Source organism: Epinephelus lanceolatus, chromosome 13 (assembly GCF_041903045.1).
Source record: "Epinephelus lanceolatus isolate andai-2023 chromosome 13, ASM4190304v1, whole genome shotgun sequence".
NCBI lineage: Eukaryota > Metazoa > Chordata > Actinopteri > Perciformes > Serranidae > Epinephelus > Epinephelus lanceolatus.
In genome coordinates, this window is record NC_135746.1 from 1,345,035 (window position 1) to 1,467,342 (window position 122,308).

General features: G+C 44.5%; 5 protein-coding genes across 12 annotated transcripts; 4 read left to right on the top strand and 1 right to left on the bottom strand.

The window, feature by feature from the left end:
• The first annotated feature begins 10,064 nt into the window (after positions 1-10,064).
• On the top strand, positions 10,065-21,268 carry LOC117270728 (uncharacterized). The gene is made up of 6 exons (XM_078173642.1): positions 10,065-10,150; positions 13,130-13,281; positions 13,913-14,041; positions 14,729-14,857; positions 18,480-18,718; positions 18,939-21,268. Exons 2-6 carry the CDS (start codon positions 13,154-13,156, stop codon positions 21,266-21,268), a joined length of 2,955 nt encoding a protein of 984 aa, XP_078029768.1. The 5' UTR covers positions 10,065-10,150; positions 13,130-13,153.
• Positions 21,269-21,906: 638 nt separating this feature from the next.
• Positions 21,907-26,860, top strand: LOC144466586 (ribonuclease inhibitor-like). Its single transcript, XM_078174130.1, is given in 7 exon segments — positions 21,907-21,920; positions 22,144-22,261; positions 22,539-22,610; positions 22,612-22,700; positions 23,722-23,895; positions 24,104-24,277; positions 25,569-26,860. Coding segments are annotated over 7 exon segments (651 nt in total). The 3' UTR covers positions 25,579-26,860.
• Positions 26,861-30,190: 3,330 nt separating this feature from the next.
• arid1b (AT-rich interactive domain 1B) lies at positions 30,191-76,768 on the top strand. 5 transcript variants are annotated; one of them, XM_033648383.2, is made up of 23 exons: positions 30,194-31,706; positions 44,217-44,408; positions 49,677-49,844; positions 50,452-50,565; positions 55,729-55,975; positions 56,136-56,210; positions 56,280-56,432; positions 56,520-56,886; positions 57,140-57,328; positions 59,772-59,926; positions 60,007-60,119; positions 62,835-62,957; positions 64,986-65,195; positions 65,312-65,531; positions 68,735-68,870; positions 70,085-70,263; positions 70,744-70,888; positions 71,402-71,518; positions 71,606-71,687; positions 71,860-72,601; positions 73,417-73,547; positions 73,896-74,550; positions 74,790-76,768. In XM_033648383.2, exons 1-23 carry the CDS (start codon positions 30,441-30,443, stop codon positions 75,833-75,835), a joined length of 6,825 nt encoding a protein of 2,274 aa, XP_033504274.2. In that variant the 5' UTR covers positions 30,194-30,440; the 3' UTR covers positions 75,836-76,768. The 5 variants fall into 5 exon arrangements, with proteins under 5 accessions (XP_033504277.2, XP_078029762.1, XP_033504275.2 ...); XM_033648386.2 differs by lacking the exon at positions 57,140-57,328 and having other exon boundaries at positions 30,191-31,706; XM_033648384.2 differs by lacking the exon at positions 56,136-56,210 and having other exon boundaries at positions 30,192-31,706.
• Positions 76,769-77,864: 1,096 nt separating this feature from the next.
• Positions 77,865-83,990, bottom strand: tmem242 (transmembrane protein 242). Of its 2 annotated transcripts, XM_078173648.1 has the most exons (5): positions 83,856-83,990; positions 81,681-81,781; positions 80,567-80,704; positions 79,326-79,451; positions 77,865-79,219 (listed from the first exon to the last, which is right to left on the bottom strand). In XM_078173648.1, the coding sequence occupies exons 1-4, from the start codon at positions 83,968-83,970 to the stop codon at positions 79,338-79,340; spliced, it is 468 nt and encodes a 155-aa protein (XP_078029774.1). In that variant the 5' UTR covers positions 83,971-83,990; the 3' UTR covers positions 77,865-79,219; positions 79,326-79,337. The 2 variants fall into 2 exon arrangements, with proteins under 2 accessions (XP_078029774.1, XP_078029773.1); XM_078173647.1 differs by having other exon boundaries at positions 77,865-79,451.
• Positions 83,991-89,118: 5,128 nt separating this feature from the next.
• On the top strand, positions 89,119-114,554 carry LOC117271111 (palmitoyltransferase ZDHHC14-like). Of its 3 annotated transcripts, none has more exons than XR_013493113.1 (10): positions 89,119-90,091; positions 95,756-95,916; positions 98,884-99,027; positions 99,557-99,694; positions 102,823-102,871; positions 104,388-104,490; positions 104,584-104,693; positions 108,560-108,668; positions 110,105-113,224; positions 113,313-114,554. XR_013493113.1 is itself a non-coding variant. In XM_078173632.1 (10 exons), the coding sequence occupies exons 1-9, from the start codon at positions 89,790-89,792 to the stop codon at positions 110,549-110,551; spliced, it is 1,563 nt and encodes a 520-aa protein (XP_078029758.1). In that variant the 5' UTR covers positions 89,119-89,789; the 3' UTR covers positions 110,552-110,573; positions 113,887-114,551. The 3 variants fall into 3 exon arrangements, 2 of the variants coding, with proteins under 2 accessions (XP_078029758.1, XP_078029757.1); XM_078173632.1 differs by having other exon boundaries at positions 110,105-110,573; positions 113,887-114,551; XM_078173631.1 differs by having other exon boundaries at positions 110,105-114,554.
• Positions 114,555-122,308: the final 7,754 nt, after the last annotated feature.

The window sequence follows — 122,308 nt, forward strand, 5'->3', positions numbered from 1 at the left end:
CACGCTGCCGGATAAGTAAAAATGAAAAAATAATAAGAATTTTTTTTTCTCCTGATGTATGAAATTGGGTTTTTTTTAACAATTTGAAAACACTTAGTGACTGATCAGGGTTCCACTAAGAGCCCTGCAGTTACTCACGTTAGCTAACTTACCGTTTTCTCACTAGCTGATGTTAGCGTAGCTAATGCTAGGCGCATTAGCTGTTAGCATTAGCTTTCCAGCTTGACAAGTTGGCAGTAAAGTTTGCTCGTATCTTCAGTTACATAAACACAGTAAACCTCTCACTGTTCAAGTGAAACTTAATGATTTAAATATGTTGGAAACCAGTACTTACATGTTGGTTTGATCCTCTCATTCCCTCTGAACCATGTATGAGGGTTTCCCTCAGCAGAAAAGTGGTGGTGTCAAGGTGCTGGGGGAAAAAAAAAAAAAAAAAGCAATACCAGCATTTTTTAAATGAATTCTACGTGTAGGTTTTGTTTCTATGCTGCAGCTAGGTAGCTAACATAAGGCTACATAACAAACGATTGAAAACAACAGTACATAAAAGCACAACACTCACCAGCAACATTCAGTAACAGCTAAAAAGAGACTGTATGACAATTTGCTAGCTTAGCTAACAGGCTGCTAACTAGCTAACAGGCTAATTCCTTTAATTCAGTTGCCTGTGTTGTCAAATGAGTTAGTTTGATTAAAAAGAACTTGTTTATCTAGTTTGAACACTTCGTGAATATGAGTAATGATATTCTGTTAAAATATGGTGACACATTATATATGGTCAGAATGTCATTATCAATATGATATGAAACAATCAGATTTATAATTTTAATGTGAAATAACCTCATCAGCCTGATATAAAATACAGTCATTATCTTTGATATGAAATGTGACTCGTTCAGAACATCTTTTTAATTAAAATATTTCACAAAACATGCTACGTACCTGACAGGCCATCATCTTCATTTATTTGTTGCCATGGCGATATTGGTCCTGTTTTTGTCCCCGCATTATTCCGAGTGCTTATTTCAAACTACAAGATGGTGAAAAACTGAAAAAATTAGCCCCTCCCCCGTGGCTACAGGAAGTTTCCGTCAGGTTTCTATCCATCTGTAAAGAAATGCACCTCCTTATGTGGACACTGGAGGCACCCTGTGAAAATTTTACGGGACAATTAAAGGAGCATTTTAGCTTTTAATCTTGTTGTAGGTTCTGCTTTATGTTCAGAGCATTCTCGGGACCCATCGGCTGTATTCGGCGTCTGACTTCCGGCAGATGGTGATACAGCCTCTGGGGGCTAGAACCCCAATCTTTTGCATTCCAGTTTGATTTGGGTGGAGGAGGCAAATTTCCGTTTTTGACTTCCGTTTATAAGTAAATATGCTGAACCACTGCGATGGATTCAGAGTTTGCAGTGACAGCAATTATGTTCCGCCTCGTTAGTTCACCGCACGAAGCGTTTAATCTGGCAACAACTGCAGCTGGCTCAAACGTGATTGGTTAATATCACGTGGACTACAAACAGCCTACAACCGGAAACCAGGGCTCTTCCGCTCTTCTTCCGGAGGCAAGATCTCCGGGGTTTGCCTACAGACTCTACATTCACTGAATGTAGAGTCTCTATATAGAGACTATGTTCAGACAAACTGAAGTGTGGGGAAAAGTAGCTATGAAACATCTTGTTGTTCACCTCTAACAATATGAAACCTCAGTGACTACAACTAACCACCATCAACAATTTGAAAACACTTAGTGACTGATCTGGCTTCCACTAAGAGCCCTGCAGTTACTCACGTTAGCTAAATTACCGTTTTATCACTAGCTAATGTTAGCTTAGCTAATGCTAAATGCATTAGCTAGTTAGCGTTAGCTTTCCAGCTTGACAAGTTGGCAGTAAAGTTTGCTCATATCTTCAGTTACATAAACACAGTAAACCTCTCACTGTTCAGGTGAAACTTAGGCCCCGTTCAGATGTAGCGTCTAAAAGCATGTGGAAAATGCCAGCTGTGCCATTTCCATCCTTTTATCCAAGGCGCTTCGGAGGTTGCGCTACTGTCGCGCCTGCCGTTACTAAGCAACCAAAACCGCCTGTCACTCACAGTGGGAGTAAAAAGTGACACAGAAATAGCGTATCATCATGCTCACCAGTTATCCCAGGCTCTGAGCTGATAATTCTCCAGGCATTGTTCCTTCTGTTGGCGTCAAAGTAGTACGACGAAGACAGGTCATATAACTCTGGGTATCCCTGGACAAGAATGATCAGTCACTCCTCCAGGGAAAGGAAGAAGCAGGTCCGTGGAGCTGATTGGTTAATTCTTATCACATGACATGCAGTGCCAGCGCTCGACAGTACTTCACTGGCATTTGCGACTAAAAATAGGTGTGTGCGAACTGTAAAAAATATTTAGGGGCACATGTGTGCATAAAAAAATCAGCCGAAGCAGCCTATATTTTTGTCAATAAATAAATATGATAATCTAACCGCAAATGTTGGAGGAACTCCAGCAGCCTTCCCTCTTCCCTCTTCCCCGTGTGACACATCATCAGCTGTAAAACCGCCTTGCGCTGGCTGTCCCATTGTTTGTCTATGTCTATGAAATTATTTGAACTTTGACCATGCCGCTGCGCCGTACCTGGTGGTGAGCGAAGCGCCTTGTTCTTATCATGTGAAGGCCGTTTTATGGGCGGTTTTCCAAGCCACTGTCAGCACAATGAATATCGTGCACCACGCCGAGGGTAGCGGTGCCGCAGCGTTGCTGCCCTCTCCATAGACAAACAATGGGACAGCCAGCGCAAAGCGGTTTTACAGCTGATCATGTGTAGAGGCCTTTAGGGACCGTTCGCCACAGTACCGCTGCTGGGCAGGGTGGAAATAAAGCCCTTTTCACACAGAACGCGCAAAGCGCAGACCTCCGCCAATGAACCCATTCATTGTGTATGTGCTACCGCGGCGCAAGAGTGCAACGCTCTGCCGCCGAGCTGAGCGGCGCGCGCGGCCAGCCTGCGCTTGAATTGAAATTTTTTTAATTTCACCGCAACGCGCTGTGACGACACCTCGGCGCAGCGCGTCCAATAGCAGAGAAGAGCCTGAAGTAGACCTGGAAGCGGTCACCATGGAGCTGTAGCTCCTGAACGAGCCTGTACTCCCCCAAATCCTGTCCTCTGCGCCCTACCCCGCGATGGGCGCCGCGAAAGCTCTGTGAAAGAGGCTTAAGTCCTGCAGAGTTTCAGAGGACCTGGAGAATGTTTTAGGATAGTAATAACATTATATAAGATAATCATATTGCAAAGATAATATATATATAAGATAATAACATTAAAGACAAAATTAAATTGCAATACTTTTTCAAAACTTGATGATTTTACCTTTCTGTACATTTTGTATACAAATTCATTAAATAATTTTGCTTGTAAATGTCTGTTTGCATCACGTTTATTACGGAAAACACATTATTTGATCAATTTGCATTGTGCCCCTAAAGTTCTTTGTTCGCTCCTTATTTTTTCAACTTAGGAGCACATGTGCTCCTTGGGAAAAAAGTTAGCGTCAAGCCCTGAGTGAGCTTTCTGCATTCGAAAAAGTTGAGATTTTTCCATCTCTGTGTGCCGCGGACGGGCATGAAAAAACAGGCGCGTCGCACCGAATGCGCGCCAATACGGCGTCGCTTTGGATTGTGAGCATGCTTGACGCTACATTGAAACTAATGGATTTGTGCGCGCAAAAGACGCTACATCTGAAAGGCCCCTTAATTATTTAAATATGTTGGAAACCAGTACTTACATGTTGGTTTGATCCTCTCAGTCGGACTGAACCATGTGTGAGGGTTTCATCGCAGAGCTTCATTAAACAGTTTTTTAAATGGCGTTCTCCATGTGGGTTTTGTTTCTGTGCTGCAGCTGGGTAGCTAACGTAACCAGTTAGTACTCTTGTGTTATGTAGATTAATGATGACCCTCTCTCAGTCACTGTTCGGCTCGGACCCACATTTATTTCGGCACTGCTGAATATAAAACAAGAGAATCAGCCTCCACAGCTCCCATTAACAACTCAACACAACATATGAGGCTCGCTGCAAATCAAACAGCCACTCCACGTGGATTAGCCGCAGCTAACGGCTAACAAGCTAATAAAGTTAGCTACACAGTAACCTGCACAGCTACTGGCTCCAAACACGTCTCCAACCACCCGACATCATCACACAAAATTAATTTGTGTTATCAGGAGCTTTTATCGAAAATAAAAGAAACTTTTAACCATAAAAAGTAAAATATTTTTGGCGTAACTCGGCTGAGGTCGACCTACCATGAGTCCAGGGACAGCAGACTGTAGAGCACGGGGGCGCCAGGTCAAGTCCGCAGGGGCTCGTCAGTGTGGCGTTCAAGTACACACACAAAATAAATCTCTGAGGTAATACATCACAACAAACAACAAAATGAGTCAGTAAATAAGATAATGATGACACAGGTTAACAATAAATGAAAATCAGTGCACCCTCCATGATGACACAACGACAGCTTGTAATAATGAGTGGGCTCTCTGACTTATTAACTCTGTTAAACTAACATGACGCTGCATTAGCAGAAGGTTGGAAACCATAGACATATATATAATCATAGATGACTCATTCCTGTGGCTACTGTGCGTCAGCGTCGCTGCCATCTTGGGGAGGTCACTGCTGGCTGGCTAGTACTGTTGTGTATGGAGATAAGTCTTCACCAAACTTGGCGTGCTCACTCAAATGTCTCAAAGTGTAATTGGGTCCAAAAATTTACAGCAAAGCAGAAAAACCCAACAGCACTCACTAATAAGTATAATACTGTTTAATATAGTGGATTGAACAGCAACAGTTTCAGCTCATAGTCGTCCTCAGCGTTAAATGGTTTGTGGGCGTGTGTCCCTTTGAACAGAAACCAGCTGGTTCAGATCAACATTAAAAACAATACAAATATGGATCATTCATAAATGAAACCTGAGTGAAACATCGTCTCTCTCTCTCTCTCTATTTATATATATATATATATATACATATATATATATATATAGTGTGTGTGTGTGTGTGTGTGTGTAGCTACAATATCAAGGTTAAAAATACATTTAAAATTCTCAGTCTGTGTCAGAATTTCACAAAGCACAGACTTGTTAAGGTTTTGTTCACTTACCTGTATCGTATTATTCAAGAATAAGACATTAGTAATATTTTAGATAACTTTAATCTCTGAAGCTCCAGCGACCTCCTCTTCTTTTTTTCTGCTCATCACATGGTCACAGTGCCTCCAACAGGCTGGAAGACATCATTACAGCTCAGGGACTCATTTTAAGTAACATGATAATAAATGACATTATTAACCATTATCAAGTTAATAATACCTTCTTTTTTTAAACTCATTTCCTAAACTCATGGTTAAATAGTTGACGGACAGTTTTCAGCCCTACATGTGCCTGCTGCAGTAAATAAACATGATCTTTTTATATATTTTTAAATTAATGTATTTGGACATTGTCAAAAGCTCGCTGTAAGGTTAATTTAGCAGCTGCACTGGAGCTTCAGATTGTTGTTGAGCACTTCAAGGACGTTGGATTGTGACACGGAGACGTCGATGATGATGAGAGGTGAAGTTTAGACTCTAGTATTTAAACATTAATTAAAAAGCACAGCAGGAAACATGAAGTGTGTCGTTTACAGAACAAATCATGGTTTAAAGAAGATCAGTTTTGTGTCTGCAAAAGTATATCAATAAATACTATTTGTTTAATTCTACTTTTGTTGTGTTGGATTTCCCACTACGTTGTTAAGTTATGTCACGTCCTGAATTAATTTTAGAAATAGGATTCAAGTCACTGAAGCTGCTGGGACACACACTGACTGTATTATTTTATTCATCTAATTATTATCTTTATTTAACCAGGAAGTCCCATTAAAATCTGTTTGACAAGAGAGACCTGTCGGAGGCAGCAGCCTGTTGGAGCCATAATGTAGTTTTGTTTATTTATTCTGTCCTTATCTAAACAAGGTAAATATAAATACACGCATGCAGTTCTGAAACTGAACACAGGGTGGAGCACTCGTGTGTGAGGTGCATGTCAGTGGCTCCAGGTGATTCAGGATCAGGTGTGTGGAACAGGAAGCAAACAGTTTGTGACCGTGTTATGGGAACATGTTGAACGCTTCAAGTACTGTGTGTTAAACTGAATATATTCTGAATGGAATAATTATTGAATACAGACAGTGCTGTCTTGCTTCTGTGTCATGGTGAGCGTGTGTACGTTGTATTGAGAATAAATGGATCCAAAAAGATAACACACACACTGGACATTGGTTTAGTCTTAGTCCAGAGCAGATGTCAGAAACAAGTTCACCTGTTCGGCCTCAGTGGCTGGTTTAGACACAGCCGATCAAAACACATTAAAATACAACATATAATACAAAAATCCAAATTATTCAGACACAGCGGCTTTGCAAGAAAAACAAGAACATGTCTCTGTCATCAGCGACCAAACATGGCCGACACATGTCAACAGATTAACAACAGCCACCTTCAGATTTTGGCTGCTGACTTTTGAGCAGCATGTTTGACAGTGCATTTCTTCACTGGATAAAAAAAAAAAGACCAAAACACTTCAGACTTGTGACATCCATCAGATCTGATATTATTTTCACTCATATAAACAGTGTGTATCAAAGTGGATACAATCTGTGCTGTAATTTGACTTTTGACACATTTATTTTCAAAGATGAGATTATTTGGACTTTTTAATCCTTCATGAATTCATTTTATTTTGTGCTATTGTAACTTTATTTGGTGCATGTTGACAGGTCGGCTCTGACTGTACCTGCTAAGTCTCAGAGGGCATCACACATCTCATTACTGACTGACTGAGAGATTTTCTCTGGATGAATTTGACATAATTTAGGATCATGAAATTAATGTCTGATACCTGGTTGTGACTGTGAGCAAATAATATGACCTCAAGCAGTTAAAGGTTTTATAACTGTCGATGAGCTCAGACTGTGACAGTGGATTTATTGTGACTGAAGCTGTGGTGTTTAATCACAGATCTCCAGCAGGGGGCAGCATGCTGTCACTTACTGTTGGTGATGTTGCTGCAGCTGTGAAGCGCTGTCAAACTAACATGTCACAGTGTGACCTCGACTGATCCCGACCTTTATAAGATCAATGGTGTTTTTGTTGTTATTGTTGTTGTTTATTCCTCCTTATGTCCCAGCGAAACAAAAAAACTTCCATATAAAAAAAGTACTGAACGGTTGTTAAGTATTTAATCCCTTCATTACATCTTCAATGAGCATAAATTCAATAATACAAACTTATGAAACAACCCAGGGTTCCTACAGTTTAAAAAAAAACACGTTGTTTTCAAGGGCCTGGAAATGATCTGGAATATAAAATGTACATTGTTTTGGCTGCTGTTTAAAATATGTTCATAAAAACACAAAAACTTGTCAAACATTACAAAACAACTTATCCTAAAGTGACACTTTGCAGAGTACGAATAAGTGCTCGTTATCGGTGGGAATGTCAAACTTGTGAGTAAAGATAGTGAGCGCATGCACTTTGATTTTCCAGAAATAAATATATGGACAAAATTCATCAGTGAAAATGTGTGGGAACCCTGACAACCTTTAATACAACCTGACAGATGAAAACATTTAAAAAATAATTGCTTTAAAAGTCTTTTTACTGCAAATAAATCATAATTCATTCTCTAACATCTATCTCATATTGTTCATAACAGATTTCTCCTTCAGACAGCTGAACTTAAAGGGGAACTAACGTTGTTTTCTGGGCCCTATTTTCCGATCTCCTTTTGTCTAAATGAGTGATAAGATGTTCAATATGTGACATGTCTCCAGTATGAAGCTAGGGCTGACCTGCCTGCAGCCCGTGAGCGCGCGCTATATTAAATAATAGGGCACTCAGACAGCGTCAAACAACGTCAAAATACATCCACTAAAAGTGCATTTTTTTCACACAGATAGGCTCGGATTGTTAGTATAATTATCTGACAACATAACGGAAAGGAGAAATGAACGTGTGTGTTTACCTTTAGCTGGATTCAGACATGTTCCTCTGCCTGTTGCTGCTCCCTCTCTCTCCTCGTCCGCTCTTCAGTTTCAATGAGCTCTGCGTCCGTGTACATACGTGTACTCCGTGTTCAAATAAATACGGGCGCTCATCAAATTCAAATGGCTCAGCAGTCGCGTTTGTAAGCTCGCTCCAGCGGTAACTTCCTGCAACAACTCAAGTCTCGCGAGACCAACTGCCGTAAAACACCATAGACTGTATAGTAAAACACCGAAGAAGAAGAAGAAGAATCTCGCGAGACGTGATATTTCAGAGCCAGACTTTCACTCTCTGAGTGAGTGTTTTGATTTGCAACAACAAACATGTCCGAATTTTTACCTGATTTTGACCAACTGGATCTGGATGAGCCATTTGAATTTGATAAGTGCCCTATTATTTAATATAGCGCGCGCTCACGGGCTGCAGGCAGGTCAGCCCTAGCTTCATACTGGAGAAATGTCACATATTGAACATCCTATCACTCATTTAGACAAAAGGAGATCAGAAAATAGGGCCCAGGTTGAAAACAACGTTAGTTCCCCTTTAATGAAGTTTCTCTCCAAAAACGTAATTTTACTGAATTGCAGTGAACACATCATGAGAATGTTAAAATTAACGTTCACCTAATACTCATTTTTTACCGAAAACAGCTTGATTGAGAAAAAGTTCATTGCAACCTCCATCAGCTGCTAGTTATGGTGACTGGCTAAATGCTAACTGCTAACAGCTAATTGCTAACAGCTGAGCGCTAACAGCTGAGTGCTGACAGCTAACGTTAACTAGCTCTCCTTCTGCTGATGTCAATGTGGATTTGTTGTCCACAACAGGAGCATCCGTCCTCTGATGCGTCGATGTTTATGTTTTATTTAAGAAGGGTCAGTTTCATTTACAGGGACACGAGTTAGCTAAAAGCTAATTTTCATCATCGGCCACTTTACATTTTGTTAACAGGCGTCCAAGAATACACAGCGCACAATAGTTAAAGACGATCAGTTAAACATGAACGAGTCCAGCATATAAAATACAGTTTGGCCCTGATCACACAGGAAGTGTTTCAGCAGCTGGAGGCTTTTTGTAATGAGAGTAGTTTTAATGAAAATGAATCACAGCTGTGAAGATTTACGCTCTGCAGCAGGAGTGTGTGTAGATTTTATTTTATCTCATGATGATATGGACAGGAAACATGTTTCAGCGTCTCAGAGAGGACGATTAGAGGAACTGTGTGAACACACTGGAGGCTCGAGGACCACAGGGTTGGACACGCTGTCTCTGACCCTCCTGAGGTCCAGTTTGGTCCCCGTATGTCAGTGCGACCCTGATTCTGAACATCATTCAGCGTGTGATATCACAGTTTCAGCAGCAGAGCAGATCAGTGTCTCTGCAGAGCTGCTGCTTCCTGACCCAGTTTGCCTGCTTGACTTGACTGGGTTGTTCCCAGTGCTGCTGTGGGACGTCCCTGCTGGGTCCTGAGTTTACGTGTTGTGTCTGATCTGTGACACCGTCTGTTCAATCGCAGCACAGACAAACAGCTAAAAACATGAACGTCTCATCGTGTGTTATACAGGACGGGCTGTTCAGTCAGCTGTTAGCTTCTTCTTCTGTTAGCTAACTACGGCCATGAACATTTTGATAGCAACGGTTGCCAAGCCCTGATTTAATCTTGAAAATTTCAGTATCTGAGTTCAGATAAGTTTCACTTTCTCTTTAGTTTTAAATGGTCATGTTTCAGTGAAGAGTCTCGTGTTTGTGAAGATAAGTTTGATGTAATAAATGAGCTCTGTGAGACTTTGTAAACAGATGTTTTGATGGAGTTGGACTGTTGTTAGAGTGTTCCCCAATCAATCAATAAATCAATGTATTTGTCATTTTCTACAGAGAAATAAAAAATGAGAGCTGACGCTGTGTGACTGACTCCTCCTCCTCCTCCTCCTCCTCCTCCTCCTCCCTCCTAATCTGTTTTCTAGTTTCATTTCCTCAAACACAGGAAACAGGGAAGGGCTCTGGTCGTAAAGGGTGATGTCAGTTTGTTCAGACTTCAGTTTGAGCTCCACACAGCAGGACGTCTGAGGCAGGTGAGTGTTACCTGATATCATTGCCTTTATTCTGCTGATCTGTGCTGAAGAATTGTTTCGATTATATTGTGAGAAAGGACACACCTGATTGATGTCACATCTGAGAGCACAAAGTGACGTCTGCAAATGTTTGTCTTTTGTCTTTTTCTGAGTTATCACAGTTACATAGTGAAAATAGAGGAACTGAACAGTGTCTGTCTGAAGTCAGATTATTTGTTGGATTTCAAACAGAGTCAGAGTTTATTGTTTAGTCCAGTCTGTGGTTTGACTCAGGGGGAAATTGTAATAGTAATAATTCAAGGTTTTATGTCATCATTAGAGACACTCAAATAATATTAAACATATACTGAAATATACTCAGTAGGTCAAAGTAAATTCAGGGGTCTTATCTCTGCTGCTGAATGTGATATTATCATATCATTTATGTCTAAACTTTGGTTTTGTATTATCACATTTTTCATATTGATTGATCTTGATATTTATCCTGATGATAAAATGATGATATTAAGAGAAAGGATGCTACAAAATCTGATATAATTTACATAAAATTATCTCAAGAGCTATTCCTAAACATGACACTAAAAGTCGTGCTTTGACTGAGCTAACAAACACTCTGTCGCCTGCTAGCTGAGCAACACTGCTAGCTTCTCTCAGGGACTTCAATTCAAACAGGTGCAAACACTGGTTGATGTTACTCTGGCTGGCTAGCAATGTTAGCTATCTGTTAGCTAGAGTGACCCACTGCCCCAAATACAGGTGTAAGACATTAAAACACTGTCTCAAAATGTGTTCTACTGGAAAGACAACATACTTCTGTTTTTTTGTGATCAATTTTTTATTGATGATTTATGATAGCAACATGATCACAGCACTGACACAGAGGGCATCGAGAATGGAAGCAGTGCAACAAGAGTTTCTTTACCCTTCCTGTCCTCTTATTTTCCTTCCCAGCAACCACTTCCCCCCTCTGACCACTGACATGGTGGATCAAAAATAAAGTGTGTATAAGTAAAAGGACAAAAAGAACAACGACAAAATAAATAGATGAATAAATACTAAAAAGAAAACCCACAAAAACAAAACAAAAAAAAGAGGATAAACATACCATAAGAACGTTACTAGTGTAACCTACCCTAACCCCTTCCCCTTGTTACCCAGGAATCCTGTTATCTTTATAAACCAACAACATTAAGACATTTGATGACACATAATAATGCTAATTTCCTCCATCATTCACAATGATATCCACAGAAATAGCAATTAGCATACATAGAAGTATATGTATATCTATAAAAAATGAATAAAGAATGTACATACAGTATGTAAAGTATTCTGGACATGCAAGCAAAATAGCAAACACATGGAATCATAGGTAAAAGACAGTTGACCAAAGGTTATAATAGTGCACTAATTTTCTCAAGTAAATTTATGTTTCGTGCTTTGGCATAATGTAAACGTGCTGTGAAAAGCTCCAAGTGTGCAATATCCTGGAATGAAGAGAGCCACTCCCTCACCGACAGTCTGTGTGGTGGTTTCCACCGGCAAGCGACCATCCTTTTGGCCGCTGTAAGACCAGCTAGCAGTAGGCGCCTTTCATTGGTGGTTAGCTCTAGGGAGGAAGTGTCTGAGTAACAGCAGACACTGTGAGTGAGGGATGGCTCGCTCCAAGATGTTAGACATAACATAACTTTTTTTTTTTTTTTTTTTTTTTTTTTTGTTACATTTTTTGGGGATATATTTTGGGACAGTGAGCCGAGATAATTTGAAGTGTACAAATTTACTATCAATCAATCAATCAATCAATCAATTTCAATCAATTTTATTTATAAAGCCCAATATCACAAATCACAATTTGCCTCACAGGGCTTTACAGCATACGACATCCCTCTGTCCTTATGACCCTCACAGCTGATCAGGAAAAACTCCCCAAAAAACCCTTTAACGGGGGAATTACCGCGGTCTTTATATTTATATTTAGCTGCGAGGAGCTCTGAACCATCCAGCGTTTAAAGTCGAGGATGCAGCTGTTGTTGATTTGATAAAAGTCATTGTGGTTAAAAGAAAGATACAACTGTGTGTCATCTGTGTACGAACTGAAACTTACATTACCCTCCTGAGACATCAGCTTGTGTTTGGTCTGCATTTCAAATAGGACCTGATAAGTATTAAAAAAACACTGTCTTTGAACAGGAAGTAGTTCTGGAGAAAAAAATTGATGCCCTCATGTGAGGATGTTTTTGTTCATTTGTTTGTTTTGTAAGTCTGGATGGATTTTCCTCGTTTCATATTCCGAGCAATGAATGTCCTTTTGTCTGTAGAGACAGTCTGTCACACCTGATTGGTCCCAACGTACTTAAACGAGACCATTATGAAAGCTTGTTGCTGTTGCTTAAATTGGTAAATTTGTTGCCATATCAAACTACAAACTTCATTAATCACAAATAAACAAGTTTCAACTATTAAATCTGATCAGGTTTTGGACCTTGTCCACTTATGTGTCAGGATCGGCTGCAGACTGACTTGGCAGAGATGGCTGCCATCTTGTTTTAACATGTACTAATGTATTGTCCTCTCACTACCACTAGATGGCACAAAAAGTGTCCATGATTGACAGGTCGTCACAACAGGTCTGAGTGAAGCAGAATGTAGTATGAGGTGCAGCAAACCCAGAATGTGATGTCCTCATATGATGAGTCAGGGTCTCAGGAGGTTATGTCTGCTGATGACACGCCACAGGGGTAATGCAGAGAGAAACAGTAGTGGTTCAAGGACAGAGCCCTGAGGTGCCCCACAGATCATCTTCACAATAGATAAGCAGGAGTTTCCAAAAGAGGTTGTTAAGTAGACGTCAGATGAGACACATATCAATAGCAGGTGTAAATATATAAAGGATAAATCATATTTAGATTAACGATGTATGTTTTTGATCAAACTAAAGTAAAAATAAATTTATAGTGTGTGTGTGTGTGTGTGTTTCAGGTGTTTTCCTCTCAGATTGAGAAGATGAGTGATTTAGGAGAAGCAGAGGACAGAGCAGTGTCTCCCGTCCCCAGCTGTCTGTCCATGCAGAGTGATCAGTCCAAAGGAAACCCTCTACACTTCAGTGATGAAGCTGAACCCTCAGACACACAGTAAGAAACTCTTCCTCCTGTAAAGTGAAGATTCAGTTATTTAATGTTATCTGATGTCCTACACCACAGCTGCGTTCTGTCATAATTACATAAAGGTTTTTTAATTGTATGCAGTCACAGTCTACAGGTATCCCTGTCAAATGTTTCTGGACCTGATCTGAGTCCTTTAAAAAGAGTTTCTGCTGATACAGAATCTGACTTGGTATTTTACCTATCTGTTGACTACAGAGGATCTGACACACTGAAACTACAGCTGTAGCCACTAAAACTGACACATCTTATTTTTACAAGCTACTTGAGCCATAAATTGGTTCAAGGTACAAAGTTCAGCCACTTTATTACAATTGTACACCACAATCTCACAATAAACTGCAGGTGAATCCCCTCCACACTGAACACACACACACTCCATGTATACACAGATATTTAAATAAAATAGAATAAAACATTAGAACAGAACAAAGTACATAAAAGTAGAACGAATGGAAGAAAGAAGAAAAACTGAATTATATTTACAGAGAAGATAAACAGTTATGGGAGAAATAAACAAAAGTATTTGTTGTTGTAAATCTTGATCATGCTAACGTTAGCTCTGCTCTTCTAATGATAAAAACATTTGTTGTTTCCACAGACAGAAAACAGAGTCTCCAGTATCCAGCTCTCTGTCCATGAAGAGTGACTTTTCCAAAGAGGAACCTCCATACTTCAGTAATGAACCTGGACCCTCAGACACAAAGCATCATGGGAGACGGTTTCTACTGTAAGCTGACCTGAAGATGACTCAGTGTTTAATGTTATCTGACGCTCTGCACCTCGACTCTGTTCTTATATTTTTACATGAGGTGTGTCTATTCAGGCCCTCAGGATAACCTGATCAAAAAAAATTTTGAGGCCCTGTCCGAGTCCAACCTGATACTTATATTAAGCTAAATGTTAATCTGTAGAAACAGTTATCTGTATATGAATGCAGAATCTGTTGTTAAGGGAACAGGAGTTTAGAATCAGAAGCGTTCTGGTTTCCATTTGTAGTGTTGACCAGTCATGTTTGAGCAGGGTTTGGTCACATGCAGGACAGGTAAACAGTCCATGTGGAGAGCCAAGGAGACGAATCACACTGGTCAAAATGCAGTCTCTTAACCGAATGGCTAATGTTTGACAAAGATTTATCTGTTTTTCTAATTCATCTGGATTCATATGCCACTGGATACTTGTGAAATATTTTGGTTGTAAATATTGTCTCTCAACTTCAACTCCATTTTCACGTCTCGAGTTGCTAATCAGATCTTGAACAATGACTAGCGCACAGGTGAGGAAGTCTCAGCTTGTATGATTGATTAAGATAAACAGTTATGGGAGAAATAAACAAAAGTATTTGTTGTTGTAAATCTTGATCATGCTAACGTTAGCTCTGCTCTTCTAATGATAAAAACATTTGTTGTTTCCACAGACAGAAAACAGAGTCTCCAGTATCCAGCTCTCTGTCCATGAAGAGTGACTTTTCCAAAGAGGAACCTCCATACTTCAGTAATGAACCTGGACCCTCAGACACAAAGCATCATGGGAGACGGTTTCTACTGTAAGCTGACCTGAAGACGATTTGGCATTTAGTGTTTTCAAACTTTTCTATAATTTTTCTGTTCACATTGTTACAATATGTGAAGCAGGAGCTGATATCTAAACAAACATGCTGATGATTTGTCTCTGACGCAAAGAAAACTGAGTCTGAAATTATAGAGAGAAGCTGCTGTAAAATCTGTGGCACAGTTTTATTGGACACACACAGTAGAGAGTGAAATAAACAGTGAGAGAAAAAGGGAAATGATCATAAAGAAAAACAGAAATTAAAAAATGGCTCAGCATCACAACACGATACAAAAACCTGGGACGTGATTGAAGCAGCAGTTAATACTTATTAAGTGTTACTACTTTATCCTGTTGCTGCACCAGCCTCCACCTTTCCTTACTGATAGCAGTGTCATATCAGGTTGATGTTGAGCCACCATGTCCAGCCCTGTCCTGCGCCACATTCCGAACAAAGACCTGGTGCTTCTATCAAGCTTCTTTCTACTTGACTACCCTCCACTTCCTTCATATTCTCATGGCATGAGGCCACCTTCAGGCTGTAGTTGAATACATTCCCAAGACTATTCACTGTTTTTCCATGACAGATGGGAACTGATCTTCTCTTACTCTGAATTAGTGACCCTTGGTCTCTTCAAAACTGAGGGACGGGACTTTGCAGGTTTTAAACTTTTGCATGCCGATGACATGAGCTTTCTAGACCTTGGAGGATCCACCTGGCTCCTGGCACTGCTGGTGTTGTTACCATCCATGAAGGCTCTGATTGGTGGTTGCCTTACTCTCGACTTCCTGAGGGGCCCTGGCACTCTATTTCTGCTGGCTTGAACAGCATGTTCTTTGCTAGTGCAAAGAGAGAGATGGTGTACCTGGTGATCACAACTTCCAGCTGGTTCCAGTCAGATGCTAGAGGCCAGAAAAGATCCTTGAGCTGAACTTGCTGTAAAAGTCCAGAATGGAGTCTTTCACCTTCTGGGATATGTGGCGTTTCTAAAGTGCAGCCTTGACCAGCTTGTGGGTTATTGAGCCATAGGCTTTGGTAAGATCTAGCCACAGTATAGCCAGGTCCCCTTTGCCCTCTCTTACCTCCCTGATAAGCTGGGTCACCACGCCTGTGTGTTCAAGATGCCTATTTAACCCCGGTATGCCTCCCTTTTGTACTGATGTGTCAATGTAGTTGTTACTCAGCAAAAAGGTAGAGAGTCTCTTGGCCACCAGCTGAAGAAGACCTTGCATGGAGATGATCAAAAATTCAGTAATCTCAAATCTCTTCTCATATGGTATATAAACCTCCTCTCAGCATATCTTAATGACTGGCCGACCTTCCGTCGCCTCTAGATCACCTTTGAGGCCCTCCAAAGCCAGTGGAGTAGCCTCAGGCAGCTCTTATAGACCTTTTAGGGCACTCCACTCAGGGTCCGGGAGGCGTACAGGTCCTTGAGGGAGAGCAGATTGCAGCCAATCACCTTCTTGGTGGAGCGAATGATACACTGCGGTCTGCTTTTGTCCTTGGCAGTGGCAGCAGCCTACCAGATGGTGATGGAGGAGGTGAGGATGGACTCAATGATGGCAGAGTAGAAGTGCACCATCACTGTCTTTGGCAGGTTGAACTTCTTTAGCTGCCACAGGAAGTACATCCTCTGATGTGCTTTCTTTGTAAGGGAGCTGACGTTCAGCTCCCACTTGAGGTCCTGGGGGTTTGGTGGTCCTCAGGAAGCGAAATGACTCGACAGTGTCGACTGGGGAATCATACAGGGTGATGTGGGTGGGCAGGGCTGGGTTCTTCCTGAAGTCTACAACCATCTCCACTATCTTAAGTGCGTTGAGCTCCAGGTTGTTCAGCCTGCACCAGGTCACCAGGTGGTCAATCTCCCACCTGTTGGTGGACTCATCCTCGTCAGAGATGAGTCCAATGAGGGTGGTGTCGTCCGCGAACTTCAAGAGCTTGACGGACTGATGACTGGAGGTGCAGCTGTTGGTGTACAGGAAGAAGAGCAGAGGAGAAAGAACACAGCCTTGGGGGGATCAAGTGTTGATAGTCCGGTGTCAGAAACATGTCTCCCCAACTTCATGTGCTGCCTCCTGTCAGACAGGAAGTCAGTAATCCACCTGCACGTGGAGTCAGGCACACTCAGCTGGGAGAGCTTGTCCTGTAGCAGAGATGGGATGATTGTATTGAAGGCAGAGCTGAAGTCCACAAACAGGATCCTGGCAAAGGTTCCTGGGGAGTCCAGACGCTGGAGGGTGAAGAGGGTGAAGAGCTGCTAGGTCAGTCTTCTCACCCTCTCCTGCCTTCTTGTACTGCATCTTGACCTCTTTGAGTTCTCCCCTGATCTGCTGGATTTCTCTGTAGTTTGTAGCATAGGCTGATGGTGTGAACCTGGCTGCCTCTGTAGCTCAGCTGTAGTGTTTACTATGATGGTGGCCATAGTTTTCATTTGGCGGTCGACTTCCCCTTTGGCAGTTTGTTTCAAGATGTGACTTAGGTCTTTGTCCAACTGGTGCCACTCAGCTTTCTTTGTGGGGACCATTGGAGCCATTTGATCCTTGTTTGGGCCAGTGGAGCACAGGCAGCTGATAAGGATGTCGCTTGGAGGCAGTGCTGCTGGATGGAGAAGCAGCCACTGGAATCTTGGGTATGGGAGGCTCTGGGCACTGTGGGTTTCCCCCTGAGCCTGCGTCCTCCTGCATCTCAGCAGAAGTTGCTTCTGTGCCCTGTGTTGTCACTTCCACTGTCAAGGCTCTAATCCAGGCCTGGCACATCTTTAATCCCCTCATGTTATTGCAGGTTTTGCCGAAGATGCACTGCATTCTTCATGTTGTTAATCCATTGTCCTGTGTCATTAACCTTGGGTCCATCTGGCAGACTGTTGTTATTGTTCTCTATTACACATTACATGATGGACCTATCCACTTGACCTACCTTACAGTATGGGTAATGTATTAAAAACTTTGGGACTGTGTAACCCATAATCAGATGGACTGTTTCAACATCAAGTGGGCCACAGCTGTCGAGTCTTTCTTTTTTTTAACTTACAATTTATTTTTTTTTCAACATTGCTAGTTGTGGCCTGGCATTTGCCAGAATTGCCTGATGACCAGTCCAAGCCTGCCATGAGATATTAGAACTGCAGTGATTGTGTGAATAAAATGCAGAAACATGGGTGTCAGGACCTGGTCTAAATCAAGCTCTTTGCACTCCCAGGTGCTCTTGTTGGATGGTGTTCATAACGCTGGAAAGTTTTTGTTAGATTTGCGACAGCCTGGAGAGACTGCTCACAGAACTGACTATAGACTGTGCTCTGTCTTTGCAGAGAGTTGTGAGCTTTGCAAACACCATGGTAGTACTTTAATATAGTTACAAGGTAGAGGTATGGGATTTGGCCTCTGAGGTGTGTGGTTTTGATCCATTAATTCAAGAGCTCCTCTCTCATATTTGAACAGTAATTTACATTTGTGTTGTTGACAAAAGTTGATTTGCTGCAGAACCACCACTGCTCCACTCAGCTTAGTTTTGGCAAGGTGCTGGAAACATCAAGAAGTGCAAACCAGTAGACAAGATATCTGCGCACCTACATGTATGCAGTGTTTCACTTGAAAGAATGTGTTCATCTCCACAGAGAGAAGAAGAAGAGGACTCATGCTTCTGTGGTGGAACAGTCGTCCTGCTGTGCTTTGTGTCAGGACGTCCTGAAGGATCCAGTCTCTACCAGCTGTGGACACTGGTTTTGCAGACAGTGCATCACCTCCTACTGGGACCAGTTGTCTTCATCAGGAGACTACTCCTGTCCCCAGTGTGGACAAAGATCCAGAACAAGAGCTGGATTGCAGACAGCCAGTCAGACCAGCACTGTACAAAGTAAGACTGTCCATCTGTCTGCTGATGTCTTCATGTCTGAAAACAAGATTCTTCTTGGTTTATTTGTGTGTTGTACAGCACAAACATTAAGATTTGTATAAAAATCATAAAATTTAAAACATTTTACTTTTTATGTCACTTCTTTTAGTGTTGGTCATGAAAAGAACTAAAGATTCTCTCAAATATTTTTGTTCAATCTCACATTGTTCCCCTCTTTCAGTGGACGTTAGTCTGCAGGAGGTTTTAGATGAACATAAGATCAGTCTGAAGAGGAGATGTGAACATGTGACTGAAGGAACTGATGAAACAGGAAGTGAAACCTGCCTCAACAGGATCTACACTGAGCTCTACATCACAGAGGGACAGAGTGAAGAGGTTAATACCCAACATGAGGTGAGGCAGCTTGAGACAACTTCCAAGATGAAGACCCTCCATGACACTCCAATCAAGTGTCATGACATCTTTAAAGCCTTACCTGGTCAACAGAAACACATCAGAGTCGTTCTGACCAACGGCGTCGCTGGCGTTGGAAAAACCTTCTCCGTACGGAAGTTTACTCTGGACTGGGCCGAGGGTTTGGAAAACCAAGATGTCAGTCTGGTGATTCCACTTTCATTCAGGGAATTAAACTTGATCAGAGATGAGAAGTACAGTCTTCTCAAGCTGCTCCGTGTTTTCCATCCAACATTACAGAAGGTCACAGCAGAGGAGCTCGCTGTCTGGAAAGTTCTGTTCATCTTTGACGGCCTGGATGAAAACAGACTGTCTCTGGATTTCAAGAACAAGAGGGTCGTGTCTGATGTCACACAGAAGTCATCAGTCAACATGCTGTTGACAAACCTCATCCAGGGGAATCTGCTTCCCTCGGCTCTGGTCTGGATAACTTCCCGACCTGCAGCAGCCAATCAGATCCCTCCTGCATGTGTTGACAGGGTAACAGAAGTACGAGGCTTCACTGACGCCCAGAAGGAAGAGTACTTCAGGAGGAGAGTCAGTGATGAAGAGCTGTCCAGCAAAACTATCTCCCATATCAAGACCTCCAGGAGCCTCCACATCATGTGTCTAATCCCAGTCTTCTGCTGGATCACTGCTACAGTTCTGGATCACATGTTGACTACAGAGCAGAGCGGAGAGCTGCCCAAGACCCTGACTGACATGTACTCACACTTCTTGCTGGTTCAGACAAAGAGAAAGAAGCAGAAGTATGATGAGGGACAAGAGACAAGTCCTCAGGAGCTGACGGAGGCTGACAAGGAAGTTCTTCTGAAGCTGGGGAGGCTGGCGTTCGAACAGCTGGAGAAAGGAAACATCATGTTCTACCAAGAAGACCTGGAGAAGTGTGGTCTGGATGTCACAGAGGCCTCTGTGTTCTCAGGAATTTGTACAGAGATCTTCAAAAAAGAAAGTGTGATCTTTGGTAAAACTGTCTACAGCTTTGTTCATCTGAGCGTTCAGGAGTTTCTAGCTGCAGTCTACCTGTTCCACTGTTACACAAACAAGAACACAGAGGTACTGAGGGCTTTTTTTGGGGAAAAGAAGAGCCACTCATCCCAGAAAAGGTCTGGTCATCAAACTGATGATGATTATTACGACCAAGACGATCTAGATGATTATTACGACCAAGATGATCTAGATGATTATTACGACCAAGACGATCGAGATGATTTTTACGACCAAGACGATCCAGATGACTACGACCAAGATGATCGAGATGATTTCTATGACCAAGATGATCGAGATGATTATTATGACCAAGACGATCGAGATGATTTCTATGACCAAGATGATCGAGATGATTATTACGACCAAGACAATCGAGATGACTACGACCGAGACGATCGAGATGATTTCTATGACCAAGATGATCGAGATGATTATTATGACCAAGACGATCGAGATGATTTCTATGACCAAGATGATCGAGATGATTATTACGACCAAGACGATCGAGATGACTACGACCGAGATGATCGAGATGATTTCTATGACCAAGATGACCGAGATGATTATTACGACCAAGACGATCGAGATGATTACGACCAAGATGATGGAGATGTTGATCATTACGTAGACACAGTCTCATCACTGGATGACTTCCTGAAGAGAGCCATGGAAAAATCCCTCAAAAGTAAAAATGGCCACCTGGACCTGTTTGTTCGCTTCCTTTATGGCCTTGCTCTAGAGTCCAACCAGAGGCTCTTAGGAGGCCTGCTGGGTCCGACAAACAACAGTCCACAAGTCATCCAGAGAGCCATGAACGACCTGAAGAAGATGAACCTGGACAAGATCTCTCCTGACAGAAGCATCAACATCTTCCACTGTCTGACGGAGATGAACGACCACTCAGTTCATCAGGAGATCCAAGAGTTCTTGAAGTCAGGGAGCAGATCGAAGAAGGAACTCTCTGTGATCCACTGCTCAGCTCTGGCCTACATGCTTCAGATGTCAGAGGAGGTTCTGGACGAGTTGGACCTGAAGAAATACAACACATCAGAGGACGGACGACTGAGACTGATTCCAGCTGTGAGGAACTGCAGAAAGGCTGTGTAAGTGCATGTGTGATTATTGACAAATGAAATCAATGAAGAGTTGAGTTCTCAAATGTCGACACGCTTGTGATGCACCTGTCAAAAATGTTTGGTTTTGTCATGAGTTGTTAAGAAGGTGTTGAATTTTTAGTTGATTAAGTCTGCCTTTATTTGTAATTATTCTTCAATTTCAGAGTTTATTTTCAATCTCTGAGATATCCTCCTTTGTATGATGATACCTTAATTAAAATCTGCCAAAGGAAGTTCAGTTATGAAATTGTGCTGCCTTTTATCCTAACAGACAGCCGTCAGTGGACACCAGCTGCAGTTCAGAGACTATTGTCAGATCTACAATCTTAAATAGTCTCAAGGGACACACGCTATAGTGTCGTGGAGGGTATAAGCAGGTATTCAGGATATACCCATCTCTCTTTCTGGCTGTTTACAGTGTCCCCACCTATCAGCCAAAAAGCCATTGGAATCTATACGAGAGTATACCCAGTTCCTCCTCTGTAACTTACCCATCTACCTAGTAATATACCATCCTCATTAACTATCACTACACCACTGAACAAACACACATCAGTAAATATTTTGCAGTTGTTAAAGACAGCAAGCGAAGACAGTATAACATTGCTCTGTATATTTTATTTTGAATCGATGACATACTTTCTGTAGAAAATCTTCTCATAAGATTTGTATATCTTTTTTTCCCATTGATTAATGAACAAACAAGCATTTATTATTTAGCAATAATAGATGCAATACAAAGCAAAGAAGCCTGCACTGATCTATAAATTGATAAGAGTGATTCTAAGAAAAGTTTCTCCTTTAGTTCATTGTTACAGTTATTAGACTGTGTACTTTCAAGTTAACAGATCTGAAATTTCTCTTCAGACTTCCGAACTGTGGACTTTCAGACACTCACTTTGAAGTTGTGGCCTCAGCTCTGAAGTTTGATCCCTCCCATCTAAAAGAACTGGACCTGAACAACAACAGTCTGCAGGATTCAGAAGTGAAGCTACTATCTGCTGGATTGGAGAGTCCAAACTGTAGACTGGAGACTCTGAGGTCAGTTCACTGTTCATCTGGTGCTGTTCTGTCAGGCCTATATGTGTTCATGTTTATAAATCTTTAACTGAAGTGTGACATGAGAGGAAGAGTGCTAACATACAGAGGAGGTTCAATGAGATTCTCACAAAGTAGTGCTATACTGTCAGATACAGTGGCAGATTTAATGAGGAAGAAAAAAACAAACCTTTGTGTTCTTTTTACAGATTGAGTGACTGCAGGTTGTCAGGAATCAGCTGTGTTTCTCTGGCCTCAGCTCTGAAGTCCAACCCCTCCAATTTGAAAGAGCTGCAGCTGAGCTACAATCACAACCTGCAGGACTCAGGAGTGAAGCTGCTGTGTGATTTTCTGGAGAGTTCAAACTGTAAACTGGAGACTCTGAGGTCAGTAGAGGGTTGGAGCATTTATACAAACTAAATGTGAACAACATCAAAAATACTGCACTCCGTAATTAAACCACAGAAGGGTGACATGTTGGGTTTAATATTGTTCATTAATTTCAGACTGAGAAAACCTGTGTCAGAGTTGTCAGTTTAATAAATCAGTAGACACCTGTTGACCAATCAGAATCAAGAACATCCCTGTGTTGTTCAGTTGGAGGGCAGGTGAGTGAAAGCAAAGACTACCAGCACTGAACAAATACCTCTGATTTGGACGGGTCACAAAAAAAATTGACTTTCGCCCGGGACTTTCCCCTGGGGTCACGTGTTCAGATCTGTGTGAACTTTGAGTCATTTTAAGGTACGCCTTCACCATGTTTCTTTTTCTAAAGCTAACCTCCAAGACTAAACATTTATTACGTAACTGTACGTTAAGGACGTAACATCATTCATGGGGCACAAATTTGTAGGATATCATACGAGCTGTTCTATGAGGATATGTTGAGTTCATCAACATTACCCAGTAACATTAGTCTGACAGCGGTGCATCCATGTACAGGGTTCAGATATTATAGAATGTTATAGTCAAGCACATTTACTCACCCCGCCAAAAATAGGATGGTCATTTCAGTCATCGACCCAACCACACACAAAATAGTTACAGTCCACTTGACTCTTGTACACTTTCATCAGCTCGCTGTGTAATGTTATTGATGTTAGGAGGTCTGGAGGATGAGGTCATTTGTAACGGCGACAGTGCATTATGATACTCACAGTATTGCAAACAGGCTATTTAACTGAGTACTGAACTTTTATAGCAACGTATTGTGCTCTAGGTTAACTTAAACATTTGCTGGGTGATTTAGAACATGTGTTGCTTTGCTCAGACATAAGATGTTTGGAAGTGAGGCGTCACATCTCCACTGCAGGAAACCCGTGTAAAGATGAGCTCACATTTAAAACCTGAACAAATATGATTTGATTACACATAAATTTTAATTTACATGTTTTATTCTTTTCTCAGGTTGAGTTGGTGCAGTTTGTCAGAGATCAGCTGTGTTTCTCTGGCATCAGCTCTGAAGTCCAACCCCTCCCATCTGAGAGAACTGGACCTGAGTGGAAACGACCTGCAGGATTCAGACGTGAAGCTGCTGTGTGATTTTCTGGAGAGTCCAAACTGCAGACTGGAGACTCTGAGGTCAGACATTATTTCTACTTCTGTGCTGAGATTAATGTGATGTGAAAGATGTGGTGACACTAAACTGGAGACATGAGGCTGATATTATACGATCCACACTGAGTAGCTTCACTGGCAGAGCAATAGCAGCACATTTCTCTGACTCTTTGGGGCGGTGAGTCTGTGTCCTGTAGTTCAGTAATCCATTCATGCTTTTATCTTCATGCAGACTGAGCGACTGCAGCCTGTCAGAGATCAGCTGTGTTTCCCTGGCCTCTGCTCTGACTGCTAACCCCTCCCATCTGACAGAGCTGGACCTGAGAGGAAACAAGCTGCAGGATTCAGACGTGAAGCTGCTGTGTGACCTGAAGAAGAGTCCACACTGCCAACTGGAGACTCTGAGGTCAGTAGAGGGTTGGAGTCAGTTCATGTTGGCTTCAGCAGTATTCAGCAGCATTTCCTGTAAACCTCTGACTTGTCAGTTAACCAGTGAGAGGCAGATGGTGGCAGAGAGAACCGTCAGCCAATCAGATCAGCCAGAAGCTTGTTGTGTTTGAGTTGATGTGAAGGCGACTGTTTGATTTACAGCTGACAACATCACAACATATACAGAGACAGTGGTCCTCATTCATCAAGTGTTGTTGTTGAGATGTTTTAATAAAGCTCATCATAGCCTCCAATGATTTGACTTTCAAATTCAAAGTGAAATCTGCACAGTTAACAAACTTGATGTCCAGAGTCTCTGCAGGTCTGGGAGCTTCCAGCTCAGCATGTTCACTTCAACATGTTGACATGAGAGCTGACAGGAAGCTGACTACGCTCCACAGCCACTCCACCTCTGCTCAGACAAACTGTCCTCCCTAAAAAACAACAGTTATATGTGTCGTCTGTGCAAGCAGCTCATTACGAGCCATATTTAGGTTTATAGTTAGGTGCTGACCTCTAGTGGCTGTAGTGATTATGACGGGAGCAAAGGAGGAAGTCAGGTGGTGTAGTATAACGAGCGACAAACGCAGACAGATGGGTCGAACAAACACAGGACTTAGACCCAGGTTGTTCATGTCCTACCTGAAACCAGAAGTCAGTACTGAAGTATTTTAACTGACACGATGTACTTAACTCGCATCACATTAGTTCACTTACGTTCGTCACTGAGGCTGTCCCACGTACATGACATCATTAAAGGAACAGTGTGTCAGGAGGATTTAGTGACGTCTATCAGTGAGGATTACAGATTACAGATTACAGCCAGCTGAAACGTCTCCTGGTTAGAATAGTGTTTTTCGAACACTCTCACCGCAGAGAGGCCGCTAACTACGGTTTCCAACATGAAAACGCTTTCCAGTGACTGGTTTGTCCATTTTGGGCCACTGTAGCAACCCGTTTGTAATATTATGTTCAATCACATAATTTCACTCTGACAATAATAACTTCTAATAACTCAATACGTTATTACGACCTCGTCCACCGTCACCTCGTTTGTTGTTGTGTGAAACGTTTGACTCCACCCTCTCGTACCATCTGTTGGCTGTATCTATGGCATCATAAAGGACACATGGAAGTATGAGGGCAGTGACATTTACAGTATTTGAAACGGACGTGTCTATTTTCGTACATAAAGAGAGAAATAATGAGCCGATGCAGGGCGTCTCTGTAAACACTGATTCATGTCGTCTGTCTTCTTCTCTCGTCAGGTGGAAGTGATGATCTCTGCGATCAGGACAATGGATGTGCTGCTCAGCTGTGTCTGATGATCCAGAGTATCTTCAGTTCAGATTCACCAGCGTAATGAAACGCAAATGTGTCATCATCAAATGGTTCATCCCGTCCACCTTATTCCTGACAGTGCTGCTGTGGAAATGAAAATGTACCGAACATCCAGTGAGACGACGACAGTAGCAGTTAGCTAACTCAGTGCATCCACAGTCTGTAGTTCATCCTAGTGGCTGATCTCATTTCTTTTTCAAAGAATTTCGCCTTCAGTTTAGCAAATAATATTTGTTTTTAAACCAATATTTAGCTAACATTAAATTTAGATTTTATAAAATGCCCCAACAATATCTGTAACCAAAGGTACGGTTCCTATTCCCTACAGAGACAAATACGTATCCAGCCGTCCTGAATAACACCGGATCATCTCGTATTGAAAAATATAATCTACTGTTCCTCACTGAATCAATACGAGATGTGATTTCCTGTATTTTCGTGCACACTTTACTCTTATGCATCCACCACCTTTTCAACTGTTTGAAATGACACAAGAAACAATAAAACCAGAAAAGTTTGGAGAGAGTAGAAATATTAAATCAGAGTTTGTAGAAGAGAACGACACAAACACTAACAGGTCTGACACTAAACATCAGGACATGATATCTGTCTTTAGAGCCCAGGCTCTGGCGTCTGGACAGTGACTGGCTGCGTCAGACACTGATGATATAAACTGTCCTTTAATGATGATGATACGCTGTTATAGTTTAATGGGTGGTATTCAAAAGTAATAATCCAGAGGGAAAATGAGGAGAGAAGGGACAAAAGGAAAGAAGGAGAGAAGAGAAGAAAGACGTGTATTCTACAACATCCCCCGAACCAAACCAGTTCTTTAAACCACCTCTTTACTTCTTATTGTGCTAATCATTTGTATGTATGTAGAATGTATGTGTCTATTATTATTAATATTGATGATGATGATGATGGTGGTGTCTTCTGAATCACACACAGACACACCCTGAACTTTGACCCTGTTGTTTATATATCTGTTACTGTGGTGATAACTCAAACGCCACTTGCAGAGCTCACCAGAGACGGAGGTCGACCTGCAGAGCTCCACTTTAGTTTATTTGCAGTGTGTGTAGTTTGACTTTAAAGTTCTGACTGTAGATTCAAACAGATTCATGAAGGTGAGATCACATCTGCAGTTCTGTTATCATTTTTTATATCTATGATTATTTTGTTGACCTAAACAATTAAAAGTCCTGTTATCACTGTTCGACTGGTCATTGGTTACTTTAATGTGCTGTCGTCCATCATTATGACTCCAGACAGATGTCAAACTGTCATCTGTTTGCAGCTCAGTCGATGTGATGTATCGTTCTCTGTGCAGAGGATCGTGGGTCAGAACAGACAGGAAATCATGCTGCGTTACAGACTGTAAAATACGACCTGATGTCGTAGAACATCCTGGTGTTTATGGCACACTGACTTTGACAGACTCTGTGTTGGGACACAGGAAATCTCTTCCTGGCGTACTGTATGGTGTGGGCACTAGAACACACAGAAAGTCTCTCTCATCCCTTATCTGGAGCTTTCTGTTGCAGCGCCACCCTGTGGGGTGATGGAGGATTGCAGTTGAAGTTGATTTTGCATGCATGAATTCACCTGTCTGAAGTTTGATGTTATTATCACCAGGGATATTTCTGACGACTAAACAAAACTTTTAATGAATACTAGTCAACTAGTCCATAAAATAAAACACGCTGACACAGTGAGAACATGTCAGAGCACCTGGAGGAAACCCACGCTGACACGGGGAGAACATGTCAGAGCACCTGGAGGAAACCCACGCTGACACAGGGAGAACATGTCAGAGCACCTGGAGGAAACCCACGCTGACACAGGGAGAACATGTCAGAGCACCTGGAGGAAACCCACACTGACACAGGGAGAACATGTCGGAGCACCTGGAGGAAACCCACGCTGACACAGGGAGAACATGTCAGAGCACCTGGAGGAAACCCACGCTGACACAGGGAGAACATGTCGGAGCACCTGGAGGAAACCCACGCTGACACGGGGAGAACATGTCAGAGCACCTGGAGGAAACCCACGCTGACACGGGGAGAACATGTCAGAGCACCTGGAGGAAACCCACGCTGACACAGGGAGAACATGTCAGAGCACCTGGAGGAAACCCACGCTGACACAGGGAGAACATGTCAGAGCACCTGGAGGAAACCCACACTGACACGGGGAGAACATGTCAGAGCACCTGGAGGAAACCCACGCCGACATAGGGAGAACATGTCAGAGCACCTGGAGGAAACCCACGCTGACACAGGGAGAACATGTCAGAGCACCTGGAGGAAACCCACGCTGACACAGGGAGAACATGTCAGAGCACCTGGAGGAAACCCACGTTGACATAGGGAGAACATGTCAGAGCACCTGGAGGAAACCCACGCTGACACGGGGAGAACATGTCAGAGCACCTGGAGGAAACCCACGCTGACATAGGGAGAACATGTCAGAGCACCTGGAGGAAACCCACGCTGACACAGGGAGAACATGTCAGAGCACCTGGAGGAAACCCACGCTGACACAGGGAGAACATGTCAGAGCACCTGGAGGAAACCCACGCTGACATAGGGAGAACATGTCAGAGCACCTGGAGGAAACCCACGCTGACACAGGGAGAACATGTCAGAGCACCTGGAGGAAACCCACGCTGACATAGGGAGAACATGTCAGAGCACCTGGAGGAAACCCACGCTGACACAGGGAGAACATGTCAGAGCACCTGGAGGAAACCCACGCTGACATAGGGAGAACATGTCAGAGCACCTGGAGGAAACCCACGCTGACACGGGGAGAACATGTCAGAGCACCTGGAGGAAACCCACGCTGACACGGGGAGAACATGTCAGAGCACCTGGAGGAAACCCACGTTGACACAGGGAGAACATGTCAGAGCACCTGGAGGAAACCCACACTGACACAGGGAGAACATGTCGGAGCACCTGGAGGAAACCCACACTGACACGGGGAGAACATGTCAGAGCACCTGGAGGAAACCCACGCTGACACGGGGAGAACATGTCAGAGCACCTGGAGGAAACCCACGTTGACACGGGGAGAACATGTCAGAGCACCTGGAGGAAACCCACGTTGACACAGGGAGAACATGTCAGAGCACCTGGAGGAAACCCACGCTGACACGGGGAGAACATGTCAGAGCACCTGGAGGAAACCCACGTTGACACGGGGAGAACATGTCAGAGCACCTGGAGGAAACCCACACTGACACAGGGAGAACATGTCAGAGCACCTGGAGGAAACCCACGCTGACACAGGGAGAACATGCAAACTCCACCCAGAATGGCCCCAGTCAGAACCCTCATGCTGTGAGGTGACATGTGAACCACTGCACCACCGTGCCCATCATGTAAACACACATGTAATAATGTGTTTGTGTCTAGGACAGGATGGTGTTAATGAACTGGTGCTGAAACCATGAGCTGAGTTTGAATCAATTAACCAGTGGCGTGAGGACGTTATGACGGGCCCAGTGCACGTTATCGTGCAGGTATTATCTTGACACAAATAGAGACTTGACTTTGGACAACATCAACACACATATTACCCAGAAATCATCACTGCATGTCTGACAAACATATCAAAGACAGTAAGAAAATGATCATTTCATTGAAAAGTTTTTCAGTAATCATAAGATGCAACAATAACCTGGTTGATGCTGCTGGACTCTCCCTGCTGACCCGCTCTGGAGTTTTCCAGTGATGCCCTGGTACTGCCTCACTGTTGGTGGACAGAGGACACGCCCCCTGACTTTATTATCTTTTACTATTATTAATTATTCTTTAATTATTGGTATCAGTGGTAACAGGATGAAAGTATGATTAGTTTTAATACACTTCCTTTCTCTTTATTGTTATTATCATTATTAATAATAATAATTGTATTTTTTTTTATTTCTTCTTCTTACTTTTTTCTCATCCTTTCACCTGTCAGACCTGTACAGACACACAGACACATCACAGCCAACACAACCTCGTCCTCTCATCCCGAGGCAACAATTAATTTACAGGCCGGTTTTCTTTTTTTTTTTTTTTAATTCAGCGTCTTATTTGTTTTGTTAGTGTTTTGTATTGTCTTGCAATCTAAAAAAAAAAGTAAATGTTTTCTTGTGACTATGACAGTAAAGTTAATTTGATGTCTTTGGGTCAAACAAAAAAACTAAACATTATTTGAATATTAAATATTATGAAAGGCTGTTTTTATAGTTTTCTTACATTCTGTAGAATAATAATCTTCAGTTGCAGCCCTGGTATGTTAGCGACTGTATTTGTGTATGGGTTAATATGGAGATATGTATTTACAGGCACCGCAGGTCCAGGGGCCCAAAGTGTCCTGCAAAATGTCACTCATGTTAACACGTAGTGACCAGAGAGACTCAGAATGACGACACATAAATTCAAAGGGGCTGAGACACAAAACCAGATAAGATGGAGGGGTGGTGGGGCCTTCTTCACATCTGTGCCCGGGGGCTCAGTGTCTCATGATCAGCCCATGGCAGGCACAATGTGAGGGACACGTGGGAGGACACCTGTTCTACCTGATGACTGAACCTTAAACTAAAGTAAATAACTCTGGAGCATTAACTGTGACTTTCTGTCCTCTGAGCTCCGGCTGCCTGCTCCCTGTCCACTGGGGTGACCGGGACCATCTGCCCGGGCCATGTGCACCTGACCACGGCTGCTGCAGAGGCATCAGACGGGAAGTCACCAACTTCAGACTGGGAGAACTGGCGGCTCTGCTAGAGCTGCACCATCAGCATGAATAATGTAGATGGGCATCCTGGAGCGGATCCCAGTCGGGCTCCGGGGAGCAGGAACACCAGCCCCGCTGCAGGAGGAGAAGCACGGACAGGACGCGGTGATCAAACCCCGGGGTCCGCGTCCACCGTGACCGACATGGAGACGGGGATGCTCGGCGGGCACACAGTGATCAGCAGCCGTGGCGGAGCCGCTGCTGGTGGTGTTGCACCTCCTCCTCCTCCTCCTCCTCCATCAACATCATCATCATCACCATCATCATCATCATCATCCCACCACACACCTCCGCCGTTCAGCCAGTTAATCCAGCAGCTGCACCACCACCACCAGCTCCACCAACAGCGACTGCGACCCATCAACATCCCAGACAGCAGCAGCATCCAGCGGGGCCAGAGGGGACAGAGCGGCGGGGAGCGACAGCATCATGGAGGGGAAGGAAACCTCCTCCTGGTGGGGAACAGCCGAGCAGAGGAGCGCCATCAGCAACACCAGCTGAACAGAAGCGAGGAGGAGGAGGAGGCGGAGGAAGAGGAGGAGGAGCGGATGGATGCCAGCCTCGGATCAGCCACCAACACCACCACCACCACCAACAACAACAACCCTCCTCCAAGAGGGACCAGCTCCGAGTTTAATCATTATTATGGGAATGGAAGAGGAGGGCCTTGCTTTGATCAACATGGCGGACAACAAAGCCCAGGGACTGGGGTAACAGCGGCGGCGCTCTCGGCACACAGCACCATGGACCAGGTTCACAACTCCCACGAAGGCTACAGCAACAACAGCCCGTATAACCACTACCCGAACTATCGGCCCGGCTATGGGACCAGTGGATACGGGGGCATGATGAGTCCCTCCCGCCAGGGGAATAACCTGATGGGCCCGGGCGGCGGCAGCTCGGCCAAAGCGGCTATGATCGCGACCAGCTCCCCGGCTGGAGGCGGCGGCAACAACGGAGGATTCCAGCGGTTCCCCGGACAGGGTCAGCAGCAGCAGCAGCAGCAGCAGCAGCACCCCTCCGGAGCTACACCGACTCTAAACCAGTTATTGACGTCTCCGAGCCCGATGATGAGAGGTTATGGAAGTGGATATCCTGATTATAATAATCCTTCCGCACAACAACAGCCGAGCATGGGGCCGGCTAAAGACATGGGCTCCCAGTACGGCGCGGCGGCGGCGGCGGCGGCGGCTCACGGCTGGGCAGGACAACAAAGAAGTCACCCGGCTATGAGCCCCGGGAGCAACGGGCAGGGCGGCGGCAGGTCTCAGGTGAATTTTATTCATTAAACTCCGGTTCTTTGTTGTTAGCTGCTGATGAACTCTGACTAATGACAGATAGTCATCACAGCTAACCTGCTAGCTGTTAGCCGCGGAGCTAATGTTGCTAGTGTTAGCTCAGCGGCTAACTGGGTGAGCTGTTTTTTTATTTCTACTGCAGATCATTTACACAGCTCGACACACACATTTGAGCATTTTGGGTTTTATATTAATAAATATTGACCCACAGTGAATTCGTTTCACACTCAGCTGTTAATAACGGCTTAATAAGCTAACAATAGTTCGTTAAAGTCAGTGTTTCGATTCCGTGTCCAAGGTGACTCCGTTTTTAGCATGCTAGCTTAGCTAAGCTAACATTTTTAGCAGCTGGTAACCGAGCCGAACAGGCCCGAAGAGGCTGTTTGTGTGTATAAAGGCAGCTCGTGTTCTGTAACCACCGTGATATATATTAATTATCAGTTTATATTTATAATTTATAGTTTGAGAGCAGAGGTCTGGCGGCAGGACATGTCAGTTAGCTGCGGCCGCCTGTTGTGTTTTTATTTGACAGCTCCATTCAGCTCTAACATGAATTAATGACTTCATTAATTATCTGTGAGGTGACTGGAGGTGTCCTGGAGGCTGAGCGGTTCCTTCGGCTGTGTTCATGTTCACAGAGCACCGTGTCATCCTGGTTTATCAGCGGTGTTTGAGCCGCTGTGTTCAGCCTGTGATCTGGACTCTACTCAGTTGGCAGGCAGCCCGTTATTATGGCCCCATCTCCACACAAGAGCCCTGACCTTCACACATGCAGATTAGCCATGTGCCCGTCACCACCGGCACAACACTGGAGCTACGTGTCGGCCACGCTCCTCCAACTGCCCCGGGGCCTGCTGGAGGCCTCAGCCCCCGGTGTGTCGCTCCTGTCACCAGTCAGTCCTGCTGCATGTCAGGGACAGTTTGTTCACTCAACACCAGCCGTCACAATAAGCTGCACCTCACCAATCATCATGCTTTACAATAATAACTGACAGAGACCAGTCTGTGTAATTTAACTTTCCTCTTAATATTTCCTCTTAAAGAGATTTAAACCACCATAATCAAAAGTTCCAGTATGATATCGGGCCTGAGGAAGTTCAGTCAGAATTTGTGAGCATGAACTGCTTTGTCAAAACTAGACCAGAGGAGGAAGTGTCAGACCTGTGGGTGTGAGGGAAAGCTCAATACAGCACAGTATCATGATATTTTTGTGTAATACAAGAGGAGGGTTTATGGCCCTAAATTAATGTTACAATATTTCAGGATATTTTTGCGATAACGAAAAATTTGTGACGATATGACAGATTAGTAAAACAATATTATTATTCATTTAAAGAGCAAAGAATTGCACCAAAATAAGTGATCTAGTTTCACAGTTGGCTTCAAATATTCAGTAAAACCTAAATAAATTGATCTAACTCAGACAGACAGCGTTACAGCACCCGACATACCGACAGAACACCACTTTATCCTGTTAAAACAATCCTCACAACTTGGATTCTTTTTTTTTTTTTTAAAAAGCCGTTTGACTCTTTTGATCCATGGACCCTGACAGACTGAAGGAAGATGAATAATTAACAGCGTAATCCAGGAACAGATACATAATCTGAGGCAGACAACAACCTGCTTTATACATCTAAAATTATAATAAAATAATGAGCTGTTTGGATCCAGACCAGGCCTCTAATAGAGACAGGCCTTTGTTTGTCATATGTGGAGCCACACCGGGCTGGTTAAAGGGGCCGGGTGTTTAATTGGGACGAGGCTTTTAATTGAAGTTTCACAGTGTATGTAGTTTGTTGTCGAGTGGCGAGCGTCATTTAGGTTTACATTACTGAAGGTTTATGACAGAATCACTTGACGACAGCGACACTGTCGAGGGAGAGACGCTGTGCTGCTGCCAGAGGAGCTGCTGAATGAGTTCCCTCTGAGCGGACGCCACAGTTTATTACACACTACTGAAGCTGCTCCTCTTTCTGGAACCACCAAGGAGTCCATCATCATTTCACTTTCAGACATGCTTGTTGTTGCCGTGGGTTACAGGGGGTTCCTACGCAAGTATGGAAAAGTATGGAAATAAATTTGATCAATTTCCAGGTATTAAAAAGTATGGAAAATGAAAAATAAAGTATGGAAAAATATTTATGTTTCCAGACTATTACCACTGTTCTAAAATACTGTTTTCTAAAATAGAAAATTAGGTATTTCCAAAAAAAAATTTAATGAATCCGGATCGTGTTTTATGCCGGGCCAAGCACAGTTTGTGTGAGAGCAAACGTCTCAGAAAACATACCGCCCCTTTTACCTGATTGACAAGTGGTATGTTAGCCTCGCGTCACCAGGCTCTTCAAGCGAAGAGCCTGGTGACTATTCACCCTGAATTTTGTCTGGATTCTGGTTCCGGTCTAGGGAGCGGATGCGGTATTCACAAAATTCACCAAACTAAAAGTGTTCACCATAGTAAAACTTTAAATTCTGGCGCACCATCGATTTGGGGTGATGAGGGGTGTAAGAAAATCGATTAACTTAATGGCTTGGGGCTTTTCTTGTAAATTATATTCTTTAAATTAAAAGTTTCACCGCATTTTTATTAGCTTGGTGCTTTTATTTTTACTGAAAGGCACATCCATCGAATTCCGGATTCTGTCTCACTCGCCCTGGTTCCGTTTCCTTACCAAAACGGCCACTAACGGCCCCAGACTAGTGGTATGTCCAGTCCGCTGCCCCATGACCCTCCACCAGCCCCCCAGGTATCAAGTTTCACTCCAACACTGCACCTTCGACAAGAAGATGAGTTTCACGTGGTTCACAATGGGTAGATGCAAGTTTTTGGATGGATGGTTTGACAATACCGTATATAAATAGTGGTTGGCCAAGGATTCCCAATTCACACACACAGCTAGATGCAAGCTTTGTGTGAAATCGTTTGGCATCGCCAACATGGGGGAGAAACGATTCTGAGCCACATGAAAGGAAAAACACTGACGTCTTGTTACTGCATCGCTTGCACCCAACCTTTTTGCCTCAGCCCAGACCAACGACTCCATTAAGTGAACGTGCCCACACTCCGAATGATGAACAGTGAGAACATTCAATTATATTATTAACCTCTTGGATCAAGACTGTCATGTAATGTCTTTTAGCGAGTCTGACGTGCGTCTACAACACAAACGTCAGACTCGCTTAAAGACATGATAGTCTTCATCCAGTGCTAGAGATTATATGTATATCCTTCAAATGACAAGCGAATGTACTATTAAGGTTATGTTAGCTGGAAATCTTGAAACACTGGAAGCGAGGCCACTGTATGCCGTTATGTAGCATGCCCGATGCATCTGCCCACCGGTATAACCTAGCTAAACGAGCTATTTGTGGCTGTAATTTCTGACTTTTTATTTGCATGCCATTATGGTACTTGGCTACAATCGCCTATTAAGAATAATTAAATATGATGTGAAATATGATACACTGATATATTTACTCAGATGTCGCATAAAAAAAAAACGCAGAGAAGTCTGGAAATTAGGGAATGGAAAAGTATGGAATTTTGAAATTCCAAATGTGTAGGAACCCTGGTTACAGTATGACATCATTATGTCAACAAGCCGAAATATTGCCAATATCATGATATAATCTTTTTTATATTGTGTTAAAAATTATACTGGTACGAGATGATATGGCACAGCCCTAATCGATCGGACTCCAAGGATTGATTTTTAATTGTATAATTTACAAATTAAACTGATGTCGGCCCACTAGAATAATAAACTCAGTAGCCTTGTCAGTCCACTAGAAACAATCTACAGTAATAAAAATGATTCAAGTGAACAGACTGAAAAGTTTGTCTTATTAAATAAAACAGATGTTGTCAAAGTTTTTCCTTCACTGCAGCCGAACAAAGGTAATAAATCACATTGTATGTTATCACAATACAAACAAAGCATGTTAAATCACAGTGATACTGTATCATGACTTAAACATGGTGATATCACCACATTTGGGGGCTTTAGTGAAACCCTCCCCTCCAGACGTCTGATGTCATCAAGTACAAAGTCTGGAGCTGCTCCATAGAAATGAGCGGGAGACTGATTTAGTTTGTTTCCTTTTTTTATACCTAAATGAATTTAAACTTAAATGATCTTTGTTCTGTCGCAGAGTTCTCAGCTCTGAAACAGAAAATGTTCCCATATACTCAAGCGTTCCCCGACTGCTTCATGTTTCCCAGCGAACGCTCCGCTCGTCTGCAAATCAGTTACAAATCAATGTTTTTGTGATGCTGCTCCTCGTGGAGGAGCTGCTGACTGTGGCTAAAACGCAGATATGAAAAACTGTCGATGTCTTTTTCTGGAGTCAGTGTTTGGTTTGTCCGTTCTGGGCTACTGTAGAAACATGGCGGTGCAACATTGTGATCTCTGTAGACGAGGACCTGCTCCCTGTAAACAGCTCACTCTGAGGGAACGGAAACATATATTCACTTTAAATCTGACACACTGGAGCTCTAAATACAAATTCTGAGGGACCGTTTTGTGCAACTTTATATTTGTGGTCCCCGACATCTCAGAGACAAATATCAGAGTTTGATTGTTGATTAATTGTCCACCTGTTGAATTAACTCCTGAAATACTGTGATATCACACTCAGGGAGTTTTGGAGTTACTTGACTTTAAAATGTAACTACTATTACATTTTTATTGGTGCCCTTTGTGTTCAGTTTGCACAATAAATCAATGTAGAATATAGGACTGCACCGGTGTGAATTTTCACGATATAACAGCTTCAGAAACATATCGCGGTTTCACTTGTTACAGAATTAATATTATCAGTCAGAATGAACCTTAAAGGAATGAAAGCAGAGGGTTATTGTTGGTTAAACACATTTTATCACTATAAATGAAACTTGTTTGTGTAAATAGTCCCCATTTTAAAAATAACTGAAACAAAGTTGAATCGTCCAGTTGAATCGTAGACAACAAATGTAACCGTCACTTCTAATATCATGTTGTAAGTTAACACAGTGGTTCACCGCTGCAACACTAGTTGGAAATAATATTCTTTATTTATTTGAATTCAACAAGCACTTTGTTGTGTTTCAGCAGAACACTGACAGCTGCTGAAAACTGAGTAAACTTTTATATATTTTTTTGTAACTTTGTCTTTATTGATTTCTTTTAGCAGTGCTCACAGAAAGCGGGCAGAAAATATACAAATAAAAAAATATGAAACAAAAAATACATGAAATGCAACAAAATGTATAACTGGCCTGTGGGGGGGGTAGAAGTTTACAATCCACTTGAGTCACATTTGTCCTTGTGTCTTGTTCGATCTATATGATAACCACTTTTCCCAGTCTTTCTTAAGCATTCCTCCTTCATTTTCAGCTTGTATGTGAGTTTCTCCATAACTAAGATATTGTCTATGATGTACAGCCATTGTTTGAGGTCTGGAGGTTTAGTCTTGAGCCAGTTCTTGGTGATCGCCTTTTTCCCCGCTGCAAGCAGGATCTTAACCAAGTATTGGTCTGCTATGTGTACAGTTCCTTCCATATGACCCAGATACAGAACAAGACATGATCGGGGCATTTCGTATCCCAGCACCTCACACAGAACTGAGCAAATACAATCCCAGAAAGGCTGTATTTTTTTGCAGCTCCAAAAAATGTGGGTATGGTCTGGATCCATATGATTACACAGTCTCCAGCATGGTTGTTGAATTTTGGGTTGTTTACTTTTAATTTTTGGTGTGATAAAGTATCGAATTTGGTTTTTCCAATTAAATTCTCGCCATATTTGCGATTGTGACGTTGATTGTTGTATTTTCCACGTCATCCCACATCCCCTCAGGAATTCCCTCGCCCAGCTCTTTTTCCCATTTAGCTTTAATATACAATGTTGAATCCTTCCCGGAATCCATTAGACAACGGTACAGATTTGACACGGCACTGGGAATAGTCATACAAAATGCTTTTACAAACAGATTTATGATAGGGTGTATTTTATCTTTAGTTCTTTTGATTTTTTTTATTAAAATAATCCCTCAATTGAAAATATCTGAACTGGTCCCGTTGTGTTAGGTCATGTCTAGTTTTTAAATCTTGAAAACTTCTTATCTCACCTTTTTGAATGACTGTGCATACGGCCGTTATACCACTTCCAACCCATTGTTTGAATCTGTGATCAGATTCTCCTCGTTCAAATTCAACAATAGGTGTTAACCATTTTAGCAGTTCCAGTTCCTTTCCTATGTTTAGTTGTTTAATAATGGAATGCCATATATCAAGAGTGGATATTGTTATTCAGATATTTCTATGTCTTTCCAACGAGCAACATAATCTGAGTTGCACCAGTCAATAACTGGGCGCAATTGTGCTGCGTGGAAGTATTCTTTTAGATTTGGAAGTGCCATGCCCCCTTTGTTTTTAGGTAATTGGAGAGTAGTGTAACGAATTCTGGGTCTTTTGCCTTCCCATATAAATCTTGAGAATAATTTATCCCATTTATGGAACTGGGCTTGTGGTATATTCACAGGTAGGGATTGAAATAGGTATAACAGGCGTGGTAAGATATTCATTTTCACCACATTTATCCTGTCATTTAATTCCACTGGGTAGGTTGACCACCTTTCAATATCCTTCCTTATATTGACATCAATAGGTTCATAGTTGTTGTGGTATAATTTGGATAGGTTTTTAGTTATGTTTATACCAAGGTATTTAAGTGATTTTGCTTCCCAATTTATTTTTAGTTCTTTAAGGTTTTGATTTGGTGAGCAATTAAACATGAGGATTTGAGTCTTAGGTATGTTTAATTTGAAACCAGAATACAAACCAAATTGTTCAAAAGTCTGCATAAGTTGTATAAATGAGTTCACTGGGTCGCTCAGGTAGATCATGACATCATCTGCGAAGAGACTTATTGTACAGTACAGGCCAAAAGTTTGGACACACCTTCTCATTCAATGCGTTTTCTTTATTTTCATGACTATTTACATTGTAGATTCTCACTGAAGGCATCAAAACTATGAATGAACACATGTGGAGTTATGTACTTAACAAAAAAAGGTGAAATAACTGAAAACATGTTTTATATTCTAGTTTCTTCAAAATAGCCACCCTTTGCTCTGATTACTGCTTTGCACACTCTTGGCATTCTCTCCATGAGCTTCAAGAGGTAGTCACCTGAGGTGTTTAGCACTTGTTGGCCCCTTTGCCTTCACTCTGCGGTCCAGCTCACCCCAAACCATCTTGATTGGGTTCAGGTCCAGTGACTGTGGAGGCCAGGTCATCTGCCGCAGCACTCCATCACTCTCCTTCTTGGTCAAATAGCCCTTACACAGCCTGGAGGTGTGTTTGGGGTCATTGTCCTGTTGAAAAATAAATGATGGTCCAACTAAACGCAAACCGGATGGGATGGCATGTCGCTGCAGGATGCTGTGGTAGCCATGCTGGTTCAGTGTGCCTTCAATTTTGAATAAATCCCCAACAGTGTCACCAGCAAAACACCCCCACACCATCACACCTCCTCCTCCATGCTTCACAGTGGGAACCAGGCATGTGGAATCCATCCGTTCACCTTTTCTGCGTCTCACAAAGACACGGCGGTTGGAACCAAAGATCTCAAATTTGGACTCATCAGACCAAAGCACAGATTTCCACTGGTCTAATGTCCATTCCTTGTGTTTCTTGGCCCAAACAAATCTCTTCTGCTTGTTGCCTCTCCTTAGCAGTGGTTTCCTAGCAGCTATTTGACCATGAAGGCCTGATTGGCGCAGTCTCCTCTTAACAGTTGTTCTAGAGATGGGTCTGCTGCTAGAACTCTGTGTGGCATTCATCTGGTCTCTGATCTGAGCTGCTGTTAACTTGCCATTTCTGAGGCTGGTGACTCGGATGAACTTATCCTCAGAAGCAGAGGTGACTCTTGGTCTTCCTTTCCTGGGTCGGTCCTCATGTGTGCCAGTTTCGTTGTAGCGCTTGATGGTTTTTGCAACTCCACTTGGGGACACATTTAAAGTTTTTGCAATTTTCCGGACTGACTGACCTTCATTTCTTAAAGTAATGATGGCCACTGGTTTTTCTTTAGTTAGCTGATTGGTTCTTGCCATAATATGAATTTTAACAGTTGTCCAATAGGGCTGTCGGCTGTGTATTAACCTGACTTCTACACAACACAACTGATGGTCCCAACCCCATTGATAAAGCAAGAAATTCCACTAATTAACCCTGATAAGGCACACCTGTGAAGTGGAAACCATTTCAGGTGACTACCTCTTGAAGCTCATGGAGAGAATGCCAAGAGTGTGCAAAGCAGTAATCAGAGCAAAGGGTGGCTATTTTGAAGAAACTAGAATATAAAACATGTTTTCAGTTATTTCACCTTTTTTTGTTAAGTACATAACTCCACATGTGTTCATTCATAGTTTTGATGCCTTCAGTGAGAATCTACAATGTAAATAGTCATGAAAATAAAGAAAACGCATTGAATGAGAAGGTGTGTCCAAACTTTTGGCCTGTACTGTCTGTTTTTGATTATCGACTTCTATTCCTGTTATATTAGTGTCTTGTCTGACCAGTTGGGCCAATGGTTCGATATATAGGGCGAATAAGGTGGGACTAAGACAGCAACCCTGTCTAGTTCCTCTCTCTAATATAAATCTTTCTGTAAGAGAGCCGTGAACTTTTACTCGAGCTGAGGGTTTGTTATAGATAGACTTGATACACTGAATTGATTTTTCGTTGAATCCAAATTTCTCTAATGTTAAATATAAATATTCCCAATTAACCCTATGGAACGCTTTTCCTGCATCTAAACTTATCAATGCTGCAGGTAGTTTATTTTTATGTTTTCTATGTATAATGTGTAACGTTCTTCTGATGTTGTCTTGTGTTCGTCTACCTGTAACAAAGCCAGTTTGGTCTTCATCTATTAAGTATAATACAAATGACTGAAGTCTGTTTGATATGATAGAGGTATAAAGTTTGTAGTCAACATTTAAAATTGAAATTGGTCTATAATTTTGGCAATATTGATTATCATTTAATGGTTTAGGGAGCATAGTAATTATCGCTTCATTCCACGAAGGAGGAATAACACCTGTAGTCAGGATCCAGTTAAATGTGATGTGTAATAAAGGGGATAATTGTTTTTCTAGTTTCTTATACCACTCGGACGGAAATCCGTCACTGCCAGGTGATTTATTTGTTTTTAGTTTTCCTATTGCTTTCTGGATTTCTTCTATAGTTATCGTTTTTGTTATGCATTCATTTTGTTTTATACCGATATATGGTAGATCCAAAGTGTCGAGAAATGCTTTTACATCATTTGGATTTGAGGAGGGCGGTTGAGTGTGAAGTTCTTTGTAGTAGTCTCTGAATATGTTTTCAATTTCTTGTGGTTCAGATATAATTTGATTAGTTTTGGGATCGTGTAATTTATGGACTGCTGTTTCTGTCTGTCGTTTCCGTAGTCTTCTCGCCAACAACTTAGTTGCTTTGGGGCCCAATTCATAGTAATTTTGTTTTAAATATCTTGCCTATATTTTATATATTATAATATCGTCATGGTGATATTTAACAGTTATCACATATTGTCCTCAAATCTCACAGCTCTGCTTTACAGCTTCTCAAATGCAAAATGCTTTCCTCTGTTTTATATCACAAACAGAAAATCTTTGTGTTTTTGGTGAATAAAAAAAGGTGTCTTGACTCATGAATCCAGATCATTTCTCATGGATGCAAAGATCATATAAAATCAGATATGTCCCTCAGCGGCCTCGGACGACCTCGACATCAACAACAAAGCAAAATCTCACGACTGATTTATATTGTCTCATGATTTATATCATCAAATCAACTATGATCCTATCTGTGGATGAGAGTTATACTTTCTTTAATTATTTAATGAAATCTGAAAAATGTTTCCTTTGAGTTTGGAAAATTCTCAGAATCTGGTTTGTTGCCAAGGAGGTTTTAAACATCAAGGAGTTTCCTTCTGACTGTTGTTGCATAACAGAAACACATTAAAGGTCCAGTGTGTCAGATTCAGTGGCGTCTATCAGTGAGGATTACAGATTACAGATTACAGATTACAACCATCTAAACTCCTGGTTAGAATTCCTTCAGTGTTGATTGTTGAGGAGTTGAATTATCCTCAGACCAGCTGATTAACACCAGGAAACACTCTGAAAATGTTTCACTTTAAAACATCTGTATTTTTCTGAAGCTCACATCAAACACATGAATGTCTCTGTTTAGAGCCAGTGTTTAGTTTGTCCGTTCTGGGCCACCGTCCTTCTTAAAAACATTTATGATATCTTATGACTCTCTAACACACGTCAACACATTCAGCAGCATAATTCAGTATTAAGTTTAGCTCCATGTAAAGTGAATAAAGGAGATGTTTCCCAGCTGATGCTGCGCTCGTCTGCCTAAACGACAGTTTATACATTTCTATAACTGCAGGTTTATTAAATCAGACTGAGTGAAACATGACGACGCATTTTAAATTTAAATCAGTTAATCTGATATTAGCGTTATAAAGTACAGGTGGCAACTTATTCCTCTGTCGGTCGGTGATGGAAACTGTACCGTTAGTTACAGGAATCTCTTTTTGTTCTGACTGTGTGTTGTTGGAGTCACAAATGTATCTCAGTGTGGTTGTTAATAACTTTACAGACATGGTCAGAACAACAGGTGCCAGAGCTCCACAGACATTTTGGAAAATACTAATTTAACGTTAGTTAAATATCTGTTAAAAAAACAAAATGGTATTTGTTAAATTAAGAAACACAGTAGGTGGTTAGCCACCAAGATGAGCCGCTGAGACTAACCATAGATGATCAGTGTGAACTAGCTTACTGCTACTAATCATTTTACACCCTCAGGAATAAGGTGGATACGCTAAAGAAAACATACTTATTATATTTCTGCCAATATATCCCCCTGAATCCTCCAGACTGGAGCTTCAAAATTTGGGTTAAATTACCTGAAACGATGGACTCTGTATAAAGCGAGGTATCTGTGTTTCTTTGGTTTTCAGTGAGTCTTTACTCAGAAGGGAAGAGTTGACATATTTTTTATATTATATTCCATTTCTGCCACAATATTTGCATGAATCCTCCAGACTGGAGCTTTATAAGAAAATGAAATAAAATCAAGTGTCAAAAAAATCCTGAGACGTAAATATGGAACAGAGGAAAGTGTTTAAAAAATATGTAGAAATATCTGAATAAAAACAAAAGCTGTGCAGGTTTTAGACATGAGAGTTATGTGCAGTCTACACTCACAGTGTGAAGTCTGAAGACTGTGTGCAGAGAATTCATTCATTCATTCACTGACTGTGATTTATCGATGCTAGGAGCTTTGTGAGAATCAGAGCATCAGATCAGCCGTCCGTCTGTTTACAGCTGGATCATTGATTATTGATCTGATCAGTGTCTGAGGCCGCAGCAGCTCCAGCTGTTGTTGTTTCCTCTCCTTCAGCCAACTGATGGAAACCCAGAGAACAGATCATTCATGTGGCTCAGGTTTCTGTTACTGTTTTTGTTGGTGTGTAAAATCCATAAACGGAGTCTATTTTTAGTGCCAGAGCAGCAGTGAAACATCTGCTCTCACTGAGTCACTCCTCACACCTGCTATTATGTCAGTGTGTCACATTCAGAGCGTGAATATTAAAGTGGCCTCGCAGGCTTCTGGGTTACTCACAGTCTGTGTGAGTGGATGTGCTCTGACTGACACTTCAGTCTCAGCTGTCACTCCTTCGGTACCCTGTGATGTGTTCACTGTCCTCCACCGGCTGGGAGAAACTGTTTTCAACCTGCTAAATAAAACTGCTGTTAACTGTCAGGTGTGACGACCATGAGTTACCAAAGCTGTGAGGACACGTGGACACGAGAATCATCGTCACCTTCTGACGGTGATTCGAGAAACCAGACGGATACACTTTGGATTTGACTCAAATCATTTTCCTCACAGCCGTTTTCTGTTTCCTGTATTTGGGGTCAAATTTACTCTGTAGTTTGTTCTGTCAGTGACTGTATTCCTCCTGAAGTTTAATGTGTTCATCCTCTGACCAGTCTGGTTTTCTTCTCTTCTCTTCTTCTGATGTTTTTCACTATCGAACTTTAAGACAACTCTGTGAGACGATAACAAGTGTCACAGTGAGTCCAAGCAAACAAACAGTCTCCATGGAAACTGTTACCGCTGTAAAATCCATTTCAACGCGGTAAATGAGTTTTCCCTTAACTAAGGAAACCTTTAAGGGACCCATGCAACTGTGTAAGGCCCTCAGCTGAGGAGAAATTAAGTGTCATAGTTAAGGAGAAGAATGTGGGAAGGTTAAATATGAACATCTGATACTGTAACATTTAACACATGACAGAAATAAGGAAAAGCAGAATCTGTCCTTTTAAGATCACAGTAAACCTGCAGTAACAGAGCTAATGCTAATGCTAATTCTAACGACTCATCAGCCAATCATGTCTCTCCTCCAGGTGCCGCCAATGGACCCGATGGCGATGAAGCGCTCGCAGCTCTACGGCATGAGCAACAACCCGTATTCCCAGCAGCAGGGGGCGCCATACTCCGGCCAGGCCTACAGCGCCCCCTCCCCCCACAGATACCCGATGGGGATGGCCAGCAGGGGGCAGATGGGGATGGGAGCGATGCAGTACCCGCAGCAGCAGGTAGGGGACGCTCCGTCCACCTCAGACCAGTACTCACTTCTCTGTCCTGACAGGTTGTAGTTCAGTCTGTGTCCCATGAGCCTCTCTGAGGCAGATTGTGTCACTTCCTGTCTCCTCTGCGATGATGTCAGCGCTGTTATGTTTACGGTTGTCCGTCTGTCCCATCTTTGTGAACGCCAAATCTCAAGAACGCCTCAAGGGAATGTCTTCTAACGTGACACAAACGTCCACTTGGACTGAAGAACAAAGTTTCACAGACATGGATGGAAACTGTAGAGAAACTGGACTGGTGGGCGGAGTCACACAACTGTGATGCAGTTTGTTGGTGTCTTTGTAGTAAAATGTGTCTGTGGAGTTGTTGTGCTGCAGTGTGTGTGTTACTGTGTGTGTGTGTACTGTGTGTACTTTGAGCCTCAGTGTTTCCTGTCGTCCTGCTGATTCATCTGCAGCATCACTACCTCGTCACTGTGGACGCTCAGAGGACAACAGATCTATTGATGCTGTGTGACCACATGGCTGCTGCCGCGCCAGCCGAGCCGTGCCGGGCCGGGTCAGGCTATTCCTGGTGCAGACTGGGCCCAGGCTATTTTTAGACTCCAGACTGCTGGTTTGGGTTTACTGGCGACTGATGCGTCATGAACAACAACATTAAGCAACACTGAGCTGGAGCTGAAATCAGACCACAGGAAACGTTGAATCTGAATACAGGAGTTTGATTTCAGTCTGTTAAAATAAATCCTGCAGATGTGAAGAAGAACTCAGAGCTGCAGCAGAGCCCACCTCTCTGCTGATCGTCTGTACCATCATTATGTTCCACACAATACGTCTGAACATCTGCAGTTAGAGCTGAACAGAAACAACATGACGGGAAACTTGAGTGGAAATAAAAAAACTTGAAATGTAAATGTAAAACAAAAAGAGAAACTCAGACGTACATCAGTGCTGATTATATTTGTGATGAGAAAATATCTGGTAACATCAAGTCGAGCAGCAACAACCAGTCGCTAAATTGATCAACAGGAAATTAATCTGCAACTATTTTGACAATCACTGAATTGTTTCTGAATTTCCAAAACAGGTTTGGAAAAAAGGTGGGTTTATTTTACGCCCTCGGCCTCGTCTTTTGCCCCACCGCCAACCAGGAAGTGACTTCAGGGAACTCACAGACAAACAGAAATTAATTCACATCTCAGAAAAGCAAATAACAAGACAGAACAGTGTAAATTAAATGTGTGTGATTGATCTAGAAAACAGTGTTTTATCAAAGTGCTAATAAATAAATTTAAAGTAAGCAAACTGGTGATTAATGGGAGCGTTCACAGCTGCATAGAAACAGGAATATTAGTTTGCACATACGTCATGTGATCAGCTCAGTGGGAAGGTTGTGTTTTTGGAACAAGGGTAAAAAACAGCTGGTCACACAACTAATAATGATTAATGACTCAGTGACATCACGTGACATCACCACGCGCTGAGTTTCAACCAGGTTTCTTTGGACTTTCTAGTAAAAGTCAAACACGTGTGAAATCTGGAGGGAAGTGTTGCGTGAAGGTTTCTGCTGCTGTGCAGGAAATTTCAGGTGGATTTCTCAGACGTGATCGTAGATTACTCAGATCACAGTCTTCCTCCTGTGAAGTCTCCTCGCTCCCTGAGGCCTCGCTCAGATTCCTCCACAGAGAGGTCGCCATCGCCGAGCGCCACACACCTTATTACATCATTACAGGTTGACAAGCGTGTTTCTTTGTTCAGCCTGAGGGAACTTGTGTCAGTGTTGTCATCTGTGCTCGCTGAGACTCAGAGAGGAAATGTAATGACTTTTATGTGAGCGAGGCCCCAGGTGGCCCCCGTGGCCCCGGGACTCGTCCTTTATTAACTCCCTGGTTCCAGATGAAATTGGATGTCGACCTGTCGGTTTCCTGCTCTGCGCTGCTGCGATTTATTCTGCTTTGACACGACTCTGTGACTGCACATGTTAAAGGAACAGTCTGAAATATCTTCCTCCATCTGGACCCTGTTAGTGGCCCTTCCATTTCTCAGTTGTGTCAGGCAGTTTGTGTTTTAATGATGAGCCTCTACATGTTCCCACAGATCCTTAAAAAGCCTTAAAAGGCCTTGAATAAGTTAATCTAAAAATAAGGCCTGTGTTATATCAAGACGTCTTAAATCAGTCTTGAAAATGCTCAGACATGGAACGATAAATTCTGTGTCTCAGGAGCACATTCGTCAGATGTGGCACGATCGTCCAGTCAGACTCAACGATGAACTGATTAGATGTCCGTGGTCATAGGGTAAAGGTCAAGGTCACTTTGACCTCATTTGTCTCATTGTTAACATGATATCTAGACAACAGCTTGTGGGAATTTCTTTATATGTGGCACAAACATCCACTGGGACTCAATGATTAGAATGGTTGTCGAAGGTCAAAGGACAAGGTCACTGTGACCCAGAGTCCCCACGGTCATGGAAACCTGGAAAAGTCATAGAATTAATAAAAATCATTAAACTTTATCATTTGACTTTTTGAATCTTGTTGATCTGTGTCAGTGTGTGACATCATTTTGTTTAGTATTACGTACGTTTCATCATCATCACGTTCTGTCTCTCTGGACGATGTGGTGCACAAAATACAAACTATGACATATTGCGGCCTCCAGATAAGTTCAACATCAGCAGCCCACAGACGTCATGACGGCAGATCTGATGATCCAGCTGCTTCGGTTGCTTTTAGAGTTAACTGGTTTGCAGGATGTTTGAGTCGCGTGATGACATCATGAGCCGATTGTTTCGACTGTCACGCTCAACAAAAAAAGAAAGCAAACAAAAATCCCCAAATAAACAAACAGGCTTTCTTTACATAAAGTTCAGAGCAGCGGGATATTACATGACTTCATCAGACAGTAAAAACTGAGATGAACCAAACACACGGTGGTTAAAGACTGTAACCCTGTGGTGTCGCTCCACGCTCACCTCAGCACACCTGCCTTTGATTAAAGGTCCCTCAGATGGCGGGTCAGGTGGTGCATCAAAGTGACTCCATGTTTCCATCTCATCACGAACATGTCAGAACATATTGATCTCTTTATAAATGACCTTAGGTGTTGATTTTATTTTTTTTTTTATTTAACCTTTATTTAGCCAGGTTAGTCCCGTTGAGATTAAGAATCTCTTTTTCAAGGGAGACCTGGCCAAGATGGTCAGCAGCAAAAACACAAAGTTGCAGACAGAGACATACAGGGAGAACAAGTACAATTCACAAGCACTAAAATTTGCATAAAGAAAAGATGGATGAGTTCAGTGTCGACAGTTGCAGCTCGAAGTTTCTCCTCCTTCACTGGTGTGACTGTGTGACTGCAGACATCATGGCTGACACCTGCTTACATCATTACACTGCTGTTACACCTCGGTTGCTGCTCTTGAGCAAGGCAGTTAATCCTGGGCCGCTCGGAGCGGCGCCTTTCACAGATTGCACTGACGTTGCATCGTATTGCGTTTTGCTGTTCCTGAGGAGAGGGTGTGCTCTCAGCTGGATAACGATCTGAGCAGGAACAACTGTGGAAGTGTTAAAGCACCTTTTTAAGGTGGTATGAATGTTAATGTGGAGCTTTAATTTGTTTCTGTGAAGATGAAAGGTCTGAGCTGGTTTACCTGCTGCAAACAAAGATACGTGCAACTTGTTTTTATGACTATGATTCTCCTGTCAGACAGAAATGTGTTGAACAGCGAGCAGACAAACCTGATTTTCTCTTCCCAACTGTTCACACACTGCAGCTTTAACCTTTGATGAACCAGGAAACACTGACTGAGCTGATTCTCCTCAGACTGAAGACAAAAAATAATTTCCCCTCATAATGCAAGAAAACCTACGGAGCCCCTTAAAGGTCAAGTCAGGAGATTTTTTTTTTTTGGACTGACTTTTTGCACCCCCCTCGCAATAAATTTTGCGTCCCCTTGCAGTACTTGCCTGTGGAATGAGTAACGTGACCACTAACTTGTCCCCAAACGAACGAAAGTTTCTGTTAGTCAACTCTAAAAGCAACCGAAGCAGCTGGATCATCAGATCTGCCGTCATGGCGTCTGTGGGCCACTGATGTTGAACTTATCTGGAGGCCACAATTTTGCGAGTGAACGCAAAAGTATTGTGAGGGAACACAAAATTTAGTGTGAGGAAACGCAAAATTTAGTGTGAGGGAACGCAAATTCGACTCTTCACAAGTTTGCAAGTTTGGAGACTGTTGATGAAGATGGACGACACAACAGCTCCCGAAACATCTGGATTGCCCCCTGGTGGTTGGCTGCAGGTCATAGGTCAATAACCCCGCCCCCTTCATGTCAGTGGATGGGACGTGAACCAAACTAAACTGAACCAAAGATGGTTCCTGTGTTTTCAGGTAGTTTTTATCACTCTGCTGTTTGTGTTTCTGATCAGTTTGGTTTTAATCAGTTATTTAATGTTATAAAACTAACACTTAACTGTAACTTGTCAGACGGGTGTCTGACAAGTTACAAGCAGTTTCCAGTTTGAGTTTCCAGTTTCCAGGCTTTCATCTCATTTTCCAGCTGCTGAGTGCAGCGACACTGCTCCTTAATCTGCCTCTCTGTGCGTTGGGCCTGGACCTTCATGTGTTCTGCTGTTTGATCAAACTTCACTTTAACTTGTTCACAAACCTTTAACTTCTCCTTTAAGAGCTCCAGTTTCCTCAAGTTCCTTCTTGTGTTGTCGTGCAGCTTCATCGATGGGTCTGAATCTGTGGTTGGTGTGTTTGTCTGAATCTCTGCAGACGAGACACACTGGCTGCTGATGGTCTCTGAAGCTCTCTGATCTCTCTCCTGTAAGAGACTCTCAAACAGGTTCTTCAGAGGTAGTATTTCCTTTGAGTGTCGTCTCTTACACTCTGGACACTCTCGTGCTGGTTTCTGTCTCCACCAGCTCTGCAGACAGAGGCTGTGGCTACATGACAGGATGACAGGATCGTTCTTGAATTGGACGTCTCTTTGACTGGATGGTGAAAACATTCAATCACCGCCAGGTTAGGAAACATTTTAGCATGCTCCTTCCACCACCATCAAACCTCCAAAGGATCCTCCTTGGCTGATCGGAGAGACGCTTAGAGTCAGGAGGTCAGAGGTCAGATGTCCCTGTACGTAAGAACTCACTCAGAACCTTCCCCTGAAAATCCAGCACCAACGTGTGCACCTCACACAGACTCAGGAGAAGTTTTCTGTGGTTATAACTGTCCTGATGTCCTGATGTCCTCTGTGTGTCCTCAGATGGGTTCTCAGTACAGTCAGCAGCAGCAGCAGCAGCAGCAGCAGCAGCAGCAGAGCGTGGGAGGTTACTGTCAGCCGGGTCAGCCGCCGTACTTCAGCCCTCCACAGCAGCAGCCCGCCGCCCCGAGCCAGCCGCCGTACATGCAGCCACGCCCACTGCCTCAACAGGTACGACCACAGATCGACGAAACCTGAACGCTGCATTTTATACCATTCAGAGTGGAGCTGTAGAGGACTGTGTGAGTTAAGAGGACGCTGCAGTGTTGAGGCGAGAAACTATTAAAGTCTGCACTATAAGTTTTTGACGATATGTTGGTTTGAGTTTTGTGATATTTGTTAACAGGAAAAAACACTGAATGAGTTTAGTAATTTGAGATTCAGAGTTCAAATGTTGGTCACACAGGAAAGAGTTGTAGAGACGGTCGTGATGTTACCAGCGAGCGGGGCCCATGTACTGACTGACCTCCTCAGTAGACCAGTCGGGGCCAATCACAGGGGCCTCAGCTCTGTCAGAATTATGATCAAGGAAATCTTTAGACTTCCAGTTTGTGACAGAAGCTCTGCAGTCATGAAGCTGGGAGGTGACTGATCAGGTTTAACTGAGAGGTGGAGCAGCGTGTGGTGATGAGGACCCTGTGAAACGGTAGAAAGCTCCAGAACACAGACTGAATAAACTCTGAGGCAGGTTTGATGAACGTCATCAGTTCCTCTGAGAGTAAAGAAAATGTTCCTCTGAGGGTTTCTGACGTTTGACCTCTGGTCTGTCTCGACGCAGGAGGTGCCTCAGGAGGCATACGGGGGCCGAGGCCAGTCTGCTGCTATGACTCCTGGGAAACCAAACCACGAGGAGATGAGTCTGAGCCAACAGGAGAGGCCGTCCAGCCTGCCGGTACGTCACTACCCTACATCACTTTACGTTCCACTAACACTGTGTTTAGATGCTCAGAGACTCAGTGATGATGTCACTGATGCCCTTATGAGTGACTGTCTCTCACATATCTGCTGTGTTCAAACAAGAACTCTCATTAAATTCAACAAGGTGCCATTTCTTATAAATGCTCCTTAAAAAGACAAACACATCTGTCATGTGCTTTTTTCTTTTCAAATAATCAGTAGTGTCTATAGATAAATTCTGTTTATTGTACATAAAGTTAAAGTTTATGTTCAATAAACAGAATTTTTTATAGATGCCGATCAAATTAGATTTAAGTGAATATTTTTTATTTTCTTTGATATGTTTTGTCAGATACAGATGCAGTGATGATTTCTGGGTAGTATGTATGTTGATATGTTGAGTCTCTGATTGATCATGTGACGAGATGATATGTGCACAGTAGCATGCACTACAGCCTGCTGTGATGACCTCACACCACTAGACACCAGTAAACTTATATGTGATTATTTTTGATTCATTTAAATTTTATTTTACTTATAAAGCTTAATATCACAGTGTTGGTGCAGTGTTCAGGTCAGCTCACACTTAAATCAGATTTTTTTCCAGTAAAAATACTGAAAAGTTTGAGTCTGTAAAAAACTGAACTGCATCATTTTCAGATAAGAAATAATAACAGAGGCCCGAGTACGGAGCTCTGGGGAACACCGGTGTTTTTCTCTGGAGGTTTTTTCTAATCACAGGACGTCTGTTTATGAGATAAAACGTCTCGGAGTGAGTCAGCGAACATGAGGAGAATATTTTCCAGTTAGTTTAACGTCTCCATCACATTCGACTGCGACATTTCACTCATAGAAAAAAAAACATTTGAAACCTGCTTCAACAAAATCACCTTCGTCACTGACTGCTCCTCTCTAACTGCTCCTCTCTTACTGCTCCTCTCTGACTGCTCCTAACTGCTCCTCTCTGACTGCTCCTCTCTAACTGCTCCTCTCTGACTGCTCCTCTCTGACTGCTCCTCTCTAACTGCTCCTCTCTGACTGCTCCTCTCTGACTGCTCCTCTCTGACTGCTCCGAACTGCTCCTCTCTGACTGCTCCTCTCTGACTGCTCCCCCTCTGACTGCTCCTCTCTGACTGCTCCTAACTGCTCCTCTCTAACTGCTCCTCTCTAACTGCTCCTCTCTGACTGCTCCTCTCTGACTGCTCCTAACTGCTCCTCTCTGACTGCTTCTCTCTGACTGCTCCTAACTGCTCCTCTCTAACTGCTCCTCCCTGACTGCTCCTCTCTAACTGCTCCTCTCTGACTGCTCCTCTCTAACTGCTCCTCTCTGACTGCTCCTCCCTGACTGCTCCTCTCTAACTGCTCCTCCCTGACTGCTCCTCTCTAACTGCTCCTCTCTAACTGCTCCTCCCTGACTGCTCCTCTCTAACTGCTCCTCTCTGACTGCTCCTCTCTGACTGCTCCTCTCTGACTGCTCCTCCCTGACTGCTCCTCTCTGACTGCTCCTCTCTGACTGCTCCTCTCTAACTGCTCCTCTCTGACTGCTCCTCTCTAACTGCTCCTCTCTGACTGCTTCTCCCTGACTGCTCCTCTCCGACTGCTCCTCTCCGACTGCTCCTCTCCGACTGCTCCTCTCTGACTGCTCCTCTCTAACTGCTCCTCTCTGACTGCTCCTCTCCAACTGCTCCTCTCCGGCTGCTCCTCTCTAACTGCTCCTCTCTAACTGCTCCTCTCTAACTGCTCCTCTCTAACTGCTCCTCCCTGACTGCTCCTCTCCGACTGCTCCTCTCTGACTGCTCCTCTCTAACCGCTCCTCCCTGACTGCTCCTCCCTGACTTCTCCTCTCTAACTGCTCCTCTCTAACTGCTCCTCTCTGACTGCTCCTCCCTGACTGCTCCTCTCTAACTGCTCCTCTCTGACTGCTCCTCCCTGACTGCTCCTCTCTGACTGCTTCTCCCTGACTGCTCCTCTCCGACTGCTCCTCTCCGACTGCTCCTCTCTGACTGCTCCTCTCTGACTGCTCCTCTCTAACTGCTCCTCTCTGACTGCTCCTCTCCAACTGCTCCTCTCCGGCTGCTCCTCTCTAACTGCTCCTCTCTAACTGCTCCTCTCTAACTGCTCCTCTCTAACTGCTCCTCCCTGACTGCTCCTCTCCGACTGCTCCTCTCTAACTGCTCCTCTCTGACTGCTCCTCTCTAACTGTTCCTCTCTAACTGCTCCTCTCTAACCGCTCCTCCCTGACTGCTCCTCCCTGACTTCTCCTCTCTAACTGCTCCTCTCTAACTGCTCCTCTCTGACTGCTCCTCCCTGACTGCTCCTCCCTGACTGCTCCTCTCTAACTGCTCCTCTCTGACTGCTCCTCCCTGACTGCTCCTCTCTGACTGCTCCTCTCTGACTGCTCCTCTCTAACTGCTCCTCTCTAACCGCTCCTCCCTGACTGCTCCTCTCTAACTGCTCCTCCCTGACTTCTCCTCTCTGACTGCTCCTCCCTGACTGCTCCTCTCTGACTGCTCCTCTCCGACTGCTCCTCTCTAACTGCTCCTCTCTGACTGCTCCTCTCTAACTGCTCCTCTCTAACTGCTCCTCTCTAACCGCTCCTCCCTGACTGCTCCTCCCTGACTTCTCCTCTCTAACTGCTCCTCTCTAACTGCTCCTCTCTGACTGCTCCTCCCTGACTGCTCCTCTCTAACTGCTCCTCTCTAACTGCTCCTCTCTGACTGCTCCTCTCTGACTGCTCCTCTCTAACTGCTCCTCTCTAACCGCTCCTCCCTGACTGCTCCTCTCTAACTGCTCCTCCCTGACTTCTCCTCTCTGACTGCTCCTCCCTGACTGCTCCTCCCTGACTGCTCCTCTCTAACTGCTCCTCTCTAACTGCTCCTCTCTGACTGCTCCTCTCTGACTGCTCCTCTCTAACTGCTCCTCTCTAACCGCTCCTCCCTGACTGCTCCTCTCTAACTGCTCCTCCCTGACTTCTCCTCTCTGACTGCTCCTCCCTGACTGCTCCTCCCTGACTGCTCCTCTCTAACTGCTCCTCTCTAACTGCTCCTCTCTGACTGCTCCTCTCTGACTGCTCCTCTCTAACTGCTCCTCTCTAACCGCTCCTCCCTGACTGCTCCTCTCTAACTGCTCCTCCCTGACTTCTCCTCTCTGACTGCTCCTCCCTGACTGCTCCTCTCCGACTGCTCCTCTCTAACTGTTCCTCTCCGACTGCTCCTCTCCGACTGCTCCTCTCTGACTGCTCCTCTCTCTACACTGTCTGCTGTTTCCTTCTCCTCCGTCATCATCCCTCTCCCTCCGTCTCTTTCTTTCCCTGCTCGGAGCCTCCTTTTGAAGTCAGTGGTGCTGATGCAGTTGCCATGGCGACGGGCGGTGAGGCCTCACAGATGATGCTCAGGTTTTATCCCTCCAGTTTAAACAGAGAAAATTAACTGTTTATTTATTTGACTGACTTTGAGCCTTGGTCAGGTTTGTGACTTCCTGTTTGGAAACACACGAGACAGAAACATATTTATTTACTTTCTAAATATTAAAATCTAAATTTAAACTTCACGTTGTTTCATCAAGACTTTTGAATCCAGTTCAAATTAAAATATATAAAACAAATCTTTACGTCTGAATGACCTGAAATAACCGACGACTGGAACCTCCTAACGACTCGCTTTAATCCTGGTTACACGGGTAAACTAAGAGGAGGTGAAGGCTGAGAGCTGAAGGAGGAGCACCAGAGTGAGGAGGAGAGGAGAGGAGAGGAGAGGAGGAGTGTGTTTTACTGTAAATGAAGAGTTTGTGTGAAACACATTGATTCATGATGTCATCAGGAGCTGCTGAGAGGAGTATGATTGAACTACTGACTGACAGAGAGGAGGAGGGGAGGTGACGAGGAGGAGAGGAGGAGGTGAAGCAGGAGGGGAGGAGGTAAAGCAGGAGGAGAGAAGGAGGGGAGGAGGTAAAGCAGGAGGAGAGGAGGTGAAAGTGGTAAATCAGGAGGAGAGAAAGTGAAGGAAGGGAGGAGGAGAGGAGGTGAAGCAGGAGGAGAGGTGGTGAAAGAGGTAAAGCAGGAGGAGAGGAGGTGAAAGTGGTAAATCAGGAGGAGAGAAGTAGGAGAGGAGGTGAAGGAGGAGGAGAGGAGGTGAAGCAGGAGGAGGTGAAAGAGGTAAATCAGGAGGAGAGAAGGTGAAGCAGGAGGAGAAGGAGGGGAGGAGGTGAAGCAATAGGAGAGGCAGGAGGAGGAGGAGGGGAGGTGAAAGAAGTAAATCAGGAGGAGAGAAGGAGGGGAGGAGAGATAGTGAAGGAAGGGAGGAGGAGAGGAGGTGAAGCAGGAGGAGGAGGTGAAGCAGTAGGAGAGGAGGAGAGGCAGGAGGAGGAGAGGAGGTGAAAGAAGTAAATCAGGAGGAGAGAAGGTGAAGCAGAAGGAGAAGGTCGATAGAGGCTGCAGACAAACACTCTCTGTGGCTCACTCTTTATAATTAGAACACACACCAGGAGTGTGTGTGTGTGTGTGTGTGTGTGTGTGTGTGTGTGAGTGTGTGCGAGACATGCAGTGCAGCAGCTGATTGGCCGGGCTGTTGGCAAGGGGCGGAGGGAGGGAGGGAGGATGGGCTGCTGCGCTGTGATTGGCTGGCTCCAGGCCCAGGGGCAGATGGGAGATTTCAGTGCAGTGCTCCTCTTCTTCTTCTCTTCGTTTGTCTCCACTGGTTTTTCCTCTCCTCTCTTCATCACCTGCTCCTCTTCCTCATGGACCCAGAGAACCTCCCCATGTTGTTCTGTTTCCTCCCTGAAGGAGGAGAAACACACACACACACACACACACTTTATAAAACACATCAGTCTTGTGTGTTTGAGCTGACTAATGCTACTGATGGCGTAACGAGTGGCGCCCCTACGTGAAGATGTTACACCTCTGTTCTAAAGGGCCACGACTCAGTGGGGGGCCTCCAGAACCAGGTGTAGGGCAAAGGGGGCTGGACTGGGACTGGGACTGGGACTGGGACCGGGACCGGGACTGGGCCTCAGTGACCAGTCAGAAAAATAAAACACTGAAGAATGAAAGTAAAATAATTTCAGTTTGTTTGAGTCTAAACAGTATTAATTACTGACTCAGTGAAATAAAGACATGAATAAATTAACAGCAGCGGCCGTGTCTTTGTCTGTGTTCCAGGATTTATCCGGCTCCATCGATGACTTGCCCACCGGCACCGAGGCGGCGGTGAGTTCAGGGGCGTCGGGCTCCAGCAGCGCTCAGGGCGATCAGGGGACTCCAGCACGTTCTCCTTTCTCCCCCCACGTCTCACCTCGACTCCCCCCGCCGGCTCGCACCGGGCCCTCGCCCTCCCCGTCGCCGTCCCCCGCTGGGTCCAGCAGCCAATCACGATCCGGTCCGATGTCCCCTGCCACCAGTGGACCAGGTAGGGTGATGATGTCACTTCCTGTCTCTCAGAGCTCATCAGTGTGTTTTCACGTGTCTTTGTTAAGTCAGTGTTGAGTCTGACATCATGCTGACTGGTTGTCATGGAGACCAGCACATACAGGAAGGTGTTAACACCGTGTCTCTGTGCGCCCCCTCAGGCCCTCAGTTGACCCCTCAGGTCTCTGGTCCTGGATCAGACGGCGGCCCTCAGTCGGCCCCGCCTCAGGACAGAGGTACGCCTCGCTTTTCATTCATCCTCCATCTTCTCTCTTCAAACATCTGACCGCCGTCTGTCTCCGCAGGTTTCCCTCCCTCCATGCAGCGTAGCACCCCGGGGCCTCAGTTTGGCCCTCAGCAGTCAGCACCGCCCATGTCCCCTCACCCAGCGCCGGGGGGCACCATGCACCACGGCTCCTACCAGCAGGGGGCGTCATACGGCCAGTACGGACCTCCAGGTAAAACACCGTGACCCAGGTGGAAGGAAACACCTTGATTCACAGTAATGACCTTTAACACAGACGTTTCCTCCTCGTCCTCTGCAGGTAACTTCCCCCGGCCCCCCCACTACGGCGGGGCCCCCAGTGCCAACTACAGCGGCCCTGGCCCGGGTCCTGGTTTAGCCAACAGTCTGGGGTTAAACGCCAGCAGTCCCATGCACGGTCAGGGCCCATCCACCCCGGCAGGTCGCGGCCCTGGGCCTGGCGCCGGGGGCCGGCCTTACCCCGCTGGAGGGAGTGCCATGGCTCCCACCTCCCCTGGCATGCCACAGCCCGCCGGGCAGGGCATGGGGCCCCCGGGGCCCAACACCAGCCGCAAACTGCCTGAGGTCGGCCCAAATTCTGGGCCGAGTGCCAACTCCTCGTCATCCTCGACCTCCGCCAGCGTCGCCGCTGCTGTCGCCCAGAGCAGGTGAGTCTGCACAGAGCCGGGGGGGGGGGGGGGGGGGGTTAAAGGTCAAGTCTGGAAGAATCTGTCAAACCAGAACAGTTATTATTTTATCAAAAGGCGTCGAGCTGTTTCAAGCAGAATGAACCAAATCTGCAGAGAGTCAACGGTTTTCACCAAATCTACATTTCTGTTGCTTCTCCTCCTCTTCCTCCTCCTTCCTCCTCCTCCCCCTCCCCCCCCCCCCCTCCTCCTCCTCCTCCTCCTCCTCCTCCAGGCCTCCCTTTGCTCGTTCCCCAGCCTACCACAACCAGTCCTGGCCCGGCGGTCGACCTGCCCTCTCTCCCACCCTTCATCCCTCTCATCCTCCTCACCCTCCTCACCCTCCTCACCCTCCTCACCACTCCCAGCAGGGGACCACTGCTCAGCCTCAGCCCTCCGTGCAGACCCCCCCTGAGCATTATGGGTAGGTTTAGTGCCGGAGCCTGACGGGCGCACAGACATGATGTTCTGACCTCTGCTGTGATGTCACAGTTTAACCACCTGTTGAAACACGTTTGTTGTATTCTCGTTATAAAAAGATGAGGGATGAGTTTCTGTCAGGCTCAGAGATATTATGGGATGTTTTACTAACCAGACCACTTCCTGTCCTCTGATGGGTTCTGCATGGCTTCAGACGGGCTGCTGCTGCTGACGATGATGATGATGATGATGATGATGTGGTGTCTTCATCAGGAACTAACTTTGTTTTTTTATCAACAATCCTTAAAGAGAACAGACACACAGACATACAGACAGACACACACACAGACACACACACAGACACACAGACACACACACACAGACAGACAGACAGACACACACACAGACACACAGACACACAGACAGACAGACACACACAGACACACAGACAGACACACACACAGACACACAGACACACACACAGACACACAGACACACACACACAGACAGACAGACAGACACACACACAGACACACAGACAGACAGACACACAGACACACAGACAGACAGACACACACAGACACACAGACAGACACACACACAGACACAGACAGACACACAGACACACAGACAGACAGACACACAGACAGACACACACACAGACACACATACAGACACACAGACAGACAGACACACAGACAGACACACAGACAGACACACACACAGACACACATACAGACACACAGACAGACAGACACACAGACAGACAGACACACAGACAGACACACACACAGACACACATACAGACACACAGACAGACAGACACACAGACAGACACACAGACAGACAGACACACAGACAGACACACAGACAGACACACAGACAGACACACACAGACAGACAGACACACAGACAGACACACACACAGACACACACACAGACACACAGACAGACAGACACACACACAGACAGACACACAGACAGACACACACACAGACACACACACAGACACACAGACAGACAGACACACACACAGACAGACACACAGACACACACACACACACACACACACACACAGACAGACACACACACAGACACACAGACAGACACACAGACAGACAGACACACACACAGACAGACACACAGACAGACACAGACACACAGACAGACAGACAGACACACAGACACACAGACAGACAGACACACAGACAGACACACACACAGACAGACACACACACAGACACACATACAGACACACAGACACACAGACAGACACACACACAGACACACATACAGACACACAGACAGACACACACACAGACAGACACACAGACAGACACACACACACAGACACACAGACACACAGACAGACACACACACAGACACACACACAGACACACAGACAGACAGACAGACACACAGACAGACACACACACAGACACACATACAGACACACAGACAGACAGACACACAGACAGACACACACAGACAGACAGACACACACACAGACAGACACACACACAGACAGACACACACACAGACAGACACACACACAGACACACACACAGACACACAGACAGACACACAGACAGACAGACACACAGACACACACACACACACACACACACAGACAGACACACACACAGACACACAGACAGACACACAGACAGACAGACACACACACAGACAGACACACAGACAGACACACAGACAGACACACACACACAGACACACAGACAGACACACAGACACACAGACAGACACACAGACACACAGACACACACACAGACACACAGACAGACACACAGACACACAGACAGACACACACACAGACAGACACACAGACACACAGACACACAGACAGACAGACACACAGACACACAGACACACAGACAGACAGACAGACAGACACACAGACAGACACACACACACACAGACACACAGACAGACACACACACAGACACACAGACAGACACACACACAGACAGACACACACACAGACACACAGACAGACAGACACACAGACAGACAGACACACAGACAGACACACAGACAGACACACAGACAGACAGACACACAGACAGAGAGACACACACACAGACAGACAGACAGACAGACACACAGACACACAGACAGACACACAGACACACAGACAGACACACAGACAGACACACAGACAGACAGACACACACACAGACACACACACACACACACAGACAGACACTTTATTAATCCTGAGGGATGTTAGAGGTCTAAACTGAGACAAAGAGATCGTCTTCACTTCTTTGTCACAAACTGCACGAGTCCTGGAGACACTGTGCTCCTCCTCCTCTTCCTCCTTACCCTCCTCTTCTTGTCACCTATTGCACGACAGCTCTGCTTCACCTCTTATATCACATCCCATAATGACAATAATCATTAAACCCTTCTTCTTCTGTGGTGTCCAGGCAGGGTAGCTACCTGGGCATGGCACCGATGGGAGGGATGGGCTCTGGAGGCCCTGGAGGCCCTGGAGGTCCTGGAGGTCCCTACAGCCAGCAGGCAGGCAGCAACTCTGGTAGGATGACGCCGCAGGGACCACCCTACAGCGCCCCGCCCTCAGGTACGACCACAGAGCCACAGAGCGCCGTCACAAATCAGTCTGACGGAGGTTTGTCAGTGACCTCATGCTTCGTCCCCCAGGGCCCATGATGATGCCAGCAGACGGGATGGGAGCTCATCCAGACGCCAAGCAGCGGCTAGAGCTCAGTAAAGAGGGCGTCTGTCCCGCCACCGCCGAACCCCCGAAACCCAAGGTACGTCGTGTGGACCAATCACAGCTCGTTCTGTCAGTCAGCTCTAACAGACGCATGTCATGCAGACTAACGTCACCGCTGAACAGAAGCTTCAGAGTTTGACATCACGTACAAAGATGGAGAACAGAGAGTTGAAACCCTCCGAGACATTTTAGGTCCTTAAAAATCTTCAGTTAAGGAGCGGCTGATTGATGAGGTGTGGGTGAGGAGTGATCTCCAGCACACCTCGCTCACCTTCAGGACATTAAACCTGAATAAGTTGGCAGCTGGCCAGAGGGAGATCGACAGAACGTTATCAGTCAGAGCTGCAACGATCGGACAAAGTTGCATGGTCGTGCAGCATTTCCAAGGATTGGTTAAATTCAGGATAAATGTTGCAACGTTGACATCGAGAGATCAAAATATCTCACAACTGTTGAAGCTGAGTGATCGTTGTTGTTGACGGCGGCTTGGAGCAGGTCGTGGGCGCTGTGTTTGCTTCGGTGTCACTCGTTTAGTTACTGGTGTTGTTCTGTTCAAACTACGAGCCTGTCGTCCTCTGTGTCTGCTCCTGCAACCTGATTGGCTGTTCATCCTCCTCTCCTGTTAAGAGGCAGGTGGTAACATGTGTTTAAGGTGCATCAGCGCCCCTCCCCCGCCACGTGTGGTTTAACATTTGTGGAACGTTTGTTTTATTCTATAGAGGAAAATGATATGAAGATTACTATGTTTAATCGCCCAGCGCTGCTCCTCCGACTGTTTCCTCCAGCAGACAGGAAGTCGTCTCAGACGTCAGGAAACAGCATCTGTCGCACTGTGAGGCAGAAACTGTAACTCTGATTGACGTCAGCCTTTCGGGTGCAGTGTGTTTGTTCCAGCCGGGAGGTGTTTGACAGTATTGATGAGTTAGTCTTCAGCAGCTCGCCGTCGTTATCTCGTCTGGCTGGTTTGGAAAGTGTTACAGAAAACCCCAAAATAACCCGCTCCTGCCAACAGAGCCTCTTTAGACTCCTCTTCTTCTCTTGCTTGTTTAATGTTGTTTTGTGTGAGTTCAACTCGGCAGCTGGAGAGGTTTGAACGCTCCGACTTCTCCTTCCTCACCGCTCCTCGTTATCGTATAGTGAGGAGTCGGCCTTGATCTGAGATCTGTGTCGGGGTTACTGGAGACGATTCGTCTTTGCCTTTGACTGGAGTTCTCTGGCTGCTTTGTGTCTGCAGTTTGTCGAGGAGTTTCTCCTCACTGCGTCGCTGCTAATTTTTCCTCCTCCGTGTTTTGTGCTGCAGCAGTTTGCTCTCAGTTTGACGCTCTGAAGCTTTGGTGTGTTTTTGTGTTATTTCATGTCAGCTGTCAGAGAGACATCGGAGCAGATGTGAGACAACAGCAAGGAAACTTTAAAGTCAGTTGGTTGTTAAAATTCTTCCAGATTACTGGATTGTTTTTGGAGAATAACTCAGAGGAACCTGGCAGGCAGAGAAATCTGACTTGTGTCCCTGATATTTGGTTGGATTTGGTTTTATTCAGGTTTCTCCTCTCCTCCCTGTCAGAGAGTTTCTCCTGATCAGAGTGGGAGCTCAGAGGACAGACCCAGTTGTACAGACTCCTGTGAGCTGTGACTCTGAGCTGATGGAGAACATGAGATTTGGTTTAAAGCAGCTTGACGTGAAATGATTTTGTCCCACATGCTGATCCTCTTGTTTCCTCGTTATAGAAAGACTTTAATGAGCTTTAAGGAGAATCTGCACCTGTTTTATTGGAGCATGAATCGTTCCTGGAAATCAAACTGTAACCTGTTAATAAATGTTCAGTCTGAAGATGTTATGAATCAGATATTTAGAACTGGACTTGAGCAGAAAAGACAGCTGATGACTTGTTATCGTTACAGAGGTGTCTGATCGCTGCTGGACAAAATAATAATCCAGAAACAATGGTGATAAACTGTATTATTTTCATTTTGAGACCATGTCACGTCACTAAAAAGCGTAATGATGTGAGTACACCCTTAAAGAGCGATGAACTATTAATTCATACGAAAATTCAGGCATTGAAATCTAAAAAAATCAAGATAATCTAAATGAATAACACATAAACAACCAAACTGTGTCTTAGTGTTGGTTTCTCTCTGTTGATGCAGCTCAGGCGCCTGAATCTGACAGTGTTCAGGAAAACGCTGCCGTTTGATCTGATGTCATGTTAGCTAAAATATTAGTGACATAAAGGCAATGGACAACAGAGAGCTGCAGGGATGATGTTAATTTGTAGTCTGACCCTGATGTTAGCGTCGCCCTGGTTCCCTCATCAAAAAGCCAGCGAAATTTTTGACGATTTAAGATGTTTAAAACTTGTTAAAAACACTTTGACTTTGAGACGAGGGAACATTAAGTGCTAACATGCTAACTGATTTACAGGTTTTAGGACTCATTCCTGGAGCGCTCCATATCGTACGACATATGGAAGTGACCTTGATAATATTTGCTGGCCTCATTAAGTCATGAATGTACTTATTATTATTAATGTAATTATTGTGACAGGTCCAGCTCGTGGTTACTTCCTGTCTGTATTAACCCGACTGTCCATCAGCTGCTAAATGCTAACGCTAACATCTGTGCATGAAAACAAAGCTTTAGAAGAAGAAAGATTTTTCTCTCTGTTATGTATTTATTTTAAAGAGTTGTGCTTCCTGACGTCCCCTCACCACATGGCTGTGTGTGTGTGTGTGTGTGTGTTTTGTGTCTCAGTGTGTGTCCCAGCCCCCCACCCCGTCCCCCATGTCCCCCAGCTCAGCTAGTCTGTCCTCCTGTCACGGGGAGGACAGTGATAGCATTAGCAGCCCCGCCTGGTCCAAGACATCAACCAGCCCCGTAAGTGTCGCAGACTTCTCTGTGTTTTTATTTCTGAGGGCTCTACGGCGAGAAACCGTCAAGTCATTTTGACTTCCTCCCCCGTAGAGCCCCACTTCCTGCTGCTGATGAACCTCGTATCTCCAGATTCTGTCACAGAATCGTTTTTTATTTTCGTCTCCTGAATCCACTGTTATAAATAAAACCAAGGAGTTAATGTTGAAATCAACACGTTAAAGTGTGACTTTTTGGAGATACGAGGTTTTCATTGGACAGAGCAGAGTTGTGTTTTCATCTGATGGTCAAAAGCTGCTTTTCTTATTGTGATTGTTTTTACATGGTGATGTGATTTTCTACATGTTTACTGAAACTTTCTCATTAAAAACACCAAAAACTCTTAAATTTAAAAACCTCTCAGATAAAAAGCGTCGCCAATGTTTAGATCAGAGTCATCAGCGTTGTGAAAGGTTATCAGAACTCTGTCATAAAAGACTTTAATATTCTGCTTTCAGTAACATCTTAAAGTGAAGTCTTCAGCAAATTTAACTTACTGTAATAACCAAATCCACAATCTGACACCGTCAGTGTGTCTCAGATCTCAGACTCCTGAACTTAACACTTCATATTCGGCATGCTCTAAGTGTGTTCACACTGCATAGTACGGGAAAACGCAGTGTACCACTGGTGCACTCAAAACAGTCCAAATGTTGAGTGTGGAATGACGGACACTTCTCGCCCTCAAGGGTCACCATCTTTGTCACATAGCTGAAACTACGTGACAAAATTCTCAATTTCTGACATGGCGGCTGGAGTCAACATAGTTCCACATGTTTCAGCATTAAGGGCCCGTCCCAATTACCCCCCTTAGCCCTACCCCTACATTTGCGCGTTCCCATGAAGGGTAGTGGTGTCCCAATTCCTTTTTGCATGTAGGGGTAGGGGGCATAACGAGGGGTAGTGGGTATGAAACTAGCCCTTCGGAGCGAGGGATTTCAGATGCTGACTTGCCAGCGAGGGGAAGACGTCGCCATGGCTACCACCGAGCAAGAGACGGGGAAAAAGTTCATACATAGCTAACGTTACCGTTGTCAGGTTGCTTGTTAGCTAGCTAGCTAGCTCGCACTATCTGGCATCTGTCATCTGTCCTGTTCTGCAAATTTCTCGGACTTTTCACATTATGATAACACGCCAGCTAGTATAACTATGCTGCCTCGTAATGTTAGCTGGTTAGCTAGCTAGCAGAAGTCCCCTGTCGTCTGTCGTTCATCAAACGAAGCATGATGAATGCAGCAAATGCGATCGGTAGGATGATTTGGTACCACCAACAGTAATATGAGTGCTAACATTAGCACTCACTAGTTAGCAAACTTGCTCCTAGATACGGTGGCACATTTTAATCAGCACTGACGTGGCATAAGTTTGGTTCATGTGTGGGCGGTCAAATGTTGGTGATAATGTTCCACCGTCTGTTGGCAATTTGCCGTTTGAAAAGACGAAAAGGAAGAGGCGGTTTTAAAAAAAAAAGCTGTCATCACGTCCAGTTACTGCAAAACGAGAGTGTGTGATTTGAGACACTGCCCTGTGGAAATGAGTGCACCACACAGGAAGTACGTAGTGAACTAACAGAAGGATGAGATTTGAGACTCATATCAGGTCTGATATCACGATGTCGATATGTGTTAACATGTTGCCCAGCCCTGGTGTTGGCCATGTGTCATGCTCTCTAGAGTCAAAGACAAAATGCATGGTCATGGGAACATCCAGGAAGACGCTGACAGCTGAAACAGCTGATCAGTTGGGAGTTAAATCTTTGCTACATCAGAACTTATAAGACAAAGGATGTTTCCACATCTCATTTATCGCATCTTTTTTATTAAACAAACTTATAACCTGAAAATAAAAACTTGAGTCACGGTTTAAATCAGATTCTGATGTGTATCTGCTGGTTTGGTCCGTGTTGGCTGATCCGTGGTCATATTGTGTGGTCTGTCTCTGCTCTGATCTGTAACCGGGGAGCTGACGATGGTCTCTGTGTCTCGGTCTCTGCAGAAGCCCAGCGTGGCCACCATGACCAACGAGAAGATCACCCGGCTGTACGAGATGGGCTCTGAGCCGGAGAGGAGGCTGTGGGTGGACCGCTACCTGACCTTCATGGACGAGAGGGGGACGCCCGTCCCAAACCTGCCCGCCGTCGGGAAGAAACCTCTGGACCTCTGCAGACTGTACATGGCGGTCAGAGAGATCGGAGGACTGGCCATGGTGAGACAACAACTCCTCTGGCTTTAACTCCTCACCTGCTCCAGTGTTTGTCTGAGAAACGCGTTTACTCTCCTCCTCCTCTTCCTCCGCCTCCTCCTCCTCCTCCTCCTCCACAGGTGAACAAGAACAAGAAGTGGAGGGAGTTGTCGTCCCTGTTGAACGTGGGGACGTCCAGCAGCTCGGCCAGCTCTCTGAAGAAGCAGTACATCCAGTACCTGTTTGCCTACGAGTGTAAGGTGGAGCGTGGGGAGGAGCCTCCACCTGAGGCCCTGGGCCCCACTGGAGACACCAAGAAACCTCTGTCCCTCCAGGCCAAGATCCAGCCCCCGTCCCCAGGTGAGCACTCACCTGTTCTCCTCCACACCTTCACCACCAGTGATGAACAACCCCGTCACCTGTGAGGTTTGAATCAGAGTTCTTCCTCGTGTGTACAGGTAGAAACATCAAGACAGGTGTCAGTGCTGTCCCCACAGGTACAGTGACAAGTGTCTGACAGTGCTGTCCCCATAGGTACAGTGACAAGTGTCTGACAGTGCTGTCCCTATAGGTACAGTGACAAGTGTCTGACAGTGCTGTCCCCATAGGTACAGTGACAAGTGTCTGACAGTGCTGTCCCCATAGGTACAGTGACAAGTGTCTGACAGTGCTGTCCCCATAGGTACAGTGACAGGTGTCTACAGTGCTGTCCCCATAGGTACAGTGACAGGTGTCTGACAGTGCTGTCCCCATAGGTACAGTGACAGGTGTCTGACAGTGCTGTCCCCATAGGTACAGTGACAGGTGTCTGACAGTGCTGTCCCCATAGGTACAGTGACAAGTGTCTGACAGTGCTGTCCCCATAGGTACAGTGACAGGTGTCTACAGTGCTGTCCCCATAGGTACAGTGACAGGTGTCTGACAGTGCTGTCCCCATAGGTACAGTGACAGGTGTCTACAGTGCTGTCCCCATAGGTACAGTGACAGGTGTCTACAGTGCTGTCCCCATAGGTACAGTGACAAGTGTCTGACAGTGCTGTCCCCATAGGTACAGTGACAGGTGTCTGACAGTGCTGTCCCCATAGGTACAGTGACAGGTGTCTACAGTGCTGTCCCCATAGGTACAGTGACAGGTGTCTGACAGTGCTGTCCCCATAGGTACAGTGACAGGTGTCTGACAGTGCTGTCCCCATAGGTACAGTGACAAGTGTCTGACAGTGCTGTCCCCACAGGTACAGTGACAGGTGTCTGACAGTGCTGTCCCCATAGGTACAGTGACAGGTGTCTGACAGTGCTGTCCCCATAGGTACAGTGACAGGTGTCTGACAGTGCTGTCCCCATAGGTACAGTGACAGGTGTCTGACAGTGCTGTCCCCATAGGTACAGTGACAAGTGTCTGACAGTGCTGTCCCCATAGGTACAGTGACAGGTGTCTACAGTGCTGTCCCCATAGGTACAGTGACAGGTGTCTGACAGTGCTGTCCCCATAGGTACAGTGACAGGTGTCTGACAGTGCTGTCCCCATAGGTACAGTGACAGGTGTCTACAGTGCTGTCCCCATAGGTACAGTGACAGGTGTCTACAGTGCTGTCCCCATAGGTACAGTGACAGGTGTCTGACAGTGCTGTCCCCATAGGTACAGTGACAAGTGTCTGACAGTGCTGTCCCCATAGGTACAGTGACAAGTGTCTGACAGTGCTGTCCCCATAGGTACAGTGACAGGTGTCTGACAGTGCTGTCCCCATAGGTACAGTGACAGGTGTCTGACAGTGCTGTCCCCATAGGTACAGTGACAGGTGTCTACAGTGCTGTCCCCATAGGTACAGTGACAAGTGTCTGACAGTGCTGTCCCCATAGGTACAGTGACAGGTGTCTACAGTGCTGTCCCCATAGGTACAGTGACAGGTGTCTGACAGTGCTGTCCCCATAGGTACAGTGACAAGTGTCTGACAGTGCTGTCCCCACAGGTACAGTGACAAGTGTCTGACAGTGCTGTCCCCATAGGTACAGTGACAGGTGTCTGACAGTGCTGTCCCCACAGGTACTAAAAACGAGAAGTGTGTAAAGATGGACCCATAACTACTAAAAATTGAAATGTGTGAGTGGGGACCCCAGAAGGGATTAAAACAATCATCTGGTGTCATTTTTTAAAAATAATTTAAGTTATTGATTTAAACTTTGTCGTAAATGCGTTTTGTTCCACCGAAGTGACTTTGTCTAAACGTTGGCTCTCACATGTCACCAGAACATAAGTGGTCCCCACAGGTGACGAGTGTGTCTGACTGAATGTGACTGAAGATTAACATGAACCTCGTTACACAGTTCTGGTAATTTAACGAGTCGTCTGAATGAACACTTGAGTCATGTGACTTGGGTAATTTACATAAAAGTCACAGCGGCAGTTTGAGCAGGTCGGACCTGGAGCGTCTCTGTAACATTACTGAGACGTCTTTGTAATGTTTCTGTAACATTATGGCGACTCGAGTCTGAACCGAGTGACTTCACATTAACATATGAACAAGTATTAACGAGGAGGAGAAGGACGGTCATTCGTCTTTAAGTCTGCAACTGAAATTAAGTTTTAAAATCCAGCAGTGATGCAGCCTGTGAGAAAACTCGGTATCATTACGCTCAAACTCCATGCTGTTTTCTGGCAGTGACATCACTTCCTGTGACAAACCTCGTTCAGTGTTGTGACTCTGTCACAACACTGAACAACGGAGCCACGAATGTTCCAGATTCACACACACACACACACACACACACACAGATTATGTAACAGAGGAGCAGAGTGAGTCGTCAGGCGGAGGAGGAGAGTGTGACTGTAAACACCAGTGACCTCAATCTGACCTAGTTTCCCACGATACCTCTGTTTCTCCTCAGAGCTGATTAAACCTGTGTGAAATAAGTTCATGAAATTTAACCCTGTAAAGTCACAGTGACGACGTATTTGGTCAAAACTGAGTTCAGAACAGAATTTTAATTTTGACACCTTCACGTATAAAAATAATTATACCATAGAAAAGATAAAATGAATGATCTGGAAAATTCAGTTGTTGCAGCACAAAGGCAGAAATAAAAACAGATGAACAGAGAGTTAAAGAAATAAGTCAGAGGTATCCACAGCTAAAAGACGAGTAGAATAAGGAACTGTAGCGGAGCATGTGGAGACTAAAGCTAATAATCTGATTTAAATCACATTTGTTAGGTATGCGTGTGATTCAACATTAATCAGTCGAAAAGAAGAAAGAAAAAAAGAAAAATGAAAAAGGAACATTTTTTGTGGATGCATAAAAAAAAAGATTAAGATTGTAAAACGTTCGTTTCAGTTTTGTTTTTTTTTCCTCAGCTTTCGTCTCTACTTTAATAACCCGACAGTCATGATCTCTGCGGGTCGCTAAGAAGCTGTTAGTCCCACAAAAATGGGCCCCACAAGTACTGACAAACACAGTCTGGTTTCTCCTGTTTGTTCAGGCCCGTCTGAATAACTGCACCGTGACGTCACATGATGACACGTAACCATCGATCTCAGCAGGTTTTCTGTTTGCTCTGTATCTCTGCAGCGAACTCGGGCTCCCTGCAGGGCCCCAACACCCCTCAGTCCAGCAGCAGCTCCCTGACCGAGGCCCCTGGAGACCTGAAGCCCCCGACCCCAGCCTCCACCCCGCACAGCCAGATGGGCCCCCACCCTGGAAACAGGTAGGGGCGGGGCTTAAAGCCTGAATTCAGTCAGGAGGTACTCACCAGCTCAGCAGCACAGATCACAAACTATTCAAATGTTCTATCAGCTTCTGTTGTCATTAAAATGCAGCTCAGAGTTTACCATTTGATGTTTGTTGGTTAAAACAGAATCTACAGGTTAATGTCAGATATGTCTTTTGTAAGAAAGTCACACGGACGCAGCCTTAATCTGGTGTGACAGAGAGCTGATGTCATCAACATAACATGTCACACTTGTGGGTAACTGCCGCTAACAGAGCAGGTATAGAGTCAACAGCAGAGGACCCATGATCGAACCCTGTGGTACACCTCACCTAAAAGTAATACATGAGACACAACACCTGCAGGGACAAAACAAGCATCATTTTTAAGGTAACAATATTTTGGACTAGAGATGTCCGTCAATATGTTGAGGGAATTTCTTATAATTTGTCAAGAACCCTCTTTCACATTGCCTCTTTATGGCGGGAATTTCATGCCGTCATGCCACCTTGACGTTTTTTATAAAAGGTTTGATCACAGATTGGGGGGACAAAGTTGTCTTGTGCTTAAGGCAACATCAGAGGAAGTAACAGCGCTGAAACGAGGGACAGCCAGCAGGATGAGACCATGGATGGGACAGGTGTGACATTTTCATGTATTATGTGTGCGACCCACCGTGGGAGATATTTTTTATATCTCCAGCTGTTAGCAGTTAGTGGCTAACTCAAAGAAGAAGAACAGCAGCTGTTAGCAGTTAGCAGCTAACTCAGACAGTGAGGTCCAGGAGCTTCTTACCCTCCAAGCAGAGGACGAGATCAGCCGCCATATAACAGGGACACTAAATGATTGCTATTGACATGTGATGTCATTGTTATTGTTTATAAAGAGCTGCTGACATTTATGTTATATGTCACACTAGAGGCCAACGCTGTTGCGTTACATGTCACGCCTCTTTTGATTCTGTGATGTCATCATGCTGTCTGACATCACACACTGGAGCCACATGATGATGCTGTTGTTTGGTTCTGTGTAAACATGTAAAGGAGGTGCAAAGACAGGACGTCGTGGTGGCTCTGCGGCGCCATCTGTGTGTAAAAAGCACAAGGTGTTAACTCATGTTTCTGTGATGTCAGTTTTAGTTTCAGACTCCAGAGAGAGAGAAACTTTTACTTAAAAAGGCCGTTAATATTCTGCTGTGGTTTCTGTCTCAGGAACATGGTCGGGGTGAGCGTCCAGGACCCGTTCTCTGAAGGCAGCGATCCAGCCTTCCACAGCAAGCGAGGCCCCGGCCCCGGCGGCGCCCCCTACCAGCAGGGCGTAGGTCCTACAGACCCCTCGATGAGGATGCAGTACGATGCCAAAAAAGACCCGTACGGAGGACCGAGGAAAGGTGAGGAGCAGAGAGACACTGTAGAGAACTGCAGAACGTGACATCTGTGAGTCAGTACAATTATCTTATAGAAAACAAACCTTAGATTAATTAAAACACATGAAGCGTTCCACAGTGTTCATGTTAGATAGTTATTATCATCAGGTGCTGCTGCAGCGTTCTGGTCCTGACCAGTTCAAAGTGTGTGTGCTGTATTCAGACGCAGTCACTGTGCTCTGCTGCCCCCTGCTGGACAAACCCTCAGCTGAGTCTTAACACGGGGCTGCTAATAGCTCATGTTGCACACACGTTACATCACCACTGAGCAGTTTATAAAACCTCACTCAGTTTTTACATTTTCCTCCTCACAGACCATCAAAATAATTTACTTAAATAACACAGTGATAAAATAAATAACAAAAATAAATATTTATTGATGATTCAGTTTCCTTTTTTATTTTTCCTAAATGACGTGATGTGTCTTCACCTGTTCCTCTGCAGGTCCGGGGCCCGGCGAGGCCTTTGGTCCCGGTCAGATGCCCAGCGGTGCCATGCAGGACATGTACCCCCGTGGGCCGCCCTCTGGGCCCCTGACAGGGATGGGCCCCAGGCCCCAGTACCCCTACGGCCCTGGCTACGAGCGGAGGTAAGATCCTGGTTAGAGTGTCCGAGGGCTTGCTGTGTTTGATCAGTTCTGTCGGTGTCTAAACATCATTCCTACGTCTGCGTGCTTCTGTAAATCATCGTAACATTTCTATTGATGTGTTCCTGGAACTCTGGTTCAGGTTTAGTTACTGAACAGAAACCGATGGAACATGCGATCCAGCTGTTTAAGGTGACGCGTACAGCACCATGTGTCTGCACAGTTCCTCCAGAATAGGTCCAGACGCCAACACACAGTTTAAACATGATATTTTATCAGTTGAGGGATTTTTGAGCTGCAATTGTGAAAAAAACAGAAAACTTTCAAATATTTTTTGTGCTAAAAATAAACATCTATAAAAAATGTAAAAAGTGTTTTCCTGTTCGTTGCCATAACGATCAATAATTCACGTTCATGCTGATGAATTGTAAAAACAGCTTCTTTGTGTCTGAATTGAAACAAATATTTGCAACTGATTCAAAGACTCAACTTCCTGTCGTCTCTTCTGTCTCGCAGGCCGGATCACGTGATGGGACCAGATGCAGCCATGGCGCCACCTGGAGGTCAGAACAGCATGGGTCCATCTGGAAACGAGTCGAGCATGTACCCCGCCAACAGATACCCCCACCAGAGGTGAGAGGACACCTCGTCTTTTATCAGAGTGTATTTTACGTTTTGTCTTGACGCTGTGTGTCAATGATTTGTCCTCGCTGACTTCAGACACGGACACGACGGTTACGGGCAGCAGTATCCTCACGGCATGGCCTACACTTCCCATCAGCCCCTGTACCCTCAGCAGCAGGTGAGCTCTCTGATACAGAATAAACTTCACAGGGTTTCTCACACATTCTTTTATTTGTGGCGCCCACCACGACAACAGCGTCCTCCGCTATTGTTGGAGCTGAGCAGTGACGTCATGAAGGAACCTGATGAACCTGTGTGAGCTCGTCTTTTCCCTCCGCTCTGTCTTGCAGGGTTACAAGCGTGCGATGGAGGGGATTTACCCCCCGGCGAAGCGTCATGAAGGCGAGGCGTTCACGGTGCAGCAGTTTGGCTCCCAGCAGCCCGACATGTTCGGCCCCTACAGTGGAGGAGGCGGTGGGAGCTACATGGGCGCCGAGCGGCGGCCAGTGCAGGGCCAGTACCCGTACCCGTACGCCCGGGACCGGCAGGGCCCCCCACAGCACGGCATGATGGGCTCAGGACCACCAGCGGTGTCCGGGGGCCCCGGGGAGGGGCCGCAGCCCAACATGTGGCACCCCAGGACAGACATGGGCTACACGTACAGCCGGCAGGGCCAGGGGCCCCCCTACCCCGGCATGGGCCGAGGAGACGACCAGGAGGGCCGGGCCCCCCAGGACAGCCAGTGGCCCCCCAGTCATCCAGGACAACGCCAGCCCCCATTCCCCCCACACTCCTCCTCCTCCCCCTCCATGCCCCCCCTGCCCTCCAGACAGCCCCCCTCTTCCTTCCAGGCCACGCCCACCGTCCCTAACCACGTGACCCGCTCTCACAGCCCCTCCTCCTTCCCCCGGCCCCTGGGGGGCTCCCTGTCCCCCAACAGCGCTCCCTACCTGCCCTCCATGAAGAAGCCGGGGCCCCCACCCACACAGGGCCTCCCCATCATCCACAGAGAGGTCAGCTTCCCCCCCAGCTCTGTGGAGGCCACACCCCCTAAACTGAAGCCACGACGCCGGCTCACCTCCAAGGACACAGGTGAGACAACACACACACACACACACACACACACACACACTGAGACTCCATCCACACACACAAGTGTCATCTCGTCCACACTTAAATGACTGAAAACACACATCACATGACCGTTCGCACTCGCAGGGCATCGCAGTAAACAGGAAGTAGATTGTTGACTCTACAGTTTGTTGTTCAGTCGCAGGAAACACTGAGAGAAGTCAGACCAGAGATTTCTCTGCTCGGACAGACGAGGAGGTGAAACTGTTCATGAAAGGAGGCACCAGTTCTTCCATTATCACCCAGAACTATCGCTCCACGTTGTGCTGATGGCGTCGCTCGACACAGAAGTAGTGCGTGTAGCATGGCGGCAGTAGAAACATTTTAAAATGCAGAATTTAACCACACAGCAGCTGCCAGGTCAGCATCGCCTGGAACTTGTCCTCCATGTTGAATTAACCGTCAGTCATCACAGCTGTTTGTTTCCTTCTGGGAAAGGGTCACATGATCGGGCCTGACCAATCAGGGAAGGACACATGTTGGTCGATGAGACCTCATCAGGAAGTGAACGTGCGTGCATCATCGTTTTCAAAGTCCGTTTCCTCCCGTTCAGACTAAAGAGCAGCCGTAACACAGGGTCAGCAGCGTTTAAAGGTCTCAGTGTCAGAGGTTCCAAAATGTTCGAGGGCGTGGACGTCAGGCGTGGATGATGCAGCCAAGACAAATTCCACACCTCTGACATCACACTGACATCAACACTTCCTGCGGTCACATAACAAACCAACATCACGTCTCTTTGTGACTCGGACATTTTCTGATCGATTTTGTCCAATCAGGAACCCCAGAGGCGTGGCGGGTGATGATGTCACTGAAGTCGGGCCTGTTGGCAGAGAGCACCTGGGCTCTGGACACCATCAATATCCTGCTGTATGACGACAGCACGGTGGGCTCCTTCAGCCTCACACAGGTCAGACACACACACACACACACACACACACACACGTTGATGTTTATTATTTATTTACGTGTAACATTTTAATAAAGTGTAGAAGAAGAATGATCACCTCACAGTTTAATGCAAATGTAAAGCTGCAGTTAATACATTATAATGACTCAGCTGTCCTCCTCCTGTCCTCCACCTGTCTCCTGTTCTCCTCCTCCTCTCCTCCTCCTCCTGTCCCTCTCCTGTCCTCCTGTCCTCCACCTGTCTCCTGTTCTCCTCCTCTCCTCCTCCCCCTCCTGTCCCCCTCCTGTCCTTCTGTCCTCCACCTGTCTCCTGTCCTCCTCCTCCTCTCTCTCTCCTGTCCTCCTGCAGCTGCCTGGTTTCCTGGAGCTCATCGTGGAGTTTTACCGCCGCTGCCTCATCCAGATCTTCGGGATCCTGGAGGAGTACGAGGTGGGAACTGAGGGCCAGAGGACCCTGCTGGGACCCCTGCCCGACACCCCTGAGGAGCAGCAGGAGGTGCTGAAGGAGCCAGCAGCTGACGGCCCGTCAGCCGAGGAGCCGAGGACACCGAGGAGGCTGATCGAGGAGATGGAGGAGAGGATGGAGGTGCTGCTCACAGCTGCTCCTGACACAGAGGAGGAGGTGAAAGACAGCGAACCTGTCGTCAAAGAGGAGGCGGAGGTGGTGAAGGAGGAGCACCAGGAGCAGGCAGAGCCCCGCCCCCTGCAGGCCAGCAAGTACGACAAGCTGCCAATCAAGGTGGAGGAGGAGGGCAAGGAGTGGGAGGAGGTGGAGGAGCGCTGGGCCGAGCTCCGCCGACCCAACGGCTTCATCAGCGGCCTTCTGCACTGGAAGGCCGGAGGAGGAGACTCCACCGCTCACATTCAGACAGGAGAGAGGGACGGGAGGAGGGGAGGAGACGAGGGGAGGAGACAGGAGACAGGGGGAGGAGGTGACAGGCAGGAGGAGGTGGAGGAGAGGAGCCCACCAGCCGGTGAGGAGACGCCACCTGAAAGCCAAGAAGGTAAAGACTTCGAGGAGGAGGAGGAGGAGGAGGAGAACTCTGTGACACATGATTTATTTTTATTGATTACTGATTTGATCAGCCTCCATTTTGTTTCTAATCATCTGCTGATCAGTAGAAACTGTGTTGTAGTTCAGGTGTTTGACCAGCAGGGGACTCTGTCTCTGCTCCACTCTTCATTTAAACTCACCTTCAGCTCTTCTTCTTCTGTCTGTGACGTCTCTGTGTCTCCTCTCCAGGCGTCCTGTCGGAGGTCAGAGGTCAGAGGTCGCCGGCGGCCCAGAGTCCCCTCAGTCAGCTGGAGGACGAGCCTCGCTGCTGGGACGAGGCTCCTCTGTCCACCGCCGAGTCGTGGCAGGACTCTTTGGCTAAACGCTGTGTCTGCATCTCCAACATCGTGCGCGGCCTCTCCTTCGTCCCCGGCAACGACGCCGGCATGTCGCGGCACCCGGGCCTGTTGCTGATCCTGGGCCGGCTGGTGCTGCTGCACCACCACCACCCTCGCAGGAAACGGACGCCGCCCAGCTACCAGCGGGAGGAGGAGCAAGGGCTGGCCTGCAGCCGGGACGAGTGGTGGTGGGACTGCCTGGCGGCACTCAGGGAGAACACGCTGGTGACGCTGGCCAACATGTCGGGCCAGCTGGACCTGTCGCAGTACCCCGAGAGCATCTGCCTGCCCATCCTGGATGGGCTGCTGCACTGGATGGTGTGCCCGTCCGCCGAGGCCCAGGACCCGTTCTCCGCAGCGGGCGGCGGCTCCTCGCTCACGCCTCAGAGACTGGTGCTGGAGTGTCTGTGCAAGCTGAGCATCCAGGACTGCAACGTGGACCTGCTGCTCGCCACGCCGCCCTTCAGCCGCCAGCAGAAGCTCTACGCCACGCTGATGCGCCTGGTGGGCGAGAGGAAGAGCCAGGTGTGTCGGGAGATGGCGGTGGCCGTGCTGTCCCACCTGGCGCAGGGCGACCCGACGGCGGCGCGCTCCATCGCCCTGCAGAAGGGCAGCGTGGGAACTCTTATCGGCTTCCTGGAGGACAGTGTGGCGGTGGCTCAGTACCAGCAGAGCTCGCACAGCATGCTGCACGCCGCCGCGCCGCCGGAGCCGCCCAGCGTCAATATGATGTGCCGTGCCGCCAAAGCACTGCTGGCCATGGCGAAGGTGGAGGAGAACCGGTCGGAGTTTGTTCTGTACGAGAGCCGGCTGCTGGACATCTCGCTGTCGGCCGCCCTCAACACCTCGGTGGCGGCCATCATGTGTGAAGTACTGTTTAAAATCGGCCGCTCGTGACACGAACACCGGCACGGAGCGCGCTCAGTGTGACGGACTGGCTCCTATTATATTTTTATTTAAAGAACAGAACAGAAATGTTTTTACATACAAATGAATATATATAGAATATTTACGGCTCCTCGCTCCATCTGCAAAATGTTTATTTGGGATTTTTAAGTAATTTTAATACAAAAATATTTAATACTTGTATTTTTAATTTTTTATTCTTTTGTCAGTTTGTTGTTTTGTTTTAACCAAAGTGTGGCGGCGGACAACGCTCGGGTTCTGTGGACGTTTGTTTCTGTTTCCTGGGGACGGGGCTAGTTAGATGTTTGGGGGCGGGGTCAGATTTATTTAAATAGTGACACATGTTGTAGATAAGCGTCTGTCGTCATGACGCAGGAAACAATGATGTTCAGTCGCGTCTTTGTTTTGGTGCAATAGGTTTGTTTTTGGGCGTTTCTTACTTTAATGTGAATTATTTGACCATCTGCAGTTCGACCATCAGTATTTTGCCGACAACAGTATCAAACGTCACTTTCTGTTTTATAAGAACTTTTAATGTCCTCCAACAAATCTCCCATCATCCCTCTGTAAATAGACGATGTACATTTGAGCTCCAGCAGGTGGCGCCATCATTTATAATCAGCTGAAGGTTCAGTTCGTCCCAGCAGGCCAAGACTTCTCTCAGTCCAGGACGTGTTTGGGGGGGGGGGGGGGTCTGATCTGGGAGGGTGTGTTTGATTTGAGAGACTGTATGTACAGGAGGTGGAGGGGCGGGCGGGACTGTACTCATCATGTTGCTAACTGACACAGAAACCGTTATAACAAATGTAAAGAGATAAAAAAAAAGAGAGCAGAGCGTCTCCTGTTTGACAGACGTTGTTTCTTCAGATCTTTATATGTTCCACAACCACAATAAACGTACATGAACTCTGGTTGAGCACTGAACGCAGCTCTGGGCTGGTTTTGTGAACAGGTCTGCCAACGTGCAGCCTGTGAGGCGTTCAGGGTCTCAATGTTTAATGTGTGTTTGTGTTCTGTCCCTCAGCTGCTGTTTGTCTCCACAGAGCTCACCTGTCTCACCTGTCTGTGATCGACAACACTCCTCCTGGTAAACTAACCTGCCTCCTCTGCTTTCATTTCCTACATTTCCCAGAATGCATTTTAACAACACAGCACAGAAAAACAGTTTTCTTTTCCAGCTGATTTTCAGTCTTTAAAATTTGAGACGTTCTTGAACGCATCACTCAGGACAGCGATAATGAACCAAATTTGGACGTTGAACAATAAAAACACGTTTATATTCAGAGGATGATTAAATATCAGAGTTAAAGTTCCTCCATGTAGCGTTCACTGACCCACCTGGACATCAGCCGAAACAGTGACGTGACGTGACACTAACCGTGTCTCACCGTCGTCATGTTGACAGAATGCTCGAACATAAATCACTGTCATATTTAGAACAACTTTAAGATCTGTAATGTTCTTAGACCCACGCGGAGGAGCTAAGTTACAGCTAGCTGGCTAACATTAGCTCAGGTGATAGTTAGCTTGTTAGCCACCGCTTCAGTGCTCGGCCAGTAGAAAGCACTTTGTTTCATTACATCATTTATTGTTTGTCATAGCACATGAATTAGTGTCAGGGATCACGTCAGCTGGTGAAGTAATTTGGGAGCCAACTGACGTGTCCACTCAGGTTGTATTTTGCTTGTGACAACATAAGCAAGCAAGCTAAGTTAGCTAAGCTAGCTGTAACTGAGCTAAGCTGCATTGATCTGGTGTTTGTTGCTTCATAATGTCAGCTGATAAAATAATTTGCAAACAGCTAATTTACAGATCAGCTCTGGAGTCTGGATGAATTAAATGATGTTAATTACTCAAAACAGTATTTAGCTACATTAGCTCTGACCACATTAAGATGCAAGTGAACGTTAGCTAACATTAGCCAACTGAAACAACATCACAACATATTTAACATGTCAGTGCTTCCTCCAACGGCAGGACTTTTTTCAGCAGCAGGAGGAACTGAAACGATGTGCAACACTGAATTTGACAGATTTATTGTTTCAGACCACAAATGAGACAAAAATGATCTCAGCTACGTGTTTAAATGTAACAGCAGCAACAGAAAGTCTGCTTTACATAGAAGGATCCACAGGCTGCACATCCTGTGGGGACACATTTTGTGCCCACAAGATTTTTAAAAAAAAAAACTTTGTGGGCTCCGTGCGGTCCTGACGAAGGCAAACTAACACTACTGTGCGACTTCCACTGTTTCTCAAATCACACTCTGAACTGCAAATGAACGGTGGAGTGTCATCGCTAACATTTGACTGCTGTCTCTGCACGCACATAAAACAAACTTACTCTACAACGTCAATGCTGACTGAAATGTTCTGCCATAGCTAGGAGAAAGTTAACAAGCTAGTAAATTCTAATTTTAGTTAGCAAGCTAACGGTAGTCTCCGCTACCTCACAAAGATGGCGACTATTGAGGATGAGACGTGTCCGTCATTCCACACTCAAATTTTGGATCGTTTTGAGTGCGTCAGTGATGCACTGCATTTCTCCGTAGTGTTCAGTGTGAACACACTCAAAATGTGTTTAGCTCAGAAGAACGAGACCTGAGACACTGTACGTCTCTGAAAACTAAACTTTGCTGAAAACCTTTAACTTTGTAAAAGTCAAAACTAAAATAAAATAAAAACTAACTGAACTTTTAAACTGTACTAACCTTAGTAACTGAGTACATGTGCTTTGTTTCTTTCTGCTACCGCACGTCTTACTGTGACACTGAGCACTTAGCAACAGTTAGCATGTTAGCTGTGACAGCACAGCTAACATGCTAACTGTTTTGTTAACATGTAAATTGTGAAGTATTTCAAGTCTTTCCAGCCGTGGCTGCTGAAACAAGAATCACTGCTGTAAAATATAAAAAAACTGAACCGCTGAGTTTTTACATTTTATTTTAACTCCACCGTCCAGGACGTCCTGCCGACAGAGTCAAGTGATGTGAAAACAGGAAGAGCTTCACGAATTCACCTTCAGTCGAACATCAACAGGCTGAAAAATCGTGACCTCTGACCTTTATGAAACTGGACCGATGTCTCGAATCCGATCAGACAGGATCAGACTTATTCTCAGTTCTGCTGCTCTTAAATTAATGTCTCATTTATTTTCTTCACACAAAGTTCATAAATAAAACAAACCAAGACACAAAATCAAACGCACGTCTTTACAAATATACACGACCATCTTCACCCAGGAGGGCTGCTGGGAACCAGACTGGGAACCAGACTGGGAACAAACTGGTCCGGAGGATTCTCCAGTCTCTGCTCAGTCTCTTTAGGAACATGTCAGCGATTGTTTCAGTCTCTGTGTCCTCTCGCTGATTCGTCCTCCAGCTGCAGGACTTTGACATGAAGACAGAGTCCCAGTCCAGAGGTTCAGGTCCAGCTGCAGGTCACTTTGACTTGAAGACCGAGTCCCAGTCCAGAGGTTCAGGTCCAGCTGCAGGTCACTTTGACTTGAAGACCGAGTCCCAGTCCAGAGGTTCAGGTCCAGCTGCAGCCTCGGGGGTCTTTGGGATGGATGGGAAGAAGGACTGCATCTTCTGTCTGAACTCTGACAACTGAAGGAAGACGAAGGTCAGAAACAGAAACCTGACGATGGTTCTCGTGAAACAGTGACAAACTGATCATAACAAATTATTTAATTCTTCTGTTTAAAATCTAAATGTATTGTTTTGTTCTTCATCCGTCAACACGGTGGACAAAAACACAATCTGTTGTTAACACTAAAATAATAACGTGATGTTTGACTTTTAATAACAAACAGTTTATTCAGTGTTTGATGATTCAAGAACAGACTTCAGGTTTTAGCTGCAAAACAATAACAATGAAAACATATAAATTATATTATCGTTTATATTTTTGTTGCTGAGCTGCGAGTGACGGGTTTTTGTGATTTGGGTGAACTAGTCCTTTAGAGCCTTTATGTCCATCTCAGGTCGTTTAGTGCGACACTGTCAGAGCTGTAGTTTTCTCTCCGAACATTTTAGGTTCAATAACAAAATCTGACGACTTGAAATATTTCAACTTTATGACTTTTTCCTGAAAATTATTTCAGTGAAGTTTCTCCTTGAAATTTTGACTTTTCTACTTTTTTTTTTCTTGAAACATTTCAATTATGTTTCAGCAAAGCCGCTAAATGTTCTGACGTTCACAGAATATTTAAAGCGTATTCTCAAAATGTACCTTTTTTTAAAAAAAAAAAATTGGTTTGGCCATTTTTCTGTCTACTAAGTACTTCAAATTTATTCGATAAGTATTTCATTTAAGCAACAAATTATTTTCTAATTTTTCTACCAATATTTTTGAAAATCTACATTTTTCTCAAAATACTACTTTATTCTCAATTTTACTTTTTTCCCCCCAAAACTTTAGTTTTTACAGTTGTTTTTTGCAAAGTGTCTGTTTCACTCTAGAATTTTTTTTATGTCATCTCCCAGTTATGTTTTCTTGAAACATTTCAACATTATTTAGATACTCACCCAATATTTCAAAATATTTTTGAAAATTTACATTTAAAAAAATATCACCTTCGTCTCAGAATTAAACCTTTTTTTTTTAATTATTAAATTATATTCCAGCAATTTAACAGCTGTAAAATGTGAATATATGGCGCCCGTTCACCTGTAGAGTAACGTGTGTTGTTTATATGTAACGTGTAGCTGCAGGTACGTACGCTGTGAACGCCGAGGACTTTCCACACCGTGAAACTGAGCAGGCCGACTCCACACCAGGCGTACAGAGAGCCCCACCCCAGAGCTCTGAGGGCCAGAGACGCTCCGCTCTCGGGGGCCGCCGCCGTCCCTGCAACTCCCTGAGGAGGAACCACAGCGTCAGACACCAGAGTCAGAAACATAGAAGATAGAAGTAAATACCTCACAAAACTTTATTGTCCAAACTGTGAACTGTTGACCTGAAACACCCGTCCCCGTCCCCGTCCCCATCCCCGTCCCCGTCCCCCGCCACGTCGCTCCGAGTTTGATCTGAGTCCACATTTTTTTAAACTGGTCTCGTCCTCTGAAGGACGCCAACAAAGACGAGTCTATGACAGAAATAGACTCCGGGAACAAGCGCTCGATTGTTTCTCCACGCTAACTTTATCTTTGTGCGTCATGTTTAATCGGATCCTGTGAGCGGCCAATCAGCACGCAGTTCCAGTTAACAGGACCAGTTTAAAGGCGGCGTTGTGACAGACTGAGATTACATGGAAAGTTTCAGGTCGACCTTTGGTGGAATGTGTGGAGACGCTGTCGTGACGTCTGAGGAGAGACACCAGACATCATGGTCTTAATTCTGCTCGTTTGTTTCCACCCTGATGACATCACCAGAAACGAATCAGATTTGAAACCAGATAAAAACAAGACAAACTGAATCACACGCCGTCCGCTGCGTCAACAATGGCGTCTCTGTCATGTGAACAAGCGGCTCCTTGTTTCGTGTTCACGTCACATAGAGCAGAAATATCTGGAACTTTTAGGTGTTTTCAGAGTCTGACCCGTCTGAGTCACGACTCTGAGGACGAGTGCGGTTTTTACCACAGGACCAACTTCCTGTTGCTTTTTACTGTTTTCTGACATTTTAGAGACAGGCGAGAAAATAACTGATGAGTTTATAATGAGCTCACTGTAGCCCAGAGTTCTTGAACTGTGTCCGTTGATGCCAAATATCTGACGCTGCAGACTTTGGGATCGAACACTGACCCAGCTCAGTCTGTGATTTGGTCGAGGACGCCAACGAGTCACGTCTCTGCACACAGTAACATTCCCGTCACACAGGTGGGCGGAGCTTACCTTACTGAACCAGCCTGGGCTTTTCTTCTTGGCCAGCGCCAACGTGGATCCAAATCCTGCGATCATCCCCACTGACGCCACCGTGGTCAGAAACGCTGCACCTGCACACAGGAAGTGACACTTCACTGCTACAGTCCTACACGGCAGAGGGAAACTGTTTAATGTCTCTAACAAAGACGACAAAATAAATTACGATTCAGGAGAACGAACTTAACGTCTTCATCATTTTCCAGCAGTTCCAAAGTTGTAAAATGTCACAACTCTTCTCAAAGTATTTTAACTGTATTCTTAAAATGTTACCGTTTATCAGCAGCTGCTTTTTAACTTTATTTTACAACATTTTCATTTAATTTCCCATTTTTGAATCATTTCAACTGCACAAATTTTCTGGGAATATTTTTTAAATTTTATGTTTTTCCACAAATGTTTATTTATTTGTCAAACATTTTCAATCTTGTTCTTTAAAATTCATGAATTTAAATATTTTTTCAACAACAAAACTAACTTTTGCAACTTGGCTTTTTTCCTCTAAATATTTCAACTTAATTCACAAACTTTTTCAAATTTCAGCAGCTGTATGAGTTTAAACTGAGGCTGCTTGTTGGACTATAAGAGGCTGAACTGAACACTAGAACTCTGTATTTAAGCAAAACCTCAAAATTAATATTTTTGGCTTATCCTCTAGTTTGGTGTCACGACTTCCTGCGTGTCTGAGCACAAGGAATAATCAAAGGGAACCAAAGCAGACCTCCTTCAGGAAGAAAGGAAGGAAGGAAGGAAGGAGAGGAACAACTGAAGGAGGAGAGATGGAGTTTGGAAAGTAGGAGAGAAGTGAAGGAAGGAAAACAGGATGAAGGTAAGGAAGGAAGAGAGACGTGTGTGAAGAAAGGAAAGGGGAAGGAAACTAAGGAAGAAAGATTACGGAGGAAGGTAGAGGTAATGATGAGAAAGGCAAGAAAAAGGAGAGAAAAAAGGGAGAGAAGAAGAGGAGGAAAACATGAAGAAAAACTGGATTGCAGATAGAGGGAAGGACAAAGGGATGCAGTAAGGAGACAAGGAGAGGAGTGAATGAAAAAGGAAGCACAAGAAAGGGAGTGGAGGAGGGAGGAGAGAAAGATGGAGAAGGGAAAGGACGATCAGAAAAATAGGAGAGGAAGGAAGGAAGGTCACAAAAAAGAAAGTTGAGCCACAAAGGAGGAAGCCTGGAGGAAAGGAAAGGAAAGGAAAGGAAAGGAAAGGGAGAAGTAGAAGAGAAAGAAGGAGGAGAAAAAACAGGAGAGAAGGAAGAAGGGATGGAAGGACAGAAAAAAGGGCATTGAGTAATGAAGGAGAAGAAGAAGGAGGCAAGACTGATAAAATGAACGAGAAGGAGGAGATAGAAGGAATCAAAGGAGGCCTGGAGATGGAGGGAAGGATGAAGGGATATGGTAAGGAGACAAGGAGAAGAGTGAATGAGAAGAAAATAAGCAAAAGAGAGTGAAGGAAGAAGGAGAGAAAGATTGAGGGAGCAGAGGTGGAATGAAAGGAAAAGGAGGAGGAGAAAACAGGTAGGGAAGATGGCAGAGGGAGGCCTGAGGAATTAAAAGAGGAGAGAAGGAAGGAAAGAAGGACAGAAACAAATGACACTAAAAGAGAAGAAGAAGGAGAGAAGGAGGCGAAACACAGCGAGATGTTCCATGTCAGAACTCCAAAGGCCAAACTCCATTGTAATATCTGACAGTTAATTACGCGTTGCAAAGACAGCTAGCTCACAAAATAGAAAACGTTTACATATAAACTGTGGTCACCAGTGCTGCTGATGGAGGATTACCTTCAGCCGAATTAAACAGAAGAACTCAAACGTTCAAGAACAATATTTAATTGTAGTTTATGTTTTACGCAGAATCCTAAATAACCTCAAGAACCTTTAACTGTGTAAAATTTGAATGAAGTTTGGCGTCACGGTCTTTTAGCATCAGTGGAAAAAGGACGGTAACTCTGCTGGAGTGAACAACAAATTCATCTTTGGTCACATTTCGTATTATCAGGATGTTCAGGTCACTGAGTGACTGAGGAAACCTAAAGTCGTCTGATTTTTCAGTGGAGTTTGGTTTGAGAGCGTCGACATTGCTGTGACCTCAGACAGAGAAACAACAAACTGGAGTTAACAAGCTAACATGCTAACAGCTGTCTGACCTTTTAGCACCTGTAGTTTGACCTCTTCGTCACTTTCTGCTCCTTTAGACACGCGCACACTCATGTTTTCATCTTCAGCCACATTCACACTCATGTTTTCACCCGCTGCTGTCATGTTGCTTCAGTCCGTCTGCGGAAAGTGACCGGGTAGAAACAAGCTAGCTCGGAACTCAGGAGCGCTGCTGCTGTTGTTTTAAAATCAAAAACTAATTTATATCAGAATAAAACTGTGATTTACAGATTGAGATTTAACTCGTGTTTGTTTTGTTTTGTAGAAGATCCTTCTTTACTCTCAGATTCAAGCATCAGTGTCAGTTTATTGTTCCGCTGACGGAGGGAAGGATCACAGAGACGGACCTCTCAATCAAAGATCTTCTATTACTGTAGAATTCAGGCTCTCTGAGGGAAACAATGAAGAGGTCTCACTCCGTGACTACAGAGAGACACAACATGACTACAGAGATACACAACATGACTACAGAGATACAACATGACTACAGAGATACAACATGACTACAGAGACACACAACATGACTACAGAGATACAACATGACAACAGAGACACAACATGACTACAGAGAGACACAACATGACTACAGAGATACACAACATGACTACAGAGATACAACATGACTACAGAGACACACAACATGACTACAGAGATACAACATGACTATAGAGACACACAACATGACTACAGAGATACAACATGACTACAGAGACACACAACATGACTACAGAGATACAACATGACTACAGAGATACAACATGACTACAGAGACACAACATGTCTACAGAGACACAACATGACTACAGAGACACACAACATGACTACAGAGAGACAACATGACTACAGAGAGACACAACATGACTACAGAGACACACAACATGACTACAGAGAGACAACATGACTACAGAGACACAACATGACTACAGAGACACACAACATGACTACAGAGAGACAACATGACTACAGAGAGACAACATGACTACAGAGACACAACATGACTACAGAGACACACAACATGACTACAGAGACACAACATGACTACAGAGAGACACAACATGACTACAGAGACACAACATGACTACAGAGAGACACAACATGACTACAGAGACACACAACATGACTACAGAGAGACAACATGACTACAGAGACACAACATGACTACAGAGACACACAACATGACTACAGAGAGACAACATGACTACAGAGACACAACATGACTACAGAGACACACAACATGACTACAGAGAGACAACATGACTACAGAGACACAACATGACTACAGAGACACACAACATGACTACAGAGAGACAACATGACTACAGAGAGACAACATGACTACAGAGACACACAACATGTCTACAGAGACACAACATGACTACAGAGACACAACATGACATGTCTACAGAGACACAACATGACTACAGAGACACAACATGACTACAGAGACACAACATGACTACAGAGACACACAATATGACTACAGAGACACAACATGACTACAGAGAGACACAACATGACTACAGAGACACAACATGACTACAGAGAGACACAACATGTCTACAGAGACACAACATGACTACAGACAGACACAACATGACTACAGAGACACAACATGACTACAGAGACACACAACATGACTACAGAGACACAACATGACTACAGAGAGACACAACATGACTACAGAGACACAACATGACTACAGAGAGACACAACATGACTACAGAGACACACAACATGACTACAGAGACACAACATGACTACAGAGAGACACAACATGACTACAGAGACACACAACATGACTACAGAGACACAACATGACTACAGAGAGACACAACATGACTACAGAGACACAACATGACTACAGAGAGACACAACATGTCTACAGAGACACAACATGACTACAGAGAGACACAACATGACTACAGAGACACAACATGACTACAGACAGACACAACATGACTACAGAGACACACAACATGACTACAGAGACACACAACATGACTACAGAGAGACACAACATGACTACAGAGACACAACATGACTACAGAGAGACACAACATGACTACAGAGAGACACAACATGACTACAGAGACACAACATGTCTACAGAGACACAACATGACTACAGAGAGACACAACATGACTACAGAGACACAACATGTCTACAGAGACACAACATGACTACAGAGACACAACATGTCTACAGAGACACAACATGACTACAGAGAGACACAACATGACTACAGAGACACAACATGACTACAGAGAGACAACATGACTACAGAGACACACAACATGACTACAGAGACACAACATGACTACAGAGACACACAACATGACTACAGACACACAACATGACTACAGAGACACACAACATGACTACAGAGACACAACATGACTACAGAGACACACAACATGACTACAGAGACACAACATGACTACAGAGACACACAACATGACTACAGAGACACAACATGACTACAGAGATACACAACATGACTACAGAGATACAACATGACTACAGAGACACACAACATGACTACAGAGATACAACATGACTATAGAGACACACAACATGACTACAGAGATACAACATGACTACAGAGACACACAACATGACTACAGAGATACAACATGACTACAGAGATACAACATGACTACAGAGACACAACATGTCTACAGAGACACAACATGACTACAGAGACACACAACATGACTACAGAGACACACAACATGACTACAGAGACACAACATGACTACAGAGACACACAACATGACTACAGAGAGACAACATGACTACAGAGACACAACATGACTACAGAGACACAACATGACTACAGAGATACACAACATGACTACAGAGAGACAACATGACTACAGAGACACAACATGACTACAGAGAGACAACATGACTACAGAGACACAACATGACTACAGAGACACACAACATGACTACAGAGAGACAACATGACTACAGAGACACAACATGACTACAGAGATACACAACATGACTACAGAGAGACAACATGACTACAGAGACACACAACATGTCTACAGAGACACAACATGACTACAGAGACACAACATGACATGTCTACAGAGACACAACATGACTACAGAGACACAACATGACTACAGAGACACAACATGACATGTCTACAGAGACACAACATGACTACAGAGACACAACATGACATGTCTACAGAGACACAACATGACTACAGAGACACAACATGACTACAGAGACACAACATGACATGTCTACAGAGACACAACATGACTACAGAGACACAACATGACTACAGAGACACACAACATGACTACAGAGAGACACAACATGACTACAGAGACACACAACATGACTACAGAGACACAACATGACTACAGAGAGACACAACATGACTACAGAGACACACAACATGACTACAGAGACACACAACATGACTACAGAGACACAACATGACTACAGAGACACACAACATGACTACAGAGAGACACAACATGACTACAGAGACACACAACATGACTACAGAGACACAACATGACTACAGAGAGACACAACATGACTACAGAGACACAACATGACTACAGAGACACAACATGACTACAGAGAGACACAACATGACTACAGAGACACAAAAATGACTACAGAGACACAACATGACAACAGAGACACAACATGACTACAGAGAGACACAACATGACTACAGAGACACAACATGACTACAGAGACACAACATGACTACAGAGAGACACAACATGACTACAGAGACACAACATGACAACAGAGACACAACATGACTACAGAGAGACACAACATGACTACAGAGACACAACATGACTACAGAGAGACACAACATGACTACAGAGACACAACATGACTACAGAGACACAACATGACTACAGAGAGACACAACATGACTACAGAGACACAACATGACTACAGACAGACACAACATGACTACAGAGACACAACATGACTACAGAGACACAACATGACTACAGAGACACAACATGACTACAGAGAGACACAACATGTCTACAGAGACACAACATGACTACAGAGAGACACAACATGACTACAGAGACACAACATGTCTACAGAGACACAACATGACTACAGAGACACAACATGACTACAGAGACACACAACATGACTACAGAGACACAACATGACTACAGAGATACACAACATGACTACAGAGATACAACATGACTACAGAGACACACAACATGACTACAGAGATACAACATGACTATAGAGACACACAACATGACTACAGAGATACAACATGACTACAGAGACACACAACATGACTACAGAGATACAACATGACTACAGAGATACAACATGACTACAGAGACACAACATGTCTACAGAGACACAACATGACTACAGAGACACACAACATGACTACAGAGACACACAACATGACTACAGAGAGACAACATGACTACAGAGACACACAACATGACTACAGAGAGACAACATGACTACAGAGACACAACATGACTACAGAGATACACAACATGACTACAGAGAGACAACATGACTACAGAGACACAACATGACTACAGAGAGACAACATGACTACAGAGACACAACATGACTACAGAGACACACAACATGACTACAGAGAGACAACATGACTACAGAGACACAACATGACTACAGAGATACACAACATGACTACAGAGAGACAACATGACTACAGAGACACACAACATGTCTACAGAGACACAACATGACTACAGAGACACAACATGACATGTCTACAGAGACACAACATGACTACAGAGACACAACATGACTACAGAGACACACAACATGACTACAGAGACACAACATGACTACAGAGACACAACATGACTACAGAGACACACAACATGACTACAGAGAGACACAACATGACTACAGAGACACAACATGACTACAGAGAGACACAACATGACTACAGAGACACAACATGACTACAGAGACACAACATGACTACAGAGACACAACATGACTACAGAGAGACACAACATGACTACAGAGACACAACATGACAACAGAGACACAACATGACTACAGAGACACAACATGACTACAGAGAGACACAACATGACTACAGAGACACAACATGACAACAGAGACACAACATGACTACAGAGAGACACAACATGACTACAGAGACACAACATGACTACAGAGACACAACATGACTACAGAGAGATGCGTTACAATAACAAAAAGCAGCAAAACCACCTCACACCAGTTAGCTACCTGATGATGATGATGATGATGATGATGACGACGATGATGATGATGCAGTCTGAGGTATTGGTTTCATTATCATGATGACGTCAGGTGAGTATCTTTGCAGCTCTGTCGCCTCACTCTGAGTCTGTGTTTGTTTTCTGTGCAGAGTGAGTCGCGTGTGCAGGAGAGGATCTGTGCAGGCTGGGACTCGGAGCTCCAGCAGGTCTGCGGAGGATCAGGATGCTCTTCACGTCCTGCTCCTCTTCCTCACCGTCACAGACCCTCTGAACCCGCAGAGCCGCCACCGCCGTCTCCCGCTCCGGACCCGCTCACAGCCGCTCCCGGTCTCCCGTCCAGAACCGGATCCGTTATCCCGGGATCCAAACGCTGCATAATGTGAGGGGGACGCTGGCTGGGCGCGAGGCGGGGGTGTTGTGGTGGGCTCGTGGATGTCGGACCCGCGCGCGTGCGTTTGTTTACGAAATATTCCAAAATAAAAGCGTCAGATTTTTGACAGGAAAATGTCGGAATTGCTTTTATTTTGTGTCCTGATGGTAAAACCGGACCGGAAGCTTCATCCGGGGGCTGAATGAACACCTGAACGCACCAGCAGCAGCAGCAGCACGCGCACACCTCTGACATAATTCTCATTGTTCACCTGTGTGTCTCACCTGTGAGGACACATGTCTCAGATCCACCATGCGGCTCTGGACCAGCAGCAGCAGCAGCAGCAGCAGCAGCAGTCCGCTCAGTACACACAGATCTGCACCCGCAGCAGCAGCGGCTCCTGCCCGGCCCCCGCCGAGGGACCCGAGCCCAGCTGCCCCGGACACAGGAGCCGGACCCCCCGCAGGAAGTGGCAGCTGTTCCCGGGGAGGAACCGGTTCTACTGCGACGGAAGAATCATGATGGCGAGACAGACCGGAGTGTTCTACCTGACCCTGGTCCTCATCATCCTCACCTGCGGCCTCTTCTTCACCTTCGAGTGAGTGTCCACACACACACACACACACACACACACACACACACACACACACAAAATGAAGGTGACCTTTGACCTCAGCTGAGTTTAAGTCAGACAATAAAACATGAGCATCTGAAGTCATTGATCAGAGACACTTTTTATTTCCGCTTCTTTTTACATTTATTGTTTCTATATTTTATAAAAAAAATTTGTTTTTATGTTTTAATTTTCTGTTTATTTTCTTTGACCTCTGACCTTAAAGCTGCTTCACACATTTAATTTATTTATATTCATTCCCAGAGTTAAAGAAGAACTCAGATTTCACTGAAGTAGAAAAAATTTCATTTCACAAAATAAAAAATACTACAACACAATAATCAATAATCGATCAGCTGGTGAAGGTGGAGCTGACTTTAATGACTTTATGTCCTGCTGGGTTGATTCATCTATAATAACACATCATCATTTAATATTGATTATATTCTGTATTAATACTCTGATTACTCTGTAAAGTAACTGAAGCGGTGGTCAGATAAATGTAGTGCAGTAAAGAGTTTAATATTTCCCTCTGAGATGTGGAGAGGAAGGTTAAAGGAACAGAAAATAGAAATATTCAAGCAAAGTACAAAAACCTGAAAATATCCAGTGAGAAATCCTGAAAAACAAATTTATACTGATGAAAGAATTATTTAAAAAAAAATGAACCCATTGATTTAAACCAGATGATTAAAGGGACACAAAATATACTCTTTATTCTATTTTAGTTTTCTCTGAAAAAAAATACTGTGTACTTTAATAATCCTTTAAATGAACAATCTGAGGAGAGAAATATATGTTAAAGAACACTGGTGTGATGTCAGTGATCCTGGTCGAGAATCATGATTCATTTTAGTTTTTAAAATAATTTACTGATGTTTTCTGAACTGCTCTTCAGTTTTCAGATTTATAATATTTATAAATATACAACAGTAAAATGTGTGTGTGTGTGTGTGTGTGTGTGTCCTTCAGCTCTGACAGGAATGTGACTGTAGTTTTCCTCCTCTGATCCTCGGGCTGTTTTCTGCTGATTTTTCCTCGCTGTGTTTCAGTTCTCTGATTCGTCTCGCCAGATTTAGTCACAACAAACACACTGACACAGGAAGCGTGTGTGTGTGTGTTTGTCATAATGAGAGCAGTCAGTGTGATCAGGTAAAGGTTGTCAGCTTCGTCTCTGCAGCCAAAAACAGAAACACAAACATCGTCAGAGCTAAATTTACCTCTCGATGTCACAACGCTGAGGCGCCTCAGATCGTCTACGGATAACAGAGACTGCTGTCATACACACTGTCTGCAGCACCGACCAGACCCAAACAGACTGGACCCAAACAGACTGGTCCCAAACAGACTGGACCCAAACAGACTGGTCCCAAACAGACTGGACCTGTACAGACAGGACCCAAACAGACAGGACCCAAACAGACTGGACCCAAACAGACTGGACCTGTACAGACAGGACCCAAACAGACAGGACCCAAACAGACTGGACCTGTACAGACAGGACCTGTACAGACAGGACCCAAACAGACTGGACCCAAACAGACTGGACCTGTACAGACAGGACCCAAACAGACAGGACCCAAACAGACAGGACCCAAACAGACTGGACCTGTACAGACAGGACCCGTACAGACAGGACCCAAACAGACAGGACCCAAACAGACTGGACCCAAACAGACTGGACCTGTACAGACAGGACCCAAACAGACTGGACCCAAACAGACAGGACCCAAACAGACTGGACCCAAACAGACTGGACCTGTACAGACAGGACCCAAACAGACAGGACCCAAACAGACTGGACCTGTACAGACAGGACCCAAACAGACAGGACCCAAACAGACAGGACCCAAACAGACTGGACCCAAACAGACTGGACCTGTACAGACAGGACCCGTACAGACAGGACCCAAACAGACAGGACCCAAACAGACTGGACCCAAACAGACTGGACCTGTACAGACAGGACCCAAACAGACTGGACCCAAACAGACAGGACCCAAACAGACTGGACCCAAACAGACTGGACCTGTACAGACAGGACCCAAACAGACAGGACCCAAACAGACTGGACCTGTACAGACAGGACCCAAACAGACAGGACCCAAACAGACAGGACCCAAACAGACTGGACCCAAACAGACTGGACCTGTACAGACAGGACCCAAACAGACAGGACCCAAACAGACTGGACCCAAACAGACAGGACCCAAACAGACTGGACCCAAACAGACTGGACCTGTACAGACTGGACCTGTACAGACAGGACCCAAACAGACTGGACCTGTACAGACAGGACCCAAACAGACAGGACCCAAACAGACTGGACCCAAACAGACAGGACCTAAACAGACTGGACCTAAACAGACTGGACCCAAACAGACTGGTCCCAAACAGACAGGACCTGTACAGACTGGACCTGTACAGACAGGACCCAAACAGACTGGACCTGTACAGACAGGACCCAAACAGACAGGACCCAAACAGACTGGACCCAAACAGACAGGACCCAAACAGACTGGACCTGTACAGACAGGACCCAAACAGACAGGACCCAAACAGACTGGACCCAAACAGACTGGTCCCAAACAGACAGGACCTGTACAGACTGGACCTGTACAGACAGGACCCAAACAGACTGGACCTGTACAGACAGGACCCAAACAGACAGGACCCAAACAGACTGGACCCAAACAGACAGGACCTAAACAGACTGGACCTAAACAGACTGGACCCAAACAGACTGGTCCCAAACAGACTGGACCCAAACAGACTGGACCCAAACAGACTGGTCCCAAACTGTGTTCTCCTGCTCGTCTGTAAGAAACAAGAAGAACATACATTCACTGTGGAAGATCAGAGATAGTAATGTTAAAACATTTTGTCAGTCACCAGAAAATGAATCAAAGGTTTGATCGTTAAACCGTATTTAATTGTTCAGAATCAAGTTCAGTGTCATGATATTTTCCACACATGAGGAATCCTCCTCAGTAAAAGATAAAAACAAGCCATACAAAACACAGAGAATTATAAATATGAAATATAAATATTTAAATCTTCTCCAGGTAATTTGTTCTGTTGTTTCATATCTCAGTAAACTAAAAACGTCGTCACTGAGCTTTTCATGGATGTTTTTTGTTTTGACATTTAATGAAGCAAATGGAAAATAAATGACATGTTATCATAAAATTATAGATAAAAAACAGTAAATCTGATATTTTAAACACGTAATTATTATTTACTTTACAGATGAATCAACTTATTGTGTTTTTTCTGTCCTTAAATGTCACAGTGAGGCTGAAAACACACTCTGACGTCTGAAGGGTTTCTTTTTATTTTTTCCTCCCACATTCCTCGCTGCAACTTCCAAAACACAGCAACCCGGTGTTTCCCGTTTCCACGGTAACCGTCTCCTGCAGCTCGTGTCACTAAGGTAACAGCAGGAGATTGAGAGCAGGGATGCAGAGGTGAACCCAGGACTCAGTTTACCACAGGAAGGCGTCGCTGTCGAGGGAAAAACCACGTGGTGATTTTAAGTTCTGTTTTATGGGTGAAAAATAAAAACAAATATTCAGAATCATAAAATCATTTCAAACCAACAGGAGCACTTAAAAACAAATGTAGATTAAAGAACATTTATTCACTTGACCACCAAATCTGATGTGAGGCTTATTCATACACTGCAGTGTAAGAAAAATTAGCTCTTATTTTAAAATTATAATTCAGCACAGATCAGCATTGCAATGAAAACCCAGTTTTAACTATTTGTCCACCAAGATAGCTTCAGAGTTAACTTAACAACACTAACACAACTTCTATTGGTGATCAGCCAAAGTAACTGTGATGCTAGAATTATGACCTTTAGGGACTAATTAAATTTAAACAGTAAAACACAACAGGCTCAGAGACGTAAAGTGTCTGAATGCAAGCTATAGAAAACAAAAGACGGGCTTTTCTACACACGAAAAACACAACACTACACTAATACACTTACAACAAAACAGTTAAGATGAATGTGAGCTGGAGTTAACAGCAAACACGTGCAACAGAAACCAAGGAACTAGTGACCTTCCCAGATAACAGCAGTTGTGGCGGGGAATTCAGGACCGAAGTTTGGTCTCGTTTTCTGACATTCACCCGATTTAGCAGAAAAGAAGTTATACCTGCAATTCCTGTGAGCTGCGGTTGCAGCTTTAGAGAGGCCTGAGTCCAAGTTGGAGCTGCAGAGATGAAGCTGTTGAGATTGGTCCAAGCTAGGAGAAAACAGAATGGGTTTCTTGTCCAAAAATTGACCAACTTCAGTGTCTCATGGGAGTTCATTTATAGGGAAAATGGGGGCCGGAGTTGCTCAGAGGCGCCTGGCGAATCAGGGGAGATGTCCAGTCCTTAGGGGCAGTGTCTTTGGGTGGTTCCCCCCGGTGAGCCTAGCTCCAGATGTGTAAATGTGTCTGAGTAGTTTTCTTAGCAGATTATGAAAGCACTCATAACATATTAAACTTTGATCTTTGATCTGCTGTGCTGGCTTCTGGTTCAGGAGTGAAGCATATTGCGTGATGGGGGTTTGTGTTCTGCTTAAGGTGAATCCTACAGCAGGGTTGTTTAATGTTATTACTAATTTATGGGTTAATTATATTTTGTATTAATAATCACATTCTGCAAAAAAACAACATTTACTTCTGCTACTTACAACAAATGGTATTTTTTTTAAATTTTACGAACTACATCATCCAACCAGCAGTCCAAACCTCATGGTTATTACTTCTTTTTTTCTTTTTTCTTTTTTTTAATAAATCTTTAATATAATTTTTAAAAGAAGCAGGTTTTCATTTGTTAAGCTTGATTTTATTAAATTTTATTTTATCTATTATTTATTTATTTATTTTTTGCAGACCCACAGAGATCGCTGAGATACTGAAACAGATAAGTAATTAAAAACTAATTTAACTGTTTTTAATTTAAAACAAAGACACACAATCTTGGAATCAGAGTTGAACATTGACAGTCAACATTTAAAAAAACTTTTACAGCGGCTGAGAGCTTCACACTCAAGATATGCTCTGTACAATGTGGTGTAATTAAACATGTTCATGTTGAATAAAAGAGAAGTTTGTCTCTGTCCTGGATAAGTTAGGAACAAATGCTTTAAATCTAACATCCATCTGAAGTTATCTTAATACATTATTTGGCAAAAATGCTCTGAAAGGACAAACATGATGTGTGGAGTGCCCCAAGGCTCAACCCTCGGGCCTCTTTTATTTAACATTTACATGTTTCTGTTGGCACAAAGTATACAGAACTATAAGAATCTACCTTCATAAATATGCAGATAAAAACCACATTTACGTCCCTGAAATACTGAAACAGCTGAAGCTAAAATAAACAATTAAAAAAACAAATTGTCTTTGGCCTGAAAAGAGTCAGATGTCCTGTTGTAGTGATGAACTCATTCAACAGAAAACGTTTTAAAAACAGAATAAAATTCAAGTTTAACTGTTTTAAACGAATCACTGATGGTTCCTTTGATCTTTGAAGAGTTATGAAGTGTTTGCAGGAACGTCCTCGGAGGTGAAACCCTGCGGTGTTTTGTGCGTCCTGAAAAGACCTCCTGTGATTGGCTGACAGCTTCACTTTGTTTTGACTTGTCCTCAGCTGTCCCTTCCTGGCGTCCAACCTGACCCCAGCCATCCCTGCGGTGGGCGGCATCCTCTTCATCTTCGTGATGGGGATGCTGTTCAGGGCAAGTTTCACCGACCCTGGCGTCCTGCCCCGAGCCACGCCGGATGAGGCTGCCGACCTGGAGAGGCAAATCGGTAACCATGGAAACACACACAAACATACACACAGATACGCCCTGGACCTTAAAACTTATGTGTTTTTGTTTTTTTTAACATTACAGTAAACATGTCAGTCGTCAAATCAACTTGATCTGACTTCACAGAGTTTTTAAAACAACAGAAACAGAGAAGAGTGAAAATACCTGAGACCTTTAATCACTGACTCCATGACAACTACTTTATCAGCATGACTTGGCGTCAAGTGTCTGTGTTTTCACTCTTTCACTCACTTTTTGACTCAGAGTAACGTCAGCTGCTCATAAAACCACAGGGTGGACTGGTGGGTGGAGTCATACAACCACAGGGTGGACTGGTGGGGGGAGTCATACAACCACAGGGTGGACTGGTGGGGGGAGTCATACAACCATGGGGTGGACTGGTGGGTGGAGTCATACAACCATGGGGTTGACTGGTGGGGGGAGTCATACAACCACAGGGTGGACTGGTGGGTGGAGTCATACAACCATGGGGTGGACTGGTGGGGGGAGTCATACAACCATGGGGTGGACTGGTAGGTGGAGTCATACAACCATGGGGTGGACTGGTGGGAGGAGTCATACAACCACAGGGTGGACTGGTGGGAGGAGTCATACAACCATGGGGTGGACTGGTGGGTGGAGTCATACAACCACAGGGTGGACTGGTGGGAGGAGTCATACAACCACAGGGTGGACTGGTGGGAGGAGTCATACAACCATGGGGTGGACTGGTGGGGGGAGTCATACAACCACGGGGTGGACTGGTGGGGGGAGTCATACAACCATGGGGTGGACTGGTGGGTGGAGTCATACAACCACAGGGTGGACTGGTGGGTGGAGTCATACAACCACGGGGTGGACTGGTGGGCGGAGTCATACAACCACAGGGTGGACTGGTGGGTGGAGTCATACAACCACAGGGTGGACTGGTGGGCGGAGTCATACAACCACAGGGTGGACTGGTGGGTGGAGTCATACAACCACAGGGTGGACTGGTGGGCGGAGTCATACAACCATAGGGTGGACTGGTGGGTGGAGTCATACAACCACAGGGTGGACTGGTGGGTGGAGTCATACAACCACAGGGTGGACTGGTGGGCGGAGTCATACAACCACAGGGTGGACTGGTGGGTGGAGTCATACAACCACAGGGTGGACTGGTGGGCGGAGTCATACAACCATGGTGTGGACTGGTGGGTGGAGTCATACAACCATGGTGTGGACTGGTGGGTGGAGTCATAGGGGTGGACTCCACCCACCAGTGACTCTAGTTTACTACATAAAGCAGTTTATGACTTTGCAGAGAAACAATGTGACGTCACTTTGTACTGACGCTCCATCTCCGTGTCCAAAGATGTTTTATTGGAGGAAGATGCTCCACTCTGTCATTCTGATGTTTCAAAGTAAAACTCATGAACTTCCTGTCGTTGTTAAAGGTTAGTTTTACTGCTGTTACCACAGTTTTCATCAGCTTCCGTGACGACTTCCTGTCGTTTATCATCCAAACACTCGATCAGTCAGATTCAACATCTGAAAATCAGCTGCAGAATAATCTGCTCTCTAATGATACTGAGTCATTACAGGAAGCTGTTAGCCACCTCCTCCCCTCACTCTGTGTGTGTGTGTGTGTGTGTGTCTGTCGTCAGACCTGCGCTCTGTCAGAAATGTGTCTTGAATCAGTCGTTTCCACAGAAACTGAACGTCACTGTCAGAAACCTCTTGTTATTATTTATTTATTTATTTATTTATTTATTTTGACGGTGGATCCAGGATCTGTGGAGCGACTGAGCTGTCAATCACAGCAGAGTGGGGCCTTTGGAGGACGACCAATAATGGAGAAGAAGAAGAGGAAGCTGGGCTCAGTGTGACAGGACAGAAATAGTTATTTGTTTTGTTTGGTCAGGAATTTATTCTGTGATGCACAGCCTGAAACAACATCCTCACTAAACTAAACTCAAGCAAGATGTCTGATGTGTGACATGAAGAACGTGTCACAGATCAGACGTTAAAGCTCCTCTGATCAATATTTATAGATCAATAACTGACTTATTGATGTTCAATTGTTTAGTTTCAGCAGCAGAAGCTGAAACGTCTTCTGGAGGTTTGATCACAGTTGTATGACTCCGCCCACCAGCCCACCCTTTTGACCTTTGACCACCAAATTACAACCAGTTTATTCTTCAGTCCAAGTGGACGTTTGTGCCAAATTTAAAGAAATTCTCTCGCAGCATTCTTCAGATATCCTGTTCATGAGAATGAGACGACGAGACGGACGGACCTCCTAGAAACGTTACGCCTCAGGTCACGGCTGTCGCCAGCGCGGAGGCATGAAACCTTGACAGTGAGATTCATGTCAGTGACATCACAGAGGAAATAATTCAACATGAATCTGTAGATTAATGTTGGTCACAAAATATTATTTTTTATTTTATTAAACTTGTTAAGTAAGTTATTTATTATATTTTTTATTTATTCTTTTATTTCTTAAATTAATTTTCACAGTTTCAATATAAAGATCAGACCTCATTAATAATGAACATATTTGGGGAGAAAATACATAAAACCTGAGCTGGATGAAGCTCATAGATACTGAAGGATATAGAAGTCTTTTATTTTGAAGGGGAGTCAGAGGAAATCATTAGTCGTTGTTCAGTGAGTCGACTCGTTTAATTAACGCGCAGCTGAACTAAATTCTGTATGTTTTTATTTCTGTCAGAAGGTTTTGGAGTTGTGTCTGTCTCTGTGTCACATGATGAATCAGCTGATCACATGACGCCAGTGTTTTCACAAATATTTGATTCAATTCAATTCAAATAATTCAGTTAAATAAAATCAAACTGTTTTGTTGGTGCTTTGAGGAAACAAACTGAAAACAGTTTTACTTCAGAGGAGCGTTGTGACCTCAGACAGGACCGATCCACTGGTGTTTGTTTGTTTACTTGTTGGTTTGTTTGTGTGTCCTCAGACTCAGCCGGCTGCTCCAGACCGCCTCCTCGCACCAGAGAGGTTCTGATCAACGGACAGACGGTCAAACTGAAATACTGCTTCACCTGTAAGATCTTCAGACCGCCGCGAGCGTCGCACTGCAGCCTGTGTGACAACTGTGTCGGTCAGTACCGCTACTCCAGTACATTTACTCCAGTACTCTAATACAAGTACATCTACTTGAGTATTCTGATTCAAGTACGTCTACTCAAGTACTTCTATATGAGTATTTCTACGCCAGTACTTCTACTTGAGTACTTCTACCCAAGTACATCTACTCGAGTACTCTGATTCAAGTACCTCTGCTCAAGGATTCTAACTCAAGTACATCTACTAAAGTACATTTACTCAAGTACTTGTACTCAAGTACTCTGATTCAACCTATCTATTCAACTTACTCATACTGTACTCTAGTATTACTGTACTCTAGTATTACTGTACTCTAGTATTACTGTACTCTCCATCTCAGGTAAATCGTTTCCTGCTGACAGTAGTTTTAACGTTTTGAATTCAGGACTTTAACTTGTAGTAGTTTAAGTATTTTCACAGTACTTTCACTGCAGTAAAGTATCTGAGTACTCACAGTACAACATGAACACCTGAGTTGTTACTCCGACAGTATTAATGTGTGTGTGTGTGTGTGTGTGTGTCAGAGCGTTTCGACCATCACTGTCCGTGGGTCGGGAACTGTGTCGGACGGAGGAACTATCGCTTCTTCTACCTGTTCATCCTCTCGCTGTCCTTCCTCACCATCTTCATCTTCGCCTTCGTCATCACACACGTCATCATCAGTGAGTAACACTGCTGCCTACACACACACACACACACACACACACACACACACAATGATTCATTTATTGATTGGTTTCTTTATAAACTCTGTCTCTGCTGGAGCAGCTCTCCTCCTCATGTTTTTTAAATGTCATTAAAACAGTTTATAAGAGTTCAGCTGAATCAATCAATCAATCAATCAATCAACTACAGTTTTTTGAAAACTTAGGTAACTTGATATTTTTCCTTTAAATAATTTTATGATTTAATTAAAAAATAATAATTTAAATTTTTTCATTTTCGTTTCATGTTTTGGACTGTCAGTTGTTTATAAAATATAAATAAATTAATAATAATAAAATGACAAAAGTCCAAATTATTAACTCAAGTAAATCCATTTTTCAGTCTTTCTTTGCCATAACATTAACTTTAAATAACAAACTTTATTTAACAGCTCTCTGATTTTCAACCAGCTCTGTATCAACACAGTGTCGGTAACGTCCCTCCATCAAACTGTAACGATGATGAAACAGCAGGCGGAGGAGGAAGGAGATCTCTGCTGGTCAACGCTTTCGTTGGCTCTCAGGTTGTTGCTCAGACTGCATGTTGGTGTTGTTCAGCACCGCAGACACGAAGAGTGGATCAAGAGACACTTCGGACCAAACTGAAGTCCTTTATAAACAGGAGTTGTGCAAATCTGCAGGAAAGCCCAATCAGTCTTTTTTCAGCATTGGCAGCATAAAAACAAAATCGGGGAGTGCAGCAAAATGCCGCCTACCTACTTTTGTTTATACAGAATGTGCCTTTTTCGGGGCAATGGGGGGCGTGAGCAAGTAACACAACGTGTAGCTCAGCGTGTGACGTAAACAGTGACGTGGGAGGGAAGCCGCGGCTGGTCAGTCCTTCGGCGATTCTCTCGTAAGTCGACCCGTTCTTCACCGTCCCCGTCATCTGACGGTTAATGGCCTCTTCGTTTGCGAGGACAAGGAGGGCGCACAATTCCTTGTCTCCCCAGTTGCTCATCTTTACAGTGTCTGTCAGGTTTGTGTTTCCCTCTTGCTACTAGCTGCTCGCTAATTCCTGCTATCAGCTGTTTCCTGTTTATCCACTGCCAGTGGCTCGCACGTGCGGCGTCATCAACAGCTCCTCCCACAAGTCATCAACAGCTCCTCCATTTGTGGAAGGCCGCCTCACTCTGTTATAACCAAAAGGGTTCCACCAATATGTCTACCCTACGAGGTGGAAAACTGGGCACCTCGGATCAACTCGCCAATCCGGCTCTGTGTGTCTAAACGCTCGCAGCTTGCCGGCAAAACGGCCCAACATTCGCCGAACATCTGGCAGTGTAAAAGGAGCTACTGATCAGACGGTCAAACTGAGCAGCTGCGATCAAATATGAACCAACACTGAGTCTCAGATGTTTTCAGAAACAGGTTTTAACTTCCTGTTTAACTGTGATATGACATCGTTTGTTACCAGCCGGCCACCGTCGTGTCAAACCGACGAGTTTGCATCACGTCAGCCACCAGGTGGAGTGTTTATCGGTCTGGTGTGGTGCAGTGCATTCTGGGAGTTGTAGGTTTTCTGCCTCTTGAGCAAAAACATGCCGTCATGTGGCAACAAGTTTTTCTGCTGCAGAGACTCAACAATTAGATTTTCAGATTCTCTCTGTTCAGCTTTGAAATGTTTCTGTAAGAGAAGTTAGTGAATCTGACGCGTCTGATTATTGATGAATAATTAATGAATCATCAGTGAACATCTCATCACAGAGCGTGTTCTCATGTTTCTGTCTGTCAGGACTCCTCTGGAGCTCCAGTACATAAACAAACAAACAAACAAAAGCACAGACAGGACGGCGAATGTATTTCTCATTACTCTGGTGAAAAGGAGCTCTGTGTGTGTGTGTGTGTGTGTGTGTGTGTGTGTTGTAGTCTGAGTTATTGATGAGTGATTGATCGTCCTCAGCCCCGCCCACCGCTCTGACTAACAGGCTGCGGTGTTTCCTGTCAGTGATCGATGGATTGGTTGATCAGTTCACTGATGATCACTGTGACGAGTCAAACACTCAGTTTGATCAATAATCTGATTATTGAATCCTGTCCAACACACATTCAGTTAAAGACACAGACTGATAATCTGTAATCTGACCTCGTCTATATTTAATGTTGGAGGACGATCATCTCTCTGCAGCTTCACCGCAGGAAGTTTACAGCTGATGAATGATTTTGTGTCTGAAGTCGGCCGTTTCTTCCCTCGTCATGCGTCATCAGTCTGATTCTGTGTGTCGAGGCTGCTGATGTTGTTTCACCGCCCTGCAGGTCCGAACACACAGGAAGCTCTGAGACGATGCTCCAAACGCCGCCACGCTGGTTTCCTGTTTGTAGCTGCTGAGATAAAAAAAGATCCTGCAGCGAGTCTTTGATCCAAGAAATCTAAAATGAGAGATCACTGACGACTGCTGCTCGTGTCAAAATAAAGAAATGCATAAATCTAAAAATGAATTAATATCAAACTACATTTTAAATAAATAAAATAATACATATAAAAATAAATAAATACATTTTCAGATTAACATAAATAAATAAATGAGAAAACTAAATAAATCAGGGAAAGAATACAAAGGTAAATAAATAAAGAAGCAAATTACAACAGAAATATCTGTTTATGTCAGATTTTATCAATTAATTAATACTTATATTTATTTTATTTTTTTTTAAGATTATTTTTTTGGGCTTTTGCCTTTAATGAACAGGACAGAGTGAAATGGGGTGAGAGAGAGAGCGGGGGGGGGGGGGGGGGGGGGGGGGTGACACGCAGCAAATGGTTGCAAACCGGAATCTGGAACATTAAAATAATAAAAATATAAAACTACAGTCAAGAAACAAATAGAATTGAAAAATTATAACAATAATAATAATAATAATAACTTTATTTATGAAGCAAAACAAAAGCAGAAATGTGATACTCAGATAAAGCAACAGAAATGCAGAGAGTCCAACCAAACAAGGCAAAACTAAGGTTAATGATGCAAATGTGAAAAAATATTATAAAAAATAAATATCTGTATTATATGCAAAATATTTTTAATGTTTTTTTTTTTTCTTTTTTAAACTGAGTAACATGAACCAACGTGTTGTCGTCTCTGCAGGATCGAACCGGACGGGTTTCCTGAGCGCGCTCAAAGACAGCCCGGCCAGATATCCTTTCACTGTTTAAAGGTTTCATTTAAATCCATAAACATGAATAATAACCCACTCACACACGTGTTCATATGAACTGTTTGTCTTAACATCACCACAGAGCTCCTGTTCAGAGGCACTAATCACCCCTCATACCTTCCTCTCCGTCTCAGCAGGTTCATGTGTTTGTGTGTTTCTGATCAATCAGTGACTCTGACGCAGACACCAGCCGCGGATCAATACGTCCCATCATGCATCGCCAAGGTCAAAGTCACTCTGTCACACACTGAGGACACATTAATATTCAGCTGCAGCAGCTTCTTCTGTTTTCTGTTTGTTTCTACTGTTGTCCTCTGTCTCTCGTCATCAGTGACGGCGCAGTATAACACGTTTGAATAAGTAAAAAGAGACAAAGGAAACAAAGCCTCAGCAGTTTCCTGTCAGCAGTTTTCTTCTCTGACAGGTTAGAAATTAACGACTTTGAGCATTATGGTGTTTGGTTTTAAGAACGTGACTCATAACTGAGGACAAAAACTCATCACATCAGGATGTCCCTTTTACAAAAATCTCCTTTTAAGAGTCTGAGGAAAGCCATGATTTAACTTTCGCTGCACGGCACCGTCAAGTCAACGCACAAATTTAAAATGTTTTTAACTGATGGTCAGAATTTTTAGATATAATGTTTACTACAGTGTCTTTTATGATCCAAACACAAGGACGCAGCAAAGTTGGAAATTTGGTGTTTTTTATGAAGATTTCATGGAGAAAAAAGATAATATTTCATGTGGACAAATTGTGCGTTCAGATGAGTAATTAATGCACCAAGAAAACTACTTGGTGCTCTTGATTTATTCATGTCTGATGTCTGATGTATTCATGTCTTAGTGGAACAGAACGTTAAGAGATATTTTACATTTTATATTTAAAGTTTTTCAAACAGAACACAACAGATAATAATTTAAAAAAATATGAAGAACATTTATGAATCATCCAAAATCAGAACAAAACATTTAAATTCTGATGATGAGTTTGTATAACTGGGCGTCATCCGCATAGCATAAATAACAAACTTTATGTTTGTGACCAAGAGAAGAAAAAATGAGTGGACCCAGAGCGGAGCCCTGTGGAACTCCACAGATAATGTTGTGTTATCTTTCACATCTGCGTTCAGTATTGTGCATCATCTGTAAAGTTGTGCACATTAATTATTTCGGGAGCAAAGTGACTAGTCTGCAGGAATTTAAGAAAACATTTATTAATTTGTGAACACTCATGTCTGTTTCCTCCGTGACTCCTGAACTCATTTAAGAACAACTGGAGATCAAAAATTCAGAAGCATGACGTTTCATGTTTCTCAGTTCAGAGAACAAATATATTTTATTTTCTCTGCACGACAAACTTTATCTTCATCTCTTTAATTCCATTCATAAAAATGTGGGATTACATTTTAAATGTCAGAAATATTGACTCTATAATCCGCAGTAATGATCAATGTTTCTAAAACCTGAGATTTGTCCTTGACCCTGTTCTGCACCGTCCTGGAGGTGGTGGTGTGTTTCTTCTCTGTCTGGTCGATCGTTGGTCTGTCGGGGTTCCACACGTATCTCATCAGCTCCAACCAGACCACCAACGAGGACGTGAGTACACAAAACTGTGGTCTGAGGACCACCGGGGTGACATTGTGTTCTGAGCTGGTCCTGATGTTTCTGGTCTCTCTGGTTCTGGTCCAGATTAAAGGGTCATGGTCCACCAAGCGAGGGAAAGATAACTACAACCCCTACAGCTACGGAAACATCCTGACCAACTGCTGTGCTGCTCTGTGTGGACCTCTGCCTCCCAGGTCAGCAACTCAACACTCCACTGGACCCAAGTATCACAATAGACTCAAAGAGCTGTGCAAATACTAATGGAAAAGAATCAATAAACTGGAGACAACAAAGCCCCCACACGTCATTTTAATTCCTGTGTGATAATTTGGCTTCATAAAATTAGTAATGAAGTACTCACACCACAGAAATACTCTGTTACATGTAAAAGTCCTGCGTTTAAAATGTTTACTTAAGTAAAAGTATAAAGTTAAGTTAAACGTCGATCAGCTGGTGAAGATGGGGCTCATTTTAATGACTTTATACACTGCTGGGTGACATCATGTGTACCCACACATCATCATCACTAATTATTGATTAGATTTTATATCAGTACTCTGAATCTGTAAAGTAACTGAAGCTGTCAGATAAATGTAGAGCAGTAAAAAGTATGATATCTGAGCTGTGGAGGAAGAGAAGGAGAATGGAAATATTCAGGGTGCCGAGTTTCTCACCTGGTAGAGCGGGTGCCCAGTGTACAAAGGCCACGAGTTCAATTCCACTGTCCTCTCAAATTAAGGTCCAAAAGTATTATTATTAAAAAACTCCAGTGCTTGAGTAAAAGTACTCTGTTACTGCTCTGTCCACCGCTGTACCTGCTTCATCTCCTCCTCCTCTTCCTCTCAACAGGCGCTGTGATTCTGTTTAATGAGGACAGTTTTCAGCTGAGACCTTCCTCGCAGTAATTAAACTTGTCTTCCTCCTCAGAGATCAGCTGACTCTTATGTTTCCATCCTTCATTATCAGAGAGAGGAAAAATCCATCTGTTCCATCTGTAGATGTTTGAAACACTCTGATTCAACAGGAGCAGAAACATTCAGCACTAATTAAATGACGTTTGATTCGGGGGAATATTTCCTCGTATGTTTAGTCATGATAGTAAATTTATTTGACAACATTTATCAGGAACCTGAAGTTACTTTGCAGATGAATATTTTAAAACCATATAAAACACATCAGGTTGTTGAATAGCTGATTAAATTAAAGCAGCGAACAATATTAAAAATAAATAAAAATCTAACCACGAGCGGTTCCAGGGTTCAAGGACCTTTAAAACCTGAGAGCTGAGTAGGATCAGGACCTTTGACAGTTTGTGACGCCTGCATTAACGATAAGTATGGTGAATGTGCTAGGAAAGGTAGTATCAGCACTGTCTCTACCTGGAGCTCGCATGTACGGAGCCTGGGTTTGTTGAAGGTGGCAGTGCTGTTTGGGCTGAGAAAGAATGTGTAAGTAAGGTAAAGGAAGTTATTGGGTTGGTGTGGGGAGCAGTGAGACCTGGCATTAGGGGAGTGTCTCTGGGACACCAGAGATCACTGTCTAGCCTCCTGGAGGTGTCGTGGGACCAACTAGACGACACACTGGTGAAAGGAGGTTCCCACCTGATGACCCCAAAGACATGCTAGTTATCACTGCTCACTGGTCTGTATAGTTAAGCCTTGCCATAATAGTTTATCATAGGGCTTAGGGTTTTCACTGAGTGCTGATCCTTTCTCTAGAGCACAAACTTCTTGTGTTTATTGAATTCAGATTTTATGATGATCAGACAGATGCTCATTCATTTACGTCCAATCTCTGCCAGGCCACGCCCCTCTTTAGAAACACTGTCACCTCCTATTGGTTGAGTGGATAGACATTTTTGGAATTGCTTTATGGCGGAGTTAAAAATATTCACTGAGTTTGGTGATGTTTGGACGAACTGTCACTGATTTATGTTTTGAGAAATGATTTGACACACATGTTCAACATTATTATTCCACACATCCTGTGAGTTTTGAGTTATAGTCTGGTTTGTGTTAAGCCACGCCCATTTCTGCTGTTTTGACACAGTTGTTGATTTGAATGAAACCTTCAGGATATGTTTAAGGTCCCTGTGTGGCCATTTCCTGCAAGTTTTGTGATGATTGGTTCAACCGTTATGGAGTAAGATCTGTTTATGTGCTAAGCCACGCCCCCTCTAAAGGTCATTGGTTAGTATATTCAAAATTTAGTGAGACATCAACAAGCTTTTCATACAGTTAAATAAATTGTGTCCAATAATGATCCACAGTTAATGTGGTACAAGTTCCACCCACGGTTTAGGAGGAGACGTCAAAAATTTGTTTGTCAAAAAATTCAAAATGGCTGAAAATCTCCTTGAGGATGTTTTGTAGAGCACATTGAGCTGAATCTGTGTGAGGGGCCTGGCCTTTCTGAAATTCAGTTTTTAGGCTGTAATGACAGCGCCCCCATCTGGTCAAATGGTGTCACATCTCTTGAGCAGCATTTACACACAACTTCCAAACAGTGGTAAAAAAAAATGATTTGTCTTCAATGAGTCATCTCACTGAAACAGCAGCTCTGTGGACCTGAACCTTTAAACTGACAGTATAACATGTAACAACGTAACAGCGAAGACACAGTACTTTATAGTTAAAGTACATTTACTGATGATATTTAGGACGTTTTTCTAAAGTAAGATTTTAAATGCAGAAGTTTTACTAATGAAGTCAGATTGTTGTTCAGCAGAGATGAAGGCGTTTGTTCCTCAGGACTGAGCATATGGACACTGCTTCATTACACAGTCTGCTTGTTAGACCATCTCCAGCTGGTGTGCGTGTGTGTGTGTGTGTGTGTGTGTGTGTGTTGGCTCCACCTGCTGACACCTCAGGTGACGACAGGTGGAGACTTCCATCTGCACATGAAAAGGTGTTTTCTAGGTCGCTTGGAGAAGGAGACGCGCTTGCTGTTTGAATGAAGCTCAGTCATGAATCTGATTGGTCGATCTCTCCATCAGTCAAACAGATCAGAAGATCTGGTTCTCATGAACAAAACCAACCAACACACGTGGTTGTGATCTCATGTTGTGTGTTGTTATGCCGTCACTTTGGGGTGTGTGGAGACGTCCAATCAGCCGTCAGCAGCTGTGATGTAGGTCAGAGCGCCGATCATGAAGCTTCAGTTCTTCATGATCGGCGCTCTGACCTACATCACAGCTGTCAGCAGCTATGACGTAGGTCAGAGCGCACTGACACAACCCCACTGTGAAATATCTGAATTAACCCCTTCAGTGACTCTGTGACGTAGGTCAGAGTGCCGATCATGAGTTAATTCAATTCAATTCAATTTCACAGTGGGGTTGTGTCAGTGTCATATTTTCACCTCGCTGTCAGGCAGCCCTTTCTGACAGGAAACTGAAGCCGTAATGTTGCTCTCTTCATCTAACAAAAACCTCCCAGGACACAAGGAGCCGCTGGTCGACCGCCGCCTACATCACCTCCTGTGTTTGTTATTGTGCGACTCTCTGAACTAACATGGCCTCTGCAGCAGTACGTTGATCAGCTTCAGTGCTGATGAGCGGGTCAGACAAATGTACACAGATAACACACACTCAAAGACGGTTTGACTCATGATGAGGCAGATTAGGAGGGCAAGGGCATTTATACATCGCAGCATCATCATCAACAAACAAAAAATCTTTGACAGATGATGTCAGCGTGATGTCACACCTGACCTGTTGTCAAAAAAAATGCTCATGTGAAAGCTGTCAATCAAACCCTGGTGTGGACCAAACAAATGAAGAGGCAGGTCTGGCTCCGCCTCCAAACAGACTCTGGTGTGGTTTATATGTGGTGTGACAGAAAATGAACCAATCATAGCTGAACCAAAAAATCCATCAGTGATTCTGATAAAGGTCATGTGTATCCCATAATGCATACATGTAACCATGGTAACACACATGCAGGTCAGTGAGGGTGTTTTCTCTGATTAAAAGCTGTTCAAACTGCCATCACTGTGTCGACCATGTGAGACTGTGATCACACGATGACAATAAAGTTTGAATTGAATCTCTGTGTCCCAGTTTGATTGACAGGAGAGGACTGATCCAGGCTGACACCCCACAGACCATCTCCCAGTCCTCCCAGTCCAACGGGACCAGCTACACCTCCACCCAGCTGCACAGTCACATGGTAGGTGAAGGATGACATCACTGCTGATCAATACTAACCCTTAACCTACACAGCCAAAAGTATGTAGACACTCTCCTGTCCGCTTTGATCTGTTTTAGGATGTTTCTGATGTTCCAGTGTCCACATACTTTTGGACTTATAGTGTTTCACAGTGAACGTACCACAGACACTCACCTCTGCTTTTGAACTATGACCTTTAACACCTTCCCTGCCAACGTTTTTTTTTTTAAGACCGACATCACGATGACGTCATGTTATCAGCCCCACAGGGCTGTAGGCTCCATAGGAGTGTTAAAATGTGTTTGTCTTGTTGTGTTATTGGGAGCCAGAATAGAAGGAGTCATGGCTCAAAACCAGCCGCCACTGCCCGTCAACAAAAACAAAGACAACTATGGTTAAATGTGATAAGACCAAAGGACTGGACGGAGGCCATCATCAAAAATGCTCACATGTGCAGCGCACACTTCATATCAGGTTAGGGAAAAAGTATTTCCTGTTGTAGGGATGAATAAGGTTATGTGTATTACGGGTTATCATGTCCACCTCATCAGAAACTGGGGAGGGATTAAGAGGAAGATTGGATTTCTCTGCAACGCTAACTTTTTAGCACATTAGCTAACGTTAGCTTCCATAGCAAAACAAACAAGTGTGGTCCTCCTTTGTAAGATTGGCTTCCTGTGACATCATCCATCCACTGAGTGAGAGCATACGGGTCGGCCAGTCTGGTCCCGTTGGTCAGTGTTTACTTATTCCAGTAACACTGGCGGTCCCGGAGAGTGAGTGACCTGACATGGTGCGTTGGTAAATTCAGTCTGACGCTCTACACTAAAATGAGAGCCCTGTTGGTGGAAGAAACGCAGCGTTATATTTCTACATGAATGAACCAACGGTTAAGTTAATCACACATTCACTCCGCTCGGCGCTCTGCTGCTCCGTCTCCACAGACAGAGTGTCCAGAGTGCGCTCTGCCACTCTGAGAGTGCGCTGCTCTGGATAACCCAACGCTACATTCAGACAGCGCTCCCAATTTATCAACGCTCCAGTTTGTGTCAGAGTGCGCTCCCACACTCACAATGAGTGTTTCTGAACGCACCACTCACATCATCTTCCTCCATCGTCTAAAACAAGACAACACAACTTGTTAGCTAGCGCTAGCTAATGTCTGTGGAGAACTGTTTTGCCTCCAGCTAAGCCCCGCCCACCAACAAACATCACACTGTTTACCAACAGTAAAAAGGTCTATTAAACAGTACAAGATGAGAAAGCAGTTTAATGGAAGTGATAAAGCTCATGTCTCACCACCTCGTGCTGAAAGTGAATTATAAACACGGGTGACGTGTTGCTGTAGATCACTGTAACGCCCGCTGTGTGAGCAGAAGTGTTTGTCTCTTGCGTCCAGCAGCTCATTGACTTGTTGTCTCCCGCTGTGTCCTCAGTGTGATCAGGATCAGTGCATCCAGAGCACCAAGTTTGTCCTCCAGGCTGCAGCCACCCCGCTGCTCCACAGTGACCCCGTCATCCTGGCCCCTCTGCCAGGGAAGACCACCACACTGGGGGGTCCCTGCGCCTACCTCGCCCCCTCCCAGCCCTCCCTGCCATCCTGCGGGGGGGACGTCCTGACCCTGAGGGACGCCGCCGTCGACTCCCACTGCCACCACCACCTCCACCATCACCACCATCACCACCATCACCACCACCACCACTTCGTCAGCCCGGAGGAGACGCCGTGCAGCACGCCGCAGGGTGCCCTGCCCTGCCCCGCCCACCTGCACCTGCACCCACACCCCCCTATCCCCACCCCCGCTGCCCTGTACGACCTCGCCAGTCAGGACGCTCTGCACGAGGACTCTGTCAGAGGGCTGGTGAAACTCAGCTCCGTCTGATTCAAACTGTTCGACCCATAAAGTGAGTTTCATCGTTTGTACAAACATATTTTAGTTTTAATTTACACTGAACCAGAAATCTAAAACAAAAGTCTGAACTTCCTGTCGTGTGAAACGTAAAACTGAAACAGACCGAGCGAATAAACGACATGAATCAGAAGAAGAAACAAAAACATCTGTAAAATTGAAAATATGAGCGACAGTTGGATCGAAACTTCAGACTGACGATTGTTCATAATTTTATCTCTGACCTTCAGTCACAGTGCAGATATGAAGTGGAGTAAAAATAAAGACGAGGAAAAGTAGAAGTCGAACCTTCGAACTGTTGCAGGAGATGATGTCTCTCCTCAGGACAAACATTCAGTTTGGTGTTTTAAAACCGTCTGGAGTTCAGCTGGTTCACACCTGACGACTTTCTCTGTCTTCATTCATCTCTCCCTTCAAAACGTTCCTTACCAGTCTGACGTCACAAAGCTGCCAGGATCCTGAAATACGAGAACAAATACAGCCGCAAGCAGTCGTGGAAAGGTTAAAGCCCTTTTGGGTTTCACAACACTGAAGTCACCTCAGCTTGATTATTTCTGTCTGAAGAAGGTGTTCGACCAATCACAAACTTGTCCCACCATCACCGTGTCTGCAGCATTTCAATAATAATTGTTCATTTTATCCAAAATGAACAAAACTTGATAAAGACATTAGTATCTGATGTGTCCACAGAGTTTAATCGAGATCGCTCAAAAGAAACTTGAGTTATGGCTCATCTCCTGCTGAGCCTTGACGAGGTGCTTTCATAAGTGGTGTTAGCGGCTTAGATTCATCCAAAGTGTACGTTCATCCAAATGGTGAACGCTGTTACACTCTGTTGATACACTCAAAATTCACCAAGTTGAATTCTCAAGTTTTCTGAAATGTTTTGTTTTATTATGAACTAAAATTAACTCTTAAATGTGCAGTTTGAGTCCAAAGACGACGTGTTATCGAAGCTAAACAGCCCAAAATCTCCAAACTGACCAGTGCATGTAAAAACCTGTTTCACCTGGAGCGTCTCGCTGTCAAAACTTCTTTTACAAACATTTTTTATGGTCCTCAGACATAAATGAGATCTCAGCTCGTCTCCACACAATCTGTTATTAAGGATTTGTCCCTGTAAATAAAACATGCTGAACTCCAGATGGTTTTAAACTGTGTAGATGCGGACACACCAAACCGACATCAAAGAACTAGCGGTGACGAAAGCCAACTGTTGCGTCGTCTACGTCGCCTCACGTCGCCCTGTGTCAGTTGCATTTGAACACACCACACAGACTACATCCGACGGCCAAGTAGCACGTACGTTCTGCGCCTGCGTGAGAGAGAGCGGAGTGAGAGAGTGGTACATCCTGTCAGCCGAGGGGTTTCCTATCTGTGCAGCCGAGCACCGCAGCACCTCCACGGACTATTACATCCAGACGGTCCCGGTGTTTCCTCCGCAGGCTCCACTTCACTCAGCTGCCCGATAAACCCGCTGCTTCTTCCCACTTTAACCTGAATAACAAACCAGGGCTCGGTGCTCCGGTTGGATCCAAACGGAGAGCCGGGGCTAGCTCAGAGACTAGCGGAGGCTAACTGGCTGTGCTTCCCTCCGGTCATGCTGCGGCTAACGCTCTGCTAGCCGCTCCCAGCTAGCTCCGGTTTGTTATTCAGGTTAAAGTGTGAAGAAGCAGCGGGTCTGTGGGGCAGCTGAGTGAAGTGGAGCCTGAGGAGGAAGCACCGGTTAGCCCCGGTTTCACTACAGGCAGATTCACTCGCTACAGGGGCGAGGAAATAAAACCTGAACAGCCAATCAGAGTGATCTCTCTCACCGACAAGCTCCGCCGCCGATTCAACATGCTCAATTGGCCGAAAAGCCGCCGACGGCAATGTGCCGACGGTGCGGGACACACCGCAAAAACTAGGGCGACAGACGCTCACCGACGGCCCGACTTTGGTCGACAGCCGACCGTCGGTTTGGTGTGTCAGGGCCTTTACACATGTCGATGCTGGCGTCCACAGAAAAACACAGAAACAAGAAAAGTGCAGAGTTTTATGTCAGAAACTGAAAAACAAGAATCGGCTGTTTGATTTTTTCCTTTTGCGCTCAGAAGGCGGGACGTGACAACTTTTAGATGTTGATGATTTTCTGTTTGACCGTTGGACCAAAGCCATATGTCATCATCCATCTCTGCAGGATCTGAGGTCAGATTCTGTTTCAGACATTTCAGCCAGGATAAGCTGCTTGGTGTCAGACGGACGCAGTCGGACCAGGACCAAAGGTTTTTGTTTTTTTACAATAAAGAATTGGCTCTTCAGTGTTTATGAGGAATAATAAGAACTGACTGTTTTTAACAAAAACACAGGAAGCAGGACTTGGTTTCCAAAATAATTTCTGCAGACATGAGTTCATGAAGCAACAACACTGCCAGATGTTCAGCTGGACTTCACCTCTGTAAAGACATGTTCACACCACCAGTTAAACTGTGGAACGTCACAGCAGCTAAAATGAAATCATCGGGATTTAATTCAGAATTTTCAAATTCAACTTTGGTGAAATTTAAAGGGAAAATTTGCCACCTTTAATGTGGAAGTCCAGTCAGTGTTGATGGTTAATATAGTTAGTTGAAGTAATGAATTCCTCAGTGCCGTGGTTTCCTCCAGGTGCTCTGACATGTTCTCCCTGTGTCAGTGTGGGTTTCCTCCAGGTGCTCCGACATGTTCTCCCTGTGTCAGTGTGGGTTTCCTCCAGGTGCTCTGACATGTTCTCCCTGTGTCAGCGTGGGTTTCCTCCAGGTGCTCCGACATGTTCTCCCTGTGTCAGCGTGGGTTTCCTCCAGGTGCTCCAGCTTCCTCCCACAGTCCAAAGACATGCAGGTTAATTGGTGACTCTAAATTGTCAAGAGTTCAAGAATCTCGAGGTCTTGTTCATGAGGGAAGGTAAAATAGAGCGTGAGATGGATCAGTGGTTTGGAGCGGCGTCTGCACACCCAGTCCTGTTGAAGCTCCTCTGTCAGAATATAAAGCTGCAACAATTGGTCAATTAATCGATTATTTGATCAACAGAAAATTAATCAACTATTTTTATGATCAATAAAGGTTAAGAGACGTCTATTGGTAAAAGTGGACATTTAAATGAAGTCAGTTCAGGCTGAAGGAAACCGTTTTATAACATTTAACCGATCAAACGATTCACTGATAAAATCATCAGCTGATCACTAACAAACAGACGTGCAGCTCCAAAATGTGAATGACTTAACATTTAAAAAAAGTGTTCAAAAGTCTTAAACTGAACCCTGTGACGGCTGTCGATGATGTCACTGCAGGAACCCTGTGACGGCTGTTGATGATGTCACTGCAGGAACCCTGTGACGGCTGTTGATGATGTCACTGCAGGAACCCTGTGACGGCTGTCGATGATGTCACTGCAGGAACCCTGTGACGGCTGTTGATGATGTCAGCGTGAATTAAAAAAGATAAATGCCTTATTTTATATTTGATTTCATTGATGTTGAATCTGTGAAGGATCGTCCTGCAGAGACTCGGAGAAACTGAAAATCGTCACTGACATGTCAGTTTTTTAACTCGCTGCACTTCCATGACGATTCCTTGACAGGTGATTATGCCACACACCTGAGCGCTGCCTTGTGGGAAATGTAGGCAGCTTTAAAGTCGTGGTGCAGCTGAAGGCGGTGGAGGTGAACTGTGGTGTTGACGGGACGGCCAGCGGCTGCAGGACTCTGAATCACTCGCCATGTTGTCTTCACTCAGCTGATGATGTATCTTAGTAACAGGCGTTGTCATCCAATCAGTGTGGGAGACACGACGCTGCTGATTGGACGTCAGCTTATGATAATTGTGGTTTTGTGCTGAGAATTTCTTTTCCAGCTGTTTCATGAACAACTGTGGATTTCAATAAAACATTTTATTAAAAAAAGAAGTTTGTAGTTTAAAGGTCCAGTGTGTCACATTCAGGGATCATTCACAGCCTGATTTAAAGATCATTTCACTCCGAGAAACATCCTAAAAATATATTTTACGGCTGTCTATAGTATTTTCTGATTTATGGAGTGATAGAAAAACTTTGACTTTAACGTCAACAAACTGAAACTAGAGTTTTGAACCTGGTTTTATTAAATGTCTGGAAATGTTTCAAATCAATGAGATAAAACCTCAAACATAACATTTCAGAAATAAAAATAACTGTCTTCATATAAATGATCAGCCAGGGAGGTTTCATGGGGAAATTTATTGGTTAAAAGTTTTACCCAGTTCACATGAGGCGTCACTCCTTAAAGGGATATTGCACCCAAAAATGTAAATTCAGCCATTATCTACTCACCCATATGCTGAGGGAGGCTCAGGTGAAGTTTTAGAGTCCTCACATCCCTTGCAGAGATCTGCTCATCTGTAGTGATCCAAGTGTCCTGAAGCCCCGACATAAAATGTTGTTTGGAAAAACGTCATTTGAACTCTGTTTTTAGCCTCACTGTAGCCTGTAGCTCTGACTGCTTCTCTGTGCTCCACGCTCACGTGTGCGCACTTGCACGAGACCAGCGAAAGCATGAGCTTTGCTTACCCGTGTTTACATTACGTGACACGTGCACCGCAGGGGGAGACAGCAGTAACCACAGAGCTAAAAGATAATTTGCACTACGGTCTTTTAGCAAAGGACAGCCCAACATGTCTGAAGACTTTGAAACTGAGGAGGAACAGCATTTCCGTATTTGTTTGAGCCCGAGTACACGGACGGAACTCAGGCTACTGGACGAAGCAGCCGCTGCAGCTCATGAGCCTAACCCTCAGCCAGCCGCAGAATACCGGAGTCGAGCACTGGAAACCTGGTGGTGTAGTTGTTTCAAATGCAAAGCAATGCCAACGGATGAGGAAAGTCTTTGCTGCTCAAACTGGGAGTTGGCGATGCCTGCACTTGAGAATCTGGACATCAGTACTGACGAGACTGCTGCTCTTCAGAGACCGTGCATCACCAATCACCCTGAGCGCGCACACATGAGTGCGGAGCACAGAGATGCAGTCAGAGCTACAGGCTACAGTGAGGCTAAAAACAGAGTTCATATGACGTTTTCCAAACAACTTTTTATGTCGGGGCTTCAGCACACTTGGATCACTACAGATGAGCAGTATGGAGATATTTTGTGGATTCAATTTTGTGTTCTTGGACGTTAGTCTGGGGTGCCGTCTGCCATTAGGTGTGCTAGCCGCTCCCCCCGCCGATCTCCGCAAGTGATGTGAGGACTCTAAAACTTCACCTGAGCCTCCCTCGGCAAATGGGTGAGTAGATAATGGCTGAATTTTCATTTTTGGGTGCACTATCCCTTTAATGCAACACTTTTACATCTCAGTATTTCTAAGTTTTAATACTTAAGTAAAGTATCCGAGTACTTCCTCCAGTAGTGTCTGTGTGATCATCCAGGCCGCTAGGTGGCGGCTCTGACTGACATACATGTAAAGGTTGTCGTTGTCTTCCCCAGCAGCCAATCAAAGCGTTCGCTTCGGCGGCAACCCGGAAGCAGTGAGCAAACAGGCTCGTTTGAGAAGAACTGCGCCAAAGAGCATGGACACCAAGAGGCGAAGCTCAATAGAACGCCCCATAGCAACAGACTCGCCCATGGTTTCGTCCTACCGTCGCAGACCCGCTTGCATACAAAAACACACAGACAAACTGAAGTATATCGCTATTAATTATGCTTACAATGCGACTCACCTCGTGATAGCTTGGTCACAGCTGCTTTTTCACGTTTTTGTAAAGCAAAACATAGACTTTAAAAAAAACAAAACATACATATTACATCCACTTATGAGAAGATTAACTTAATTACTCCTTCAAAATCACCCCATAAGCCAAAATACCAAATAATAATAATAATAATAATAAAAAATATATATATTTTAACTAGAAACACATTAATGGCGACGTCACAGTCAGGAATAAAGATTTATTTACAGTTTGTACAGTAAGGGGACAGTAATAATAATAATAATAATAATAATAATAATAATAATAATATATAATCTATTTTAATATGATATATTTTAATGCTAAAGCAGTAATCAGTTCTGATATAAATGGTCCAAGAGGCCATATATAGGCCTCTTCCCATGAAAACTGGCATATTAAATTGATATTAAAACACTTTAAAACGTACACCTCTGTCGGGATCCTTCGGGAAAGTGATCAGACCCATATATCAGTTTGTTCTCAGTCTCCAGTTGTTTTAATTGTGATAGATTAATTTATTAAAGTGCTTTACAGGTGATCTGTAGTTTATGTTCATGGTTCATGAACTCTGCTGTAAATCAGCATCATATCAGTTTGACCTGTCGCCATGGCAACAGAGACTGAATACACTGAGTCTGACTGTAAGCTTCATATTTGATACAAGACAACAGCTTTCATTAAGGCTCAGTCAGACACAGTCAGGGCTTCACATCTGTACACATGTTAGTTTAAGAATGAGCACCAGTCTGTGTGATGGTAAACACTTCAGTAACAGTCCAGTGTTAACACACAGTAGACTCTGTGTGGTTTATGATGAATGTGTTCAGTCTGTGACGACTAAACTTCACCATCAGTCACACAACATGTTTCTGTTACACAGTAAACCTTCAGGTCAGACAAATACAATCTTAATCTCTAAAACTGCACAAAAATGAAAACTTTATCTAAACGTCATCTTGTTGAGTCGACATCTGAACCAATCAGCTGTTAGATCAGGTGAGAGCCAGGCGGTGCAGTCGGTGGAGAGCAGCTGCAGCGCCTGGCTCTATAAACTGCAGCCGCCTCGCTCTCGCGGTTTTATTGCCGTCCACTTTTGTAATACATCAGAGCAAGTCGGGATGAAGTTGGACACAAAACTAACCAGCATGCATTGTGCGCCGATCGCTGATGATCGAATCTGCGCAGGCCTGGCTCATCTCCAACGAACCTATTGTCTTTAATAACACCAGATTTTAGAGGGAAAACTGAAGCTGCAACTCTTGACGGGTACAACACGATCAGCTCACCTGCGATACAAATGTACAGTATGTAAGAGGTGTGTGTGTGTGTGTGTGTGTGTGTGCAGTGGCAGTAGCCATGCCTCATGTTATGCAACGACCAGTATGTCCTTTGCGGCCTACGCAGCCTCCAAAGGACTAACCTTTGGAGACTGCGTAGGCCGCGTCCTTCGAAGGCTAGTACTTCGGAGGCACCTACGAAGGACTCGTCAACCATTGTTAAATGGGACGGTCTAGCCTATGGAGGATTTCCTGGTTGCGTCACCACATCATGATTCCTGTCACCCAAGCTCGGGAAAAGCACAACAAACAGCAGCGACAAACGGATATTTACATTAAAGTAGGGCTGCATATTGTTTGGGAAGGCCAAATAAAAGGACATTGACCTCACAGAGGTCCTGGTGCACCATTGGATCACTCAGCAGGGCAGGTTGTAGCTTTGTTTTTATCAGGGGTGGAAACATATTGACCTCAGGTGTGGATCAGGTCGTCTGACTCATGAAACACTTAAAGGAAGGACACACCTCTTTAATTCTGTGTCCCGTTGATATGTTTGATACTGACTGGTGCAGTGCACACGTCTGCAGCAGATATTAAAACCCCAGAGTCAAGATCCAATCCTGGTTGTGGAAGTCGCAACAATGGACGAGCTTGTAACCATGGATACTGGAGGATGAGATTCTCTCCTGTGTTTCCACTTGAGACAGGAAACACTCACATCCAGTGTGTGTGAGACGTGACGGGCAGAGTCTGGACAACAGCCGGCTGCTGCTGCAAGAATCTGGAGAGGATAAGACTGATACACAACCAAACTATTGGTGGAAATATGTTTTCAGGATGTGAGCAAAGCAATCAGAGTGAAAGTGAAATCAAACTGATGGAAACTTAAAGAGAAACTGACATTTTAATTGTAACTAATGTCATTGAAATAAAGTTTTAGGAAAAACAAATTTAAAGATGTCGGTTTAAATGTATTAACAAGTTATAATAAACAACTTTATAACCTAACTGATGATGTGATCATATGTGATGCAAAGACATGGATGTGTCACACACAGGGGCGCAAGGTAGTGTAGTATCTGAAGTTCTACATGAAATGTGACGTCCTGGGTCTGATGATCAGTTAGGGGCCCAGGGTCAAGAAGGTATTTATAGCCAAGGTCAAGGATTGGTGAAGTCCAACTAGGGTGTCTCTCTGTCATCTGTTTCATTTTGTCTCAAAGTTCACAAAAACAACCGAACTCTATATAGGCATGGTATTTGGAGCTGTTATTCAGAGCAGTTCATACTGGCTTCAAACCCTCTCTCAGGCAGTCCTAGGCGCTTGATTTGATGCTGGATTTCTTGTAATAAACCTTTCTACATACAAGCAAGATGGTGTCAGTGGAGTCTCCTTCATCACCTTCACATCATCGCTATTTCATCAACAACAGTAGTTGTGATTGGCCCCAGTGCATGTGTTTGTGCACCAACACTCCCAAGTCGTCGAAGTCTGTGTTGAAGGCAGTGACTTGTGGGGTCAGACCCAGACGAAAAAAGCCGTCCTCTAACGTTGGCATGATACACGTACAGTCGCCGTTATAGTTCAACAGTGCTTGACAGCATCAAGGGTAGAACGAAAGTTATGGTAGTGAAAGTCCAAGTAGGATGTGCAGGAGAGGTGGTGGATGGGTTCGACAAACACTGACCTTCACCTCAGAGAGCGGTGTTCACGTCCTGTCAGACTGTAAAGCCAAACCCTGTTCTTTTTACCTAAACCCAACCACGTGCATTGATGGCTTTGCCTTTTTTCAAGGGCATATATAGCAAATGGCACTACTGTTAATTTAATGAGAGTTCTTCTTTGAACACAGGTATATTCCCAAGTTGGCAGTCACCTGTAAGGACCCGTGCTCCATCCAAAACACTGTTGAGGGGCCCACTCTCTCTATGGGCCCCTTAACCTCACAAGCACCAGTGCAACCACACTGCCTGCACGGTCTATATCTACGGCCCTGGTCATATATCACATTATAAAATAAGTCAGTGGTGTAATTGCATTAGTTTAGGACAGTGTGCAGTGACATTAATCAGTTACAAGAAGTTAAACCCTGGTCGCACCAGATTTAGCGAAACACTACTTTCCACCTGTAGTCCTGCACACAACAAGTAGACCCAATAAACTGAAATAAAATTCCAGGTGCAATGCAGACTACAGTGAATCCATGTGTGTACACACTGTATAGTACAAAACACAATATAAGAAACACAGCAGCTGCCTTGTGAAGTCACCAGGTACCAGAGCAGGTGTGTTACATGATAGAAACACTAAGTACACACTGCACACACCAGAACACAATATGAAAGGACTCAGAGAGATGTCCACCCCTCGTGTAGTAATAATCAGTAATAACATATACCCACATTTACACCAACAACATAAACACTTTAAAGTTTTAATTCCATCACAGTTTCAGTCAGTAACACGGACGTCTCATGACAAATGTCGCTGTGTCCTTCAAGCATAACCATTTACAGTATTTAGCCGTGCTCAGATGAGTTTCCTCTCTTGGTACCAAATACTCACAATTCCTCACATTTTTCTGGGGAGGCTCCAGACTGACTGTGTGATGTTGTGTGAAGCGCAAAAGAACGGACAAAAAGACAAATATCACACATCACACTGGGGCAGAACTCAAAACTGAGGCTCATGGGTTTTAATCCTTTTCAGATGGAGCTGCTGCCCTCTGGTGGTCTCTCAGGGTTATAGATGATTCTAGATGATTCTTCAGCACGAGACAAGACTTTTGGAAACATTGAGTTAAAAAGATGTTTTTACAGTTAAAACAATAAACATATCATATTTAATGTACAGCGGTTTGAGGAGGTGGATCATAAACACCAACCCGTCTCAGACATGACCTTAATCAGACAGCCTTAATGAGATGATTTGCACGTCTTTAAGTGAAGTGAATCTTTCAGCTCACCTCCAGTGAAGCTTATCAGTCATGTAAAGCGACCCTGTCTGCAGCGGTGGAAAGATTACTGAAGTATATTTTCTTCCTCTATCTTCTTGTATCTTCTTCATTTACTCAAGTACTACACTTTAGTGCAGTTTGGAGATACTTGTACTTTACTTGAGTATTTCCATTTTCTCCTTCACTACAGTTTAGTGGCAGATGTTCTCCTCAATCCACAACATGCATATTCTGAATAAAAATAATATAGAATATAATCGACAAATACATGTATTATAGGTTACATGAAGACCAGACTTTACAGCATTGTGAAATAGGTCATACTGCACAATGAATACTTTTACTTCTGATTCTTCAAGTAGAATGTGTTGCTAGTGCTCATGGGGAGAAGGCTGTGAGCAGCCAGAGAAGAAATGATCCAATAAATTAGCAAGAAATTACTGGAAAAAAGAGAAAATTAAAAACAAGAAAATTATTTTTTTTTTAAAGGAAAAGAGAACAGAGTGTGGAACAAACAAAGAAACAAGGAACTGACCTGAAAAGAAGGCTTTAAAATTATAATAATTCTGTAACATAATTTTCCACTTCTCTTCATCATCTACCTCCTCCCCCTGGGCACAATCCTCTGTCACCGTGGGGTCCATTTTCACTGCTACACCGACGACACACAGGTCTACATCTCCTCCAAACCCACCACTGCCATCCCTCCACCTCCCTCACCACCTGTCACATCCTGAGCTGCATGAGCAGGAACTTCCTGAAGCTTAACGGCAGTAAAACAGAGGCCCTGCTCATCAGCTCCAAATCTACCCTCACCGAGTCACAACACAGCCCAGCTCCACCCATCATCATCGAAGGATTCCCTGTACCCTTCTCCTCCCAAGTCAAGAGCCTCGGCGTCATTCTGGACAGCACCCTCTCATTTGCACCTCATATTCAAACATCACCCGGACTGCATTCTTCCACCTCCGCAACATCTCCAGACTCCGCCCATCTCTGTCCCAATCCAGCACTGAAATCCTGGTTCACTCATTTGTCACATCCCGCATCGACTACTGCAGCGCCCTCCTCACCGGCCTCCCCACCAAACTCATCAACAGACTGCAAATCATTCAGGACTCGGCCGCCCGGATCACCACCTGCACCAAATCATCTGAGCCTTCAGCTGCTCAGCACCCAGACTCTGGAACCCTTATTTGCAATTCGTGGGACATTTCTTACCAAGTCAGCCAATGCCCTTATTCCCCATGTTTTTAAAAGAACTCGCTCCAGGGTGCTCGGGGTTCAAAGGGTTAAATACTTACTAAAGGTGTCTGAAAGCAGCACAAGAAAAGTGATACTGCTGCAGGTTTCAAAGTGTTAAGCAGAAGTTTCAATGCTTGACTCTGACTTATAACAGAGTATCTCTACACTGTGCTATTGTTACCTTGATTTAAAGGAATACGTCACCTACAGTGATCATTTGTAAATAATTCAATCATGAAGAAAACATCTGTTTACAAACCCTCATGCAGTATAACCCAAGTCTCATTTATGCAGCTGTGCGCTCCTTACTCCCCAAACACATGCACTTTGCTTCAGAGCTTACTATCTAAAACACTTGTGCACACAGGAAGCACACATGGGCAAGCGTTTGCATTTGAACTGTTCATGCAGCCCACAGAGCAGGGTTCAAACACATGCATTTGCCTAGACTCACTATCTGTCCATGTGTGACACTGCTTCCTAAAGTTGTAGCAAAAATGCATGTGTGTGGGAAGTGTGTGCTGTTCTC

What these genes read in the sequence shown, in the direction of transcription:
- LOC117270728 (XM_078173642.1), top strand. Translation starts at nt 13,154, where the DNA reads ATGAGTGATTTAGGAGAAGCAGAGGACAGAGCAGTGTCTCCCGTCCCC. An exon ending in GCTGAACCCTCAGACACACA is followed by an intron (nt 13,282 to 13,912) that starts GTAAGAAACTCT and finishes TTGTTTCCACAG; the next exon opens with ACAGAAAACAGAGTCTCCAG. An exon ending in CATGGGAGACGGTTTCTACT is followed by an intron (nt 14,858 to 18,479) that starts GTAAGCTGACCT and finishes TCATCTCCACAG; the next exon opens with AGAGAAGAAGAAGAGGACTC.
- arid1b (XM_033648383.2), top strand. Translation starts at nt 30,441, where the DNA reads ATGAATAATGTAGATGGGCATCCTGGAGCGGATCCCAGTCGGGCTCCG. An exon ending in GTACGGAGGACCGAGGAAAG is followed by an intron (nt 70,264 to 70,743) that starts GTGAGGAGCAGA and finishes GTTCCTCTGCAG; the next exon opens with GTCCGGGGCCCGGCGAGGCC. An exon ending in GCTCCTTCAGCCTCACACAG is followed by an intron (nt 73,548 to 73,895) that starts GTCAGACACACA and finishes GTCCTCCTGCAG; the next exon opens with CTGCCTGGTTTCCTGGAGCT.
- LOC117271111 (XM_078173631.1), top strand. Translation starts at nt 89,790, where the DNA reads ATGTCTCAGATCCACCATGCGGCTCTGGACCAGCAGCAGCAGCAGCAG. An exon ending in CGACCTGGAGAGGCAAATCG is followed by an intron (nt 95,917 to 98,883) that starts GTAACCATGGAA and finishes GTGTGTCCTCAG; the next exon opens with ACTCAGCCGGCTGCTCCAGA. An exon ending in ACCAGACCACCAACGAGGAC is followed by an intron (nt 104,491 to 104,583) that starts GTGAGTACACAA and finishes GTTCTGGTCCAG; the next exon opens with ATTAAAGGGTCATGGTCCAC.
- tmem242 (XM_078173648.1), bottom strand. Translation starts at nt 83,970, where the DNA reads ATGACAGCAGCGGGTGAAAACATGAGTGTGAATGTGGCTGAAGATGAA. An exon ending in CAAACTACAGGTGCTAAAAG is followed by an intron (nt 81,782 to 83,855) that starts GTCAGACAGCTG and finishes TCCTGTGTGCAG; the next exon opens with GTGCAGCGTTTCTGACCACG. An exon ending in GCCCAGGCTGGTTCAGTAAG is followed by an intron (nt 80,705 to 81,680) that starts GTAAGCTCCGCC and finishes GTTCCTCCTCAG; the next exon opens with GGAGTTGCAGGGACGGCGGC.